At 41.6% G+C, this 144179-nt stretch overlaps 1 protein-coding gene across 12 annotated transcripts; it reads right to left on the bottom strand.

Annotated features, from left to right (window-relative positions):
* Positions 1-32155: 32155 nt before the first annotated feature.
* LOC144494915 (transducin-like enhancer protein 1) lies at positions 32156-140567 on the bottom strand. 12 transcript variants are annotated; one of them, XM_078214497.1, is made up of 21 exons: positions 140493-140564; positions 139962-140064; positions 139382-139482; positions 138385-138448; positions 138177-138221; positions 98057-98119; positions 96970-97074; positions 89191-89395; positions 85370-85386; positions 60721-60840; positions 59188-59241; positions 55852-56004; positions 53442-53574; positions 52933-53117; positions 46099-46175; positions 45117-45366; positions 43102-43349; positions 42373-42520; positions 38840-38990; positions 35174-35250; positions 32156-33823 (listed from the first exon to the last, which is right to left on the bottom strand). In XM_078214497.1, the coding sequence occupies exons 2-21, from the start codon at positions 139983-139985 to the stop codon at positions 33716-33718; spliced, it is 2328 nt and encodes a 775-aa protein (XP_078070623.1). In that variant the 5' UTR covers positions 139986-140064; positions 140493-140564; the 3' UTR covers positions 32156-33715. The 12 variants fall into 12 exon arrangements, with proteins under 12 accessions (XP_078070623.1, XP_078070620.1, XP_078070622.1 ...); XM_078214494.1 differs by lacking the exon at positions 140493-140564 and adding an exon at positions 140229-140482; XM_078214496.1 differs by lacking the exon at positions 140493-140564 and adding an exon at positions 140325-140461.
* Between the last annotated feature and the right edge of the window lie 3612 nt (positions 140568-144179).

The following is a 144179-nucleotide window of genomic DNA, read 5'->3' as shown; positions in this document are numbered from 1 at the left end:
TAATTTTATACTAATTAATTGATCTAGTTTTACTTTGCAGTTGAATAATTTAATTAAACTACAATAAAAATTAAAAGCTTACCAGGGTACTCACCCCATGTCATTCTTTGTGCTGTGGTGGCATTTTGTGATGTATCCCTGCCTCTCACCACTCCACCTCTCTCCAGCTGTGCTTTCCTCCCCTGCTGCTGCCAGTGTTTCCCCTGCTATTTTTGACTTCTCTCTCCAGCTGTGCTTTGTTGCTCAGGACTTAATGGCAGTGGAACAGAGTGTATCAGCAACCAATCTGCTCCTTGGTAACGAGTCTCTCATGAGTGGGATGCTCCATTACTTGAGGTGAGCTTGGTGGTCGTCCTCTTATTGCCTGATGTCTGGAAGGACCCCAGCATGCTGGGGGTTCCTCCATGGGTGCAGGTGCATCCTCTTTGGCCATCGGTTATTGGAGGCAGTGGGTCAGTGACAGAGAGGCAGACAAGCAGCTGCTCAGAGTGCACTGAAAAGGGCCCCATGAGGCAGCCTGGTGCTCCGCCTCCCTCTCAGTACACAATGGCACCTGTAATGTCGTCCAGGTGCCTACCAGAAAAGGAGAGTCAACTGTAGGGATGTCCAGATGCTTATCTCCTATCGCCTGGCCACCATTACATACTGCCCATGGTCAACGTGATGGCATGCAGTTCTGAGTGCTTATCTGACAGTTATTGACTACTCTGCTGAACTTGGCTCGCCAGAACAGTCACCAGCCTTCCCATGAGGAAGTCAAACACTTACACACCTGAGACATGGCAGATTGTCAGGTTACACAACTATCAGAGCCACTATCAGCTGCCATCAGACTTTTGAATGGATCTACCATATTTAAGCTGATCTTTCTCTGCACCTTATCTGTGACTTAACACCATGTCCTGCACCCTCTCCTTTTCTCCCCAGTGTACCCCATGAACAACATGTTTTGTCTGTGTAGCGTGCAGGAAATAATACTTTTCATTGTATCCCAATACATGTGACAATAATGAATGAATCAATCAGTCAATCTTCCTACCCTCTCTGATGCATGTCTCCTTTCTGCCCAAAACATCGACAACCAAGCTGAATGCCTCCTCATACTTTTCTATCTGTCCTCCTGCTTCACTGTCTGTGATTCCCTGGCCTCTCTGCTCTCTGGCCAGTTCCATCATCTCTCTGCTGCTGTATTCATCCTAATGTCAGATACTCCTCCACCCACCCTTGCCTATGCTCTGGCGTTATGTGTCATTTTCTCCTGCAATCAAAGAGGAGAATAATTCTCAACTCATTGGAGAACAAACCCCCTTATTGGCATGCAATCCCCCGACAATAAATGAGGCCTCCCAGGTAACCCGTTCACACTCCCACTCTCACAGCACTGTATGACAATTGAAACATGAACCTGCAACGTCTCGCCAACATACATTCAAGCCTCTGGACGGATCTATTGCTGAACCTTGTACCTCTTTTGCCTACTGTCCACTCCTTCCCCTCATTGGCTTGTTGCCCTCATGAGAGCCACATTGTTCTAACAATAATGTCATTCTCACCCTGACCCTCTGGAAGAAATCATTGACCCTCTTTCTGCATTGCACTCAGTTGTGCCTGTGGATCCCACAGCTGCTAACCTCTGTTCCACTCTCCATCCAGGCTCCCTTGGTCAGGCAAGAGGATCTCTTGGTGCCTGCTCTGGAGATTTCTTTCCTGCCTCCATCGACTGCCACCTACTCATCGTTAGCAAGCTGTACTCATTACTGGAGGAAATGTTGGCCACCTCTGGGTCTGATGCCAGGGCCTGCACCGAGACAACTAAATTCTGTGCTATGTGCAGGCAGTAGTCATGGTGATTTGTCATTGCAAATTTGCTTGTGAAACCCATTGATATTTATTCTGCTGGAAGTTCTAACTTTCCAAAATAGTTAGAACAAGATTCATTTTAATAAATAGTCACAATTTATTGCTTTTATACTGGCAAACAACAGTCTAATTTCTCTTTGGCGTTGATTTGAATCCTATTTGTTTGAAGCTTCCAGTGGTTCAATGCGCAAATACAATACAAAGAGAGTGCTGCAGTTGACCTTAGCAATCCCCAGTTGCAGAAGGGAAAGGTTAACCAGGGTTCTTACTGCTACTGGAAATACTGAAACAAAAAGGTCATAATGACTTGATTACAACACAGTGATTAGCGCACATCTGAACCAAGATGGGCAAGAGCTTGAGGCCGTCCACTGGACAGAAACAGGGTAATATGTGAATTACTTTATAGAAAACAGCACATGATAAAAACTTTTACTTTTGAGTCCTTCCTCTAACCGCCCTATGTGGGCAAATATTTAAGCACCATGGTCAGGACTTTCCCCTCAGAGATGGGAAACAAAAGCCAGATCTGTGGCAGAAACCCACTTCCTGTGGGAAACTGACAGTTTCGGGATGAGCCCTTTACTGATGGGAACATCTGTTTCATATCCATTTAAAGCAAGTTGGGGCAGTGATAGAGGTAGGTTTCAAATACACAGGGTTGCAGCCATCAGCGACACTGCTGGTTGCCTTGAGGGAGAGTTTATGCCAAAGCCTGCCACTACACCACAGGGATCGGCGATGGCGCAGGGGGACCAGAGGTCAGGCACCCATGAAGGAGAGGAGGAAGGTCCTCTTCCCAGAAGGGGGCAGAAGGAGGCCTCAAAAAATTGTAACAGATTTCTCAAACACTATTTCACTGTGGGGAAATCACCACACAGGAAGCCCACAAAAAAGATCCCTGTTGGGTTTTTTATGAGTTCACAGAGGATGGTCCCCTTTCAAAGGCATTCAGTGCTTATCAAGGGACCCAGAAATCAGGAAGCGCGGCCCACTGAGAACCAGCTTTAATCATTTGATCCTTTTTCTTCTATTTCTTGGCCCTCCTTTGCTGAACTCTAAAGTCCTCCCAATCCTCATGCGAACCATTCTTCCTTAAATCTAATACTATCTTTAACTTCTCCTGTTAGGGATGTTTTCTCGTGTTTATCTTTATTCCTTGCAAAACTATATTTATTGAAATTATGGATTAATTCTTTACATGTTTGTTGAACACTGAACTTGTTTGCTCAAGGAACAAGTGTGACCCAAGCTTCCAGTTCCCCATTACTTTAATTTGCCACCTTGCTTTAAATCTCACCTGTCTGTCCCTGTAAGGAACTTCAATGCAATATCATGGAACAGCACCTCACCTTTTGGCTGGGCATTTTATAGCCTCAGCACTCAATGTTGAGTTCAACAATTTTAGAGCATAACCCATGCCCCATTTTATTTAGTTTTCTTTGATGGTTTGTGTCTTCCTGACCTGGGCCCGATTTTACCATTTTGATTCTAAGTGCTGAATCTGGGCACAATTCAGATCCGACTTGGAAATCTGCTCTCAGGCGCCCCCATACACACTTAGCCTGAAAAGAAATCGCGAGTCTGAATCGTGCTGTGGGTGGGGCTTATCGCACCTGAAACTTGAACTGTGCATGTGCAGTGAGAAAGAAATTTGAAAAATGCTCCCCTGTCCCATCGCTCCCGGGCCGCAAAAAGCGGATAAAGCGACCCAGAAGCAAAAAGCAGGTGCGATGACCCCCACAGATATCACCCCACCCCCACAACACAACTGTCCCCCTTATCCACCCACCCCCCCCCACTACCTAGACTGATCGCAACCCCCTGCCCCACTTCCCCCCCACTGATCGCCCGCAGAGTGGCAGCAGTCCCCCTCGGCCACCCTACCAGACAACAATCTGGCCTCCCCCGCCACCACCAGTGAGCAATCGGGCCTTGCCCCCCCCCCCCCCCCCCCCCCGCTCCCCCACCCCCACCACAGCGAATGATCTGGCCTCCCTCCTCCCTCCCCGCCAACCGGAGAACGATCGGTCCTCCCTCCTCCCCTCCCCCCCCCGCCAGAGATACATCTGAGCCACCTCCTCCCCCCTCCCCCCCCCCCCCCACCCCCCACCAGAGATTGATCGGGCCTCCCCCCCCCCCCCCCACCGCCCCCAGAGATTGATCGAGCCTCCCCCCCCCCCCCACCGCCCCCAGAGATTGATCGAGCCTCCCCCCCCCACCGCCCCCAGAGATTGATCGAGCCTCCCCCCCCCCCCCCCACCGCCCCCAGAGATTGATCGAGCACGTCTGTTTTGCGCCGAATCTGGACGCACGAACGTGATGGTAAAGGGGGAAGTGCTGGTGAAGTTGTGTGGGCAGACCGTTAATTCAATTTAAATGCATGCAAATGCATTTAAATCGCCGTTGCGCCCGTTTCGGGTGCGATTCGGATCGCGGCCATTTTCGGGCCTTGGTAAAGTAGGCGTCTGCGCAGACGGGGGCGCGGATCGCGTTAATGGCCTCATGCCCGACTTTACCAAGTTTTCACGCCCAAAAACAGGCACGACGTAATCGTAAAAGCGGGCTCCCTGTTTCTCTCTTATTTACTTCACTTGGCTTTCAGTTAGCAGCTATTCAGGAACTTGCCATTCATACTTCCTCTTGACAATCTTTTGTTTCTTTACTTCTCTTATTTACCAATCCCATTGACCTTGCACCACCAACTCATTCGTTACTAAATGTTTCCTATCCACCATTAAATTACAGGCTGCCCCTTTACTGCTTTTCCTTTATTTTCTTCCTGGGATGTCAACATTGCTGGCTAAGCCAGCATGTATTGTCCACTTTTAATTGCCCCTGAGAGGGTGGTGGTGAGCTGCCATCTTGCTATCATTTGCACCAACATGTACTCTGACCTCAAACTCACCACCCTCCCCTTTCAGGGTGCCCGCCAGCCCGTTCAGTGACCTCCCTGGCACCAGAGAGGCAACACACCATCCTGCAGTCATGTCTTTGACCATAGAAACACCTATCTGCTCCCCTGGCTAATGTATCCCTATCACTATTGCTTTCTTTTCTTCCTCCCTCCTCTGTACAAGCAAGTCACCTGTGGTGCCAGTAGCTTGGCTCTGACTGCATTCCTCTGAGGTATCAGCTTCAAAAATGGAATACTGATTTGTGAGCAAGGCCCCAGGGGACTCTTGCACTACCTGTCTGTTTTTCTGCACTGTTTGGTGGTTACCCATTCCCTTCCTCTCTCAAGTCCCTTGAGCTGTGGTGTGACCGCCTCTCTAAACATGCTAACCACGTAACTCTCAGCCTCACGGATGTACCACACTGTCTCCAGTCACCATTCACGTTCCGAAACCTGGAGCTCCAGTTTGTGCAGCTGGGAGCACTTTTTGCACATGTGGTTATCTAGGACACTGGAGCGTCCAAGACTCCCACATGTGACAAGCCACACAACCCACCCAGCTGTCCTCACCTGGCATGTCTTTATTGTAAAATGTATGCCTTGGATTAGAACAAATCTAGATAGAGATAATAAATAATACTGTTTCCAATAGATAATGCATTTCTTTTAGCTTCAGCTATTTAAACACAGTCCCTAATAAGTTTCTCACCAACTTTGTTCCTCATTATAATTTCTCCTGCTTCTGCCTCTGAGGGGCCAAGTTTCCTTTCACAAATCTCTTCCCTTTTACATACCTATAAAAATGTTTATAATTTGTTTATATGTCTCCAGCTAGTTTACACTGAATATTTCTTTCTCTTTACCTATTTCTTTGTCCTCCTTTGTTGTGTTCTGAAATCTTCCTACTCTCCAGTGCAACATTTAAACCTGTTCCTTTATCTTTAATATCTCTTAACATCAATGGTCAGATCGTACCTTAAGAAAATCTACATTTGTTGCAAATTATGAATTAATTCAATAAATGTTTGCTTATCTACTCTCACATATTTTAATGTAAGTTCACAATCTGTTTTAGCCAATTTAACCCTCACACCTATACAGTTTGCTTTATTCAGGTTCAAAAGCCAAATTTCAGACTTAACTAAATCAGTCTAAGTATAAAATTCTGTGATGAAGATTACTCTTCCCTAGAAGTCCCTTGATGGCAAGTTTATTAATTAACCCTTTCTCTTTGCACAATACCAGATCTAAAATAAAAAGTGTCTTCATTGTTTCTTCTACACGTTGATCTAGACAACATATCTTATACAAATTCAGTGAACACTTCTTCCATTCTGTCACCGGAAAATTAGTTTGTTCAATCTGTACAAAGATTAAAGTCTCATGTGGATACTGTCTTACACTTGTTACACACACCTCTAATTTCCTGAGTTTCTGTTTGACAATATAGTTATGTTTCAGGGCCTATGAACTATTCCCTCTGCAGTTTTCTGGTCCTTGCAGTTTGTTAGCTCCCCACAAACCGATTGAACATCATGTTTTTCTTGGCTAAAATCGTTTCTCGACACTGACTTTATCCCATAATTTATTATCGCATCTATCATCCGTCCCTTCCCCCCCCTCCCAACCCAAACCTATATCATTTCATATGAGGCTGCTGTCAAAAAACAAGAGTCAGTAGTTCTTCCTTGCTGAAGGTGATATGGGGCCAAAGGTGTTGCTATGTGCTGTCTACCTAATTTACATAACAACTATGCCTGCGGCAGACCTGGAAATCTCAGCTCCTAGCAAAGCTGTGGGATTTTACAGTCTCGCTCAACCCGAGATGGGAAAGTCCCACCCGAGGTCAATGGACATTTCCATTGTCTGCCCCTCATCTGCTCCGATTCCTTGGCGGGCAGGGCGGTAGAATTCCGGCGATGGTGTTAATAGTCTGTGACCCTGTTTCCTCTTCTTTACACCTGGGAGTTGAGTATTCCCTGGGAACAACGTGAAGGAAATATTGGCCCAACAAATTTTATTGTGGTAAGTACAATAACTCTTATTGCCTCACTGGAGTTTGGCACATTCTTGTTCCTAATTTTGGACTTACATGAAACTGAAGTGAAATTGTTTTTCTTCTCTTTATCATTGCCTTCCTTGGGTGAACAATGCAATTGTTTCTCTAACTGCATTCAATTGTTCAGAAGATATTTCCGGACATCTATTTATGTCAATTATGTTCTGATTTTGGCTATTTCTTTTTCCTCCTTTTTTTCCTTGCCAAAATTCATCAAATTTCCCTCATCCAATCCTGAAGATACAGATCGATGCAATTCAAAGTTTGGCATCTCAGTGCATGTGAAGCTACTTTTTACATGAATATAAACAATGAAACCTGATGGTCTATTTTACTGTGGGATTTGGGAAGTATCGTAAGGCTGTGTGGGTGGTAGCATCCAACATCCAACACAAACACTAACACACACATTTGGCAAGAGCCACTACATCACAACCTTTTTGTGCAATTTTTCCATTGCATGACCCATCGGTTTTGGCACCACAGTAGTTAAGGTTTATATTTCACTGCTTCTGCTTATCATTTCAATGATGCTTTTTCTGATGTCTGTGCTTAATTAATGCAGCATTAAACATAAATGAGAGTGTTTGAACTGACAACAAGCCAGCTAGTTTAGCTTGACGTGAATTCTCCTAAACCTGCCGGCTGTCTGAGAAACAAAAAGCCACATTAGCAGAGATGAGTTAGTTTTGGGAGCTTTATTAACAAGACACAAAGCATTGACATCATTCACTTTGCACATATGCCAATTTCATCGCCTTGTAACCATCACATTGTTTGTTCATGAAATGATCACATGTAACAGCAAGAGTGAAGGTAGCTCTTGCCCAGCTCAACAGTTATTATTCCCTCCCTGAAACGCCCTGATGGAACTTTAAACAAAGGATAGACTTGTTAAAGGAAGAAACTTATTGACACGGATTCATGAGAGTTTGAAAACTAATAGGCGTGTTGCAATGTAGTCTATATAGTGAAACAAAAGGCATTCCTTGGGTATTCGTGCTGCACCAACACTTATCCTTCAGCTACTTTGGGTAACAAGGAAGGGAGCTCTAAAGTAAAACAGGAAGGCCCATCAGAATTCCTGCAGGAATTGTGGCTGGGTCAGGAGGAAACCATGCAACCTGTACGGAAGATTAAGGGTCAACGCTAGGTTGCAGTATTATGAAAAGCAATAGTCGCCTGTTACAGCTGTGGCCAAAGGCCTAATTTGTTTTAAATAAATTCCATCTGTTACATTTCAAAGTCTTCCTTCCACTTCCTTCTGGTAGCCCCTGAGGACTAGTCTATTAGGTTGAAAACCAGCTGCAATTATGATAAGCCTGGACAATCCCTCTTTTGTGGTTAAATACATCCAGCCACCTACTAATATACAATTTCCTGTAATGTGACATGAATAGAAATTAGAAACAGAATTAAACAATGTAAACGATATTTTTGCAAATAAGTTTGTTTCTGTAAGTTATTTGTTTATTGACATTAACTATATTCCATTAAAATATACCACATCATGAAGAGCACTGACTGTCCAATAACAATGAGGATTTTGTAGTTGCTTCAAGCATAAAGATATAATAGGACAACTATAATATCTTGCTGCCTATTTAGAAGCTTGAGAGCTCCTTTCTGAAGCAGTATGAAAGGTATTCAATACAGTGTCTGCAAAAAATTAGGTGTATGATTTCAGAGCTGTAGGGTGTGCATTAAAACTGTGCAAGACGTGCAAAGAAGGTCAGTTTACAAGTAGGAACAAAAAAAAGGTTAGTGCTAATGGCTGTTGCTTTGATAGTTTGTGAAACACTGCGATCCCAGGGGTCTATCCCAGGGGTCAATGCTGGATCCACTTTTGTTTTTGGAATATATAACACTAAATGATTTGGAATTGAACAGAAGGAGCACACCATCAACCTTTGCTGGTGACATAAAATTGGCATTTTTGACAAGAACAAGGAGGACGGCAGAAGACTTCAGGAGGGAGTTAGCTTAACAGGCAGAGCGGTGACAGCTCCAAGTTAATGTGAAGAAATGTAAGGTAATACATTTTAGGAAGAAGTACAATAAATGGCAGTATCCACTTAGGGCAAAGCTGATGAAGGGTGAGAAAGAACAGAGAAAGCTAGGGATTCAAATTGCATAATTCTCTGCATGTGTAAATTCAGCTGCATAAAGCCACATACAAATAGGGGCATTGACTACAAGAGTAAAAAGATGATGATAAACACTGAGTGCATTTTTGGGCATGCAGAATACACGTTCGTCACGCTATTTCCAGCGATTGAAAACTATGGCTTTGAGATAGGGAGATTTAGAATTATAAAGGGTTTTGATAGGGGGGATATTATAGGGGAAACGATTATTTACCTTTGTTGAAGAATCAGTTTTGAAGAATCATCAACTTGAAGCAATTAAAGTTTTAAAGTTTATTTATTAGTGTCACAAGTAAGGCTTACGTTACACTGCAATGAAGTTACTGTGAAATTCCCCGAGTCGCCACACTCCGGCACCTGTTCGGGTCAATGCACCTAACCAGCACATCTTTCAGAATGTGGGAGGAAACTGGAGCACCCGGGAGGAAACCCATGCAGACACGGGGAGAATGTGCAAACTCCACACAGACAGAGACCCAAGCCGGGAATCAAACCCAGATCCCTGGCACTGTGAGGCAGCAGTGCTAACCACTGTGCTATCATGCTGCCTGCCTTCAATAATGGGGGAAAAGGTTAGGAAAAATATTATTTACATAAAAAGTTGTTGAAGGATGGAATGCTTTGTCAGTGATAGCAGTTGAAGGAATGACCATTGCATCTTTTAAGGGAGATTGGATACATATTTGTAAGAGGGGAAGGTATGGCCAGTGGGAGGACAGTGAGACTGTGGATTCATTTTGCAAAAGAGCAGGCACTGACAAATGCCAGTGCTGGAATCCCGTAGAGTTCTATAGCTACTGAGAAATGAGGAGGAATTCTGCTCTGACTTATCAGAGAGAATAACCTTCTAAACATTTGCTAGTGGGCGAGCAAACTGAGCAGAACACCATGGTACAGGAAGCCATTCAAGTGGGGAGAGTGAACAGGAATGTGTAGTAATAGGGAACAGGATGGTCAAATGGATGGCTGCTATTCTGTGCAGCCGTGACTGGGAGTCCCAAAGGTTGCTCCCCGCCACAGTTACAGACATCTGGTCATGAGTTGATGAAGACGTTGCAGTGGGAGGAAAAGATCCAGTTTTCATGATCCACTGAAATAGGTGCAACTAGAAATGAAGTTCTGCTGCTACAGTTTGAGGACTAAAACTAAAATGCAGAAACTCATAGGTAATAATGGGCCAGAGCTTCTGAGGAATGGAAATCACAGATTGCCCCTCTGCTCCTTTTCATTTACCCAGGTTAGAAGCTGCTCATTTCTCACCCACTGACTTGGCCTGATGAGAAAAGTACGGTGTTCCTGCTCCCTGAGGCCTTCCAGTGCAGGCAGCAGTGTAACCACAACCACCTTGCACGGCACTAGCTCCCACATTGTTTATTGGGAATGACGTATATTCATAGAATCATAGAATCCCTACATTACAGAAAGAAGCCATTCGGCCCATCGAGTCTGTACCGACCACAATCCCACCCAGGCCCTATTCCTGTAACCCCACACTTTTACACTGCTAATCCCCCTGACACTAGGGTCAATTTAGCATGGCCAATCAACCTAACTCACACATCTTTGGACTTTGGGAAGAAACCGGAGCACCCGAAGGAAACCCACGCAGAGAAACTGCAAACTCCATACAGACAGTGACCCGAGGCCAGAATTGAACCCGGGTCCCTGGCGCTGTGAGGCAGCAGTGCTAACCACTTGCGAGCACCATATTGGTGAGCTCTATACTGTTATACAAAATGTAGCCACCATCTCTCCTCAAACCTTGGCTGGAATACCTCCTGCATCATGAGGTACTGGAGCTGGAGGCAGCTGGAGAAATTCAGATTTTAACCATCACATTGGAAAGATTTGATATTCCTACTCATCTGCCCAGTGGCAGTGCAGCACAATGGTTAGCATTGCTGCCTCATAGCGCCAGGGACCTGGGTTCAATTCCGGTCCCGGGTAACTGTCTGTGTGGAGTTTGCACGTTCTCCCCGTGTCTGCGTGGGTTTCCTCCGGGTGCTCTGGTTTCCTCCCACAGTCCAAAGATGTGCGAGTTAAATGGATTGGCAATGCTAAATTGCCCCTTAGTGTCAGGGGGATTTGCAGGGTAAATGTATGGGGTTATGGGGATTGTTGTTGGTGTGCTCAATGGCTGCATTGTAGGGATTCTACAGAAATTTGTTTTTTGGCCATTAACAATGATCTCTGCGTACCAGATAGACTCTTGAGGCTCTGTCATCACCTGAAGAAGGCTCTATCCTTTCCTTCAGTATCAGCTATTTCTTGGACGTATGCAGATTGGAATGGTCTGTCTTTAAATGTTTGATCGAGGAGTGGAAGTTTCCTGTAGCTGCAGCATGCCCCCCCTTTGGGGAAGGAGCAGCACTTGGCACCTTCTTAAGGGCAATTACGGGAAGCTAATAAATGCAGGCTTTGGCAGCGATGCCCACATCCCATGGATAAATGAAGAAAACAGGACGTTCGGGTTAAACTAAATCAGAAAATGCTGGAAAATCTCAGCAGGTCTGACAGCATCTGTGGCGAGAGAATGAGATCTAATATTTTGAGTCAGGATGACGCTGTGAGGGTTAAATCCTGGTTGCAAATATGAGTGATAGAGGCATTGTGCATTGAGCAGAGGGAATTGTGGGTTGTATGAGATGTGACATGCAAATACATTCTTACACCTTGCCTACCCAAGTGAGATCGTTAACCTTCTTTGGGCACTATTGTCATGACCTAAGTGTCACACGTTGGGCAGTAACTGTGTTTGCTTTAGCCTCCTTCCAGATCGGAGCTCATTCTTCATGGTTTCCTGCCGCTCTGGTGGAATCATGGCTTCCTTCCTGGCCTCCACCTCTCTACAGTTGTGAGCATTTTCTCTGACATGCTGCACCATTCACCCTGACTGCTTCAAAGTGATTATCCAGCAGCCTGCAATACATTTCTGCAACTTCCCTCTTACAAGTGTTTAATCTTTAAAAAGGCAGAATTCCTGGAGCACACGCTCCTCAGGGTCCCTGCAGTGCACAGAGGTTACCAGCAGCGTAACAGAGTCCAGCTCAGTGGGGGAGCTGCTCATGACCACATTGCTATCATGGAAATGTGGTGAGTCCATGAAGTATACCTGTTGTCCACCTTTATTTCCAGTTTGTGCAGATAGGCCACACATCATTACTCAAGATTCAAGACCAACAAATCTCTGCCCCTCAGAGTTTTCCTCATCCTCTGACACGCTGCTGCTGCACTGTCACACGATTCAGGTATTTCTTCAAGAATTAATACTTGCGGCTTCAAAGAAGTTTGTTTTAAAAATCAAAAAAATCTGGCAATGGGGTTAATCACCTTTACAAAATTTATTTCCAAAACCATTTTGACCACAACATGTACTGTTTTGGGCACATAATTGCACCCATGCAGCGCATGCAGATTTCTGATGCTGAGCATGCCAGAGGCACTTTGGTCTCATTTTTAGTGTGAGGCCTGGAAGTGTAAGCGAGAATTCTGCTCTGGCTATTTTGAACTTGAACATTCCAGTTAACGCCTTGCCTTAACATTACACAGCTGAACATACATTCAGTACTGGGAAGGACTCCTCCCTCCCAAATTCTATTCAAAGAGATAATCAACTACTTTGAGGTCAGTTACTGATTAAATTCTACTGGCTGTAACTCAATTGATAGAAGTGTTTCAGGGTTTGTCTTCCTTTGTGATATTGCTTAAGTATACAGGGAGTGGTGCAGCGAATGGAGAGGTGGCACGGTGGCACAGCGGTTAGCACTGTTGCCTCACAGGGCAAGGGATCCGGGTTCGATTCCCGGCTTTGGTCTATGTCTGTGTGGACTCTGCATGTTCTCCCCGTGTCTGTGTGGGTTTCCTCCGGGTGCTCCGGTTTCCTCCTACAGTCCAAAAGACGTGCTGATTAGATGCATTGGCCATGCTAAATTGTTCCTCAGTGTACCCAAACAGGCGCCAGAGTGTGGCGATGAGGGGATTTTCACAATAACTTTGTTGCAGTGTTAATGTAAGCTGACTTGTGACACTAATGAATAAACTTCAAACAAACACCTTGGTCCTGACTTTAAGCATTCTGATCAGGTGACTTACTGCCAAACATGGATGCAACAGTTTCTATTGACAGAGAGAATGGAGGATCAGCTGCTTCAAGAGAGGGGAGGAGTAAGAAGAGAAGGACCAAGGGTCTTTAGGGAATATTCTCAGTGAAGGACAGTGTCTCAGGTCCCTTAACTCATCAGTGATTTTTTTAATTAATTCATGGGATGTAGGATTCACTAGCTAAGCCAGCATTTATTGCCCATCCCTAATTGCCCATCATGAACGATAATGGCCTGTGCACAACCCAACCACAATGATGGCACGGTCCTTGCCACAGGTATAGATTGAGTGAGAAGGAAGACGAATTGGAAGATAAAGAACAGGAAGAAGAAATTAAGAGATTAGGAAACCAATAAAGGCCCTTTCTGGCTGGCTGTCCATGATTGGTTCATCAGCCACAATACTAATGAAGGCAACCCCAGTTCTGATTCACCAATAGTCCCACATCATGGGTGGCACAGCGGTTAGCACTGCTGCCTCATAGCGTCAGGGACCCGAGTTCAATTCCGGCCATGGGTGACTGTCTATGCGGGGTTTACATGTTCTCGCCGTGTCTGCGTGCGTTTCCTCTGGGTGCTCCAGTTTCCTCCCACAGTCCAAAGATGGATTGACCATGCTAAATTGTCCCTTAGTGTCCCAAGATCTATAGGTTAGGGGATTAGTTGGGTAAGTGCATGGGGTTATGGATACAGGGCAAGGGGTGGATCTGAATAAGGTGCTCTATTGGAGAGTTGGTGCAAGCTCGATGGACTCAATTACCTCCTTAGGCACTGTAGAGATTCTATGAATTGCCCGCCCTCTGTTACTGACCATCATGATGGCCACTTGGCTGCAATGCTGAAAAACCCCACCACAAAACAAATATTCCAAACCAAATTTATAAATCAAATCATCCAAAAGTCAACCAATCAGCATTGAGCATTCTCTTAATTCCTGTCCCCAATGTGCCTTTGTCTATCCTAATGCTTCAACTTAGTTCTACCCCAGCAGCTACAGCATGGAGACTAGAAGGCTGCTAACTTTCACACAGGGAGACTGCTTAACCAACTCTAGGACTCAAAAGGCCCAGCCTCAGGCAGCATCATCTAGGTATGGACAGCCCCAATTCGGGCATTGATGCAGTGGCAATGTTGGGAGGACGGATATTGTCATCTGAATGGAGCAGCAAGATTGTTTGCCACAGAGCCACTGCTACACCCCATGGTAACACTCAACAATCCTAGCTACGTGTTGGAGGACCGATTGCTGGATTCCTGTGAAAACCCGCAAGCCCTTTTCCACACTGGTTACGGCAGGAATTGTGATTCACATGTCCAATTCTGGGCTTCATTAAATTTTGTATCTTTATGTTATTTGTTTGAAACCAATGCAAAGAGCTCACAGAGGATTTTACTCCCCGACAAGTCAGTAATTCAATAAAGTGTTCTAATAGTGCGAGTCACAATTTTAAAGGGTTTCAGCAGTTCACAAGTGCTAGTTTAAAGGGACCCACTGGCTTCATTCAAAAGTATTTGAAAAATGTGCAGGTTAGGTGGAGTGGCCATGCTAAATTGCCCCTTAGTGTCAAGGGGACGGGCAGGGTAAATATGTGAGATTACAGGGATAGGGCCTGGGTGGAATTGTTGCTAGTGCAGGCTCAATGGGCCAAATGGCCTCTTTCTGCCCTGTTGGGATTCTATGAATTTGTTTTTCTGTTTGCTTAGAAATGCTGAATACATTGACATAAATGGAACCAAAGAAGATCATTGGATAGAAATTATGTGTGCCCCTATTGATCCTTGCCCATTCTTCACGGCAGAGCACCAATCATTCTTTCTACTATATCCTAAGTAATTGATAACTTTGTCAAGTTCTTGATGGCATTGTGGGTAAATATATAGCCATATTGGCCAAGCGGTTCCCAGATCCAATTACTGAGTTAGTCACCAATCATAAAAGGAATGATCACTTTGGGCAGGGTACTGGAGAATTACCACAGAACTTTAACCCAGAACATTGTTTATCGAAGTTTAACACTTAATCAGCAAGCACACTGAGGTGATGGTACTGATAGTGTAATACAAAGACTGCTACATCAGATAAAGGTGCACGGTCTTACGGGTAATGTATTAGCATGGATAGAGGATTGGTTAACTAACAGAAAGCAAAGAGTGGGGTAAATGGGTGTTTTTCTGATTGGCGATCAGTGACTAGTGGTGGGCCTCAGGGATCAGTGTTGGGACCGCAATTGTTTATGATTTACATAGATGATTTGGAGTTGGGGATCAAGTGTAGTGTGTCAAAATTCGCAGATGACACTAAGATGAGTAGCAGAGCAAGGTGTGCAGAGGATGCTGAAAGTCTGCAAAAGGATATAGATAGTCTAAGTGAGTGGGCGAGGGTCTGGCAGATGGAGTACAACATTGGTAAATGTGAGGTCATCCATTTTGGTAGGAATAACAACAAAATGGACTATTAATTAAATGGTAAAAAATTGCAGCATGCTGCTGTGCAGAGGGACCTGGGTGTCCTTGTGCAGGAATCTCAAGGAGTTGGTTTGCAGGTGCAGCAGTAATTAAGAAGGCAAATGGAATTTTATCCTTCATTGCTAGAGGGATGGAGTTTAAAAACAGCGAGATTATGTTGCAGCTGTATAAGGTGCTGGTGAGGCCACACCTGGAGTATTGTGTACAGTTTTGGTCTCCTTACTTGAGGAAGGATATACTGGCACTGGAGGGGGTGCAGAGGAGATTCACTAGGTTGATTCCGGAGTTGAGAGGGTTGGCTTATGAGGAGAGACTGAGTAGACTGGGGTTATACTCATTGGAATTCAGGAAAATGAGGGGAGATCTTATAGAAACATATAAGATTATGAAAGGAATAGATAAGATAGAAGCAGGGAAGTTGTTTCTACTGGCAGGTGAAACTAGAACTAGGGGCATAACCTTAAAATAAGGGGGAGCAGATTTAGGACTGAGTTGAGGAGGAACTTCTTCACACAAAGGGTTGTGAATCTGTGGAATTCCCTGCCCAGTGAAGCAGTGGAGGCTACCTCATTGAATGTTTTTAAGGCAAAGATAGATTAATATTTGAACAGTAAAGGAATTATGGTGAGCGGGCGGGTAAGTAGAGCTGAGTCCACGAAAAGATCAGCCATGATCTTATTGAATGGCGGAGCAGGCTCGATGGGCCAGATAGCCTACTCCTCCTCCTAGTTCTTATGTTCTTATACAATAAGAAGTAAATGGTGCAAAATGGCAGGTATCAAGTCTCAGATTAAAATTGCTGGGTTTATTTTGTTAGTAGCTTATTAAGTAATAAATTATTTTGATTTGTTGTTAAATATGTCCTAGTGATGATAATTGTGAGAATATATGTAATTGTTATGAACTGCTTGGTAAAGTCAACCTAGAAACTAGCTAGTTAATGGGGCGGCACGGTGGCACAGTGGTTAGCACTGCTGCCTCCCAGCGCCAGGGACCTGGGTTCAATTCTGACCTCAGATCACTGTGTGGAGTTTGCACGTTCTCCCTATATCTTCGTGGGTTTCCTCTGGGTGCTCCGGTTTCCTCCTACAGTCCAAAGATGTGTGTGTTAGGGTGATTGACCATGCTAAATTTCCCCTTAGTGTCAGGGGGATTAGCGGGGTAAATATGTGGGGTTACGGGGATAGGGCCTGGGCGGGATTGTTGTCGGTTCTGCCTCGATTTGCCGAATGGTCACCTTCTGCACTGTAGGGATTCCATGATTCTATGAAGTATAGTGCATCTAGCAAGTAGGAGCACTATATAGCATGAAGCATAATGCTATATTGATATGATTGCCATGTGAAAAGGCTTAAGAAAAAGCAGCCGACACCAGCTGAAAGAAAAAATGGTTCTTGTTATCAGGAGTATTGAAAATGCATGTGAACTGAGAAATGCATACGTGGTCACCAACCCTGTGAGCCTAGTGAGCTGAACGGTCCTGCAATCTGCTTACTAAATAAATTCTGTGAACAGAACAGAGGTAAACTGATGAGTGCTGTGGCTGTGAGTAACCACACAGGATACAAGTTCTCAAATGGAAAAGGTCTGCAGAGTAATACAAGGATCCTGTCTTCAACATGGGTTGACTGGTTAAGCAAACACAAGCATGGGTCACTTCAAAGAATGCTGAAAGGAAACCCCAACTCGGTAGACCTATGTGCGGAAATAAAGTACTCCGTTTGCAAATTGATAGTTTAGATTAGCAACAAACAGACATAATGTGGACCATACCTTCCTGTCTCACTCAAATCTTGATCCAAACATGATCCACTTGATGCTATTTTTGGGAATACCAGGTATATTAAGTCATAATTTATATACAAAACTGTACTGTTTTATTTAGAGTGAGATGGTGTTTGTTTCCCAATTACAAGGAGAGCCACATACAGCCACCTTACCGCACCAATCCTGGACTGATTACTGTCAGTAATAATGAACATACATTTTGAATTGCATCCCTTCTACTTACGTTTGTGTTTGTCTACATTACTGTACAGTTTTACAAATAACAGCAAATTCATCAAAGTTGACTTTTCCCAATTAAACACAAACGTTTCCTAGGCAACAAATATGATACTGTCCGATTACATATATACATATTAAAGTTGCAGCACGGTGGCACAGTGGTTAGCGCTGCTGCCTCACAGCGCCAGGGACCCGGGTTCGGTTCTCAGCTTGGGTCACTGTTTGTGTGGAGTCTGCACGTTCTCCCCGTGTTTGCATGGGTTTCCTCCGGGTGTTCCGGTCTCCTCCCACCATCCAAAGATGTGCAGGTTAGGTGGATTGGCCATGTTAAATTGCCCTTTAGTGTCAGGGGGACTAGCTAGGGTAAATGCATGGGGTTATTGGGATAGGGCCTGGGTGGGATTGTGGTCAGTGCAAACCCGATGGGCTGAATGGCCTCCTTCTGCACTGTAGGATTCTATGATTCCAGAGAAACAATTCCAACGTGTTTCTTGCAGACTTAATTATTCAAAAATAAGCTGCACTCGGATAAAATATGCGATGGAACATTTTTTTTACTTTTCAACTGTCCATTCAGTTCCCAAGCCAGCTCAGGCATTTCAACATTGCTATTGTTCAACAATATTATTTCTATTTGCAAGAACTAGTCTAATTTTATTGGATTAATTAACACCAACATTCTTGCTTCAATTTCTGGTCTTCTCCAGATATTTCAATGGATGCATTATTACTGATCGCTCTCGTAAGCAGATCCTGCATTGCAAACACCCTGATATCTGGTTTAACTACAGCAGGGGCCTGGGCCACTGATTCAAGTTGGAATGGTGTTTTGGATCACAACTCCCTATAATGGCGCTAGGGCTGAGAGACCTTGGCTATAAGGAGAGATTAGAGAAAGTGGGGCAAAGAAGATTTAGATTTTTTTTTAACTTGAAGGAATTTTGTTGAGGTGAACAGGGGAAGATCTACTTCAGATGATCAGAGAGTCAATGACTGCAGAACATGGGGGAAGAAATTCAACTCATGCCAGCTTCCAGCACAAAATGGGTGGCACGATCCAAACACATCAGCTCAATTTATTTCTTCTGCACCCTTTCCATTGAGGTCGATTCCAAATAGGCTGCCTAAAAAAATATAGCTATGTATAAACAGTCATTTGCATAGGTTTGGCATTATGCCTGCTCTTTATTTATGCTCTATCCCTGTCAGGATCTTGGATCCCATGTTTTTACAGCTGCATCTTATTAGCTTCATCAACTTCTCCTCCCAGTTGCAATAATCTGTTTTTCTGAACACTTATCTTTCTGTCTGTCAATACCGTTTTTTCTCCTCATTCTTCATCCCATAAAATCCTCAACAGTGCTCCTCCAAAGAAGAATGGCTTCCAACCTGGACTCTGATGGTGTACTCACCATCAGCGGGAGGTCATCTAATTAAGTGGCAGACACCGGTACCACCCTTGGTTTATCTTGGTATGCCTGCCAACAGAAAATGGTGTTGAAAACAGCACAGTAAAGCTACTCAGTTATCTACTGACACCACCAGGAGTAAGCAACTGGAAAACTGCTGCTGAGAGATGACTATCTCTCCAATTTAATCTTCTCTAAGGTAAAGGGTGAACTGTCTTTAGGGCGATTGTGAAAATTAGAAGGAAAACCTGCAATAGTGAGACCTGCCAGCAGCAGCTTGTTCTTCCTTAGATGAGCTAATAAGAAAATTGGCCTGTATGTAGTTGCTGCTTTCTTTTACATGTCCTGACTAGAACATTGTGTTTCGATCAAACAAGTAGAAATAACCACACCTGCTATTCCAAGTGAGATCCCAATGGTGGTGTGTAGTGATTAAATGAATCATACCAATTTCACAAGAATCAGGCACTGTCAATCAACGCTGCTGGTTTTACTTAACAAACAGTTCTTGTCATCCAGAGTGCAGAAGTCACTAAGGGGTAGGCAGTGTACAATCCCTCAGTGTACCTTCCATTGTAAAACAACAGCAAAGCAGACAATGGATGGATTATTAAAGGGAATAGCGCTGAATTCATAATGGGACTTCTATTCTTTAACAATTACAGCTGAATAGCAGGCATTGAAGATGTGAAAGTGCTCGTAGGTCTCAAATCCTTTTGGGTTAAAACTGTATAAAAAGCCAAGAAGACCCTTCAGGAGTGACTATTGTGTAATCAGTGCACCAGAGACAGTGTTCTGTGGTGTACGGTAGACAACCTCTGACTGTTGCTTCTCAAAACATTTGATGGTTTTTTGAAAAATTGAGGTTAAGTACATAAGTCTCTGTTCATATTTTTTCTTCCAAGTCTTTGTTTAGTCAGGCTTTGCTGAGCAGTCCTATTTAACAAGGTGTGCGCACTTAACCAATCTTTCTCTTCTCTTCGTCTGAAGGTAGGAGTTATGATTTATCTCATGGTCTATGGTAGACGACTGGGCTCTTCCCAGGCAAGTTAATTGGAAATCTATCAGAGTCAAAAGGAATACAAAATAGGTCATGAATCATGTAACTGAGATAGTCGTGTAATCTATCCTGCTGCCTCATGCTCATAACCAGAAATCTTTCAATGAACAAATGTTTGGGCAAGGCTTCATTTTTTGAGTGTTGATGGTTTGCTAAGAAAACAGACAGAAAGGTTTTTGACCATTTGTTCTCATTGAAAATATTGCAAACCATTACAAATATAGCATGTTTTGTGTTTTAGAATATCGCTTTGTGTTAAGCTCGGTGCTTTACTTTTTTTTTGGTATTTTTCTCTAGCTATTTTCTTGCAATACTCTTTCCTCCTCTCCTGAAGATGTTGGCTTGTTGCTACTACTCAGGTGGTTAGCAGCTGCACTCAGGAAATCCATTGAAATTTGACAATGAGTGTCGGCAGATTCTTTAATCGTGGGGTGGGTCTCACCAAGGACCCCAATCAAAATCCGCAATGCATCTATGAATGGACCGGATTGAATCAGATAGAAGTGGCCTTCCCATCATTCTTGCCTTTTGCAACAACATGAAAGAAAGACCCCAAATCTTCCTTCTCTTCCTCATCTTTCTTCAGCTGAGTCCCCATTCCGTGTGGCTGCGGTGGATTGGTGGGAAAGGGTGGAAGAATGAAAGAATGGGTAAGAACAAGAATCACAGGATGAAGGAGAATTTAAAAGGAGCTGGAAGACTGAGAACTGCAGAAAGCTGATAGGACATGTTGATAGGAATTCACTGACCAGCCTTGGTCAAACTGGTTCAAGTAGTTAAATGGTCAGTAACTAGAGGACACCACTATGAGAGTAGTTGACAAAATACACAAAGATGAAACCAAGGCACTGTTATGATCTGGAATGCATCACCTGAAAGGGTTGTGGAAGCAGATTAAATAATGGTTTTAGAAAGTGAATTTGATAAATACCTAAATGGGAAACATTTGCATGACTCTGAGGAATGGACAAGAGAAAAGGGTTTCAATAATTACATAACTCCTTCAAAGAGACAGATCAGAAACAATGTGTTTGATGGTCTCAATCTGTATGGTATCATTCTATGATTCTAGAAGAAGAATCACTCCTCCTTAACTGGAGGCACTGAGGCCATTGATAATGTACCTACAGATTAACAAGAGCTTTTCACCCAATATATGCATGGAACCATCAGTGATCCTTTTCCTATGTCTTACATAATATTTTTAAAAGCGGTTTGTTTTCCTTTTTTCTCCTTAATTTTTTATTCTCTTGTTGCCCTGAAATCATTGGCTCTTCACTGGAAAACTGTTCCATTGCCACCCTGTGGTTCGATACTCAGGGAACCTTACTCCATGCAAGAGATTTTACAGTAGATATTAGCAGCCTTTTCTTCTACTTACCTGACATTTTCACATGAAGGTTTTCCACAAATTTCTCAAAAAGGACTTAGGAGTGAGTTCTTTCCAGCTCACAGATGTGGACATAGGCAGGTAAATGCTGTGGCAAGCAGTTTTATTCTAAATGCCTACATAAGGCTTGTTATGCTCTTTGAAGTAGTGCTGCTGCCTCTCCTAATCGGATTCCATTTTCAGGCTGCTTTTTCCAACTGTCCATGTCCCATTGTGATGCCAATGATTTTCCCAACCTTGGTTGCAATGTGGTAATGGATCATATTATGCTGTTCCTCATTGATCCCCATGTTATGTTGTTCAGCATCGATTCCCCTTGCGGAACTGCTCCTCACTGGTCCTTAATCTGCATAGTGTGCTGCTCCTGGCAGGGTTTGCATGTTGTGTGCTTCCTTTCCAACTTAAAATAAGATATGTAGATTAACAGCCAGGCAGAGAATTCAAGAAAGAATATTGGAGGGTTGTCAGAAGATCCAGTCATTTGTGGTCCATGTTGGAACAATATAGGGAAGAGTAGACAAGAGGTTCTGTTTGGAGAGTACCAGGAACTAGCAGCTAAATTAAAAAACAGGACTTCATGAATTATAGCAGGCGATTCTCCCAGCCCGCTGTGCTGCTCGAGTAGCGCAGCAGGCCAGCCAGGAGACATCAGTGGCAGCAGTTTCGTGGGCTTTTCGCTGAACATCACGGCCTCCGCACATCTCCCTGGCAAAGATTTCTGATGTAATCGGCTCAGTGCCAGAACTCGGCGTGGAGCTAATTATCATATGGAAATATCAGGGAAATTGACATTTCCATATGATTAGCAGGCCTGGAACTGAATTCTCCTGGTCCGCTAGCGTCTTACCCTCTGCCCCCACTGGGAGTGGTTCCCTTCAGTGGGGTTTACTACTGCTCCCCACTAATGGGGAACAGGCGGCCTGACCCTGCTGGAGGGCTAGTTCTTGAGGCTCCCTCGGGAGGTCAGAGTAAGGGGAGTGCCTCTTGGGCAGTGAGAGCCTGGTAGTACCAGCCTGACACCCTGGCACTGCCCAAGGGGCAAATTAGTACTTTCCAAGGAGCACCTTTCCACTGCCCACCAGGCAATGCCAAGGGAGTGGAGCCAAGGGGTGTGGCTAGAGGGGGCAGGACCTATTGGGGGCATGATAGGTAAGGGTGGGGGGGACCTGCTGCCACTCTGCAATCGGGATTGATGGGGGAGGGAGGGAGTGAGGGCAATCGGGGTTGGCCATCCAGGTTGAGTGGGGGGAGGGGAGAAAATCAGGGCAGGACTCTCTGGGGGGTAAGGGGTCTGGGAGACTAGTGATGGGGAGTTGCGGGACTGGCCAGCGATCTGGAGGCCAGCAATGGGAGGGGCCAATGGCATGTGCCGATCGCGGCACTGACAGATCGGTGCATGCGCAGTGGCCCGTTCAGCGCTATGCTGCCATCCTCTTGGGCAGAAATAAGCCCTGCCCCCTGATATCCAGCGTGAATCACGTTAGGGTACTCTGTGATGCACAGAGTGTCGGAGATTCATTCTGAAAATCACGCAAAAATATCCAGCGGGATTTGCTCCCATTGTCCTGCACGTTGGGAACTTCAAATGTTTTTTGGGAGAATCCCGGCCAAAATCTATGGATTATTACCCAAGTAAATTGGCACAGCAATAACTGGATAAAGAGTTGGACATGTGGCTGAAGGAGCGGTGCGGGAAAGGAGGATTTCATCTCATGGGGAATTGAGAACTACTGAGACAGGAAGGAACTGTGCCTTTTGGGACCAGGTCCTGGTGGGAATGATAAATAAGGCAGTCATGGGGACTTTAACTCCTCAATGGGGACAGGAAGAGGTAGTATTAATAGCTCAAAAACAAAAAGGGAAGAGATTAAAATAACAGGCATTGTGCTTCAGGCAATACAGGTGAAGGGATAATTGAAAGTGATTAAACCAGAGAGAAAAATAAGAAACATGTGAAAAAATATTTAAACTGAAACTTTATACAGACGCGTAGTGTATAAGGAACAAATTGAAGAAATTGTAGGTAGATATTCAACTTGAAAATTGTGACTTGATGAATATTACTGAAACATTGGCTGCAAGATAGTCCAGACTGGGAACTAAGTATATCAGGTTCTAAAGTCCACAAGAAGAACATATGGAAAATGATAGAGATAAAGCTTTAAAGTTAATTTATTAGTCACAAGTAGGCTTACATTGACATTGCAATCAAGTTACTGTGAAAATCCCCAAGTCACCACACTCCGGTGCCTGTTCAGGTACACTGAGGGAGAATTTAGAATGGCCAATGCACCTAACCAGCATGTCTGGGAGGAAACTGGAGCACCCAGAGGTATGACCCAAGCTGGGAATCGGACCTGGGTCCCTGGTGCTATGAGGCAGCAGTGCTAACCACTGTGCCACCATGCCATACTTCAATGGTAAGATAGGATATAACAAAAAGTTTCTTATCTCTAACCAAATGGATTCTGCTTTGTCCCCTCCAGGACATTCTCTCTCTCCAGAACTTTAATATTTTCCTTAATACTGCCACCTCCTTTTTTCTCTATCTTTCCTGGTCAGCTTGTATCAGTAACATTTAATACCTGCCCTTCATTGCACCCAGCACCTATTATTGCCACAATATCACCCTCACAACCTGCACCTGTAACTCACCAACTTTATTTACAATGTTTTGGGCATTCATGCACATGCATTGTAAAGCTAATTTAGACATTACTGCATTCTCTCTTACTTTGGCACCCCTTAATACCTGACTATTTCAAACTCTAATGCTGTCTGTCTCTCCCAATTATTTGTGTACTTTGTTTTTCCTCTATGTGTAATTATAGACCAAAATGCCTACCATTTATTGTTGGGAGTTACCAGATTTTATAACTAAGCACAAAGTGACTGATCACCTCGAATATTTTTAACTGATTGGAGAGAGCTGGTATGGATTTGTAAATAGTATGTTATGCCTGAAAAACCTGATTGAATTTTTTAAAGAGTTGACTAAATTATTGCACAGGGACGATGTCAATGTATGTTATTTATATGGGCTGTTAGCTAAAGTTGAAGCTCTTGGAATTGAAGATTACTGGCTAGGAAATTGGCTGAATGCAGGAGTAGGAGCATAGTAATATAGCTCTGGTAATTTAATTGACAGGATGTGGCTTGTGGTGTCCTGTGGTTTAGCCTCAACTATTCGCTGTATTTAATAACTTAGATGATGGGATAGAAAGCCACATATCCAAATTAGCTGATGACATAAACTTAGGAGGCATCACAAGGAGTGTAGGTGGAAGCACAAAATAACAAAGAAACATTGATAGATTAAGTCGCATGAGCCGATCTGCGGTGGATGAGTGGTAAATGAATTTCAATGTAGCCAAATGTGAGATCATCCAATTAAAAAGGGCAGAACAGAGTACTCATAAAGGCTGAAGGAATGATTTGATTTGATTTGATTTATTATAGTCACATGTATTAGCATACAGTGAAAAGTATTGTTTCTTGTGTGCTATACAGAGCATACCATTCATAGAGGAGGAAACAAGAGAGTGCAGGATGTAGTGTTATAATCATAGCTAGGGTGTAGAGAAAGATCAACTTAATGCAAGGTAGGTCCATTCAAAAGTCTGACGGCTGCAGGGAAAAAGCTGTTATTGAGTCGGTTGGTACATGACCTCAGAGTTTTGCATCTTTTTCCCAACGAAAGAAGGTGGAAGAGAGAATGTCCGGGATGCATGGGGTCCTTGATTATGCTGGCTGCTTTGCCGAGGCAACGGGAAGTGTAGACAGAGTCAATGGATGGTAATGCTAATCTTTATATTTAGAAGACTAGAATACAAGGTGTTATGGCCACATGAGGATGGATAAAAAATTATTCCCCTCGTTTACCACTTCGGGTTTGACCATAAAAGGGTTTTGTTGTGAATTTGATGAAGATGAAGACGTTTACTCACTATCTGGGGGTGATTTTACCATTCTGTTTCTAAGTGCTGGGTGAACTTGAAACTGGGAGAGTTTCAGATCCATCCTTTGGGCATGTTTTCAGGCCCCCCATATGCACTTTGCCTGCAAAAATATCACCAAGTCTGTTGCTTGCTACAGAAGCCTATGGGCGGGACTTAACGCACCCGAACGTCTGCAGAGGGAGGTAGTGCGCATGTGCAGGTCTCTGATGCTGCACATGCGCATTAGCAGTAGCAGGGGTGTGACATAAAAAAGAGAGCTGTCAGGCCCCTGCTGGTGCAGGTGGCCTGAAGCAGCTGCACCACCCCCCGCAATCGTGGGGGCCCGCAGCCCGAGATATAGCCCCCCCCCCACCACCCAGTCCGATCGCGGACCCCCCTCCTCCACTGATTGTGTACCCGACGTCCTCCCCCCACTGATAGTTGCAGAGTGGCAGTTTGCCCCCTCCTCCCATTAGCTCCTCCCCCACTGGCCGCCCTGCCTGGCACTGACCAGTGGGCCTTGCCCAGATGTCAGACTGGCACTGCCAATCTGGCACTGCCTAAGGGGCAATCCCCTTGCCCTTAGCCTCCCGGAGGGGCGGGGGGAGGGGGGGGGGCTGGTGAGCAGAGAGGGGGTCTCAATGGCCTCTGCTTCCACCTGCGAGGCCATGTCGATTGCTTCCCGTTCATGGGGAACATGTCTATTCTTCACAGGCGCGAACCTTTCACGGCAAGGTCATAAAGGGGGACAGGCCTGGACGAATGAGCGCCGGGCTCGCTAAGCAGATGTAAAATAGCATTATAATAAATTTCAAGATATTAACCTGCCTCCCGCCCATTTCCGGTGAGAGGCTGACCGCGCTGGAAATCCAGTGCTTGTAAAATGGCGCGGTCGTGAAAACCAGCACCTGCACTAAACGCTTTACGTCTGATTTTACCACTGCAATTTTCAGGCGCAACACGATGTGTTTAACCATTTGCATTCCGATTGCAAAGAAACAAATCAAGCAGGCGCTCAAGTTTAAAATAAGTTGTTTTTTATTGAGTTAAAAACCCTCGCAGGTAAGATATAAAGAAAATTATAAAGGTAAACCCATATGTTGACCTTTGCAACCCGTATACACATACACACACAAGCATGCAAAATGTACACGTTATACTGTAGGTAGTTACTTTCTCGCCAAATTAAATTTCAGTGCAAAATCAAAAAAGAGAGTTCACTGTTTAGGAGTCCTTTGCTGGTATGTGCGGCTAAAGCAGAAACTTTTCACGGTGGTCTTGAAAATTCAGAGGAGTGAAAGCCCACAAGGCTACAATTTCTGGAGACGGTCTCTTTTCCAAAACATTGGTGCTTTTTGCACCCGAGATTCTTTTCAATGGCAATTTAAATCCTGTGCTGGACTTTTAAGTAAAATCAAGATGGGGCCTTAACTTGGGAGGGAACAAAAAGGAGCTCATTGCTGCTTCATTGGTAACTTTTCCAGATTACTGTTTTAGCAGCTTGCATGCCATATTAAAGAGATTTGTTGAAAAATTGTTATTCGAGTTGCATTACCTCCTTCCCCTAATGGTTTCAGTCGGTATTTCCGGAGTTGATATCTGGACAGACTGTGGCTGTTGTTTCATGGTCAAGGTGATTAGATTCTGTAATGTTCCAGCCAGTAACTCCTGAATATCCATTATCCACCTTGATAAGATAAAATTACCTTTTCATGTAGCAATTGTTCGAGTAGAATTTCTGTTTCTGCTCGCGAGGTGGCCTTGTAGAACTGTAAATGTGAGATCCAATGCAGTTTCAGTAAATCCTTTTTGAGGTAGCTCTTAACATCAGCGGGTGTGAAATTCTATGAAGTTGTTGTGCCGTGTCTAACTTGTAGGAGATTGTCACAGTAACGTCATTGCAGTGTTAATCTACTTGTGACACTAATAAACTTTAAACTTATAATTCACTTTGGAACTCCCCAGAAACTGATCAACGTGCAATACCATGAGGTTGTATATGTTGACATGGATAAGACATAGGGAGTGTGTGGGAATGTGGGGTGTGAGGGCTGTTTTACATTGCACTTTTTGAAAAAAAGCTTCCAAACAGTGTCAGTGCACTGAGGCAGGCCATCTGCCCAGTGCTCCTCTGCATTGCTGCAGCCTCCACACTCGTCCTGGGATTGCTTGCCACTCCGGGCCAAAAGACCTCACCTTCTGGAGCACTTTCTCCGGGTCAGGTTCACTGAGTGTCCCAACTCTTGCATTCCCAACCTGGGAATGAAAATGAAGCCTAAATGTTCATTCTTAGTTACTACAAGACATTCTGTCTATGCTGCATGCCATATCATACATAATGTAAATCATAATACACTGTAGCTGTTGAATAGTTATAATAAATACAAGGATGGAGAACTGGCATAATGACTTGCAGTTAGTAACTCAGTGTTGTGGGCTTTGATGTCAGCCTTATTGATCACAACTTTACCCTTCGAGTAACCAGACAAGTAACAGAGTTTTCTTAAACAGGTGTTTTAATACAAGCTATAGCAAGGATGCTGGGAAGCTACAGTTCACATCCCTGTAGCTAGCCAGAGTGGTGTATTCCAAGTTACAAAGGCAATTAAAGTTTTCAAAATTGATTACAAGTAATTAGTATAAACCAATCACAATCACTTTATGCTTGCTTCATTATAATATCCAATCAGCGTGAAAACTTCATAAGATAACTCGTTTCTATATCTGTGGATCACTCCTATTTTCCAGTTACAGATATCTGATTTGTGTGCTTTGTCAGCCTTGTTTTTCAGCCTGTGTGATTTTTAAACTTGTGTGACTATTTCACCAAGAGAGTTATTTCAAGAGATTTGGAGTTTAAAATAAGGAAGTCTTGCTGCAACTGTACAAGGTATTGGTGAGACCTCGTCTGGAGTACTGAGAGCAGTTTTGGTCCCCTTATTTTAGAACAGATATAATTTCTTTGGAATCAGTTCAGAGAATGTTTACTAGAATGATCCCTAGAATGGAGGAATTGTCTTATGAGCAAAGGTTAAACAGGTTGGGATTCTACTTATTGGAATTTAGAAGAATAAGAGATGATCGCATTGAAACACATAGGATTCTTAAATTCTGAGAGAATGTTTCCCAACGTAGGAGTCCAGGACCAGAGGACATCATCTCGGAATGAAGGGGTGCCAATTTAAGACTGAGATGAAGAGGAATTTCTTCTCTGTGGGTTGAGACTTTGGAATTCCTTACCACAGAGAGTTGTGGGGGCCGAGTCCTTGTGTACATTTAAGGCTGAGATAGATAGACATTTGATCAGTAAGGAATCAATGGCAGGAAAGTGGACATGAGAAATGTCAGATCAACCTTGATCCTATTGAATGGTGGAGCATGCTTGAGGGGCTGAATGGCCTATTTCTTATGGTCTTAGTCACATATTCATAATGGCAATTACATTATGCCTGTTTACTTCCATTTATGCCATCAATTCATCTACCTAGTTGTGAATTCTCAGTTCCTTATTGCAACTTTGCTCCCTCACTCCCACCATTTAGTTTGAAGTCACTCTGGTTATATGCCAGAATATTCGTCCCAGCATGGTTCAGGTGAACATAGTCCCACTTTCCCCAGTACTGGTGTCATGACCCATGAATTTAAACCTATTTCTTCCACACTAGTCTTTGCGCAATACATTTAACTCTAATCTTATTTACCCTACTCAGATTTGCTTATGGCTCCGGTAATAATCCAGCGATTATTACCTTTTTAAATTTAGTCCCTAGGTTCTTATACTCTCTAAGCAGAACCTCTGTCAGTCCTACCTATGTCATTGGTATCTACACAGAGTACAAAAACTGGATCCTCTTCCCACTGCAAGTTCCTCTCCAGCCCAAACATCAGCACCAGGCAGGCAACACAGGCTTCTAGAATCATGCGCTTGGCTGCAGAGAACTGTATCTATCCCCATGACTATATGGTCCTCTTCTCAATCCCCACACCTGTGCCACTTGTAGTCACATCTCCCATTCCTGACCATGCACCAAATCAGATGGCCCTATCCTGAGGTGACCACCTCCTGGAGCAAAGTATCCAGGTCACTTTCCCCCTCTCCAATATGTCTGCCGCTCGGCTTCCAGCTCAATGGCTCTGGAGGAGCCAAAGTTCCTCCAGTTGTAGACACTTATTGTAGACATGTTTGCCTTGATTCACACAGGTGTCCTTGAACGCGCACATTCTGCAGTTGGCACATTTCACCTGAATTTATAGCGTTCATCCTTATAGCATTTAATTATTTTACTGATTAAATTTTAATTAATGCCTCTAATCCTCCCTAAGATTATATTATTTCAATAAATGTTCTGCTTACCCTGATTGAAATTCCCTAGTTAACATAAATTGAAAATACTCAGCAGCTAATCTAATAACCTTTACTACTATTAGTAAACCTCACGACCAATAATAATACCTTACATTTACAAAAATTATCCACATTTTGAAAGGCAAAAGGAGGAAATATGTAAGGATTGAGAAAAGCATTAGACTTGGTACATTCGAGTACTATTTACTAACTGGTTATAAGCCATAGAGTACTTGTAGAGAGTTACACTGAATCTGTTATACAAATCTCTTAAATCACCATTCGATTGTGCATTTTCACTTTCAATAGATGTCTATTGTCAGAACGTGATCTAAAAACACTAGACAGCTTTCACCTGCCATGGAGACATATCCACATGCACGAGTGTACACACACGTTGGGCTGAATCCACAATATCAATACGAGCCAAGGGCATTCCTTTAATTGCCCAATAGAGGCTCATAACTTAGAACAGAATGAAATGTTCAGTCATTCTCTCTCTCTTAATCTTCATTAACACAACCTATGTTAAATAAAGAACGATGATGATTAAAGAAATTGCAAGCAAAAATCAGATTTCTCCAATTATACAAAAGGAATTGAGGGCAAGAATTCAATTTCTTGAATTGTGTTTAATTAAAATGCTTTGACATGGTCTTAAAATCTTATGTAAGTTGTGGATGGTTTTTATTCTCTTTGAACTAAATGTGATAAAGATTGAGATACTTGTATATCGATGGCCCATGATTGGTAACATCACTCTCTTTAGTCCCTGGGATTGCAGAAGGTTCAAGAAACATGGCTACATCCTATCGGCCCTTTAACAGGCCCAGAACAGAAAATGGCATCACACTGCTAAATGTTTGGTAGTCATGGCCGGTCACTCTTCTCCAAGTTCATTCCTTCTAATCCAGATGTCCCCTTCATGCTCACCCTCTCTTTTCCTTTAACCACTTACCTGAGGAGAAGGATGAGTGAGGGAGCAACTCAGAATTCAAAGCAGCTTTTCCAATGTTCCTTCGAAGTTGCGCCCTTGGGAATGTGCTGCACCGGGAATAAAGAGGTCACGTACAAGCAATGTTTCCTTTAGGACAGGGCTTCCCAAACTGTGGGTCACAAGGTGAGATTTTGGGGTCATGAGCATTGAGGCAGGAATTGATGTCCTGAAGCTCGGACTGATTTCTGACAGCTCCAAGGTGCCTTTAAATGTTTGCATTTTTATTGTTGGTGAGTGTGGCCTGATGGACTACTCTCTGAGACCCAGCTGATGCTTAAAAAAATAGCCTCCGAACAGGTAGCTGTATGGTTCTTCGTTTGGAGCAACCCATCTTTTTCATCAACTCCTTCCAAGATCAACTACTGTCCTCCCACCCATGCACCCTGGTCAACAACAGAAACCCTTCCCCCACCCCAACAAATGAAGTTGCCCACCCTTTCAACCCGGCTCAACAACTCTTTCTCTCCAAATGTTCACTCCAGGATCACATGAATTCCCAGTGGTTATAATGGGGTCACACTGGGAAGTGATTTGGAAAGCACTAGGAATTCTGTTTCGATGTGCAGCAACACACTAATCCAAAAGGGACTGCACAATGCAAGAAGCCAGCTGGGCATCGCAAACAGAAATGAAAGGGATTGGTGAATTTTGCCTGCCAGGCTCCCCATGGAGGTTCAGCAGACACCTTATTTCACCTGAGGTTTGGATATGAATCGATCAGGTTCTCTCGGGAAAGGGTCATTCATCTGCCGATTGGGGCTGCAGGATCCTAGCCTATGGCAGCCTCATGATTCCGGAGTAGATGGAACTAGACTAAGTGAATTAAATGAAAAACTGACCCAAATTATTTGTATCATCCAGATGTCTTCAATTCTCCACCAGAAAAGGCAGTATTTTTTAAGTATGTGGCTTTCAATATCATTCAGCAATATCGTTTTTTAAAAGGTGTTCCAGCACTTCAAGGAACCTGCTGTGGAATAAAAGCCTTCATCAGCATTGTTTGAAATAGGTAATACTGCCCTACCTCGCAAACAATCTCATAAACAAGATTAGATAACAATAGTAGTTTTAGCCGTCCCTTCTTTCTGCACTACATAGAGCATTATTTCAAATACTTAAGGTAGTTAGTTACATTCTAGGTAGCTCGCTTCCCTGAATCTAATGGATTTGTGGTGACACCAGTTTGCAAATAAAAGAACAAATCTACAGGTACCTCCTTATGTTTAGGAGGTACATCCAACAGCATAATTTACCCTAGTTTAAAAAAGGAAACTGAAAATTATTGGTTATTCTATGAGACACACTACTCCTTAGTATGCCCGCCTGTCACAGAATGGCCTGAATTGTACCATTATATTGCATGTACCCTAAACAACCACCCACACATCAGGATATTTAAGCAGAATGGTTTAAAAATCTAAGAGGACAACATTGCTGGAAAACAATCCTGTATTTTGCACAAAACTAGTAAGTCATGATTTGCCATTGATCTTTTATTTTCAAAATATTGTGTCTTCTGTCACTGCTAAATACCCCAACTTAAGGTACAGTTCTCAGTCTGCTAATGTTTCAAAACAATTGAGAACTTTATGGAAGGAAACAATTTCAGTTGGTTAACTCCTAATGAAATTACTAAAGAGCCAAGTCCATCTTGAAGGCTTCTAGAATACATGGGCACAGTTTCTACTACAGATGATTCCAAGCATACCCATTTTTAAAAGAAGCTCAGAGAAGGATGTGAAGAAGCCGCTCAGCGATTTTGGTAATATTCCAAGAAAGCATTATAAAATGCATTATAAAGTGGTGAACTAATCAAAATTGAAGGAAGCGGAATTTATGGGCATGCCATCAAGCACAGATGGTTCTCAGCACATCTACTTTCAAAGGGACCTCACAGGCAGAAGATCCTCCCATCCATTGACTCTGTCTACACTTCCCGCTTCCTCGGCAAAGCAGCCAGCATAATCAAGGACCCCATGCACCCTGGACATTCTCTCTTCCACCTTCTTCCTTCGGGAAAAAGATACAAAAGTCTGAGGTCACATATCAACAGACTCAAGAACAGCTTCTTTCCTGCTGCCATCAGACGTTTGAATGGACCTACCTTGCATTAAGTTGATCTTTCTCTACACCCTAGCTATGACTGTAACACTACATTCTGCATGCTCTCGTTTCCTTCTCCATGAACGGTATGCTTTGTCTGCATAGCACGCAAGAAACAATACTTTTCACTGTATACTAATACATGTGACAATAATAAATCAAATCAAATCAATTACAAAATGTAGTGAAAATCCAGCAATTACTTTAAACAATTGACATGTAAAGTTCTACTAGTGCTCTAATGGCCGGACAAAAGAAAACAAGCTAAAAAATAAAGCAAGTGTTATGTCCCACATTTAGTGACACTGGGATTACATATTAGGTTCTGAAACATAATTGAATAATGGTGCTGTTCTTACTTGCTTGGACCCATCCTTAGCGTGCAGCAAAAGCAACAATAATTATAATCGCTTCATAGTTTTAAAAAAGTTAAAAAAACATTTTTTTCAATACTGTCTTTACTGTATTAAACGGAATATTTACAATTTGTACAAATGTCTGAGCTCCAACAAGATACAAAATACAGTTCACAAGATGCAATAACCAGAATCCAGTTTCACCTGGAACACCATTGCACTACAAAGGACAGAATGTCTTTCAAAGAACAAATGAACATCTGGTTAGGCAACTCCACAAATGCAGCAATTCAGGCAATAACAAAAATACAACGTGAGGTCAGAGAGGATTCAAATGCTCTTCTAATAATCCAGGGTTCTACAAAGCAGGGTCCTGGAATTTTCTTGGGACTACCAAAAACAGCTACTTGCGCCTAGTTCAATGGTGTTTTCTTTAATCCAGTCAATCATTGGTGCACTGATGATCAGTCCTTAAGTACAGGCATTCAGAAATAAAAACCCTTTCCGTTCTGAAGGCCGGGAGGATGCTGTTTTTGTCTTTTGAGAAAAACAGTTCCAAATATACTTCCTCAGTTATAAATGTTAGTAAATAACTTCATAGACCGATGCTTTCTTATCGCCAGAGCCAGTGACTATATATTTATCATCCACGGAGATATCGCAGCTCAGCACCGATGACGATTCTTTTGACTGTAGAAGGAGGGGAAAAGAAAATTAATCTAAAATAACCAGAGTGAATTTACAATTATAACTTTCCATTTAAAGATCATAATATGGTTTAAAGCTTTGAGGACAATTTTGTAACGTGAAGTCTTTATCTTCTCATATATGCCTTCATTCTCTTCTATTTATTTTCTCTGCTGCCTTCCTCCACATTCCACAGGCAAACAAGTGAACGTGAATGACAATAAAAGGTAGCCTATACTCAAACCCACCCTTGTCCAAAAGAGAGGGAAGCACTGTTTAAAACCGAGTGAATAGTTTCCATTTGATCTGTAAATCTATATATTAAAAAGTGTTATTAAATGGTCAAATGCCAAAATGTGCAGAGCTCTCCCATGCTCATAAGATCAGAGCACACAAAGCTATTTTAGCCCATCATACCCGAGTCAGCTCTTTGAGAGTGCTGTCCCATTAGAACCACCCCCCGCTGTTCTTTCTCCAAACCCTGCAAACCTCTCCTTTCCAGAATGCTTCCTGAGGTTTCTTCAACTACACTTTCTGGTGGTGCATTCCAGATCATAACTCATTAAGTAAAAGAAATTCTAATCATCACCCCTCTGGTTCTTTTGCCAGTTAGCTTAAATCAAGCCCTTTGAACACCTCTATTAAATCTCCTTTAATCTTCTCTCTAAAGAAAACGGTCCCAGCTTTTCTAGTATCTTCACAAATCTAAAACCTCTCATCTTGGTACCATGCTGGTAAATGTCCTTTGCAGTTTCTCCAAGGCCTTGTCACCCTTGTACATTCAGAAATGCCAGACATGATAATGAAGTGTTGAAAAATCACTTAAAAGATGTAAACATCAGGACAAATTTTCTTTAGTGTATGGACTTCTTAAAATACCTTTGAGCTTTTTCAGTGATTGATCATTTTTTTAATATAAATTATCAAGAAATATCATTCATGGCCTGTCCCAAATTAGTTTTCAGAAGGTGGTGAGCCTTCTTGAAATAAAGTTCATTCTTTGAAACGGTCTGACACAATTTTTTACTAGGCAAATTCAGCGGGTAGTTACGAGTCAGCCATTTTGGTGTGGGAATAGAGTAAAATAAAGATCTAATCAGGTGAGGATGGCACTTTTCCCTCCCTAAAGGACATTAATAAACCAGTTAAGTCTTTATGAAAATCCAACAGTCTCATTCGTGGCACTCATACAGGTGTCAATATAAATTTTTCAAAGTTATCACAATTACAACGAACTAACCACACTTTATACCCTTAACATGAACACTGCTCTCAATCAAGACCATTTTGCTTCACATTTTTCTCAGCAAGTTCAGAAATGCAGGCTTGATGAAAGCTTTCCGATAAAATTACCTGGAATATGCTTGCTCCATAAGGCGTTCTCCATGCATTTAGAAGATTATCTTTTCCAGTGCTTACGAACCATTTACCTGTGTAAATATACAAAAAAAATCATGTAATTTGCCATTCACTGTCTGATTCAAATTTAGTGTTATTCAATAGCCTATAGCACACGGTCTCTATCCTGTATCCTCTTCAATCTTATTGACCAATCGAGGAAATAAAGAGCTTAAATTTCCTGCATAGCCACACTACAAACAGATGCCCTCAGTCAGTGGGTTCATACAGAATAGTGGGAATATGGTCAAGGGAGCAGGGGAATGGATGAACTGAGAGAATGATGCGAGTTCGGAGCTGGAGCAGGGTGTATGACTTGGTGGGTTATAGGGAAGTGATACAGTAGAGACAGCTGATTGGGTGGTCTCAAAATGAGTGAAAACAGTCCATTAGTACATCACACTTGTTGAGGCAAGGGCAGAGTAGATGGGGAGAGAATTTTAGGAAGATGATTCACAGAAGGGAAAATAAATCAGGGGTTATCTCTTTATTCAAGAATTGTTCTGGAATAGTGAATAGTTTTAACGGATGAGAGCAGGACTCAATAATGTTTTAAATGATCCAGCACGATCTGGCAGTGAAGGCTAAGTCTGTCATATTTCTTCAAGTCTGTCACCCTCCCACCATCCCTCAACGAGCGAGAGTGGAGATGAAGACTGTATTAGGGGAGTGACCAGGTGTGAAAGTTTAATAGCTTTAATGGGGATTAAGGCATCAAAGGTAGAGTTGAGGATGTCGTGGAGCAAATCAGTAGCTGCAGAAATGTCATGGTAAATAGAGGAGCCAAAGACAAGAAGAGAGTTCAGATTTTGAAAGTGCAGTTGTAAGTGAGTTGAGTTTTCAACTAAGGTGGAGGTGGGCATTTTGTACCCCCACAATTTTGATGCAGTCAAGCCAGTTTTTGGATGTGTGATGGTAAACATCAGCTCAGAACTGTCCTGAACCATGGGGAACCCTGTTGTGGAGTTGGAAACCATTGACAGGCATTTTAAAAAGATGTTGTCTATTTCATATGTCATAATTAAATGGTGTATAATTAAGTTAAATATGCTTTTAATACATGATTGATGGTAGATCTTTTGTTTTTAAAAGATAAAATTGGTCAGCACTGTGAATGTGGATGTTTGCTAATGCATTGGAGTACATTATCCACTAGATAAAGTGTTCTTCTGCATCAACAATATTGATCGTGTCAATTGTCCTGTGATATAATCTTTTCATTTATTGACTTTGACAGCTCAAAGCTTCAACAGATAGCTGAATTAATTGAATAATTGCAAAGCCATCTATTAGATTGTTCCAAGGCAAGAAGAATTAAATGAATTTAGCTTGAGAGGTTTTTTTGACAATTGTGTAATGGAATCTCATTATAAATGCTTGGCTGTGCTCCAAACTCAAGAATAGATTCAGCTCAGCAGGAGTTGCTGACACAGCTTGACTGAGAATGTATTTGTCTTGACAGCTTTATGAGCTAAGAGGATAATAAGGCATTTTTCCAGCCTTGTGCACTCATGCGCAGATCGCGCTGTGGCCAAAGAATCTCGGGGGAGAGACCATAGCCCTTTGGGATTCTCCCCGCCCCCGAGTGCCAACATAAGCTGGTTCATACCCAGCCAGAGCAAAAACCAGATTAGAATATTTAAATCTATTTTAAACATGCTATTCCTGTTTGAAGCTGGATTTTCCCAGCTCCTGTGATTCTCCAACTCTTGGGGGGCAGTGGGAACTCAGCACTATTCACTGCTGGTCTCCATAGAGACCAGTTTTGATGGCCCCACTAGGTAGCCTGAAGGCCATTGAAGCCCTCTGGTGGCTGTGGACATGGCTGGATTGTGTCCTGGCATTGCTTCCTGGCAGTGCCAGGGTGGCATTGGGGCAACACTTGCAAATTTTTGGGAAGAATTGTGCCCAAAGTTTTTGAAGTAGATTTTGAATGACTGTCTTAATAGGATAATAGTTTTTAAAGTAACTTTTGAATAGCTGTTTATTTTTACAGTTGTATGCATTCCTCAAAGGACTTCCCAATGTCTTATAGGGTTCATGACTTCTGTCCACAGGATCAGCACTATGAAGAGTTGGACGTGAAGGAGGTTAGCAAGATTAGCCCCTGCAGGTCAGCTGGGCAGAAAGCTTAGAAAGAGAGTGGGATAGGCAGTTGGGGCCGCTGCTCATAAGAGGGAAGCATGAGTGTCTCACTAGGCACTTCAGAGGATGCCCAGAGAAGTACAGAGGGAATTTGTAAGCTTATTGAAGAGAGGGTCAAGCTTGGGTGGAAGACAGAAGAATAGGAAGATTGAAAAGTATTGAAGTGTTTGGGTCGTGTTGGGAGTGCAGAGTGCCTGAGAAGGGACAACTGAAAGGAGATATGACAACAGGACGGAGAGGTCTAGGAGGAGTAAATAGAGGGGAACAAAAGTGGAAGTGGAAATAGGAGTGATGGGTTTAGGTTTGCAGAAGTTGGCAAAAGGTATTCACGTATGGACATTGAGTAAACTCTAAGATACATTTGCTTGCAACTAATAGGATGCATTATACCTAGTCATAAACTAGGAATAGACAGGAGATAATAGCCTGACTGGGATCAACAAATATGGTGCAGATTATTGTTCAAGTCTGAAACCTTTTATAAAATCAAAATTAGTCAATACCACATCACTGCTGAATTTTAATTTGAGAATTTCATAGAATCATAGAAACCCTACAGTGTAGAAAGAGGCCATTTGGCCCATCGAGTCTACACCGACCGCAATCCCACCCAGACCCTACTCCCATATCCCTACATATTTACCTGCTAATCCCTCTAACCTACCCATCTCAAGACAATAAGGGGCAATTTTTAGCATGGCCAATCAACCTAACCCTCACATCTTTGGACTGTGGGAGGAAACCGGAGCACCCGGAGGAAACCCACGCAGACACGAGGAGAATGTGCAAACTCCACACAGACAGTGACCCAAGCCGGGAATCGAACCCAGGTCCCTGGAGCTGTGAAGCAGCAGTGCTAACCACTGTGCTACCGTGCCGCCCCTAATTTGTCTAAATACTTAATTTACAAAACATGCACACCATTGTGACATTTCATCCGTAAAGGCAAAAAATAGATTATGTTTGGAAAATATATGTTTTATGGAATATTAACCATTTATTTGAACAGAGAGCATGCATAGGCTGCTTTGTGTATGAAGCAGGTATTGACGGATTGACAATGCCGGAAACAGGATTTTATATTAAAGGCCATGCACGGATCTGAAATTCATTACATCAGCAGTGAAAAGGAAGCGATTTCTGACAGTTTTCTATGGTCATCTAACAAACATTTCAAATAGCTACTGTGGCTAAGAATGTGGTTACAACTGACCTCAAAATTTGCTGGGCTTGAAGAGGACGAGAGATAGAAAGCTATAAACAACCAGGGTTCTTACTCCTAATTGACATCCGACTATCAGTACAGATCAAAGGAATGACAGGTGAATATGTGGTTGAATAATCTGCTAACTGTAAAGGTTTGTGTGAAAAATGTTTGTTTGGGCAAAGTACCAATGGTGTCCCAAGAACTGAATCTTAGCATAGAGTCAATGACATTAAGAATAGGATAATTTAACCGCCGCTAATGATCCTTACCACAATAAGCAAACTTAAGGGACAGAACACAGCTTTCGTGGAGGTGCAGTTGGTATTTGTCTGGTTTTGTAACATGCAACACTTCTACATTGCTGCTCTCCATCCCCACAGCCAGCCATTCTCCAGTAGGACAATAACCAAGAGAAAAGATCTTTTAAAAAAATGAAAATGAATGTTTAATTAGAAATCCTAGAAACAACAGAAGTACTGAACAGATTGGTAAACAATAATGGTTATATCATCGAAGCTTTATTTGCTCCTTTTCAGTAATCTAGTCAAAAGTGTTAGTTCAGTGTAATACTCAGAATTAACTTGTAATCTTTGTGTAACTCTGATCTAGAAACAAGGCCATCACTAGCTGAATTATTGCAATGATATTCGAAATGATTTGCAATTCAGCAATTACAGAAGAATTTTGTTTCTCATAGAAATCTTAGAAACCCTACAGTGCAGAAAGGGGCCATTCGGCCCATCGAGTCTGCACCGACCACAATCCCACCCAGGCCCTACCCCCATATCCCTACAGATTTACCCACTAATCCCTCTAACCTACGCATCTCAGGACACTAAGGGCAATTTTTTTTTAGCATGGCCAATCAACCTAACCCGCACATCTTTGGACTGTGGGAGGAAACCGGAGCACCTGGAGGAAACCCACGCAGACACGAGGAGAATGTGCAAACTCCACACAGACAGTGACCCAAGCCGGAAATCGAACCCAGGTCCCTGGAGCTGTGAAGCAGCAGTGCTAACCACCGTGCTACCGTGCCATTTCTGATGTTGAAAAAGGGATAACTCCAAATGAATTCAGCACCTTGCATAGGTGATAACTGTTCTTGTAAGCCAGAGCAAAGTAGGGAAACAAATTTATAATGAACCACAGCTGAGTGCTGTGCTCAACAAATATCTAAACACACACCATACACACACCACTGGATAGTAAGCAGAAAGTGGACTCGGGTTGATTTCTTCCTTCTAGGAGAAATTGAGGTCACTTATAACATTTCCACAAGGTAACATCTCTACTAATGTCTCAGATCCATCAGAGCAAGAGACCTTGCTATGTGGCTATGAACCCTTCATATGTTGCATCTATCATGACCATGTTCATCTAGTCTTTGTCCAATTCTTCACTCTTATTCATCCCACGGAAAGTTCTTTGAACTTTTGCAGTTCTCAACAACCACAACATTTACGTACAGAATATAAACAATTCTGTTGCTTCATTTAAAATTGATCACATTGCTCCAATCAAAACAGCTATCCACAATCTGTGACTGAAGAAAGAGTTGAGGGGCTGGGGGTAAAGAGGCAATAGATCCAGATTTGTACCTAATACTCTGAACCAGCCAAAAACAGCAGCCTGGGGAGAACTTTCCAAATTCAATTTCCCCTCTCCTTTGCGCTTTCACAAATCCTCTGCTTGGTGTTTTCCTGCATCGGAGATTGGTACTGCAAGAGGCAAAGAATAAAACAAACTACCTACTGTAAATAGGTTGTCCACTCTTGAGCTGGTTTGGAAGTTATTCAAATCACTTCCTTCTTTCCACATTAGCTCAGCATTCCCATGTTTCCAGAGAGCCGTGAAATTACACCATATCATTGTGAAGTATTTTGAAATATTTTGTACCTCCACAAGATATGGCAACAATCTATGATGTTGGATTAAGAATCTATTCTTCTGGCTCCAGACTAATCTGTTGATGGATTGTTCAAAGGAACACACTTCTATCATATTAGCATTTAGATTGCTTCAAAACTGTCCTTTGAGATGGTGCTCCCTCAATACTGGCCCTCTGGCAACTGGCTGTGTGGCACTCCCTTGGTACCAGCTGTGTGGTGCTCCCTTGGTACCAGCTGTGTGGTGCTCCCTTGGTACTAGCCTTCTGGCCGTGTGGTGCTCCCTTGGTACCTGCCCTCTGGCAGTGCGGACTCCCTCGGTGGTGACCCCCGAAGTGCAGTATTTCCTCAAGTCATGGAGCCACGGTGGAAGCTGTTGAGATGGGCTAGGGACTAGACTGCAAGCAGGTCACCACACTGCTGCCTGATTACCCCATCACCTGGAGGGGGTGAAGGAACCTCCTCAGCCTCCTACAATCACCTCGAGAGACACCAACAGGACAGCAAGAGCTGCAACACCTGACAGAACCTTTCCCCTCAAGATCCAGTGGTCCTCATCATCAGGGTCCCTGGCTCAGCATCGTACACCACTGGCGATGTCCAACTCTGAGGCAGATGGGACAGTATCACCAGCCCAGCTAGGCAATGTCCATGATCATAGTGGAAAAGCCAGAACTGGAGCCAGCGATGCACTGGAGAAGCCTTCGGCAGCATTCATTCTTTGCCAACATGAGTGACAGCTCAACCTGCATCAGTAGCAAAGGCCAGCCCACTGAACAAGATGAAGATCACAAAAGGAGAGAGGAAACTCAAGTGGACAGTCCTTTTACTGATACCATTGGATGGTTCCATTGCTCCACATATCTCTGGGACAGTCTCCCCACTAAGCTTTCATCTTCCTATGCCTCTCTCACAGCTCTCTCACCAAGAAGAGGAACTTGTCTGTATATTATCCATGTACTTAGAGCTAAGATGGGATTTTACATTGCAACATGGGGTTTTACATTGCTCATCATTTGTGATGTAGTTTCCACCCCACCCCCATTGTTTAGCTTATTTTTTTATTAGTGTCACAAGTAAGGTTTACATTAACACTGCAATGAAGTTACTGTGAAAATCCCCTCGTCGCCACACTCCGGCACCTGTTCGGGTACACCGAGGGAGAATTTAGCACGGTCAATGCACCTAACCAGCACGTCTTTCAGACTGTGGGAGGAAACGGGAGCACCCGGAGGAAACCCACGCAGACACTGGAGGACATGCAGACGCCACACAGACAGTGACCCATGCCGGGAATCGAATGTTGTTAGTTATCTGTGTGTGGTTTTAATGGACAGGCGATGTATCCACAATGAATTTCTGAATGGATAATAAAATTTGAATTGAAAAAAAAAGTCTGGTACAGTCACAACTTTACATCATTTTTTAAATCACAAGTGAACCCCAAGTTGCACTGATAAGTTTAAAAATGAGAAAAACCTAAGAGAAGGACTAACCAATGCAATTGCAAGTTTTTATCTCTACGTATTTCAGATACAAACACAGAAAAATGTTGATTGCAGTTCCGGGCTGCAGGAGTAAACTATTAACCAAATGGTTAGCGAAGTGATCAAGAATATCAGCAATGTGCTTTATTCAACAGGTCCAAATATATTCAATAGACAGAAAACTGCAGTCAATCTGCAGATGATGCCCTTAAAAATAGCCAAGATTGAAATTTTGACCATGATTTATGAAATCAGTGAAGAATAGAGTGTAATCATCTGCTGTCACATGCTGATGACTACTGGCTGCTGATAGTATTTGGTAAGCAATTGCAGCTACTTTCCTCATCTGATTATTTTTCCAATTATAGTTGCGATTCAATTCAAGACACACAAAGAAATTAGTATCAGCTTCAGTTCTCCAAATACCTGAGATGTGAAGTCATGCTGCTGTAGTTGCCTTCCTTCTCGGAGATCCCAGGATCTCACCGTGTTGTCTAAACCTCCCGTCCAAAGCTTGGTGCCGTCATTTGAAATGTCAATACAGCTGGCTCCATCTGTGTGACCCTGGAATTGCCTGATTAAGCAAACAAAATGGAATAAAGATTTCCTCCACAAGCCTTAGATAAACACAATTATGTTGTTAGTTTTGGACTCCAGATCAACATGTTTCTTCACTGTCTGGTATTGCATTTGGTTAAACAACTGCGACAGGACATAACATCAGTTCATGATCTATGATGTGCAAATATTACCCAAGTACAACAAGCCCAAAGCAAAATAGCTCCTCTGTAAAGTTACATTCGTCAAAATGCAGCCGTACCCGATACATTGTTTCCCTCTTAATCAAAGTGTCACATTAATTTATTGTTAAACTTTCATTCTATTTACGCAAAGTATCTCTCGTAATTATATACAAGGACTAAATTATTCTAATTGAATTCAGATGATGATTAATGTCTAATGGCACGTTTACAACTTAAAAGTGGTCCCTGGGGAATAACGCTCAAACCAGACAGGTGTCCTTTGTGTACTCCTCTTCATTATTACTTCACCAAATCAAGACGAGGTAACTTTGGTTCTGATCGTTAAAACGATAGGGAAAGGGATTTGTGATTTCAGTGTTAACTAGGCATCTAAGAGCAGTTCAATACTTACCTGACTAAAGTCTGATTGTGCAGATCCCAGACAGCGATATTACCATCACTACAGCAGGAGAAACAGACCTTGGAGTCAGGGCTGATAGCCAAAGCATAGCAGGCAGGAGCAGAGGAGGTCAACTCTGCCTTTATACGTGGAGTTGGAGCTGCCAGGTCCCAAATAGATAACGTGCTGGCTTCCCCACCAACAATCAGGGTACATCCATCCGGTAATAACTTGCACGATCGGATGTAATTGTCTCTGTTCTGTGGGGAAAAAAATAAAGTGACATTCTATGTGCTATTTCTTATTCAGTAAAGTATATTCAAGCCTTTTGTTTAGTAACATGCACCAAAAACTCAGCAACCTAGAAAAACTGCCAGTAATTTGTCACAAGGCTGAATGTTTAGATGGGCATGAACTTTCAAATGTGTGCATGCTCCAGCCATCAGTGTGGTTTGTACACCAGCCATATTTGTGCTTCAAGTGAGACTGATAATTTAGTGCTGAGTTATAACTAGTGTGAATGTGCACCGCCTCCACATTGTGAAGAGACAAAGGGGGCGGGATTTTCCATTCCTGCCCATAATGGGAATTGTAGCGGGCAGGACACAGACGATTCAAAGGTCTGCTGACCTTGGGTGGGCTTTTCCGGTCTTGGGGCAAGCATGGCCGGAAAATCCCGCCCAAGGACTTAATCTGCTCAACCAGCATTGAATGAGATTTTCTAATGCTCCTTAAACCATATTGTCCAAAAGATAATCCAGAAAAAATGTTTTAATACCAGTTCAGCTCTTCATTTATAAACAGTAAAAGTAAAGTTACTTGACTTCAAGGAAAATGCGGTGGTCCCTTTGGATTTTCTTGTGACAACTGGTGGTCAGCTACATGTAATCATTATACATTCCTCATTTGTATAAATGATTTAAATGACCATAGCTGAAATCTGGCTGGAAAAACAGATTTCTGGAAGTGTTTGTCAACGACGCTGCACCCCCCCACCCCCCCAAATGCTGCACTGGACACCCTGACAACCCAACCAGCCCAATAATCCCCACCAACTACACCCTGACCCTCAATGTGCTCCCAATCACCACCCCATCCAACTAGACACCGACCCCTGAGAGACTCATCCCCCCACTCCAAAACCCCCATCCTATACCCCCCTTCCCCATGGAACCCCGACTGCTCTTTCCTCACGCACTAACCATCCCCTCTGACCACCTAACCTCCCCACTGACCAATCACCCCATTAACCATCAGACCCCTCACCACTGACCACCCAATCCAAACCACCAGTCAACCCCTCTACTGACCACCCTACATCCCCACAGACCATCCCACTCACTACCTTATCCATCTCACTGACTGCTCCCTCAGTGATCACTGACCCCCCTCCACCCCAAACCCATTAACAATCTGATCCATCCCACTGACCACCTGACAGTCCGTCCCCCCCAAACCCAACTCCCTGACATCACCCCCCCACCCGTCCAACCACCCATCCCACCCCCAACCCCCATATTCTTATTCATGTACTTTACAAACCTACCTTCTCCCTGGCTTCTGAAAGTGGATGGATCTTTAAACTCACCCTGCTACATGGCAGCTAGTGCCGTAAAGAAGGGGCCTTGCTTCCTGACCTCTGACTCTCCTGTCCACGACACAAGGCCTCGGGAACCTGCTACACTGCACTATTCTCGCCTGGCCTGAATTGGAAGGTTTGGTGAGAAGGGAGTAATTTCCAGGTTAAGTAAGAGTGGAGTGGTAATCTGACCCTGACTGCCATTCTGCGGATGTTACAGGCCATTAAGTTTCAATTTCTAAGGCCAGTGTGGTTCACCAAGTTTTGATGGGGGAAATGGGAATATTCCAAAATTGGTTTTAAAATTGCACATCAGGAAGCACAACTCACTGCTTCTTCCTTATTTGTGAACAGATAGCTACCTAGAATTGCTACACCTGTTCTGTATTTCTCTATTTGAATCTCAAAAAAGAGAACTGAATTTCAAAGGTGGTCTACATTCACTTACCAAGCAGTCCAGCTGGGACACTGGACTCTTGCTGCCAGGCTGGCTGATATCCCAGACCTTCACACAACCCTTTCCACCGGTGTACACGTGTCTTGTGGGATTGCTGATGGTAACTGCGCACACAACCTCACCATGACTCAGTGTGTTGATCTGCCGAGCATGTCTTGGGATCCCTGGTCCAATTAGGGCATCGGGAGGAAAAGGCACAGGCTGCATTTGTCCATCCGCAGTAACGTGGAATGAATAGGCTCTATTTAATGGAAGTTAAAGAAAACGAAACTGAAGGAATTGGACTAACACCTGCTGAACACTAACCACAGATCTCAATATTTCTTGCTTACTGTTGCAAGTGACCACCTCCAGTCTACATGCCATAGATTAACAGATTACAACACTTTAGTACTTTTATTTTTAAAAAATCTACAAATGCTGTTGCCACGCTTTGTGTTGAAGTGCAACGGTTGAGAATTTCTGGACTCAAAATGCAGGTGCCAGTGTAAAATCACACAACTGACAGAATTTAAAACCGGATCAATAGTTTGCATGTGATTACTCCTGTTAACGCAACATCATTTTTGCACTAAAAACCTTCAATTGGCCAATAATTTGAATTAAGCAATGTTGGTAACACAGCAATATGATAATTCAATGCTAAAATGATATTCACATGATTTGCAATAAGCAAATTTTGAGTTATAAGCAGACTGTACATCATCTATCTACAGACAATGAAAGTACTGCGTTAACAGGTCCAAAGGGTAAAATTGTGTTTTACCTTCAGTTATTTGAATTTAAATGGCTATAAATACTTGTAAAAGTGAACGTTAGTGATTCTACTGCAACAAGGAAGAAAGCAAAACAACTAACTTTCACTGTTAATATTCAGAAAGAAAAACCAGACTCTGATGGTGTTAATACAAACTATACAGACATTAATATGTTTCTATTTGAAGCAGAAGAATAATTTTATTTAGTCACTTACGGTTTTCCACCAGGAATGCCAGTTAAATTTGGAGGCATTCCAGGCACACGCATGTGAGGGTGAGGGTCGAACCCAACCTGTAATTAAACAAAAATAGCAGATAAACAATTATAACATGGTTGGCAATGATCCAAAAATTCCAAGAAGTGTATAAAACATGTAATCCTTCTTGGGGCGACAAGTTGCATGTGTGGACAGAGAAAGAATTTGTTTTAGGTCAATGTCCTTCCTTCTTCTAGTGCTGATGAACTGGAACAGCCTGAAGTATTGACTCAGTTCCTTTCGCCATAGATGCTGCACGACCTGCTGAGTGTTTCTGGATTTTTTGTTTTTATTTTAGAATGTTACATTTCTCTACTCAAGTAGTCTCTTTAAATAACAGTGCTGCAAATGTCAAAGTATTCCAAAACACTGAAAGCATTGCTGTTTCCTCTGGAGAGCTATTTGAAGAGGTTATTCACCCTACAACCTTTGGAAGCATCAGTAACACTGCAGTCATATAAAAAGCAGTGGCTCTCTTGATTGATGAGCTTGATGTTGTGGGGAGAGGTGCTTTACAAAACTTTTGAGGATCTAAATTTGGAATATTTCCTCCAATGGTGTGAGAAATTTAGATTAAATTAGTGATGTTCACATACGGAAGAATGCCCTCTATTCAAAGTGTTCTCTGACACTGTACAATGCCCTTTCATACCATACCTATGGAATACCTATACCTTTGGTCCAACACAAATCCTTATATATTAGCTAATTCATGACTTCAATTATAGGAGCATTGGAGAAAGGGAGTGCTAGGGAAATAAGTGGGGTCGTGGGGGAAAGAGTGTGAGGAAAAGGAGTTTTCAAATTCTTTCCAGAGATCAAAGGGATTTATACTTTAATGTTCATTTTAACATCGAAAACATGTTCACTGCAGCTTAACAATAGGTGCAATCCTTGGATGGATGAATATTCACAATGATTCTCTCTTAACCACAACACTGGTAAGTAACCTGGTTACGCTTTAAACAAGGTGGAGTCAGAGAAATCCCGAGGATATTAATTTGCCACTTTTTACAAAGTGAAAATGTATGGGGCAATTCTCACAGCCCGCAGCGCTGCTTTTCGTTTTGCGAGCTCCCACTGGGCGCCACGGACTCTGCGAGTCTCCGGGCACCAGATTTCCGGCATCACCAGCTCCACACCAGAAATTGGTGCGGAGCTGTATAATTTATGTAAATGTTAGTTTAAATCTATTTTAAATATCATTAGCAGCCCAGGACTGAAGTCTCTGGGCTCACTAGCATCTCCCCTCTGCCAGGAGTGGCTCACTCCAGCGAGGTTTACTATAGCTCCTTACTTGTGGGGAGCTGGCGGCTCATCCCCGCTGGAGTGTAGGGGGGGGCAATCGAGGCCCCCCAGAATGTTGGGTAACCCCGGGCATTGTCAGATTGACAGTTCCAGCCTGGACTTCCTGGCACTGCCCAAGAGGGAAAGTGGCAATGCCCAGGGGGCACCTTGGCAATGCCCACTGGACATTGGGCAGTGCCAAGGGGGCAGGATGTCTGGAGGGAGATCGGTGGGGATGGGGGGGGTCCCGCTGCCACACTGCTCTCAGGATCAGTGACTGAGGGAGGGAGGCCAGTGATCAGGGCTGGCCATTGGGGTGGGGGTGCGGGGTTAGCCTGGACATGTTTGTGGGGCCAGCGATCAGCCTGTGGGGGGACGGGGGTCAGTAAGCTAGCGATGCAGGGTCGCGGAGCTGGCCATCGATCGAGCTGGTCAGCAATCAGGAGGCCGGCAGTGCGGGGCTACTGCATGTGCGCCAATCTCAGCGCTGACAGATCAGCGCGTTCACAGTGGTCCGCTCAGCGCTATGCTGCCGGCCTCTCCAGCGGGAATCGGCCCCACCCCCTGATATTTAGCGTGATTCATGTTTGTGCACTCTGCAGTGCACAGTGTGTGGGAGATTCATTTTGAAACTCCTGCTGAAAAAACCAACGGGATTTACTCCAGGCTTTACGCAAATTCAACACTTTTTGGCAAAATCGGCCCTGTAATCTTTGTAAGAAATATTTCAGTTGCATTGAGTTGTCATCTTGAACAGTGCAAATTCATTAGAAAGTGCTTTATTATTTTTAAATTGTTCTATATCTAATTTCATGATCATTGCTACGATAAACGCCCAAAGTAAAGTGTTAAAGATGTTTAATACAGTGCTGCACTATCACCAAGATGTTAGATTTCTTTTGCTTACAAATTTTGTGTCTGGAATTTCTTTACCGGTGCTGCTTTACTGGCACGTGGTCCTATTTATTACTATTAACATGTCTAGCCAAGAAAGTGTTTGGATTAGAATATTAAACCTGTCATGGAGGATTTCTTTTTGCAGATATTTTTTATAAATGGCAAAACAATACAATTAAACTTTGAACATTAAAGGCGGAATTTTCCCATCTCGCCCAACACGGGAATCGTAGCGGTGGCTGGGGGCGGTGGGGGGGGAGAAACAGAAAGTTCGGTGGAGCGTCGACCTTGGACAGAAATTTCTGGCCTTGTTGCAATCGCGGCTGGAAAATCCTGCCCGAAGTGTCGATGCAGTTTTCAAAGGATTTTGCAGTTTGTTTACCTTCTTCCAGCTTTCTCATTCATCGCAAATCTTTACTCCGACATTGCATTATGTGTTTCAGCCTGTTTACAGTGCCTGGCTGGAATTCCAATGTTCTTTCCCTGGGGAGTATTCCACACATACATTTAACTGTACATGCACAGAGCTCCTTTCCCCCACGGTTTCAGTTTAAATATTTAGTTTGAGGATTGCAATGTCCATACTCTAAACAATCAGATTAACTATAGACAGGTTTATTAAAGTGGCGCACTGACACTTTCTAAATCAGTATGACACCATACTGAATGTGAACAGTTGTAACCTTCCTAAACTACTCTTTCACACTTCAGTAGTGCAGGCGGGTGAGAATTTGGGTTTATAATGCAAGGTAAGCATGATATCTCTTCACAGTCATGTTAAAAATAGCAGTATGAACGTTACATAACTTTTACATATCTAACAGCTAGCCCCATTGAGAGCCTAGGATTTCATGACCCAGTTTTCCAAATCATTGATAATGCTTATCAATGCCTCTCAATGTTAGATACAAACTCCATTTTAATCATATAATCCAAACTGCCAATCTTTATGTCGTCAGCAAATTTGTTAACCATCCCTTCAACCCCTTCGTTCAAATCATTCATTTAAATTATAAACAGCTGAGATTGCACGGTGGCACAGTGGTTAGCACCGTTGCCTTACAGTGCCAGGGACCCGAGTTTGATTCCCAGCTTGGGTCACTATCTGTGTGGAGTCTGCACGTTCTCCCCGTGTCTGCGTGGGTTTCCTCCGGGTGCTCAGGTTTCCTCCCACAGTCTGAAAGACGTGCTGGTTAGGTGCATTGGCCATGCTAAATTCTCCCTCAGTGTACCCGAACAGGCAACGGTCGACTAGGGGATCTTCACAATAACTTCATTGCAGTGTTAATGTAAGCCTACTTGTGACACTAATAAATAAACTTAAAAAATAAACGTAAAGATCCTGGCACTGATCCTTGTGGCACACCACTCATTACATCTTGCTAACCTGATAAAGACTCTTTTTGCCTACTCTCTCATTCCTGTTAGCCAGTCAATCTTCTATCCAATCCAGCATGTCTCCCATGATATGGCATTTTATCAAATGCCTTCTGAAAATCTAATTACAGTACATCCGCCAGTTCCCCTTTATCCACAGCACGTTATTTCCTCAAAGAATTCCAATAAATTGACTAAACTTGATTTTCCTTTCACAAAACCATGTTGACTCTGCCTGATTATGTTGACCTTATCTTTGATAATAGCTTCTAACATTTTCCCCACAACAAATGTTAAGCTAACTTGCCTGTAGTTTTATACTTTCTATCTCGCTCCCTTTTGTCACTGTAAATGGAATGGAAGCTTCACCAAATCTAGGAAATTTTGGAAAATTAAAACAAATGCAACTACCCTCTCACTCAGCACCTATTTTAAGACTCAAGGATGAAGTCCAAAGGACTTGGGTTCTTGTCAGCCTGCAGCACGAACAATTTACCTAGTACTACTTCTCTGGTAATTGTAACTTTCCCAAGTTCCTCCTTCCCATCCATTTCCTGGTTTATAGCTGCTTCTGGAATGTTACTTGTACCCTCTATAACGAAGACTGATGCAAAATACATGTTTAATTCATCTGCCATCTCCTTGTTTTCCATGATAAAAACAGAAAGTGCTGGATAAACTCAGTTGACTCTGCTTCTCTCCACAGATGTTGTCAGACCTGCTGGACAAGATTCTCTGGCCTCCCCTCGCTGTTTTTCTTGGCGTGAATGGCCGGAGAATTTGGCCATTGAGTTTACCCAGTATTTATTGTTTTTATTTCAGATTTCTAGCACCCGCAGTATTTTGCTTTTGTTCCTCGTTTTTCTTTATTAATTCTCTAGACTTACTTTCTATAGAAATATTTGTAAAGGCACTTACTGGCCCTACTTTTGCCCGGTAAGAAGTCTCACAACACCAGGTTAAAGTCCAACAGGTTTACCTACTTTTGCCAGCATGGCCGCCCAAGACTCATGAGATCGCGCCCGAGGCCAATGGGGAATGCTGTTTTGTGAGCCTCGCCTGCCCAGATTGCTGGTAAAATCAGGGCCACTGTTTCTATGTTTCTCGTTTGCTTTCTCTCATACTCTAATTTTCCTCCTCCTTCTTAATCTTTTAGTCATCCTTTGTCGTTTCTTACATTCTGTCCAATTTCCTGACCTGCCATCAGTCTTTACACAATTGTATGTCTTTTTTAAGTCTGATGCTATATTTAACTTTCTAGTTGACCATGATTGGTGGGTTTGTCCCTTCGACTTTTTCTTATTCATTGGAATGTATCTATTCTATTCTGTGCTTTCTGAAATATCCCCTTAAATGTTTGTCACTGCATCTCTATTGGCCTACTTCTTAACCTAATTTGCCAATTCACTTTAGCCAGCTCAGTTTTCTTACCCTCATAATTGCCCTCATTTAAGTTTAAAAGCATAGTCTCAGACCCACTCCTCTCTCCCACAAACTGAATGCAAAATTCAATCATATTATGGTCACTGCTATCTAGGGATGCCTTTATTATGAAATCATTAATTACTCCTATCTCATTGCACAATATCAGGTCTAGTATACCTTGCTCTCTGGATGGCTCCAGAAAGTGATGTTTTAAGAAACTATCCTGAAAATGTTCAATTAACTCCTCATCTAGGCTACTTTTGCCCACCTGACTTTTCCAGTCTATTTGTAGATTAATATCTCCCATGGTTATCACCAAGAATCATAGAATCATAGAAACCCTACAGTGCAGAAAGAGGCCAGTCGGCCCATCGAGTCTGCACTGACCACAATCCCACCCAGGCCCTACCCCCATATCCCTACATATTTTACCCGCTAGTCCCTCTAATCTACGCATCCCAGGACACTAAGGGGCAATTTTAGCATGGCCAATCAACCTAACCCGCACATCTTTGGACTGTGGGAGGAAACCGGAGCACCCGGAGGAAACCCACGCAAACACGAGGAGAATGTGCAAACTCCACACAGACAGTGACCCAAGCCGGGAATTGAACCCAGGTCCCTGGAGCTGTGAAGCAGCAGTGCTAACCACTGTGCTACCATGCCGTACCAAGATGAGGGAAAAAAGCTACTTGACCTCATCCCCACCACCTACCTACCTGTCACAGAAGCATTCCCTTAATAGTCTTGGTAAAAGTGACCACAGCACAGTCCTTGTGGAAACAAAGTCATGTCTTCATACTGAGGACCTTTTCCATCAAGTGTGTGGTACTACCACTGTGTTAAATGGCAAAGATTCAGAACCAATCTAATAGTTTAAAACTGGGCATTCATGAGGCACCCTGGCCCAACACCAGCAGAAGAACCATAATACATGACTCTTAGCCTGTCATACTCCTCACTGTACCATTACAACGCTAGTTCAATTTGGGGTGTAGAAGAACATGCAAGGATCAGCACCAGGCATATCTAAGAATGAATGCCAACCTGGTGAAGCATACGCAACATAGGTCTACCTGCATGCTAAACATCGAAAGCTCAGTATTCTCACAAACTAATCAGTTCAAATTTCTGCAGTCCTGTTACACCCAGCCATGAGTGGTGCTGGATAATTAAGCAACACATTGGAGTAGGAGACTCCATGAACATTTTGGCTCTCAATAATGGTGGCACCTAGCACATCAGTGCAAAAGACAAAGCTGAAGCATTTGCAAACATCTTTACCCAGAATCTGAGTGGACAATCCATCTCAACTTCCTCCCAAGTTCCCGAGCATCATAGATGCAAGCCTTCAGTCAATTTGACCTTACTTAAAATGAATGTCTTTCGCCAAGTGTTTGTCACCCCTCCTCAATACCTCTTTCTTTTTTGTTTCCTTGTACCTCTGAACTGTCTTGGGACTGTGTTCAATGTTATAGATACCATGAATATGTTAAAAAAAAATTTTTTAGTAACCTCAGCAAGCCCACCCCAAAGTCTTAATTTTGCCAAAGAAAAGATCACCGATATACTCAACATGCCCTCATAACTAATTTTCATGTTAGCCTGAATTACTTTTAGTATTCGCCTTGAAAATGGCAAGTTTTTCTTTGGCTGGGAAATCAAAATTACACACACTATTCGGTTGGGATCTTGCACAACAAGAATACAACCTATCGATTTGTAGTCTGTCCTCTATTACCACTACTTTTAAAAATAATGAATGAAGGGAAGAAATATTATGGACGTGTGCGGTACATGACTTACCATTGGGGGTCGTGCATAGGCAACTACAGCAGCTGCTGCCGCAGCACTCATCTGAGGTGAGATATTATGCAAGCCTGGATAACCTCCTGGGCTGTTTAGTTCTCCATTTATGCCAGAATGTGGCACTATCCCAAAAGGTGAAGGATAAGGCCCTGGTACTGCCAAAGGTGGCCTTAATGCTGAGGCTGTAAAGTAATTGTGAAATAGGATTACTTTGTTTTAGTATTTACTAAATATGGATTATGCTTCAGATTCAAAGGCAAATCTACGCGACACAACGATTAAAATATTTATCTTTGCAGTACAGTTCACAAATGATCACAAAAGCACAATTACTTTTTCAAAATATAGATCTGCTGAACAGATTCAAAGCGCTGACAATTTAAATTAACATGATAAATGTTGTTTTACAGTATTCTCTTCTCAAATCAGTCTTTGAATAACATTTTTAAAAGAGTCATTTAACAGATGCTTTACTATTCTTAAACAAAGGATGATAAATTAATTACGTAATGAGTCCATCCCTGGAGGTTTGCAGAGGCCTGGACGTGGTCCTGAAGGTACACTTGTGCCTGGAGTTGGCACATCACCTCGTGGAGTTGGAGTACTAGATTTCATCACTGGAGTGCTGGCCTTTTCATGCTATATTAAGGTTATATTTAAAAATACACATCAACATTTATGACAATAATTGCATTATATTATTTCAATTACAGAAAAATGCAACATTGGCCATGTGCTTCAAATAAAATACAAACTTTTTAAAAAATGGTTAACCAGCAGAACAGCACGTTATTGCTCTACAGATCCCTGGCCTGGAGACAAAAAAACTTACCTGATGAAGAATCAGCGCTTCGAAAGCTAGTGGCTTTTGCTACCAAATAAACCTGTTGGACTTTAACCTGGTGTTGTGAGACTTCTTACAAAAATACCAGTCAGGATTCCCAAAAGCTTTGAGCTGTGAAAATGCAGGTCCATCCTCAGAAAGGGTGAAACAGCTACAATTAGTAAATTCCAAATGTTACCTGAAGCTGTTCTGGAGATGGAATAATGCTGCGATGTGGATGGGAATTCCTGACCTCAGCGTTGTGAGATCAGAAATTCCTGTTTGTATCGTACAGCAGCTTTCGATTTCCCACTGCAGCATCAGGTAGGAGCCAGGAGCACCCAGAATGGTAGCTGGCTTTGCTCTCTCAGTGCGGGTGGAGAAGGGAAAGAATAATGCCAACACAGACTAAGAAAGGTTGGGGGGTGGGGGTTGGAGGGGTACAGGCAATATTGGCCCCATGAACTGAGAGGGAAGGGGAAAATTAATCAACACCATTCTTAAAGAATGTAAGTTCCGTTCAACAACAGGACATAATCGCAAATATCTACAGTAGCCTGAAAGAAATGAGGGAAAAATTAGGTGCAGAAAAACCCATATTTCAATGTTCACATTCTGTCTATGACTGCATCAATGGCCTGTGTACATATCTGAATGAATACTTTCCAGCTATTTTGAGATTTCAGTTTAGATTGTGAACAGAATCTGGATGTTTAGTTTGTTCTGAAATTTTGAAATGACATCACTTGGGCAAAACACCTGGTTGCAAAGTAAAATAAAATAAAATTCTGTGCAGTTGATTCACTAATGCAGCTTGCATTAATATACTTTTAGACCAGGCAAACAATGATCATTTCACATCATAACTCCCTCATAGAGTATCATAGACTCCCTGCAGTACAGAAGGAGGCCATTCGACCCATCGAGTCTGCACCGACCACAATCCCACCCTATCCCTGTAATCCCACATATTTATCCTGCTAATTCCTCTGACACTAGGGTCAATTTAGCATGGCCAATCAACCTTACCCGCACACCTTTGGACTGTGGGAGGAAACTGGAGCACCTGGAGGAAACCCACGCAGACACGGCGAGAATGTGTAAATTCCACGCAGACAATGACCCGAGGTTAGAATTGAACCCAGGTCCCCGACGCTGAGAGTCAGCAGTGCCACCATGCCACCTCCTCTCAGTCAAACTTACAGGTCATAAACTGCACACAAATGCAGGATTTTACCAACCACGCTTTACAATACATGCTGGAAATGTAAAGGTTGAGAATATAACTTGTGCACTGGCATCTTGGGGTAACAATGTTAGCGCGTTCTACAGACAGTAAAAAGCAAGCTGAATTATTTGAACTAATGAATATCAGCATGAGGAGTTAAATCTAAACTTGATACTATGTGGAACAGTTGAACTTAATCTCAGCTGCTAAAGGCATCTGATTGAATTGGCAGTAAATAATAAATGACTTCCTAGTTTAACTTGGGATCAAAACTTCAAACAGTACAAGCAGTTATTCCACCAAATGTATACAATTTTAATTGTGCTTTAATTATCTTGCTTCTAAAAGATGTCTCCAAGGCTTAACAATGCATAAATGTTTTATCTGAATCGGATTTACTTCAAATATTTCCAGAGCCAAACATCAAGACAACGGTTTACACAATGCTTTAGGTTGGAATTTTCCGGTTGTGTACGCCAGCAGGATCCTCTGGTCTTGCCAATGGTGCACTCCCTGCTGCGGGTTTCCCGGTGGTGTGGTGTGGATACAATGGGAAATCCCATTGACTGTGGCGGGACCAGAAGATTCAGCTGCTGGTGAATGGCACGCCACCTCTCGCCATGAGAAAAACACCAAAGGGAGGCCAGAAAGTTCACCTCCCCTCCCCTCAACATACACAAAATCATTGCAAAGCCACAATTATAAATAGGCTGCTTCGATATTCAATCTCATTACACGTAACAAAAGTCATAAATATTTTCTGTTTCAAAACATTTTTAAGACGTCATATTCATTTTCAAACTTCCCTGAGTTCTGTGCAACTTCTGGAGTGATTTAAATGGGAAAGGTTAAACCTGATACTCACATGGCTGAGCTCTTTGGATTTGAGGGATGAGGAACTGCCAGAAGATGCTGTGGAGGCTGGGCTACTGGAAGCATCCTTCTTGAGTAGACGAGATTTATCCAAGCCATTCTCACGTGGTGAATGGGCAGGACTGCCTCGTGGCGACGATGGGTCCTACACATACATACACATTTTTTTCAGTTATTCATTCACAACTCCATAAAAGTACTACACAGATTGGTTAGCAAAATTCAGGCAGTCCGTGTCAGTTTAGATAAAAATTGGCTTAAGTTCTGAAAACGGCTCGTCATAGTAAATGGTTGCTTTTCAGGTGAGAGGATGGTAGGCAGTGGGTGGCGTTTTCCCAAAAAATGGCAAAGTGTCTGGTTCAGACTGAAAACCAGCGTGTTGCTCCCTAAGAAACAGGCACGTTTTCCGATGCGATCCTCCCACACTTTACCATTTTAAAGCAGGGGGACAGGGGGACATGCTTTGCGCCATCATTGTGAGGAGAGCGGCCTAAAGAGATTTTAGCTACAGCTTTCGGTTGGAAAAGTGGATAACTAACATTGGTGTGGTTTAAGAATCAAAGAGATCTCCTTTGTGTTGGGGTTAAGGAGGTGAGGGAAATGACTCCAGCCATTCATGCTGGTGGGATTCTCTGGTCCCACCGTCAGCGCACTGCGTGCCCTGGGTTTCCTGGTGGCATGGGGTGGCTTCAATGGGAATTCCCATTGACAGCAACAGGGCCAGAGGATCCCACCACCAGTGGTATGCCACCTCCTACCACAGAGATAAACTCCGAAGGCAGGCCATAGAATCTCACCTTAGGAGAGGGATTCTCCACTTCCATTTTGCGGGGAATCACAACAGATCTTTTGATTTGATTTATTATTGTCACATGTATTAACATACAGTGAAAAGTATTGTTTCTTGCGCGCTAAACAGAAAAAACATACCGTTCATAGAGAAGGAAACGAGAGAGTGCAGAATGTAGAGTTACGGTCATAGCTCGGGTGTAGCAAAAGATCAACTTAATGCAAGGTAAGTCCCTTCAAAAGTCTGACAGCAGCAGGGAAGGAGCTGTTCTTGAGTCGGTTGGTACGTGACCTCAGACTTTTGTATCTTTTTCCCGAAGGAAGGTGGTGGAAGAGAGAATGTCCGGGTTGCGTGGGATCCTTAATTATGCTAGCTGCTTTGCCGAGGCAACGGCAAGTGTAGACAGAGTCAATGGATGGGAGGCTGGTTTGCGTGATGGATTGGGCTACATTCACGACATTTTGTAGTTCCTTGCGGTTTTGGACAGAGCAGAAGCCATACAAGCTGTGATACAACCAGAAAGAATGCTTTCTATGGTGCATTTGTAAAAGTTGGTGAGAGTTGTAGCTGACATGCCAAATTTCCTTGGTCTTTTGAGAAAGTTGAGGGATTGTTGGGCTTTCTTAACCACAGTGTCGGCATGGGGGGCGGGGGGGGGACCAGGACAGGCTGTTGGTGATTTGGACACCTAAAAACTTGAAGCTCTTGACTCTTTCTACTTCGTCCCCGTTGATGTAGACAGAGGCATGTTCTCCTCCACGCTTCCTGAAGTCGATGACAATCTCCTTCATTTTGTTGACATTGAGAGAGAGATTATTGTTGGCGCACCAGTTCACCAGATTCTCTATCTCATTCCTGTACTCTGTCTCATCATTGTTTGAGATCTGACCCACTACAGATCGTCAGCAAACTTGAAAATCAAGTTGGAGGGAATTTGGTCACACAGTCAGAGGTGTATAAGGAGTATAGTAGGGGGCTGAGAACACAGCCTTGTGGGACACTGGTGTTGAGGATGATCGTGGTGGAGGTGTTGTTGCCTATCCTTACTGACTGGTGTGTGAGTTAGGAAGTTCAGGATCCAGTCACAGAGGGAGGAGCCGAGGCCCAGGCCACGGAGGGTGATGCCCTGGTGTAGGTAGTGCTGGGAGGGTAGGGGGTTGTGTAGGGGGGGCTTCCTTGGTGACGTTGGGGGTGGAGCTCTGCGAGACAATTCTGGGGGGGGGGTGTGGGTGGGGGTGGAGAGGGGAGAAGGGGTGGCGGCAGGTTTGAATTCCTATGGTGGCAGGGTCGTTTCAATTTTTATTTATTTACATCAGGGCACCCTTTAAAAATATCGCCATGATCGTTTAAAACCCTAAGTTGCTGGCAAGGCATTATGTCATGGGAACCTGGACCATTCATTTTTGTTTGGCGAAGTGTTTAAAAATACAGAAGCAAAACCTGGCAGTGCAGCTGGCGAACTCCATCTTCTTTTCCCACCCAACATCACACGTGCCAAAATTCCACCCTAGAATTTGACACCAAGGACTCAAATGGAAAATATTGCAACTGATAGTACAGCTAGATATCTTCCAAACCAGAGAGACGAAAAAAAAGTGACTACACAATACATTAAAATAAATAGAATTACAGCATGACCTTTTCTCTTAGCAACCTTCAGTAAAATAAACACTCTGAAAATCCAACTTGCAAACCAAGGTACAGATGAGGGCAGGCTGTGGAGATTATTCAGCCATTCATTCTTCTACAGCAGTCTATGGTTCCTTGTCTATATCCACCGCTCCATTCCAGCACAGCAACAAAGGGGGATGAGGCATTGAAATGGGTTGCAAAGGATGCTGAGGTTTATAAATTGCCACATATTTTACCATGATACATACAACAAAGAGGAAAGTCATTGGACAGCAAAACCTTCATCTTCATATGAACATGGACAAACATAACCAGCGTAATAAAAGCTGGTAAAGACTTCACCAGAGCTCCACCATTAGTGCTTAAAGCAAATGGTTATGTAGTGCAGAAGTTCCAAGGATTGGCCCTGATCTGTGCTGAATAATTTGCCAATCTCTGCAAGGAGACAATTGGCTTCAGTGCCTGGAACAAAACATGGGGGTAAATTTCAGTCAGGGCTTCCACTCAACGTTGCTATTAAGTGCTGAAAAGTGCTTGTGGGTAGACATCAACTGAGAATAGAATCAAGCTCGCCTTCAATGTCCTTTCCAGTCTAATTGCTTTCCAAAATTCTAAAAGTTTGGGTACTTGAGCTTCCAGTACTCATGGAACCATTGCTCAATACAAATGAGCATCTGTAAATAGTGGTAAATGGAAAAGAAAGGGCCTTGAAATTATGTTGTGTGAAAATGTAGTCTGTTTATTACATTGTGTTAAACTCCATTGTCCATTATTTTAAGGGAAATGTTACGTAACATGTGAATTTTATATCTAGTCTCTTTTGAAGAACCAAACATTTCAGCAAGGTGATTAATTTCAGTAAAGTATCAAACAGCATGATGCACAAAATTTGAAAAAAGTACAAACCTCATTAGAAACATCCACAACTAAATTGTCATCACTTTTATCTCCATCACTGTCCTTTAAAACAAAATAAATATTTTCAGATAAACTTAACAAGGAATAATGGCTTGATCAGCCCACGCATTCATCAGATACAAAGTGAACTATTTACCTCAAGACTATAGCAATTAATAGGTGGAGGGAGATTAGGAAATAGCAGGCAAATTTTAATACAAGTTGTTACACAAGATTAGATGCGAATGAGATTAAATCGTGGAAAATTCTGAGCATTTCCGGAACCTGCCCATTTCTGAGGTTAATGGATGCTCGACAAAGGGTGGACTGCCAACCCACTCACAGGAGGGAAGTTGGCAGCAATTTAAATATTTTGATGAACTTGGCAGCCTCTGATCTAACCTATTCTGCAGGTTATGAAGTGTATTACTGGGGTTCTGGCAACTGATGTGAGGCAAGGACAGCTCTGGGGAGAAGGAAAACACCTTTGCAGCACTGTTTGTGAGCCAGAAGTAGGAGTACTTCCTCTTGGCCCCCATTCCTACTCCTGTTAATATCCAGGCCAGTGTATTTTCTGCCCTCAATTCTTTTGGCCCTATTCTCTTCTCCTCCCCCTAGCTCAGCCCAAGCTGTAGAATTACCTCCCAGTTTCTCCCGCAAAAGTGTTTACAGACACAATTGCGCTTTGGCTCATCACGTATGGTATTCCAAGTGTGTATCTCTCCATATAAACAACATTTCAATAACAAAAACTATTTAAACAGGGAGAAGCAGTTACCACTGCCATGAGGGTCAGTAACCAATTTATTTTGAGATAATGGACCAAAAATCCAGAAGGGACACGGGGGAGGATTTTTTTTGAACACAGCAAATTGTTATGACTCAGAATGCACTACCTGAAAAAGTGGTTCAAGCAGATTCAATAAAAACTTCTGAAACAAGATTGGATATAGAGTGGTGAGGAAGAATTGTGAGGCGTGGGCGGCATGGTGGCACAGTGGTTAGCACTGCTGCCTCACAGCTCCAGGGACCCAGGTTCAATTCCGGCCTCGGGTTACTGTTTGTGTAGAGTCTGCATGTTCTCCCCGTGTCTGCGTGGGTTTCCACCGGGTGCTCTGGTTTCCTCCCATAGTCCAAAGATGTGCGGGTTAGGTGCATTGGCCATGCTAAATTCTCCCTCCGTGTACCCGAACAGGCACCGGAGTGTGGCGACTAGGGGATTTTCACAGTAGCTTCGTTGCAGTGTTGGTGCAGGCCTACTTGTGACACAAAAAACCTTTAAGATGGAGAGTGGGGCACCAATTCTGAAGAAGCAATGGGCCGAAAGGTGGCTGCAGGATTACACAACTCTAGGAAATTCGCAACTAAAGTGAGAAATTTGCTCAGTTATTTATATTACTTTTAGTTTAATCTTTGATTTCATTCATGGATGTAATATAAACCATTAGTGAGTTTTCACCCTTGTGGATGCACTTAAAAAAAAAGTTTCTGCACTTGAAGGCAAGCCTGCATGTTTCTCAAGCCTAGAATGCATGCACTTACATAGTGGCTCATGGAATCCTTATCATCAACCTTCCTCTTTTTCACATCATTAGAATAATCAGGTCCATTCCTGCGCTTATCTGTGCCTCGCAGACCATCGGGTACCAACAGGGAATTGCTCTGCAAAGACATAATAGCTGCATTCAAAAGAACATTCCTTTCAATTTCCCTCTACAATCCTGTGAATGCTTATGATACTGAAAACAAATAATTATAAATACAATATTTACAGAGTATTCAGTGCTCTTAGCAATTTATCGATTGACGGTAAAGAGGGATCTTTGTTTAAAAATAAATAGACTTGTCATACTCTCACTGAAACCTCAAGACTACATTTTAAATGTTTAACCTGCAGAATACACTGCTGACAAAATACTCATGGATAACAAGCATTTAACATCACTCATTAATTAAGATTTTACTACCCAGCCCATAAAGTCTGACAGTTTGTTTACAGTAGCTCCTTGCCAAACACCAACTATTTTGGGGATTTTTCATTTAAGTCTGCAGTTATATTGCCACTTTTTCATCATAATGCAAACGTGGCGGTATAATTTGAGAGTCTGATGACTAATTAAGGTAGAAGTGATAGTCCCAGCAGTGGGACTTCAAATCACACTTCCAATTTGCAGGTGTACAGCAAGGCATTGGATTAATATACATAATGATATAATGACATCAAGACTGGAAGAACCAAATCTAAGTGGCAATATAACCCCAATCTGTATGATTTCTGTGTATGTGAAAGATAAACGGATTGTCAAAATGGTACACGCATTAACAACTGCAGCCAAAATGTATTCCCTACAAAAACAATATTAGCTGCTTGTTTAATGGTCTGATTTTAATTCAAAGTCCTGTAGCCTTCCATCCATGAACTGATGTCCTGAGTTTATGCTACTATACTAAATGGAGTTCTTTTACCCAGGTAGTAGACTCAAGGCTCAAAAACTGGGGTTATTAGTCAGTTACAGAATAAATGAGCTAAGTTTAACTATATAAGCACCAGGTGCTGCAGTAGGCCACTCAGCCTCAATTAAGAAGCATCCAAAAACAGTTTGGAGAAGACAGAAAGATGATAGAGAGGAATATTTGTGAGAAAACCAACACAATTGTAATCTCAGTTAGTACTTCTTTAAAATTAAAACAATGCATATCCAATGACATTTTACATTGAAGTGCTGACTTACACATGGCAAGTTCAACGGTCACACGATACAATTCAACATGCCCAGTTCTCATCTACATTCCATGCAACAGTGAGCCATTTAAAGAACTGGGTTGGATTAGCATATCCAAGGGAGCAATTTGTTCAGTGATGTGTTAAGGGTGTGAGCAATGTAGAATAAAATGTGCCTAAATGCTCAGATAGCCCTTGTTTTGAAAAAATTGAAACAAGAGAATAATGTGGAGCCACGTGACAATCACATGCTGTTTGGAATGCATTAAGCTCTTCCCCTCTTTTTCTCCGCTTTGCTGAATCAGCAAATATAAGATCAATATTTCAAATATTAGCTAAAATGACACGGTTCTCACTGACGTGCGATAAAGCTACCCAAGTGCCAGACTCAAAAGGAAATAAAAGCTTTAACATATAAAGCTACCAGTGCAATTTTTCAGCACAGCTAAAAATGATATAGAGTTACAAGCACAAGAAACAAGATTGCTCAATACCTCAAGCTTCATTCTGTCAGCCTCAAAAACCTTCTGCCTACTTCAGCGAATGCTTCTCTAAGGCTAATACTAAGCTGTCTTTTATTGACGGTCAGTCAAGCTAAAGAACAGCCAGAGGTCTCACGTAAATTGTACAAGACCCAAATGAAATTTAATCCAGTGTAACCTCCCGTGTAACCTTTACTACTGGTTTGCAGCCAAAAGGCACAGCCTTCTGGAATCCTGACAACACTTCATTTCATTTCCAGTGGGCAGTCTTCCTTATTACGCATTTAAAACTTAAACTGGGCAACCACTATGATATTGGCCGTGAACCTCAGCAGCCCCCTGCTGTCGCCGCCCCTCCCCCCAACCCACATGCAAAAGGACAATTCATTTGGAGTTTTCAATGCAAATGCAAACCCTTATACACTTCGTGGAGTATACTGAGGATAATTGATGCCTGGGAGCAATTACGTTGCACTAATCTAATCGAGAGGTTTAGACGATGCCCTGAACCACAAGATTGAAGCTTCAGTGGTTTTGAACTGTCAGCTGAATCCAATGATTAGATTGCTGCTTTGAAATCATTCCAGGGCTTTTATTAAAAAAATTACAGGGAGGTTGTGTTCAGTTTTTGTGTTGACAGCATCTAACTTGGTTGGCAGATGTTGACTGCCAATACATTCAACCTCACTGAAGCCTGGTGATACTCGCTGAAAGATTAACAACTGTGACAATACTGCAAGTATAGTGCGGAATAATATGCTGTTGAGAACTGGCAAGTTCTATGGCTAGTATTTATAATTTACCAACTGGAGCTGAAACAGCCCTGTGGTAAGAAACGCCAATGACACAAATTCTATAGACCATCTCAAGGGGCAGTGGAAGTGCTGTGGGCTAAGTGCACATTACAATTATCTTTACCCCATTAAATGATCTACCTCCTCCATTCTCAATGTCCTTGAAGCTCAAAAAGCAGAGAAATAATTCATCTGCTACAACAATTAGAGCAAGCTTTTGATGCTACTCACAAATTCACCTTTGAACCCATTTTTGCTTATAAAAAGTTTATTAAGTGCTCTGGCATTTTATAGCACATTGCAGCTTAGTACTTTATGAAGGCTGCTTTAGGCCTATTTTGTTAATGTAACAACTTTGACCTTAGGATTAACAAGATTTAAAGCCCAGTTTATAAAATTCCCTGCAGTCTATCAAAATCATGCAGCTGTGGCAGGTTTTGGCTGCAACATACACTTAATCTTCAAGACCAGACATCTTCTCATTTCATGCTAGGTCAGAGTATTTTGGGGTAGGCCAAGCAATGATCCGATGGCATTAATTTCATTCGCAATGTCAAATAGGCATAACTTCAAAATCATCACATAGCTCAGTGTCATTGAGCAAAGCACTTCATAAAAGCCAGGCCTCATATTATATTGTTAATAACCTGACCAAAGTACCTAGATTGTTTTATTGCTGAGAAGAGAGGGATGTTCCCAAAGCCTTTCATCTTGCATTCGTCAGGAAAAACGCAAGAATAACAAATTTTAAATGATCACAATTAATACCAGAGGAGAAAGGGGTATAGGGGTCCAAAGATGTGCGGGTTAGGTTGATTGGCCATGCTAAAAATTGCCCTTAGTGTCCTGAGATGCGTAAGTTAGAGGGATCAGTGGGTAGATATGTAGGGATATGGGGGTGGGGCCTGGGTGGGATTGTGGTCGGTGCAGACTCGATGGGTCGAATGGCCTCCTTCTGCACTGTAGGGATTCTATGAGATTAGCTGGCAAGTCGACTCGGATTGGCCAAGGGATTGCCATGGAGAAAGCAACGGGCAATAACAGAATCATAAAATCCCTACAGTGCAGGAGGCTATTCGGCCCATTGAGCCTGCACTGACAATAAACCAGGCCCTATCCTCATAACCCCATGTACTAACCCTGTCAATCCCCCTGACACTAAGGGGCAATTTTGAACGGGCAATCAACCTAGCCTGCACATCTTTGGAGTGTTGGTGGAAACCGGGGCACTGGAGGAAACCCACGCAGATTTGGAGAGAACGTACAACCTTTACACAGAAAGTCACCCAAGGCCGGAATTGAATCCGGGACCCTGGCACTGTGAGGCAGCAGTACTAACCAATGTGCCATCATGGTTTCTCATGCTTTCAGATAATTCCAAAAAGGGACAAGCTTGAACATATTTCTTCTGATTGTGGAAGTTAGGTCCCTGTGTATGACTGTATATCACATCTCGTAAGTGTAAATGAATCACCTTACAAGCTTGACCCATTACCTTGAATTGACTGATTGTGTAGCTATTGCCATACTCAGAATTATTCAGCAAGTGCTATCCAATTGCGAACTGCAATTTAGAGGAGACATTTTGGTTTGGGTTGACAAAATCCCCCATGGAAAATAAATGTGAAACAAAATGGTGTGCATGTGCAGCTTTCTCTCTCATCACTTAGAGGAAGATGAAACTTTGCTGCATTGAGATAGATCTCTTCAGCAGATCTGCAGACAGCAGCACTAGTTGAGTTTCACATTACAGTCAAACCCACATGCTGTTCTCTCAGGTTCGTGGAGCTTTAAATCAACAGCTGAGGCTTGCCACTAAATACAACATTTTTATTTGTTAACTTGCAAGTGACAAATGCAGACCAGTAAGTTTTTTTTAAAGTAAAGTGAGTTATTACAAGATAGATCAACAAATGAAGTATTGTATCAATTTATGATTTCATGGTTCCTATTTTCAAGAAGGGGAATAGGGATAGCCCAGGGAATTACCGACCGGTGAGTCTAACCTCAGTGGTTGGTGAGCTGATGGAGAAGATCCTGAGGGACAAGAGTTATGAGCATTTAGAGAGGTTTAGTATGCTCAAGAATACTCAGCATGGCTTTGTCAAAGGCAGATCGTGTCTTATGAGCCTGGTGGAGTTCTTCGAAAATGTGACTAAACACATTGACGAAGGGAAAGCGGTAGATGTGGTTTATATAGATTTTAGCAAGGCGTTCGATAAGGTCCCCCATGCAAGGCTTCTAAAAAGAGTGAGAGGGCATGGGATCCAAGGGGCTGCTGCCCTGTGGATCCAGAACTGGCTTGCCCAAAGGAGGCAGAGAGTGGGTATAGATGGGTCTTTTTCTAAATGGAGGTCGGTCACCAGTGGTGTGTCCCAGGGATCTGTTCTGGGACCCTTGCTGTTTGTCATTTTCATAAATGACCTGGATGAGGAAGTGGAGGGATGGGTTGGTAAGTTTGCCGACGACACGAAGATTGGTGGGGTTGTGGATAGTCTGGAGGGATGTCAGAAGTTACAGAGGGACATAGATAGGATGCAAGACTGGGCGGAGAAGTGGCAGATGGACTTCAACCCAGATAAATGCGTAGTGGTCCATTTTGGCAGGTCAAATGGGATGAAGGAGTACAATATTAAGGGAAAGACTCTTAGTACTGTAGAGGATCAGAAGGACCTTGGGGTCCGGGTCCATAGGACTCTAAAATCAGCCCCGTAGGTGGAGGAGGTGGTTAAGAAGGCATATGGTGTGCTGGCCTTTATCAATCGAGGGATTGAGTTTAGGAGTCCGGGGATAATGATGCAGCTATATAAGACCCTCGTCAGACCCCACTTGGAGTACTGTGCTCAGTTGTGGTCGCCTCATTACAGGAAGGATGTGGAAAAGATTAAAAGGGTGCAGAGGTGATTTACAAGGATGTTGCCTGGATTGAGTGGCGTGCCTTATGAGGGAGGCTGAGGGAGCTCGGTCTTTTCTCCTTGGAGAGACGAAGGATGAGAGGAGACTCCTAATAGAGGTGTATAAGATGTTGAGAGGCATAGATCGGGTGGACTCTCAGAGGCTTTTTCCCAGGGTGGAAATGTCTGCTATGAGAGAACACAGGTTTAAGGTGCTGGGGGGTAGGTACAGGGGAAATGTTAGGGGGAAGTTTTTCACACAGAGGGTGGTGGGCGAGTGGAATCGGCTGCCGTCAGTGGTGGTGGAGGCAAACTCAATAGGGTCTTTTAAGAGACTCCTGGATGAGTACATGGGACTTAATAGGATGGAGGGTTATAGGTAGGCCTAAAAAGGTAGGGATATGTTCGGCACAACTTATGGGGCCGAAGGGCCTGTTTTGTGCTGTAGTTTTTCTATGCTTCTTTCTATGTTTCTATTATAAATAGTGAGATTACCAAATGCTAACTTAGTTCAATTTTTCCAGCTGAGAATGCCCTGGGGCATTCCCAAACTATATTCATGCAGTCACCTTAAAGTCAACAGAAAAGGAAGAGTTTCAAAGAACAAAGAGCAAAGAAAATTACAACACAGGAACAGGCCATTCGGCCCTCCAAGCCTGCACCGACCATGCTGCCCGACTTAACTAAAACCCCCTACACTTCCGGGGACCATATCCCTCTATTCCCATCCTAATCATGTACTTGTCAAGATGCCCCTTAAAAGTCACTACCGTATCCGCTTCCACTACCTCTCCCGGCAACGAGTTCCAGGCACCAACTATTCTCTGTGTAAAAAATCTGCCTCGTACATCTCCTTTAAACCTTGCCCCTCGCACCTTAAACCTATGCCCCCTAGTAATTGACTCTTCCACCCTGGGAAAAAGCTTCTGACTATCCACTCTGTCCATGCCTCTCATAATCTTGTAGACTTCTATCAGATCTCCCCTCACCTCCGTCGCTCCAGTGAGAACAAACCATGTTTCTCCAACCTCTCCTCATAGCTAATGCCCTCCATACCAGGCAACATCCTGGTAAATCTTTTCTGTACCCTCTCCAAAGCCTCCACATTCTTCTGGTAGTGTGGCGACCAGAATTGAACACTATAATGCATGTGCGGCCTAACTAAGGTTCTATAAAGCTGCAACATGACTTGCCAATTTTTAAACTCAATGCCCTGACCGATGAAGGCAAGCATGCCGTATGCCTTCTTGACTACCATCTCCACCTGCATTGCCACTTTCAGTGACCTGTGTACCTGTACACCCAGATCCCTTTGCCTATCAATACTCTTAAGGGTTCTGCCATTTACTGTATATTTCCTATCTGTATTAAACCTTCCAAAATGCATTACCTCACATTTGTCCGGATTAAACTCTATCTGCCATTCTCTCCGCCCAAGTCTCCAACTGATCTATATCCTGCTGTATCCTCTGATGGTCCTCATCGCTATCCGCAAATCCACCAACCTTTGTGTCGTCCGCAAACTTACTCATCAATCCAGTTACATTTTCCTCCAAATCATTTATACATATTACAAACAGCAAAGGTCCCAGCACTGATCCCTGAGGAACGCCACTTGTCACAGCTTTTGACAAATCTTGTGAAACCAGCACAAATTTTCATGCTGTAAATTTGGGCTGGTTTCAAACGTAGGCCTCAAATACTAATATTACTACTGTTCCACATAGTTCCAAGGACAAAGGATTAACTTGACACTAAAGTTAAGTAAATTATTAAGTTACAGCTAACCTAAAACCTGGAGTAAAATACATGTATCCTTCATTGCTCCATGCAGTGAATTTCCACAATAAATGCATTTTTAAATGACTTAACTCCTGGAGATTGGACCATTGCATCAGTACTGGGACATAATTTTGCTACAGCAGAGCATCTAACTTTAGAATTTCCACAGTGCCGAAAGAGGCCATTTTGCCCACCTCCCTGCCTTATCCCAGTAACCCTGCATATTTACCATGGCTAATTCACCAACCCACGCATCTTTGGACACTTCGGGACAATTTCACATAGCCAATCCAATTAACCTGCACATCTTTGGAATGTGGAAAGACACCGGAGCACTCGGGAGAGAACGTGCAAACTCAACACAGTCACCCAAGGCCAGAATCGAACCCAGGTCTCTGATCCTGTGAGGCAGCAGTGCTAACCATTATGCCACCGTGCGGTCCTATTTGCCATTAGGGTTAGATTTGCCATTGCATGTGTAGATTTTTAAATCTTTAATGTCGCTGGATGTTGAAAACACAAGGTGATAATGAATCAGTGCAGGAAATTAGGTACCTGAGACATGGCTGCAAAGGACAATAAAATGTGTGTCCCCTTCCCCATCAGATTGAGGAGTTGTGAAAGGAACAGCACAAGATCGAGAAGGAGGATAAATTGGAGTGAGTGAATTCAATATCAAAGCAGGTACAGGAACAGAAACAAGCAGAGGCAAAGAAAGATTGGATCAAGAAAGATGAAAGAGACAAAAGGAAAATGAAAAAAGTTAAAATAAAAATTTACATTTTTAACATCTCCAACAGCAATTAGACCTGAAAGAATTAGACATTTGTAATGGCTAATTTTCAGTGCTAGATAAGTTTAAATTACTGCCAGCCAACCTATCATTTCTTTGGAAGGGTATTGAGACTGGACAAGACATTGCTTTCTGTGGCGAGTTAAGTTCACTGTCCAAAAACAGCAACCTTAGCCATTCAATACACTTCAATAGTGAGACAGATCACAAAATGCCATTTTCATGAAGTTCATGCAGTAGGAGTACATCTGAGACAGCACCTTTTGGATGTTTAGCTGCACTTCCGACTACCGTGGCTGTGCCATTTTCGCATAAATAATTACAAGCACCAATACTCTCACTTTTAGTTCGACAGCAAATGATGCCCTGATATACAGCCTAGCCAGTACTGGGCTTGATAGATAGGCGAATTTCTTAACTTTTTCAACATACAACAATGATTGTATCAGACATGATCTCACTGAATATCAAACACTAACCAAGTCAAAGCTGAATGGAGCAATGCCTATGTAAACAGTAACTAGATAAGCACTCCACTTTACTGTAAACTGGAATGAGCAAACTAGAACTGGCCTTGTAAATCCCTCTGGTATTTCATGTGGCAGCAATTGATTCCAGGCATAGATCTACAAATCTTATTCTTCTCCTTCAGTGTTACCTTGTGGCAGAGTTGTCACTTAGTCCCAGCATTCTCAACTGGTGATCTTTGTTTGAAGCAAATAAATAAAAATTAGAACTGGTTTTGCTTTTCACCTTTTTATGTGATCATGGTCCATGATTATAAAAAGTTAACAAGACATAAACATCAATTTGGGGTGGCATACTGGTTAGCACTGCTGTCTTACAGTGCTAGGGACCCAGGTTCAATTCCAGCCTTGTGTGACTGTGTGGAGTTTGCAAATTCTCTTTCTGCGTGGGTTTCCTCCAGGTACTCTGGTTTCCTCCCACACTCAAAAGATGTACGGGTTAGGTTGATTGGCTATGCTAAATTGACCCTTAGTATCAGGGGAATTAGCAGGGTAAATATTTAGGGGTTACGGGGATAGGGCCCGGGTGGGATTCTTGTCTGTGCATGCTCGAAGGGCCGAATAGCCGCCTCCTGCACGGTAGATATTCTATGATTCTATGAAAAATGATTCTAAAAATTCATTCTCAAAGAATGTCATCCATTGTGACAAATAAATTAAATATGCAACTTCTAACGTGCAACAATTTAAATTTTCCATTTTTTTCTCTCTCTTTGGCTTATGTTGTTTTCTTAAAGACTTTTGACCTTGGCCTCACAATTCCTCCCTTCAAAGCTTAATATCTAGCCTGTACGACAAAATGTTATTCCTATCTTGAGATCAGAATCTAAATGGCAAGGCATTGCAAATCAAAGTTACAATCTCAGTCTTGACTCAGTATTTAAGATATCATAATCTGCCTCCAAATGCAGCAGATGACATTGGGCCATCATGTTGGCTCTGGCTGTTGTAACTTCTTTCCCAGTTAGTTACACACAAATGTGCACTATTTGAGCGACTGTTTTTTTTGCTGGAACTTACCTACAGGACAAACAGGGAAGGTTACACCACAATAGAACATTATATTATGGAGCTACTTGTGTCGTGTAACAATATTAAATACAGCTTATCTTTTTAAGACAGTTGTGGGCAATACACTAAGCACGTTATGTACAGTATTTTATCATGAGCTCAAAAATAAAGAAAAAAATATTCAGAGTGGGATTCAGCTGGTCTAGAAGCTCCTTGCAGAGAACCTGACACCGGTATGACCTAGACCACACCACATGACTGATAGATGGAGGCAAAAGGGGGAAAATAAAGACTTTCATCTGGTCTACAATATTGAAAGAAAAATCAATTTAGAGAAGAGACATCAAGCTACTATAAATCACTTAAGTTCATTTATGCACAAGAGCTGATGAGGATTACTTTATTATTCTATTATTTAGCAATGTGTCAAGATAATTTGCTGTGTAATGCAGACAGGAGACTTTTCCTCAAGCACTGATACATGTTGCATTAACAGAAACAAAACAAAATTTAACTTTACATAATGAAATTCCTTAAAAGTAGCTGTGTTCCCATTACTAAATTAGCCAAGCAAACTAAACGCATATTTTTCCAACTATTACTTAAAAAGCATTTCAATGCTTAACATCGCATTACCTCCTGTCATTGTGAATTGTGTGGTTTGAAGCCTACATAATGGCTAATCTGGACCCTCAAGCTGACTCTCTTGCCAACAGAATTCAAAAGAAAAACCTCAAGTGGCAAACGCAAATCATCTTTTGAAAAGAAAACCCAATCGTGCATCACAAGCAAGATGGCAGGCTCCCTAATGTGAATATAATGTCTATTATTCAGATATGTTTCCTCAGCTGCCACACCAATCCTCCTGGGACCAATACTTTCCCGGCTGTAAGAAATAAAGGAAGCATGTCTGAAAAACAGACCTGAAGCCCATGACAACTCATTTATCCTCACTAGCCTAACCCAAGCATAATGTGGTTAATGCACGAATAAGCTCATAGTGTTGATAAATAACTTGGTGTGCTGCACATTTAAACAATTAGATAGTCATTAAGCTCCAAATAATATTATGTGATAATTCTATGCTGCACCTGGTGCAAATTATGACATTTTAATTCACCTACATACTCATTATGATACGCTTTATGCTTGTGTGGCTAACTGCATCTTAATGAACGAAACATAATATGGGAAAGAACAAAATATGTTCAAGCGTTAAAAGGATGTAATTTTCAAAGATGATCTTGATACACATGAGGGGAGCAATTAGGACAGCACAAAGCAAGCTAAGGATTTTCACTGGCAGATCATGGCCACATTACAGCATGAAGCTGCGAAAAATTGTCGGAGAATTTTTAAAAGTAGCTTCTCTAAAACGTCATGGGTAATTTGTCGTACAAGCAGAAAGCAAAAAGAACGCAAACCACAGCAAACTAAATTTCCTTCGATATGCAGAGAACCTAAGCTAAGTTTCATTATTTTTTTTTGAAATGGCAATGGATGATCCACCGGCAGAAAAGGGATTCATGTCATCAAGAGGCACTGGGGTAAAATTATTTCAAGCTATTTCTCAGGGACAAATGTTTGGCATGCTCAAAGTGCGCAACTGATTACTTGGGGACAATTAAAAGCCCCAAATTGGTCCCTGCGTCTCATTTGAATGGAATAGCTGCGCTTTTAAGTGGCAGCTGGCATAACTGAAGCAGCGTGGAAGTAGTGAGTGTTCCAGTCACTGTTAAGAAGGAGGTACATTTTGGCTACAGGCACCTGCAATTCAAGATTTCAGAAAATGGCAGGAAGCAGAGAAGATATCCTCTTCCCCTGGATTTTGGATGTTTGAAGGGAGAAGAACGATCTTGTCGGTTGGCAAGATTTTGTGGTCAGTATTTTAGTCCCAACTCCTATCAATGACCTTTCCCTCTGTTATAAGGACAAAAGTGGGGGGTTTACTGAAGATTGCAAAGTGCTCAGACCCACTTTCAATTTTTCAGATCATGAAGCAGTCCATGTCTGTGTCGAGGTTGAAACTGCTAAGTGGAAAGTAAAATTCTTGTGACACAAGATGGCGATAGCCATTTTCAACAAGATAATTTAACCATCTCTCTCCGACCTTCAATTACATTAATATTGCCAAACCCTTCATCATCAAGATTTCGCATGTCGCTCCTGATTAGAAACTTAACTAAATCTGCCACATGTCTAGAGAACCTGTCTCGAGAATGTCAGAGGTTCCATCTTCTTACAGACCATAAGTATGATGGGATACTATCCACTTGCCTTGGTGGGTGCAGCTGTAGCAACATCCAAAAAGTTTGACACCATTCAGGACAAGGCAATCCACTTGGTCAACACCTAATTTACTCCCTCCACTGCCCTTGCACAATGACTGTAGTGAATACCACCCACAGGATGTACTGCAGCAATGCACCAATGCTTCTTCAACCCAGCATCTCTACCACCCAGAAGGAAAGGGCAGCAGACACAGAGAACACCATCACCTGCAAGTTGCCTGCCATGTCACACACCATTCTGACTTGGAAATATATTGCCTCATCATTTCTGAGTCAAAATCACGGAATTGCAGACATAACAAACAAGGGAACTCTTATGCCACATGGACGGCAACGGTTCAAGAAGGCAGTTCACCACCACCTTCGAGTCAATTAGGGATGAGCAATAAATGTTGGCCTTGCCAGTAAAGACAAAATCCCACAAAAAGAAGCAGGCAAGCATAGGAGGAGAGTGAGAGTATATCCACATCATATTCCCAGAGACAGTTTGGTGGCATCATGGGCACGTCAGGAGCAAAGCTCCTCGAGAGGCTGAAGGATATGTGTCACAGAATTTTTGGTCATCAAATCCTCTTTCCCAATTCACCTAAATCTCATTCTTCCCCTCAATGTGAGATAAAATACTGCTGCTTTTAGCAGCCACTTACCAATCTCTGTACCCTTGCCATTATTTTTAGTCATAAAGTCAGAGATGTACAGCGCAGAACAGGACTTTTGGCCCATCATGTCCGCATTGACAATAACTAAAGTCACCCTAATCCCATTTTCCAGCACTTGTCCCACGTCCTTGAATGTTCTGATGTTTGAAGTATTCGGTCAAATACTTTTTAATGGTTGTAAGGTTTCTGGCATCCACTACCTTCCCAGGCAATGCATTCCAGATTCACATCACCCAGTGAATTTTTCTTCCTCAAATCTCCTCTCAATCTCCTGCCCCTTAGCCTAAAACTATGCCCCCTCATGATTGATTCCTCAACCAAGGGGAGCAGCGCTTACTATTCACCCTTCCCATACCCCTCAATCTTACACACCACAATCATGTCTCCCCTCAGCTCTGCTCTAAAGAAAACAATCCAAGCCTATCCAGTCATTCCTTATAACTCAAATGTCCCATCCCAGGCAACATCCTGGTGAATCTTCTCTGTATCCCTTGTAGTGCAATCACATCCTCTATAGTGAGGTGACCAGAACTGCACACAGTACTCCAGCTGTGGCCTAACCAATGTTCTGTACAGTTCCAACATTAGTTCCTTGCTCTTATACTCTATCCCATGACTAAAAAATGTACGTGTCCCATATGCCTTCTTAACTACCCTATCCCCCTGCTCTGTCGCCTTCAACGATCTGTGAATAAGTACCCCAAGGTCCATCTGTTCCTCTGATCTTCGTAGTGTGTTACCATTCATTAAACACTCCTTTGTCTTGTTACCTCTTCTGAAGTGCATCATCTCACATTTATCAGGGTTAAATACCATCTGCCACTGCTCTTGCCAAATCTGTCTATATCTTTCTGTAACCTATGACCTCTTCTTCACCCTTAACCACCCTTGGTGTCATTTGCAAACTTGCTTCTCATTCCCCCCACATTGTTATATACCTAAATGATATAGATGACAAACAATAAGGTACCTAGCACTGAATCTTGTGGTATGCCACTGGACACCGGCCTCCAGTCACTCAAAAACAGTCTTCTACTGCCACCCTTTGTGTCCCATACTAAGCCAGTTTCGGATACATCTCACCAAGTTTCCCTGAATTCCATGTGCTTCAACCTTCTCAATCAGTCTCTCATGTGGGACCTTGTCTTTGACCTTTTTATTGATTCTTGGGATGTGAGCATTGCCGGCAAGGCCAGCATTTATTGCTGGTCCCCAAATGCTCTTCTGCAGGTGGTGGTGAGCCACCATCTTGAATGACTGCAGTTCCATGTGTAGGTACACCCATAGTGCTGTCAGAAATGGAATTCAGGATTTTGACCCAGTGACAGGGCAACAATGGCAGAGTAACAATATCGTCCCAAGTCAGGATTGTGTGGGGTTTGGAGGGGAAATTGCAGTTGGCTGTGTTCTCATGTGCCTGATGCCCTTGTCTTCCCAGGTGGAGGAGTCCATGGGTCTGGATGGTGCTGTTGAAGGAGCCTTGTAGATGGTACACACTACTGCCACTGTGCACTGATGGATGGGATGTTAATCAAGCAGACTGTTCTTTCTGGAGATGCTTTTGCGCTTCGAGTGTTGTTGGAACTGCATTCATCCAGACAAGTGGATAGTATTCTATCATAGCCCTGACTTGTGCTTTGGTGATGATGGACAGAAGTTGAGGTGGCAGGAGATGAGTTACACACCATAGAGTTCCCAACCACTCATCTGCTTCTTATTATTTATAAGATAAGTCAAGTTCCCAATCAATGGTTAATAGAATGTTAGTGATAACCCTTTTACCTTTCAGTTCCACCATTTGAAAACATACTGGAGAAGAGGAAGACAGTGAAATCTCAAATATGAAATGTCACTCAACTATAACTTAACAAGCACCAACTCAGACATCATCACCGTGTATTGTAGAGGGCTGTGTAGAAGGGTCTGCACTGGGAGATTCAGCATGAGCTCAACAGCAAGACAAAGGGAAAGAATAGCATAGGAAGCAGCTCACTGGAGGGAGTATGGACCCTGACCTTGTTCTAAAAAGTTCAAAAGAAGATTTCCAGGGATTAGCCTAAATAAAAAAGGTTGACAACTATATTCAGGGACCTTTTAAGTGCATTTGTCCTCCTGCTATCAAGCTTGCACCATGTCCAATAGCATATCAGAGTCCAATGCCAACTTGTGTTGCATTGCTTTCCATGTTATCAACTACAGAGGAAGTTTGTCTGCCCCGGGGCCAAAGATGGAACTTCTACTGACATTGTTTCCAGAGACTCAGACTGATCACGGCTCTGGGTCTAACATTTCTTCAAGATTGCAAAACATGGATAGCGACTTCCAAACAATCAGATCATGCCTGCATTCATTTTTGAAGAGCAGTAGGAATGCTGAGGCACAGCCTCATGAGTGGCATTGGTTCCATGGAAGAATCAACCGGAAGGCTTAAAAGAGTCTTGCAGAGTTTGAGATTTGAGAGCAGAACTGGAGGCTTAAAAGAGGATGAGGGTGAAATTTAGATTGAACGTGGTAAGAAAGGTGGCAGGGTAGGTAATGTGCTACCATTGCAGAATGTGGGAGTTCCTGGACACCAGTGTGATCGAGAGCAAATACATCTGCAGTTAAGTATCAGGAGATTGAGTCAGAGTCAAAAGTTAAGCTGCAGACACTGCGATACATCAGGGAGGGGGAAAGTTACCTGGAGACTTTGTACCAGGAGGTGGTCACACCACTTACAGCTAGGCAGATCTTTAGACATGGTCACTGGTCATGGATGAGGGTGCAATGGCGCATTAGGCAGATAAAGGGGATGCAGCAGATAACGATGGAGGAGCCTCTGACTTTGACCGATGGGTAGGAGGTGCTTTTTGCCTGTGTGAAGGTAGAGAAGGATAGTAAGGTAGGTGAGCAGACTGGCCATTGCACCATGGCGTGATGCTTAAACACAACTCCTCATGGATGGTAAGGAACTTGAAGTGGGAGGAGGAAAAATCCAATGTTGCTCATATGGGAACCCACAACATAGCAGAATATCAATCCTGGTTCTACCTCACAGAATTTGAGGTAGTTAGTGTCCAAATTAAAATGCAGAACATGAAAGATAATTATCTTTACTTGAGCATTCCCAATTGGCATAGGATCAAGCAGATTAGAGAAATAAATGTGCTCAAAGAATGGAGGGGGTAGAAGAGGCTTTGATTCATGGGGCACAGGCATCACTACTACAGGAAAAGTAAGCTAATCCATTGGGATGAGGTACATTAGAACTGGGCTGAGACCAGTACCTTGGTCAGTCGTTTAACTCGGGCTGGGGTGGGGTTTTGGGTGAAAGGAGATTTAAAAATCCAACAAGAAAAGGTTGAGGCAGCAGAGGAAAGTGAGTAAAGACAGGCAGAAAGATATAGAGTTTAACAAAAATTGAACAACAATGAATGTCATTGCAGGGAATAGAAGTAAAATAAATGAAGTAAAGGGAATGGCAGCGGCATTGAACAAATACTTTGCATCTGACTTCGCAGTAGAAGACACAAGTTTGATGCCAGAAACAGATGGCGAACTAAGAGTGAAAAAAAAAGGGAAATTTATATCATAGAAAAATTACTGGATAAACTTAAGGGACCAAAATGCGACAACTCCCCAGGGCCTGATGACCGACATCCTTGGTACTAAAGGAGATAGCTGCAAAGATGGTTGATGCGTTGACTGTGATTTTCCATAATTCATGGATTCAAGATCCCATCAGATTGGAAGTTGGCAAATGTTACTCCATTTTTCAAGAAAGGAAGGAGAGTGATAACAGGGAAGTGTTAACAATGCACTGAGAAAAGCATAGTATGATTAGAACAAGTCAACATGGTTTTACTGAAGACAAATCTTTAAAAAAACTCTACAATTAATTTGTTAAAGTATGTAACTGATAAGGTAGATAAGGGGGAAACCAGTGGAATGTTGTATACCGGGAATTTCAAAAGGCTTTTGATAAGGTGTCACACAAAAGATTAATAGGCAAGATAATGTGTATGGAACTGGAAGTAGTATATTAAAATGGGTAGAAGATTGGTTAACAGATTAGCAGACAGAAGGCATAAATGGGACTTTTTTCCCCAAGTTGGCAGGCACAGAATAGTGGTGGCGCCTCAGTTATTTACAATATATGATACCAAACTCGATAAGAAGGTACGTTTTTGGGAGGATAGAGAGGCAAGTTAAGTAAATGGGCAACAAGATAACAGATGGAATATAATGTGGGGAAATGTGAAGAAATCCATTTTGGTTGAAAGGGTAGAATGGCAGAATTTTTTTTTTAAAAAGGTAAGAAATTTGTATGTGTTCACTTTCAGAGATTTGGATGTGTTTGTACAAGGAACACAAAAAAAATTAACTTGTAGGTACAGCAAGCAACTAGGAAGGCAAATGGCACATTAGTCTTTATTGCAAGGGGACAGCACATAGGAATAAAGAAATCTTGCAAGAGTTGTACAAGGTTCTGGTGAGACCACAACTGGAATGCTGCATGCAGTTTTAGTCTCCACATTTAAAGGAAGGGAATACTTGCATTGAAGGTAGTACAGCGAAGGTTCACTAAATTGGTTTCTGGAATGAGAAGATTGTCCAATATGAGAGGCTGAGTAAATTGGGTCTATTTTTTCTGGAGTTGAGAGACTGAGAGGTGATCTCATTGAAATTTACAAAATTCTGAAGGGGCTTGATAGAATGGACACAGAGATTGTAGGTACTACCTCACTGGTCGAGAAGTCTAAAATGCATCAACCTTGGCCCCTGAGACTATCATTTTGGATTGATACGAGGGGAAATTACATCCTTCAAAGGGTTGTGAATCTTTGGAATTCTCTACCTCAGAGGGTTGTGGATGCTCCATTATTTAATACATTTAAGGCTAGAATAGATAGATTTTGGGTGTATCAGGGAATTAAGGGATATAAGGAATAGTCAGGGAACTGAAGTTGAAGCCCAAGATCAGCAATGATTGTATTGCATTGAATGGTGGAGCAGGCTCCAAGGGTCAGATGGTCTACTGATCCTATTATTTCAGTTCTTGTGGAGGAATGTGGAATATTGTCCTTATTAAACAGGGCCAGCATGCATGATTCTTCCCCTATCAGCTTTCTAGTGTCATTACTACGCAACATTCAGGCGGGCCACATTGCCCCCGCCCACACCAAGAGATTGCAGTCAGCAGCTAGTTTCTCAACAGACTGAATTGCTTGTAATAACCAATTTTAACCCACAGAAGTAGCAGTCTTTCACCTATAATAAGCTTGATTTTTAATCTGTTAGGCAAGGTGACAGTGATGACGTGTTTGAGTAGTAAACTTATTTTGAGTTGTTGTACCACCATGAGGTAGTACTGTTTAAGGGCTATTAGATGGAGGGTGGAAGGTGCAAGGACCAGAAGAGATAGCAAAAGGGACGATTGGTGCAATGCAGAAGTTTTCTTTAATAAATTTACAGCCTTGTAACTGGACACTGTGCTTCCTCCAGATCCACTTTCTCATTCCCACCTTGCCGTTTCTTCTCCAGCTCTTTTTCCCCAGGCGAGCTTCAGTGCTTATGAAGTTAGAGCAGGCTGGGATGGATAGATTTCTGGTCCCTCAGCTGCTCAGAAACACATCCATTGATCGTAGAACTTTGGCCATAATAAGCTAAAATATCAAAGTCTATTGTTTCAAGTCCAGTCGCCAATATTCATTTTTGGAAAGGCTTTGAAACAATACACATAAATGCACGTTGCTGTAATCAAGAGAAGTGGAAGTTTAGAGATGCTCCGAGGGAAAAGGTTAACATGTCTTAAAAAAAACTCATCGCTCTTACACAGGTATCTAGACACTTTCTCACTGAAATCTGTTTGGTTTTAAAACCAGAAAAACATCCAATATGTTCTCTTGAATACACTTGTACTGCTTGCTTAACTGAATTCCTTAACAAAATAATGCTACAGTTGCATTAGAAAATGATCAGAATGCAAAATTATCTGCTTCAAACTCTTGAACAGGGTGTTCATAGACAGTTAACTGAATTTCACAGTTATGGGGATGGTGGTGGCTTTGTGGGAATTTTACCAGAATGGTAATCCAGAGATCCAGGCCAATGCTCTGGGTTCAAATCCCACTGCATCACCTGGTGGAATTTAAATTTAATTCACAAATCTGGAACAAAGCTAGTCACAGTGAAGGTGACCATGAAACTATGTAAAAGCCCATCTCAGTAAACCCTCAACCAACCCTTAAGGTCCTCCTTATAGACATCTGGGGCTGTGCGTCAAAATGAGGAGAAATGTCCCACAGACCAATCAAGCAACAACCGGTCATTTTCACAGAATCATATTTGACAATGTCCCAGATACCTCCATCACTCTGGGTGGCAACACAATGGTACGTAGTCAGAAGGAAGTTGCCCTGGAAGTCCTCAACATTGATAGCCAATATCTCACAGTATCAGGTCAAAGAAGGACAAGGGAACCATCTACTGCTCACAACCTTCCACCCTCCCCCAGCTGATTAACAGTATTCTTCCATATTGCACTTGAAAGTATACCAAGGATAGCAAGGGCACAGAAAGTACTCTGGGTAGGATCTTCAACATCCATCACCAAGAATGGCTCAGTGGCACCACTACTATCCAAGCTCTAGAAGGCTTATCTGCCAGACTGGGCCAGCAGCCGGTAAAGAGGAAACTGACTAACAAGAGAAACCTACTCGACTTCACCCTCACTCATGTGACCATTGCAGATGCATCTGTCCATGAGAGTTTTGGTATGAGTGTATGTGAAGACAGAGTCCCGCTTTCAAACTGAAGGCACCAGCCAGAGTGTGGTGGCACGGTGCTACATGAGATAGATTGGGAACAGATCCAGCAGGATCCATGAGTTGCTGAGAGTCATCATCAGCAGCAAAATTGTATTCTGCCACAATCTGGATATTCATGGTCCAGAATATCCTACTCGACCATTACCACCAAATCTGGTACATTGAAAAGCTCAGGTGAGCATGCCAGGAGAAGCACCAGCTATACCCAAAAAGGAGGTGCTAACCTGGTGAAACTGCAACAATAAATCATAGAAATCATAGAAATCCTACAGTGCAGAAGGAGGCCATTCGGCCCATCGAGTCTGCACCGACCACAATCCCACCCAGGCCCCACCCCCACATATTTTACCCGCTAATCCCTCTAACCTACACATCCCAGGACTCTAAGGGACAATTTTTAACCTGGCCAATCAACCTAACCCGCACATCTTTGGACTGTGGGAGGAAACCGGAGCACCCGGAGGAAACCCACGCAGACACGAGGAGAATGTGCAAACTCCACACAGACAATGGACTCATTCATGCCAAACAGCAGATGCAACAGTCAATATGGAGCTAAGTGATCCCATAATCAACAGAGCAGATCAAAGTTCTGCAGTCCTATCACATCACCACCACAGGACAGCACGGTGGCACAGCGCCAACGACTCGGGTTCAATTCCCAACTTGGGTCACTGTCATAGAAATCATAGAAACCCTACAGTACAGAAAGAGGCCATTGGGCCCATCGAGTCTGCACCAACCACAATCCCACCCAGGCCCTACCCCCATATTCTTACATATTTACCCACTAATCCCTCTAACCTACACATTTCAGGACACTAAGGGCAATTTTTAGCATGGCCAATCAACCTAACCCACACATCTTTGACTGTCTATGCAGAGTCTGCACGTTCTCGCTGTGTCTGCATGGGTTTCCTCCGGGTGCTTTGGTTTCCTTCCAGTCCAAAAGATGTGCTGATACGTGGATTGGCCATGTTAAATTCTCCCTCGGTGTACCCGAACAGGCACCGGAATGTGGTGACTAGGGGATTTTCACAGTAACTTCATTGCAGTGTTAATGTAAACCTACTTGTGACGTGAATAAATAAAATTAACATCCAGCTATGAATGATGGTGGTCGATTAAACTCAGCAGAAGGGGAGGCCCCACAAATACCCCCATCCTCAATGATGGAGAAGCTCAGTATGAGTGCAAAATACCAGGCTGAACCACTTGCCACCATCTTCAATCCCTGGCTGTGTAGGTGTTCTTTCTCAGCATCTACTGGATGGACTCGGTATCATAGAAACCAGTCTTCAGCCAATTTGATTCACTTCACTTGATAAGAAAATTGCCAAAGATATTGGATACAGCAAGGCCATGGGTCCAGACAATAACCTAGCATAGTACTGAAATCTTGTGCCCCAAAACAGCCACACCCCAAACCGAGCTGTTCCAGTACAGATAAAACACTGGTGCCTACCCAGCAAGGTGGAAAATTACCCAGGTTTGTCCTATACACAAAAAAGGACAAATTTAATTTGGCCAATTATCAGCCCATCTGTCTACTTGTGATCATCAGCAAAGTAATAGACGATGCCGTCAACAGTGCTATGAAGCAGCACTTACTCAGCAATAATCAGTTTGCTGATGCTCAGTTTGGGTTCTGCCTGTTTCACAGTCCTCATCCAAACATGGACAAAAGAGCCGAATACCACCGGTGAGATGAATGATTGCCCTTGACAGCATTTGACCAAATGTGCAGCCCTAGCAAAATTGAAGTAAATGGGAGTTGGGGAAAAAACTCTCCATTGGTTGACTCATATCTAGTACAAAGGAAGATTGGTTATAATTGTTGGAAGCCAATTATCTCAGCTCCAGGACATTGTTGCAGGGTAGTGTCCAAGAAAGGCCCAACAACTTTAGCTGCTTCATTAGTGACTTTCCCTCCAGCAGAAGGTCTAAGTAGGGATGTTTGCTGATGATTGCAACATATCAGATACTAAAGCATTCAGCAAGACCTGGACAACATTCAGGCTTGAGCTGATAAAGTGGCAAGATACATTTGCATCACACCATGTACAAGGCACGAATCAGGAATAAGATGGAATACTCTCCACTTTCCTGGATGAGTGAAACTTCAACAACATTCAACAAGCTTGATACCATCCAGGATAAAACAGCCAGCTTGATTGGCACCCCATTCACCATCTTAAACATTCACTCCCACCACCGCCGATGCACAGTTGACAGCTGTATACTTTACATGATGCCTGCTGCAACCCAATGCTCCTTCAAGAACATCTTGCAAACCTGCAATGTCCAGAGCTTAAAATGCCAAGGGCAGCAGATGCATGGGAACATCGCCAACTGCAAGTTCTCCTCCAAGCCACAAACCATCTTGATTTAAGTCGCCCTCCTTCTCAGTTGCTGGGTAAAAATTCTGGAACTCCCGAACAGCACTACACCACAAGGACCACAGTGGTATTCTGCCACCTTCTCAATGGTAATTAGGGATGGGCAACAATGCTGGCCTTGTCAGCTACACTCACACTCAATACAAGAAAAAACATATCGCCACCTAGAAATAACGAGAAGTGAGCATGAAAGTGGAATTAGACTCGATCACTCACATGGGTTTATGCTGAATAGAACACAACAGAAATTAACTCTGCTCACGTGGTACCAGATTTAGAATCGTGTAGCTTTGTCTGACATTGCAGGGAGGATTTTACAGCCTTGCTCGACCCGAGACTGGAAAAACCCCACTGAAGTCAATGGACCTTCCCATTGTCCGCCCTTCACCCGCTCCAATTCCCGTGGCAGGCGGGGTGGTAGAATTCTGATGCATTTCTCAATATAGAATATATATACGTCATATTTGAGTACTTCAGAAAGGTGAGAAAAATTACTTTGTAAATTCCCTTCATAGCTTGACAAGTTTTAATCAAGTGACCTTCCAGAAGTTCAAATGTGCAGCTCAGACTAACCCTAAATTACAGCCTTGTAACCTGCCACTTTCAGTTGACTTCACTTTGGTCTAATGGTAATGCTTTGATTACTTGCTTCAGGATTTGTATCTGCGAACAGCATCAGCACTTTTGCACATTCTTTTTAAAAATATATGATGTAATGTTTACAAAGGATGCAACATGAACTGTAGGATAAACACACACGCACATCAAGCATTACCTCAAAACTAAACCAAGTAAACAAGGTACCAACCCTTGATGGGCTGTGCTTCTACAAGCTCAGTAAGAAGTTTAACACCACCAGGTTAAAGTCCAACAGGTTCATTTGGTGGCAAAAGCCACAAGCTTTCGGAGGCTCCGAAAGCTTGTGGCTTTTGCCACCAAATAAACCTGTTGGACTTTAACCTGGTGGTGTTAAACTTCTGACTGTGTTTACCCCAGTCCAACGCCGGCATCTCCACATCATGACTTCTACAAGCTCTGCAGAGTCCAATGCTGTTGAACTTTCACCCGCCCACAACTTGCTGCTCGTGTCAGGCATTGCCGACACATACACATTTCACAGCTATCATAACATCATCTCCAAACAGTGGGAAAGCAAATGGTGAATGAATACCTGAGGTATGACAATTGCACCAGCACATTCATTAAACTCTCCAGAGGTAAAGCCATGGACATCAAGTGCTTGGTTAAGTGTAGTCACCTAAACCTGTGTCAGGTCCAAGCAGCTCAAGCTTGATGGGTCGTTTGGAATTTAATTAAATACACTTAAGCAGATTTACCTATAATCAAAGATGGCAAATCAAATTTTAAGCTCAAGGGAGATTTGGTCACAAAAAAAAATCAAGTGGTTATGTTTGTGTGAATTCTGGAAAAGTGCAGTCTTTACCAGGTTTTATGTAGTGTACTAGACTGAGCAGTCAATATTTCCCATGATAGGAAACCAATAAGAAATCACAGAAGCAGCACTTAGAAAGTTCAGGTCATCAGTGTGCTATAATTCCCATTTAATTTCATGAGGTACAAAAGGAAATGGCATGAATATGATTCCTGTATAACTTCACTACAATAATGAGCTCTTCAGGTAGATGTCTGAATGTAATGACATGCAAAGAAAAAAACAACTGTTTGGTGTAATTTTTGCAGTTAAAATACTTGTCAATTTTGACTTATAATCTATTAACAAAGCAAGCAGTAACCATCATACACACTATCTCTCCTGCAGAGAAAATATACGTATAATTCTTCTATCATGAGCTTTCACAGGAGGTTAATGAGACTGTGCTGCCACCACTGGACCATGTTAAAGGATCCATTATACTGAACTTTATTTTATTTTGGATTGCAGATTGACAGTACGGTCACAAACAATGCAATTTCCCCATTAATAGCAGGTAGAGATCTTTGAAAAATCAGAGGAAGATAATGTCCAAAAAAACTCAAACTGTGACTTTCGCATGACCATGTGTGTTGACAAAGCAGCTATTTGTTGCTCTAGGGTTGAGGAATCTAATCCACAATACAAATGGCATCAGCAGTCTTGGGTATTACTATTTTTCTTGAAGTATTTATGGAATATCAAATGAGCATTAAATTATTCAATGGTTTTTTTTAATATGACAAAATGGCTCTCAAATTTTGTTCACAATTGTACGTTTGTAAGAGTCCTCAAGATTACAAAATGTCTCTGATTTGCCTTAATTCATGTAATTAAATTTCATTAACCAGGTCCTGTAAAGCTAACGATAAACCAATTGAATTTATAATTCAACACAAATATGAAAAATTTACCATCTTAGTTTTGCCAGCAAGGTAAACCTTCAGGAGCAGCAACATTATTTGCAGACTCAACTAAAATGCAGAAGTCATTCCAGTTAGTGGAATTACTTTGTTGATACAGCACTTTCACAACTGATGGTAAAGGAAATAGTCTGTAAACAGGAATTGAATCCAAAATTGACCCTCGTGCAACTCCAAACAATGTATTCACTTGCAAAATTTGAACAGATTTGTGAAGTTTGCATGAACTGGTCATGAATTTATACGTTTCAAAGTATAAATTCAATGCAATAGATATGGGAAACATACCCACAGTTTTACCCAAAGCATGACCAAGTGAATTCTTCTTCCCAATAACTTTTTACCATTGAAAGAAGTGATGGTACATATTGGTTAACATTTGATGCGCTGCCGCAATCTAGTATAATTAAGAAAGGAACGGAATATAAAACAGAGAGGAGGGGATAGCAAATATTTATCCAATTTGTGTCACTTAAGATTCAGAGTAAACAGGACTCCAATTTAAAAAGAATGTGAAGAGACAGCATTTGTTATTTGATGGCAGAGAAAATCTGACATGTTGTAATGAAATAATTCATGTTTTACTCGCTCCCATTTGATAAATATTTTGCCTTACTACCTGGACATTTAAAAAAATAAAGATAGTGGAAGTGGGATATTCAGAAGTACTTACTGTGCCTGGATCCCTCTCTGTTTCCACAGTAACCACAAAATGCATAGATATGGTGGTTCAGATACAAAGGCAAAAAAAGAAACAAAGAAAAAAGAAAATTAGAACGCAAGCCGACAGATGCTTTCACAACAGCTTTTATTCATTCAATTCATTGCACATTTCTAATACATTTTCTTTTAAAAGTTCCACTTGTAATTTTAACATTATAGGTACATCAGTTCTTTGCATACAACCCCTGGCCTTGGAACCAATGACAGAATAAATTACTGTTGGGTTATTAAATTAAAATGGCAACAAGAGTTATTCAGCAAGTGCAATTCGTATTCATTAAATTAAAGGGATTCACAGCACATTGATCTTAATACAAAGATTTTTTTATATAAAGAGAAAACTGTTCAATTTAACAGAGCAGAATGATTTAACATGACTACAGTTGCAAACCTAGCAACATCAAGTTTGTTTTTCCCCCCTCCCTGTACACATTTAAATAAAACAGTATGGATGGTTTTCTAGTGATCGCATTGTCCTTCAAACCCTTTCTGGTTATCAGTAGTAGTAAAAAAATGCTGTGAGCAATAAAAAGATGAATAAACTGTGGTAGGAATACGAGCAACTCCCATTTGCTTCTTGCTAGTGCAACAATCAACCGTACATGATTAGTTGAAGCAGAAATATTGCAGCGTGATCCACTTAAGTTCAGGCCAAGTCGTTTAGGCTCAAAACAGTTTTGCCTTTACAAAAATGTCTACAGTCTATATATCCTGCCCATCTCAATATCATTATGTGAAAAGGTCTTACAGTTATTGGATTTTATTTAAACTTAAACTTAGGGCAGGGGTGGGGGAGGAGAGAAGAGAAAATGAGGAATGGGAATAAAGATAGATAGAATCAAAACTTGTTTTGTTTTCCATTTGTTTTAGTTTAGATTAGTGGAAGTAACTAACATTATATTTGGTCCAATGCACAAAATGTGCTCTCTCACAACCTTTCCAGAATGTATTCAGTACACAATACATAAATGACATTTCAAATTATATTTTTTTTAAAAACACCATTTACATCATTCCATTCATCACCGAGAGGATAAAAAAACTTCGTAATACAAAATTTAAAAGCCTAATCCAACAATTCTCAATGCTATTAATTAAGGACACAATGATTTCAGATAGATGCAGTTTTTGATTTCTTTGTGGGGGCAGGGGAACAAAAGAGAAACAATGAGATGAAGAATGTTGGCTTTCAGGTAGCTGGCTGTACTGAATATTCATTACAAAAAGGACCAAACATGTTGCAAGGAAGGTTATATGGCAAAACAGTGACAACATTGTTAGATACAAGTGTCTCTTTGCAATAACAATCTTGACTATTTAAACTAATCTGCAAGTGAGCTATTTAGTTTGTTTTCCTGACTACTATGGATCTAATCAGAATAGGAAAAATGTGTCTCAGTTCGCACATGACTGAGGTTTGTTCAAGAAAACTATTTTTAAAAAATAATTTCCATATATCTGGCATCGTACAGAGCACAGAAAACACATATTTGTGGCTACTTGTCATTACATGCATTAAAATCATAGAATCCATCTTGTGAATAAAGTAAACTTGATGGGATCATATTGATGGGAATACTTTTGTACTAAATTTCAACTATTAAGACTATTATCAATTAATGACTAAACTGTCAACAGACACAACAAACACAAAATTGATTATTATTGACAATGCCATTGTGCGTTTCTTGAGATAGATAGATCTAGGTTTTTAAAAATCCCATTGATTAGATAACTGACGCCACTGTTTGCGAAAGCTGTCTTTCAAAAAAGACAAAATCATATTGCACTTCAAATTGCAAAGTTCACTTTTTAAAACAGTTTATTGGCTCTGAAAGTTTGCATAGATATATGGTGAAAAAGATGCACTGCAATTTATTGTACTCAGGAGCATACATTTGTGCATCAGGTTGAGTAAGTTGTAGACATATAGACACGACATATCAAGAGGAGCAAGGCAGTCTGGTAGAAGGCTTTTTTAAGAAAAGGAGCCAAAAGGCATGCAACTTATCCTGTATCCGTTCTGATGAATAGTTATCCTTGAAGAGGTTTAGAATGTCACCATCATTCTGTACCTCTACATTCCCAATATTTTGTGTGTGCGTGGGGGGTGGGAGGGGGGAGAGTTGGGGGAGGGGGAGGGGTGCAGATAAGGGAGAGAATGGTCCCAAGCTAGTATCCCTTGGCTTGCTGTTTGACTTTGGTACATAGTTGCTTTCTTTGTATTAGGTTAAATTGTTTTGCTGCTGTTAGCAAGAATTATGTTTGCCTACATGTTACAATAGTTGCGTATCTTCCATGCAACAGGCCCAGCTGTGAGTTGCGTCTGAAAGATAAGATTATTCTTGGCCCCTGCCATTTCTGGGACCATGGAGCTTGTGGCAATAGGGAGTGCAAAGGAGGGAAACTGATGCTTGCAATGCACAACTCCAATCAAAAACCACAAGCATGTCACTTAAGGCAAATGTTCAAAATGTTACCTGACAAGACATGTGGATTAAGACACTTGAAATTACTTCAATTTTTGTAAAGATTATAAGACAAAGATGCCTCTGTCTCACCCGTTTTGAATTTGTAAATTTAACAGTTAAGATAGTGAGCTGGGCAAGGGAGAAGAAGAAAAAGTAGTAGATGTCAATGCTAACAAGTATGCATCAGTGCATTTGATTCCTTGCCCCAATCATCCAAGCCAATGCAATTAAAAATGAAGCTGGTGCAATAACTAGTCACCGTTAGAATAATAAATCTATTGAACAATGGATTGGCAATTGTTGCAGAAAGTGAGTGACAATTTAAAAACTAATTTAAGGTTTACCTATTCCAAGAGGAATTATTAATCAGACAAAAGGAAAACAATGAATAATTGGGCAAAGGGAGAACAATGAATAATCTGGTATCGGAGTAAGCAACGTTGTATTATTCCCATCAAAATCATGCACCATTAATCACAGCTGCACTAATTCTCAAATGCTGTGAATGAAAAGCTTCCCCCTCCTCTTCCCAAGTGAATCAATTTTAATAAAACTGCCGTGTTGTAATGATGTGGTAAAGGGGATTGATCTCTTTCAGATATTACCACTATAGCAGCTTATTTATTTGTAGACTTGGGCTTTTGTTCAGTTGTTGATCACTTGCCACACATTGACAGATATTCTGGAACAACCAGCAAAGAAACTTCAGATCAATCTACAGACAGTAAACATTACAATTGCCACAAATGCTGTGGAATGTAACACTCTTGCCCCACATATATGTGAGGTTACGGGAATAGGGCCTGGGTGGGATTGTGTTCGGTGCAGACTCGGTGGGCCAAATGGCCTCCTTCTGCACTGTAGGGGTTCTATGAGATAATTATAACATTTGCTGCATTAATGCGGGATAGCACAAATGACAGAGAAACAAATTTGGAGTGGGACCCAAATCATCAAAATTGTCCCTCCAACTTCCACTTAAGGGAGGAGTTGTCCAATGCTCCTATTTCAAAAGGAGTTGTGCTGCAATACTGCTCATTATAATGTAGGCAACCAACAAAATGGTAGTATTTGTATTTTGGGTAATAATACAGCACAGGAAACCATTTTTATAAAATTCAGAAGATGACATTCAATTTAAATCTTGGATTAAAAGAAAAAACTGATTGTTTCGGCAATTGGTTAATTATGGGGGGTTTTTTTGCATCTTGTATTGACTTTGAAACCTATAAAAAGAACCTAGCTGTGAGCAGACTGAAATTCACGAGAAGTTTCTAATCAGGCCTGCCTTGCTTCTCACCTCTGTGGTGATCCGATTCATGGTGCTTCTTATCATCTTTCATAGAAAGGTGGGGCTGTCCACCCAAAACACTGGATAGCGTCAAAAGACCTGCGCTGTTACCAAGCGAGGGGATTGATGGAGGCTGAAGTCCTGAAGGGTGAGGAGTGAGAGGCACTGGAGGTCCATGGCCATGAGAGAGATGTTGAGCCTGAAGTTGCTGTTGCTGTCCATATTAAAGGTCACCATAATTTGCCAGCAAAATAAGAAACAGGGAGAGAAGACAACAAAATATAGTTATTTCAGCAAGAAGTTCTCTGTGCAAAGTTCAGCAACAAATATAAAGTAAACTTTTCAATTAAATAAAAAGAATTTAACACAGCAATTACAAAACACTACTGCTCAATTTCCTCTATAATGGGTTAACATTCACATGGTAACAGTAACAGATTTGCAGTCTCGACTGGATGCAATCACACACTGCCAGTAATGAAGTCACAAAGTTAGCATTGGGCTTCTTAGTCTATTTTGAAATATTATAAGTTTTATTTGAGCAGTTGACAAGTCTGAAATTTAAAATTCAGACTTGAATGTTGACTCTTATCCATTCCAAAAGCCCCACTTGGACTACAGCTGGATTAGGGTTATTCTAGAGCAAGAAAATACAAACTGAGGCTTCAATCTTTGTGCAGATGGAGATGCTTTCTGCAAAAATGCCAGCAGCGGTCCGATCAGAAGCCCTGCTCCCACACTCAACCTCCAAATTTTCACAGGGGGAATTGGGGCAGCCTCCGAACACATTCCTGGTTCATGGAGGCAGCAGCCCATAATGATCAGCAGCTGCTCCCACCCATGTGATTAGGTATCCAAAACTGGAAATGTGCAAATTACACACCAAGTAACAGCAGATCTTATCCATGTGATCATAGGAGATACATGCATACCAGGGTACCCTTTTGATGAGGTATGGTAGCACTTTGGATACGGTCAAGAACACTTAGGAGATTTAAGGCATCCTTTGGGATTATTAAAAGTAATAATGATGTGTTAAAATGCATAAATTCATTGGAACTGTCCAAGCTGTCAACAAACTCTCAAAGCTCATTGAAATTTGTCAAAGCTGTCAAGGGATTTAACTCTGCAAGGCTTTATTTATTTGTGTATTTTTTTAAAAAGTGTGGAGTTCTAAAAAAAAAATCAGTGCTCGATATTTCACTGTCTGTTAATATATGCTGGAAGGTTATTATTATATGATTTGCGCTACATGACTGATTTAACAACCTAGCATTATCACAGCGTGGTGCCTTTTAAGTGAGCAGTTTGATTTAGACAACCCCAAGTGATTATAGAATAGAAATATTTGTTTTCGTAAGAGATTAGGCGAAACAATTTCAATGTGCTTTTTTTAAATGAGATTTTAAAATAGCGACATCAATAGGCACGTTATTTTATGCCAGCATGATTCCTGAGTTTTACCCATGGTGAATACTAAGTGAATTGGCATGGAGGGAGAAAGACAAAGGGTAGCAGACTTAGAGGCATGGGTTGGCACAAAGTTGGCATAGGAGATACAAGGGGCATAGGGGTTTTCAGGTCATGAGGTGGAATGGAGAATGTGCGAGGGTGGCGAGGGCTGGTTTTGTTTGGTTCATTTTTAAAATAAATTTAAAGTGCTCGACACAGAGGTAGCTTTCTGCCAAGCCTGCATCCGCAGCCAGCAGCTACCGAATTTGTTCCGACTTCTAATCAAGACTGTCCCTTCGGACTTCTTTTTCCCAGTGTTGGGTTGGTCACGCCCGACATGTCTGGTCTCTGAGCTCCCGAATGGAGGGGGACAATCTGGGCCCTAATCTCAATGATTTTATTCAAATTGCACACGTGAATTAAAAAGTTCCTACACAGATTTTTATGTTGGTTTGATTTCAACTTAGTTTCTGGGAGACCAGGATCTATATAATCATCTTTATGCCAAATCTGGCTCCCTCATTAAGAATCTTCATAACATTAAAATCGGCTTACTGATGTTGATCTGCAAAAAAAAAAGGTGGAGCCAATTTAAAAGTAGTTTGAGGGTGCAAATAAATTTGAGTTTAATACCACTTGCTGCCGTGCAGGGATTTGAACCCATGTCCACAGAGCATTAGACTGGACTTCTGGATTACTAGCCCAGTGACAAGGAGGCTCTTTAAAAATAAATGGAACCATTGGATGCAAGGACACTAACAGATATAGTTTGAATGGTTTTGTACCCCTATCTAGCTAGTTTTTTTTGCCATTTTCAATAGTTTAAAATAATCACAGGTGGTTGATTTATACGGATTGTTTTTTGTGACAACCCATTTGAGCTGTAATTGGATTTTTACCAAGTTACTATATTTTTTAAAATGACATTTTAATGCCCAGTTTTGCTGGTTTATGGCAGATATCATGCTTGGTGATATGTAAATGAGTCAACAGAAGGCTGGTGGAGAAACACTTCTCAAAACAGATGCAATTTGCACCAAAGTCACTGTTTGTACCCACTGCAGAAACATTATCCCATTACTTATAGAACACAAAACAACAGGTTGCAACATGCAATAAAATGTACAGAGTTGAGTTTTTTCACAAAAATACAGCTATACAAAACATAACAGCACACAATAGTAACAGCCCATTAACCTAAAGGCATCAATGTAGACAATAAAATCTGCTTCCAATTTTTTTCCCCCCACAGAAGTCTGTGAATCTTACTGCAATATACATGGCTTTTAAAACAAAGTTGAATGAGATCACAATATCTAAATGATTTCTTTAAAAATCCATACCAGAACACCGATACAGTAGGTTTTCTAAAGCACATTAATATAATTCATTTTGCGCCCATTTTGATTCAGAACTTTAGTGATAGGCAACAAACTTGTGGGGGGGAGGGCAGAGATACCAAGCTCTGTCTTGATGTCTGCATTATGGTCCACCAGGCATGCTTATTAGCACTTAATTAAAAACTGGACACCTGCCATTAGAACCATGTTCATTGCAACCCAAGTATCAACTTTGTCCTATTACCAATTACTACTACTACTGCACTACTTAAGTGTTGTGTCCAATTTCTTTGGAAGAAGCGGTGATGCATGTACAGGCAGCTGACTGACAGCAATTAACAACAGGCTTTATAAAAATAGCTAAAATGTGGACATATAACCCTTCAGCACTAGAACTCAAGAAGGAGAACAAAACTTTACATTGCAAACACCAAGTGCATTAGGCTAATTTGTCTCCCCAATTGAATTGAAGATAATAGGATTAATTCTGTCCAACCAGCATTTAGGTTACTGGAGGTGCAGAATTAAATAATGGTTCACAGTACTCAGATTTCAAATATTCAAGACAGCTGGCAAGTTTCTATTTGAACTACCAGGCAAACAGTACAAAATAAGGCCACTTGAACTTAGTACCACAGTCTGCTGAAAACAACTGTTTGGAGGCAATTCAAATCCTTTTCAAGTTTATACTGTGGAAACACTTCTGGAAAGGAAGTGGTGTTGCAGTACCCAGTCTGATCATAGGCAAAAATGGCAATTTATGCTGCACACACAAGATACTGGGGTTGTCAGATGCCAAGATGCAAATCTTGCTTAACTGATGGTTTGACAAAAAAATCTTAGTGGTTGGAAGGAACAGTTTTTAAAACAACCATTTAAATATGCCCAGCTATCAAAATATTATACACACTGAAGATTTCTGCATTAAGTGAACTTAAAATATGCATTTGCCCAGCTGATGCAACAGAGGCATGGTAGCCCAGTGACTGTGGCTCTGGACTAGCTACTCAGAGCATTTAACTTCAAATTTTGCTTTGGGAAATATAAAACTAAATTCAGTATATCTGATAAGCAATTATTAGGGGGGGGGGCCTAATAAAGAGAGCCTAAATGTAAACTCAAAAAGGTCAGGATTGCAGGAATCGGATAAGCAAAAATAAGCTAATTGAACTTGGCCATCAGATTTAATCAAAGTCTTCCTTTTTCTTACAAATTACTAGACGATTGTGGTTGCATCATTAAGCAAGCATACAGATTAGAAATATAGGTAGGTAAAGGAAAATGAGAAATGAAGCGACCAGGCACTAGCAGAATCATTAGAATGCACAACTCAGAAGTCTGGGTACAATTTGTTTTGAACAATAAGGAAATACAACTGTCCCTACTAATCATTGTAGAGAAGAGAGACAAATTAGTTGTGTTATTTTGCATTATTGTGTGAGCCAAGAACCATAAAATTAAAAAAAGTTCCCAAAAGCATGTTGAGTGACTGGTGTCAAAAACAGGTGCTCAGTTGGTTTTAACCTACAAGATTCCAAATTTTGTAAAGTTCACTGCCTTCACAATCAGCATTTAAAAATAGACTTTTCGTGGAAGTCAAATGAGCAATAAAAACAAATCCTTCATTTAACTAGCATTCCATCCATTCTACATTTGGGAATGGGAATAATTATGTTCACCTTTATTTTAAAAACAATGGGAAATAAGAGAGTAGAACATGCCACAGTGCTTGTGAATTTGTTTAATGTAGTTAATAGCAATTCACCATTGGACATCATCTATTCTCTTAAACACACCGCAAGTAGTCTTGGTGCCCTATTAAGTGTTCATAGGTTTGTTCTTCAAACATTCAGCCTGCACTGAACAACCCAAATAAACAAAATAAACCAGATTTACAATCAAAGTTCAGTTCCTCTTTCTCCTTTCCTTAGCTTCACTCCTTCCACACCCCCATCCCCCCCACCCCCTTAAGCACCACTCACTCCCAAACCATTATGCATTGTCGATCGGGTACTTACAAAGCCACATGTCTTTTTAAAAATATAAGTGCAATTCTTGCCACAACTGCTTAGTATTGTCCTCATCACATACCCTCAGTCTGGTTATTTATGGTTCAGAAGATTGATTACTCTGCAGAATAAACCTACAAGAGGTTAACTCTGTCCTTGAATCTCATCACAATACAGATAGCAAGGTGCTATTACAACTGAGGGAAATGGGGCGAGGAAGCTAACATGTGGGGGTGGGTGGCAGAAGGCTGGGGAAAGTACACCAACATCTATTAATCCTCCATCAAATCCAATCATGATATCTTCTTTCATGAAGAACAGGATGCCTAATTTTACATAACAATGCTAATTAAATTCTATTAACGTTTTTATGGATTTGTCTGCACATTAATTGTAAGTATTGCTAATCAAGCTGCTTATCATTAGCAACAGTCACAAAATGAATGTTTAGTCTGCCAGGAGAGAGAAATGGAACCAGTCTAAAATGAAGCACAGTTTAGGAACTTGGATTCTCTGCTGATATAAGGAACTTTGGTCTTTGTGAAAAAAGCTTTTCCAGGACTTTTGCTTAATCTATTCTTAGTATGATTATCGGTGTTTTTTAGTGCATGACCCCCATTGTCCTTTACACTAGGTCATGTCCCTTCGCAATGCAGGCAGCTGCCATAAAATGGATCAGCATTTATTTGCACTGCAGCTGCTGTTAATACAAATAGATAGACTTCTGTTGTCTGTTTCCCCTTGGGAGACAGGTTGACACATTGCATGTTCAATGATGGAGCAAAGGTCCTGAGATTTGTCAGCCCAATTTTATGCTGTTCTGGTTCGTCAGGATACACCAGTTCCTTTTCAAGCAAAATGATGCATGTGTCAAAGCATGAATCTAATTATACTACACGGGATAATTATGAAAATGCTATCTGATTTTTGACAGAGATATAGAACAAAAAACAGAGTGGAACAGGATTCATAAAGCTACCGTGTTACTCAGCAGGCAATATTGGGTATATTCTTTTTAAGGTCTTGATAGTTGAGAAGGATATTTTACTGTTTTCTGAATTAAAATCAGTTCTCCTCAAACACACCGTCCAGAAATGGCAGAATGGATGTTTGAGGTGTTTGCACAGAGTTGTTCTTCAAAATTAGGCACAGGACTGAAAAGATGAATTATGACGAACATTTACAGCTGAGCAGAAGCACCAGATTAAAAAATGATACCAATTTATCAATCTATTGAAGCTGGTGTTAATTATTATTTTTGAATTGGGGTGGGGAAGTAAACAGATTTATGGAATGTAGATCTTTAATATCAGTTATTTACATCTCATCACATCAGGATAGAAACATTATGGGAGATTTTCCCAGTTCTGTGCCTTGCAGAGTGACAGTAAAATCAGGCATTGATTGTCAGACATCCATGAATGCATAGGGATTAATGGGTAAATATGTAGGGATATGGGGGTAAGGCCTGGGTGGGATTGTGGTCGGTGCAGACTCGATGGGCCGAATGGCCTCTTTCTGTGCTGTAGGGTTTCTATGATTTCTTCTATGATAAGCAGCAACTTCCTGCAGTTAAATATTAGGAAGACCAAAGCCAACATCTCTGGCTCCCAGCAGAAACTTCATATGCTGGATACCAACTACTTCCACTCCCTGGTTATCATCTCGGGCTTAATCACACTGTTTGCAACTAAATTCCTGTTAAGAGTTCAGTATCTAACTTCATAACATCTCCATCACAAAGAGTGCCTACCTCCACCTCTAATCTTCAGCTCACCCAAAAGTCAGCTGTCCATATCTTTAAAGGCACAGCATTGCTTATGAATCAGGAGAATGCAAACAGAACTTATTACAAGAGTCTGTTCTTTCATGGAGGGCATAAAACCAATTTGGAACAAGCATGGGATGGCACGAACATAAAAGACTTGTAGTTCTAATAAAATGAGACTGAAGTAGGTTAAAGGGAGGTGATGAGGATAGAGAAAGGGAAAAAAGAGCACAGGTGAGGAAGAAGGGTTAGAAGGTAGGAGTGTGTGGGGAGATTTATGTTTATGTCAGGCTCAATAGTCGTACATGTAAAACAGCACGAAAGCTGTACTCTATAAATAATCTCATGGATGCTGTTTTGGGACAAAATCATTAGAGAGAAAACGAAGGTCACCCTACTAGTTTATTTCACTTAATTGACTGCCAATAGTTTACCAGAAGCAAACTGACTGTAGATCTACAACTGAGAAACTGATGAAAGAAAACTTTTCAAGCTGCGTCCAATTCTTTTATCAGCACTAATCCACAGCTTTTATTTTTCAATCTCCAGTCGGAATGTAATTTTGAGCCCAGATGGATTAACCGGTCTCTTTGTCTAAAGATGTCATTGGTCTTTGCCAGTTAATCCTTACAACGGCATGCCTAATTATCATTACAAAGTGTCTCAGAGAACTATAAAAATCAGCAGGGCATCTTCACACGAGCAATTAACATAAATTGATAAATGAGTAATTTGAATTTGCTAAATCCTTTCATGCGTGAAGAAAATTAAAAGAGGACAACCTCTGACAGTGGATTGTTCCAGCAAGACAGAAAACATCAAGATTTTCAACACTCATTTCTGATTGCTAATATATTGAGGGAAGGAAGAGAATGCAGAAGCATCAGCATTTGCATGGCTCATATGACAAAAATTATGAGACTGACAGTCTGGACACAATGCTTTAGTCATAAGGATACAGTAGAGACAAGAAAATGACTTGGTCAGAGGCATACTGACTGGTTAAATTTGAGTGCCCATTAGAAAATACAATTGCTGAAGTTTATTCACAGATTTCCATTTAGACAGCATCTAGGACAAAATCATCTTATGTACAAAATCCTAATACTTTACGTAATGAAGATGTAACTGTTCTTGCGTACATAAAGTATATTACCCTAAAGCACCAACACACAAAAATATACAATTGAAAGTAAGTGAATAAGATGGGTATACACACTGTAAGAGGCAGACTGGGAAGCCCACGTACCCCGATGATGCTGTTCAACTCTGCCATGGTCACTTGCTTTGCGCGTTCCACAGCCTGTGCCACCTGTTGTTGGTGCTCATTCACAGAAAGAAGATTCTTGTGTTAAATTGCTAATCTTTAACTAAATCTTAGTGCATTTAAAAACTGAAATATATATTAAGTTTGCTTCATTTATCTTTATACTAATGCTGTACTAAAGTGAAAAATATGTCAAACTAGACAAAAATTGAAAGTTATGCAGTGCCGCATATTAACACCAGTGTGCTGTACCATAGATGTGCCAAGAGTAACCTCAGCAAAATGCTCATTCTGTCTGTGTGAGCCTCAACAATAAGTGTAAGCAGAGGCCTCAACTAAATCAGGTTGTACCATCATTTAACGACCATACATACCCAGCAGAGGTCACTGGACAGTGATCAGCAATAAGAACCCTGGCTTGTCACTTTTTCATCACTCTTCCACTGAACAACTCATCACTAAGACTTTTTAAGGCCTATTGTAGTACTCGAGCAATATCCCAATTGAGATTGATTCCTGGTCTGTGCTGAATTAATCAAAGTGGGATTGGTCTGTATAGTCATTCCGCAGCAGGAAAATGCATTCACATGTGATTGGGGAGAGGGGGAGCAGGGGGCGTAGTGGAAAAAGGAGGGAAAGTCAACCAATTTTGAATTTGATGTTCAAGGGATACAAATATAGTTCTTGACAACAGTTCTTTTTGGGCCATTGATGAGAATGAGAAATGAAGAACTATCATTTTCCATGCAAAATGTTTGTAAATTTTTTTTTAAATGGTGAAATGTCATGTTTGCACAGTTCTGAGGAAATACAATTAAACAAAGGCAAGCGTGCAAAGTGAAAATCTGATGTTAGACACCTCAGTTTTACACTGAACTTTAGGGCATGAACTGCAATATTCAGCATATAACTCGCGTTTGAAAACATGCCTGCCCAAAACAGTAACAGATCTTCACAATACTCATCACTAATGCTAACTAACTTAAACACAGAACATAAATGGAAGTTAACAACTAAACAGTCCGATGAGTTGACTTACTTCCTGAGACAGAAAGGGAATCACTTGTGCACAAATCGTATTCAGCCGTTTCGCTATTTCTGTCTGGATAAGAAGAAGATGACAATTGATTAATGACAAATTCAGCATTCAGTTGTCAAACATCCGGTGAATATAGCGAGGTACGTTACAGCAGTGAATTATGTAACATATGTTTTTCAGTGATATTCCTGAGACAAACTCAAATCTTTCTGACCAATGCCAGCACAGTGAAACCAAACTGAACAGAAGATCTCTTTTTGCATTCTAAACCAGAAAACACAGTCATATAGCGCACTTTAAAAATGTACAATTGCACAATCACCACATGGTGCCACCTTCAGAATTTTCTAGAGATGCTGTTGTATTTTGTGCCTCAGAGATAGGCAGAGATGTCACTAGTCACTATTCTGAACAGGAATTTTATATACAGTGCTTTTAAAATTGCTGATTCTCTTATGCTTACAGCTTCATTTCTGGTTGTCAGCAACCACACTGAGGCTTGACAAACAGAACAGAGAACGGTCAACAGGCACACACAATTGAACACCAAGCAATTGAAAACAATAGCTGTGTTTGCTGTTTAGTTCATCAGTCTTGATATTGAATCTTACAACTTCGAAGTAGACACCACCCCACCCACCATGGTGTGATTTCATCTGCAAAATTGATTTTACATGGAGTTTCTGAATCCATGTTACAGATTATGTAATCTGACCAGAATGCTATATAGTTTGATCATTACTATCTGATTAAAATTCTACTGCTTTCGCTATGTAGGTCAAATTCTATTGCCTTTGTTGACTGGGGATGGTTAGCGTCAAGTCTAACAAGACTCAAAGGTTTCTTTCAACTTCTTCCTTAGCAATTCAACACCATTCATGGATGTGCATGATGCCCTTTTTTATATACAACACTTTCTGCTTACATACATATATTGTTCCAATTCATTCTGTAATTTGAGCTGCCTCCTTATAATTCCACTGTTCCCCCAACACCACCCCACCCACTATGGTGTGGTCGCATCTGCAAAATTGATTACTTCACATGAGTTTCTGAATCCGTGTTATAGACGTAAAGCCGAAACAACAGCAGAAACAACAATCAGCTTTTGAACACTCCACTCAAAAACAGTGCAGGATGTTACACCCACATGTGGGAAACCCAAATCCAGCAGGGCCATGTGAAATCAGTGCTGAGTTCAAACAAACCCCATTTTTGCTGCAGGAAGGACTTAATCCCAAAGTGCATGAGTCATGAATTTTAAGAGTAAGTGTAATACTCTTGGAGTAGACAGAACTGTCAAACCTTCAAGTTATTTAAATTGCTTGCTTGTCTTTTAAAATTTGAATAATGAATTGCCTGCTTATGTCAGAGAGTTGGACAAATATCTTCTAGCAGTTTCAATAGCGATTTGCTGACATAACCCTAATGCTATTATTTAGTGCTATTAATTCTTGATTGACAGCTCAAGGAGGCACTTAAAGGATTAGTTGTCTTTGATGTGGGGTTATGAATACAAATGTTTGATTTATAAGGAAGTGCCTGAGGGGATTCAGATGTATTGAATGGGCTTTCATGAATGGGACTTTTTTATAATATCATGTAACCTGTAATAGATATGTAGCACTTTATTTAAGTTCAGCGTGGCTCCCAAAGTCTGCCCGTGGTGAATAGGTTAGATTAAGTCGGCATGGAGGGCATAAGGACAAAGGGTGGTGGATAGAGAGCATGAACTAACACCAAGTTACATTGGGCTATAAGAGACATGGGTTGGCTCGAGTTGGTATGTATGGGCATGTGGAATGGGAGGAGGGGTGGGTCTAGAGGGCCTGATACGTCAAAGAAAACAACTGGCACTAAGTCCCAAGAGAAGCAAGGTCAGCTTTTTTAAACTGATCACTTCAGCTCTCAGCTGCCCGTGTGTCCACCTCCAATCTGGATCTGCAGTCCGTGGGCCTGAATAAACCTGCACCTGCCACCACCCCGCAATGAAGATCCTACCATTTAGGACACATTTTCCCCTTGTGGGTTGTGGCAAGCCAGGAGATTTCCTGGCTCTACACACCCGCCTAGGGAGCTAAAATCTAGGCCAACAACTCTAATTGTGCAGCATTCACGCCAAACTGTGGGAGTTCCAGCCAAAATTATGTGCTCAAGTCTCTGGAACTGAGCTCACAAACCGCGCCCTACTGACTCAGTCACTACAGTTTTTAATCAAAACACAACGCGAGCACAACTGTACAGACTTTGCATTTGAAAATTACCTTGCCAGAAAAACCACAAGTGTTGGGAACCAAATAAAACCTGAAAATACACAGAAACAATGGGTTAATGCTTTGGATAAAATCCTTCATCAGAACGCAGTTCCATCAAAGGGTTATACCCGAAACATTAATCAATCATTCTTTTCTCTTTACGTATATGGACTAGTTTAATGTGCATTTCTAACATTTGCGGTATCCGTTTGATTATTTTCTAACACTCACAGCAAATGCTGGGTGCACTAAAATCAACCTCACTCCCATCCCACTTTAAGTTAGTTTACGGGAAAAAAATTGGTTAAACAATAATCACAGCCCTACTCATGTCGCAAATAAAGGCTGAGAATAGTTTTATTTTAAATCCCAATGCTATTTGACTTTGGGCCATAATATTCAGTAACTAACATTAGTTACTGAAACAATAGTGTTATTGAAACAAGTGTTTTTTTTTAATTGACTAGCTTCACATCAGTAGTCCAAATAAAATGCTAATCCCTGATCTGATGTAAGTAGGTGATATGGCTAAAGCTTGATTATTGATCAGTACCCAGCTGAATGGCCTTTCTTGTTAAAGTGGTTGAGATCACGCTCTTGGCCTCATTGCGAGTGAGTGAAAGAAAAAGGTAGCGCTCTTACTCGTGATCAATATCCAATGGTGTCTGATCCGTATACACTTCCAGACGTCAGGAGGTCAAATCACATCCAACTCAGAAGCCACCCTATCATCAGATATCCTACTACTCATCATCTCAGCTTTCATAGAGTTACAGGCTATATGAACAAAGTGCTAGCACAAATAGAAGTAATTTCCAAGAGGAATTGTTCTGTTTGCGAGAAGGTACAAAATGGACAGGAAAAGAAAATATCTTAATGCACGTCCTTAAATGGACCAAACAATTTTGTTAAAAGCATGCTTTTGAAATTATACAACACTGCTCACATTTTCCAAGACATTCCAAAAGTGTTCACAGCCAATGAATTACTTTTAATGTGCAGTCCCTACTATGTAGGGAAACACAGCAGCCAATTTGTGCACAAGGTCTTTCAATCAGATAAATGCTAGTATTGGTAGACGGGTAAAATGTTGGCCCAGACCCTGGAGAACTCCAATCTAATCAGTGCTTCCTTTATGTTGCATGATATTCACGAGTCAAGTCATGTTTATTCATCAAAACAGGAGAGAACTTTGTAATGAATACAATGATTGTAAGCTTGGCAAATAAAAAATAATGTGGCAGAATCCAAGTTAAGAAGATGATCATTTTGTGACATGCGAACAGATTATCTGCATCCGCAAATCTGTTACAGTGCAAGTATGCTGCCAAAATGTTGTGAAACATCGCAATGCTCTTTAATGCCAAACTATTCAGAAACATCTTTTTTATAGCATCTTCAATTTGTGTGGTGGTAAAGTGCATGTTTCCCAAAAATTAAAATTGTTTCATAAGACCTCAATCAAATTTCACATTAATTGCAAAATTAACCCTGTGGCTTCATTTAAATCCAACAGTGGTGTCTACAGAGAGTTATCTACTTTAGGGAATAAAAAGAGGGTGTGGGGAAGCAGGAAGAAAAGCTCATGTAATCAAGGCAAAGCAGAAGCTGGTCAAACTAGTCGCTGACTGCAGAATGGAAACTGGCCAGCTTAATCTGCTTGAATGCAAAAAGGTGAAGAGTTTTCTGCTCTTCTTTAATGTCCTTCCAAAACAACGTATTGTTTAATGCCAGAATGTCAGACAATGCAGCACTCACTCAGCACTGCATCCAAGCATTAGCCCGGATTATGTATTCAAGTCCTGGCAACCCACAGACTTGATCAGAAGTGCTATCACTGAGTAAAGCAGGATAATGATAGAAATAAATAGTCAATGTCTATATAACCCCTAGTTCATTTACAATGACTGTGACGATGCCAATAGGTATTAGTTTGTTGCCCCCATCACCGACAGATTCTTTAATGAGTTCAATGGACAAGGCAAGATAATCCATTTACAAAATGATCAACCAAATCCAAGGCCACCCTTTTAAAAAGATTTGTACTACACATCAAAAATTAAAAGAAAAACCACAAATTCTCATCTTTATCATCCCAAAATGCCTCATTCTTCAATATTTTGAAGTTACTTCTGCCACTGTGTAAAACATTGTGCCAAAGGCAAGCTCCTGTGATCTTGCCATATGACTACAGTAACGGAGTTCCAGTATGCAGAGGTTGCTCGTTTGTGTGTGCACTCAAACTCAACTAGGTCAACGTCGATTCCTTCTCCAAAGGATAGGAGAAAATGGCCTTTCACTGAGCACCCATGAAACTAAGGTTCTCTTCTAAACAGCTCCTCCAGCAATACACTTCTCCCTATCGATTAAGATCAGGGCAAGTCCCTGGGAAGTGGGGATAATTCAGATATCTTGGGAGCCTCTTCTTGAAGGCAGACATTGGGGGCAATATTTCAACACCTAAGTGGAACCGTAACCTTTGACTGACTGAGGAAAAGATAATCTGAGGACCGGAATCTCAAAATAAAGACTTCAGGTCATGACTAACTGGGCAGAAGTGATCCATCTCCATGCTCCTATATGCTGTGGAGACTTGAACAATCTACAGCAGTCACCTCAAAGTACTGGAGAAGTATCACCAGCAGCGCCTTTGGAAGGTCCTCCAAATTTGGTGGCAGGAAAGATGACTCAACAGCAATGTTCTCTCCCAGGCCAACACACCAAACATCATGGTTCTATTCACTCAAAACCAGCACTGCTGGACAGGACATATTGTTGGCATGCCTGACACCAGACCCCCAAGGTAACTGCTTTACTCAAAACTTGGTTGTGGCAGGAAACTCCGAGAAAAACAACAGAAACACTCTATGAATGTCTGGAGATCATCCCTGCTGAGGTCAAACAACCCAGAAGGCTCATGCAAGAGAAGATTCATTCGGGAAGGCATTAAACATAGACATGGAATCATAGGATTCCTACAGTGCAGAAGGAGGCCATTTGGCCTATCGAGTATACACCGACTCAACAATCAAGAGCGTTCAACAAAAATGTGCAGAGGCAAAGATAAGGCTTGAGGCATGGTGCATAAACCTCCCAACAACTCATCAACTCAGCGCTTGAAGCACCACCTGCCCCACATGTAATAGTGCCTGCAAATCACAAATAAATCAGCCAGCTCATAATCCATCGAATTGGTTCAATCCCAAGGGACTGCCTAGGAAGAGGAATTTGTGCCATAAAAATAATTCTTAAAATGCACTAGTTATAAAACAAAATTTAGCATCGACACAAATGAAGAGTATGTACACAAGACTTTCACAAACATAAATGGGTTGGACTGAAATATAATCAGTACAATAGAACATGATAATGCAAAAGATAGCTATACTCAACTGAGAAACAACTGCAAATGACTTTGTGAAGGATCAACAGCGAAACTCTCAGAGTTAAAGGTGGGAGGGAGAGAAAGGGCATTAATTTTAACTTTAGATACGCCAATGATATATTACAACAACTTCAGATGTTGCTGTCAAGCTTCTGCTTTAAGTACAGACTGAATCTGCCTGGAACACAGTCTATATATTTCACCACAAAAAGGATCAAATCCATTGGTGGTTAGTCAAAACTGAACAATGTCCTCTATAATGCTCATGTCAATGGATTCCATGTTGTTGCTATACAGAGACAATGATGAGAGAAAGAAAACTCTAAAGAAAGCCCTGAAAAATTACCAACAGCTGATTTTTTATTTTCTGATCACAAATAGTAGTTTTGAAAAGTACAACTTTTGTTTCATCCAAACCTGGAACAGGATTCTCTGGCCTCCCCGCAGTGTGTTTCTCATGGCAGGAGGTGGCATGCTATTGGCCGGCAGTGGGATCTTCTGGTCCCGCTGCTGTCAGTGGAATTTCCCATCGACTCCACCACATGCCATTGGGAAACACACAGCAGAGGTGCACCACTGGCTGGACCAGAAGATCCCACTGGTATGGAACAACCAGGAAGTTCTGGCCTGTTCTGGCCTAATCTCAGTGATCAATACAAATGGATTCTATTCTACTGGAAACAAATCTCTGGATTAAAAAAAACTGATGTCAACAGGCAATTTAGTAATCCCTGGCAATCTTCTCCATAGCCTTATAACCTCGCCCACCTCCTGTCATCCCCAATTTGTTTTGGGACGTGAGTGCCACTGGAAAGATTGTGTTTATTGTCCTTCTCGTCATAACCCAAGGACATCAAGAGTCAATAATGCATTACGAGATTGGAGTCACATATAGGCCAAACCCCGGTGGCACATCTACTCCCTATAGGGCAACGCTCCCTTTAAACTACTTCATCCGTATAGCAAGGTCCCATGCAGGGTATGCAAACTTCAGCTCAACAATTTACAACAGGTACATGGCGATGCAAAACAATTTGAAGGGACCTTGCACTTAAACAAATCACCCATGCATTCCAAAGAAAAGAATTAGATGGTACATTGCTGTAGGACATTGTTGAGTCAGTAATCCAGCAGCTTTCATGGCCATTTTCCTAATGTCAGGCCACAAACATGAGCTGAGTGCCATCCACCCAATGGGGGAAATTGCTCAGCTATTTACCATTCACAAAGGTCGGAATAAATCCATCCCAGCCAACAACTACCCTATCAGCCTACTCATAATCATTAGTAAAGTTGAATTGTCAATAGTGCTATCAAGCACCATTTACTCACCAATAAACTGCTCACCGAGAATTAGTGCAGAATTTTCAAAGTAACACAATTTGCAGTCACTTTCAATCAAGAGCTTGATACATCTCCCTGACCAATACACATTGGGCAAGTAACTTAAATGAGCCAGCTGAACATCACATGAATGTGAGGCTTAAAAAAACTAGGCAATCACGGAGTGGGAGCTTAGGTCAATCTTGCAGTTAAGAGGACACAAAGCTGCATATAAATAACACATTCAAATAACAAGACCATTTTCAGAAACAACAAATACTTTTATAAAGGCATATGATACAAACGGTGAGTAAACACCCATGAACCAGAAGTGATATCTATGATGTTTCTTAATCTTTCTAACACTACTGCTATATCCGGCATCCGCTGCCAAGAGGAAACCTGCTGAATGTTATCCTTTGTTGTTTTTGATGACTTAGGCAGCTGTCCTTTGGAGGATTGAGACCTGGAGGGCCTCATCTTACTTTGGGTAACTTGCTGTGGGGCAGGTGCACCCTCCTCAGCCTGTGCAGACCCCTTTAGAAGGGACACCTGGAGGGAAGTTGAAGTTCGCCAACTTTCTTTTGGCTAATCACTGATGGATCCCACCAATGCCTATTGCAATGGAGTGCAGGTCCAAGCTCAAATCCAGCAGAATCTGCCTTCCCACGGAGATCTTGAGGCATTCATGTCAGAGCCGTGACATCAAGAGGAATATGGACGGACTCCTCCATAATTTGTTCTAGTCGGTTGACTGCATCTTTCAACTCTGCCGCCTTTCTTTGCATGTTTGCAATGGACATTTCCAGAGGCTCATATTGGACTAGGACTCAGCAGGTGCCTGCTCTCCAGCAGTTCTCAGAATTCCAGAGACCTGAGCTGTCACTGCCTCCACCTGCTGCGGAGGGGTCAGTGAGGTGTTCCCCAGAACATAACCCTGAGCAAAATGTAGATGGTGACCCATCAGGGTCTGTCTCTCTGGTGGAGGGTGCAGGAGAATGCAGTGACAGGTTATCTTCAAATGGATCATCATCCTCCCCAGAGGTTGCCCAGGGGCTGGGGATTATGTTGCATGTGCTGGTCTGTCTGGACCTGCTGCTGCCTGCAAGAGAGAGAAGATAGATTTAGTTGATGAACAGGATGAATATAACATTGAATGTCACTCACTGAGAATGTCAGGATGTGATCAGCTCACGGGTTTTGGGGGGGGGGGGGGGGGGCTCATTTGTACTGGCCTGCTGGGAGAGGCCAATCTCTCCATCACCACCTGACCAATCTTAGTCCTCCCCTGCCAACTCGGTGTCATTCGCCTCAAACTTGGATAGCTCCTAGGTGGACCATCCGTCCTTCAAACTGTGATCTCTCCTCTTGTTGCAGGCAAGCTTGGGCTGCATAAAAACAAATGGATGGAATAGGATAAGAAGGGATGGAGTCTGCTGTGCGTGCCAAGCCCTCCCCACTAAGAGCTGAAGATGTTGTTTGTGCAGAAGGATAGAGGAGATGCTGGTGAATAGGCTTTCAATGCTGATATCTCCCCCTGCCCCCACTAATATTGTGCAAGTTTCCTGAGCTGTGTGACGGTGCGCGTGCATCATGCCACGATGAGAGCATGAGTTTGGAATGAGCTGAAGATTGACTTACCCCGGTAGACTGGAGGAGATGATTCATCCTCTTCCTTCACTGGATGACATTTCTCTGGCAGCTGCCTGCAGGGCTGACCTCCTTTGCAACCACTTCCCAGGCTGCTGAGGGAGGTTGGTGGATCCATCCCTGGTAGGCACCTCTAATTAATGCCTCCAGGGGAGTCGTGGCTAAACCTTGGCACACTCATTTGTTCCTTGGGCCCATCTCTGGAAATTCTGACATTATGAATGCATAATTAGTGAGATTTTAAGCCGAAGATCAGCATGAGAACCCCACTCACTGATCAGCAGGAAACTTGCTGCTAATCCTGCCCAACATTACACAGTCTCTGGAATAGAAAATTTCACCCTTAGTCTGGGTTGTCAGACCTACTTAGCTCTAGACCTCATTACAACCTTGGTTCATACATGGACGAAAATGCTGCATCCCAGTTACGAGAAGAGAGTGAGTTATTGTATAATGAGGCAGGGTTAATTAATAACCATATAGTAAAAGATCCTCAAGAAGAACAGTCATCATAATACAACTGAATTCCATACCAAGCTTGAAAGTGACAAGTGAGCCTCAAACATGAACCTTAAACTTAATTCAAATCAATGCACTTAGAAAAATAATCAATTTGCGTATTACATTAGAGGGGAGCAGAGAAGGTGGTGAACTTTTTCGCCTTAAGGTGCACTGCTTTCCAATCATCCAAATATCCTAAATTCCTTGCATACAGATACTAATGTCTTTGTTGATTGGGTGGATTCCTCGTTACGGAAAGCTTGCCCAAAAGGATGTAGGTGGCAGTTGTCCGTTCCTTCAGCTAACGGACAACTGCCCATTAAATAATTTGTTGATCTTAATTCAGCAAAATTCATAAAGACTTCAGGTGATAAAATATGGAGAATAATTTGGAGGGCCAAACACATTCATTATCAAAATACAACATTTCTTTAACGATCACATACCTTCCCTTCACAGCTCTCAGATCTCAATAGCACGTTTTCATTGATCAAAATCACAACCGCATAGCTGCCAGTTGACAATGAGGGAAACTCAGTCCCGCTTCAATTTCAAAATGTTCTTCGTCATCTTGATGAATTTCCTGCATCAAAGCTATGTCAATATTCGCCTTTTTGAGAAGACAATTCTTTTCCTTTTAATAAGATGGCGTATCCCCCGTGCATTCCACAAGCAGAATTTCAGTGTAGCTACTGAACAAAGAAAAGTACAGTAGAGGAACAGGCCTTTCAACCCTCCAAACCCATGCTGATCCTGATTCCCTAACTTAAAAACCTTTTGCCCTTACTCGGACCATATCCCTCTACTCCCTCCCTATTCATGTACCCATCCAGATGCCTCTTAAATGTTGCTAGTGTGCCTGCTTCCACCACCTCCTCTGGCAGCACTTTCCAGGCACCCACCACTCTCTACGTGAAAAACTTCCTCCATACATCTCCCTTAAACTTTCCCCCTCTCACCTTGAACCTGTGCGCCCTTGTAATTGACACCTCCACCCTGGGAAAAAGCCTCTGACTATCCACCCTGTCTACGCCTCTCGTAATTTTATAGACCTCTATCAGGTCCCCCCTCAGCCTTTGTCTTTTCAGTAAAAACAATCCTAGTTTATTCAACCTCTCATTGTCAACACCCTTGAGACCAGGAAATATCCTGATGAACCTTCTTTGCACTCTCTCCAAAGCTTCCACGTCCTTCTGGTGGTGCGGTGACCAGAACTTCACACAATACTCCAAATACTGCCTGACCAAATAAGCTGTCATTACTTATTCAGTAAGAGAGAATGTGGGATATCAACACTAAGAAGTTGTCCTTTTACCTGACACTTTTTCCTGTCCCACTTAGGTGTGCACCAAAATTTTCCTACCACATCCCCAGCTACACAGGAAACGCCAGTGACAGACGTTTTCCAGTGAACTAGACTCATCTGTACCCTTACAGAAACACGCGTTACCAACTAATGATGCTTTAAGCCCAAAATAAAAAGAATGTACAAGAACTATTCCAAACCACAAAGCAGACAATCCTAAACCATGAACTCTCAGGGGGTTTTCCTCACTGAATGTGAGGTCTTGATGAGCTATGCCAACATACCTTCCATAATTATACCAAGGAGCCTTTCCCTTCAAAAGAGAAATGCAATGCATTATAAAAAGGAAGAGAACGAGGCGCCCTCTCTGTAATCTAACATCGCCTACCCACCTCCCGGCAGTGGCGCCACTCATATTTATGACAGGAATGAAGGAGACCATAAGATGCACACAGCTATTATAAAAGTGTATATATAGAAAAGGAAGAAGAATATTTCTCATTCAGCCCTAGTATCATATAATTCTTCAACTAGAAAGAACACACTGAATAATATTGTTCATTAAAAAGATGTATGTGTTCCTGCCATTCCGAAGTACAATATTCACTGTAGTGCTCAGTAACTAGACCATCCCTATCAGAATAAGTACCAGCCCAGAATTAAAAAACAATGAAATGGGACAAAAGTCCAGGCTTTGCAGTTAACGGCAATCTGTTACTAATGACATTCAGTTGAGGGATCTGAATTGTTCCTCCCCAGAGTTCACAAAAGCCATGACATTAGCTGGGGTATTGAATGCTTCTGTGGCTGTTGAACATCACCCTCAGTAAGGCAGGATGCGGTAGGAGATATTTTGCTTCAATGGCCTTCAGCTATCTTCTAACTTCATCAAAACCCTTGTGCCTTTATTGCTTCACGCTGAAAAATCTTGAAAGATTCCTGCTCTACGATGGAGTGAAGGTCACGACTACGTCTAGCTGCCTCCCTCACTCTTTGGCAACCTTTGAAGTTATGAAAATGTATAATTATGGACTGAGGTTATTATTTGTCCATAGACCTCAAAGCAAGTAAATGGTGTGCCCTTTCTAATTTAATGTGCCGGCTTTCAGTTCTATGTTGAAAAACCACGATAGCCAGCTCTCAAAAAATGTAACTGGGAGCTTGCCCTCAGCCCCTTTTGACAAGCCGATAATCTAAACAATTTTCCTCCAGCCTCAATTCTCTAGATTGTCTTGATGTTCTGACATAATGAGCAGTTCTTTCCAGGGATTGTAAATGGGTCTCTACCAAGGAAGATGCTTTTTCCACAGTAAAAATCTCTCCTCAGGTTTGTCAAGCCTTTTACAAATATTTTGCAGTTCCAGAGCATAAGCATTGATAATTTGTGCTAATGGATAGAGTTTCTCATCAATGACCTTTGAAACTGCTGAGTCAAGAGTTGGTTCATTCACCAAGTCACCATGTTGAAGAGTCAACACCACCCCAGTTGCCTCCAACCGCTCCCTTTTGTCATTGGTTTTCATAATATTTTACAGAATTTTGCAAGAAACATTTGACCAAAAACCTTCCAGGGACATAATAGGATGTTTTCACCACCAAATTAGTTGAGCACGAGTTGTATGAGCACAATAAATGAAAGGATTTCTAATTGAGTAGTGCCAGAGCTGACAGGAAACACAGCTTACCGCCCCCACACTTGCATCATGTGACCATTACAAGTTGTGAAGCTATAACAAGTAGGGTAGATATAAGGGAGCCAGTAGATGTAATATCCTTGGATTTCTAAAAGGCATTTGAAAAGGTGCCACACAAAAAATTAAAGGTCATGTCTTCATGGAATTGGGGACAAAAAATATTAGCATGGAAGGATATTCTTGGACAGGAAGCAAAAAGAGTAGGAAAAGTTGGCAAGCTGTAACTAGTGGCAATCAGTGCTGGGGCCTGAACTATGTACAATGCATATTAATGACTTAGACAAAGAGACATGGAATGGCGTATCCATATTTGTCAATGATACAAAGCTAAATAAGCATGTAAGCCAAGAGGCAACCCAAAGAAATAAAGACAGCTAAAGTGAGTGGACAACAAGGTGGCAAATAGAGTAAAATGTGGAGAAGTGTGAGGTTATTCATTTGGGTCATAAGAAAAAGCAGAACATTTTTCTTCAAAAAGGCGCAAAGCTTCTGAGACTTCAGAGAGGAACACAAAATTAGTTTACAGGTACAGAAAACAACTAGAAAGGCAAAGGTGTGCTGGCCTTTGTTGCAAGAGATTATGGTACTAAGTAAACATAATGCAAGGCATTTAGCTACACAGTAGACATAAAAGAAATTGTTTCCCCTGTCTGGAAAATCTAGAACACAGGGACACAGTCTCAGGATGAGGGTCAATCATTTGGGACTGACATGTGGAGAAATAACTTCATACAGAATTGTTTAACAGAGGGTTGCGCAAGTTCCATTATCGAATATATTCAACGCTGGGATAGATATTGATCTCTCGGGGAATTGAGGGATGTGTGGAAAAATTGAGTGGAGGCAAAAAAAATCACCATCACAGTACTGAATGATGTAACAGACTCAAGGGGCCATATGGTCTACTCCTGAGCCTATTTTTTTGTAGTATTCTTATTCAATGTAGCACCAAGGAAGTCTAGAAAAGCTGAAGTCATCAGCAACTGGGGAGGTTGGTCAGTTTTGGCATTCTTTCATTGATCCTGGGGCATACTCCTGGAATTCCGTACCCAACAGCCCTGTGGGAATACCTTCATCACATAGATGGCAGTGGTTCAAACAGGCGACCCACTGCCATCTTTTCAAGTTCAACTAAGGGAGGGCAATAAACATTGGCATTTATTAGCACCTGGGCATTGTTATGACTGCTGGACTTAATTATCTCCTTTAATTCAAGGTAAAATGTAATATTTTGGGAGAGCGTGATATGACCTTCTACGAAATCTGCCTGAAGACAAACTCATACGACCTGCTTGTTATGTAGGCAAAAAGTAAAATTGAAACTTACTGAAAATAATGGGCAGGTTTTAACACCGGGACAGAGGATGAGGAAGCTGATCCTGCCGCATGCACACTGAGTTAGTCTGACAGAGATTTGGTGAACACAATCCACAACATGTGTGCTCTGCCAAACAGAAGTTTTTGGGTTCACCACCAAGCAGAGTGCTGATAAGTACAGATTCCCAGTTTGAAGAACCAAGGCTTATGGACCATTAAAAACCATGGAGCTTTCATTGGGTGCCTTGTCACCGAAATGCCATTCAATTATGCTCAGATCCTGAGTGAATGAACTTTGTTTAAAAGGGCTTTGGTAGATTCACCCTGGTGGGATAGGAAAGAATCACAGAATCCCTACAGTCCAGATGGAGACCATTCAGCCCGTTGAATTGCACCAACTCTCCGACAGAGCATCCCACCCAGACCCTATCCCATAACACCATGTAAATTATCCTGCTAAACCCCCTAACCTACACCAAGGGGCAATTTAGCATGGCCAATCAACCAAATCTGCACATCTTTGGAGTGTGGGAGGAAACCCACACAGACATGGGGAAAAAATGTCAACTCCTCATGGACAATCACCCAAGGCTGGAATCGAAAATGGGTCCCTATAGCGCTGCGAGGCAACAGTGCTAATCACGGAGATCCCATTAAAGCCAGGAGGAGCTCAGGGCTTGGTACGCAAAACTACTACACCCTCATCATATGCCTGTGAATGTATGAAAAGGACAAACATTTTTACTTTTTAAAAGCAGCACAGAATATGGACAATTTACCTTCAAATGGACTTGAGAGATCATGTGTCCTTTGCGGTTTCTGTACATACTTGGGCTAACTCATGTTTGTACATCTTTGGAAAATCATTAAAATGTAAACGTTTGGGGAACCATTCATTGAAAGAAAAATCAGGTTGCAACAGATCACTTAAGAGTTAACAATCACTATTGACTAGAGGTTTACAGAAACCAAAATACAAATACAACAGCCAGTCAGACTTTTATCTGCAAACTTGAACTCCACAGAGATGGACGTGAAAGAAACAACCTTATCATATGAAGCTGTGAATGGCCATCATTAACTTCCCCATTGTGTGACATTGCCAAACCATCAAATCATTTGTGTGGGTGGGACAGAAACTAGCTTGAGATAGGAATGTGACATCAGGTGACAGAAACCAGCTTGAGATAGCAAATTGTTTTTATTCCAAGAGCAGCCCAGATAAGTCAGTCTGGGACCAACACCACAAGAGAAGCCATATCACTCAGCAGAAACCTTGCCTAAAAGCTCACCCACAGACAGACAAATGGGGCTAAATTGTTTTGTCTGCAGAAATAGACGCAGGGGCTTAACCACAATTTTGATCGGAAAAACCAGAAACCTCCATTTTTTCCCCAAAATTCTTGAGGCCTACAACATTTCAACGACCATCTTGGGAACGGATTATATATATTTTTTAAAAATCAAAGTCACTTCTATTCAGCAACCTAAATGCGTGCTACACGTTAGAAATAATCCTTCTGCATTACAATCTTTTTTTTAAATTTAAAAGCCTGTCTGCGCCTGTTCTTAAAAATCACATAGAACATTACAGCGCAGTACAGGCCCTTCGGCCCTCGATGTTGTGCCGACCTGTAAAACCAATCTAAAGCCCATCTAACCTACATGATTCCAATATCATCCATATGTTTATCCAATGACCATTTAAATGCCCTTAATGTTGGCGAGTCCACTACTGCTGCAGTCAGGGCATTCCACGCCCTTACCACTCTCTGAGTGAAGAACCTACCTCTGACATCTGTCCTATATCTATCACCCCTCAATTTAAAGCTACGTCCCCTCGTGCTAGCTATCACCATCCAAGGAAAAAGGTTCTCACTATCCACCCTATCTAATCCTCTGATCATCTTGTATGCCTCTATTAAGTCACCTCTTGACCTTCTCTCTAACGAAAACAACCTCAAGTCCCTCAGCCTTTTCTCATAAGACCTTCCCACCATACCAGGCAACATCCTAGTAAATCTCCTCTGCACCCTTTCCAATGCATCCACATCCTTCCTATAATGCGGTGACCAGAACTGTACGCAATACTCCAAGTGCGGCCGCACCAGAGTTTTGTACAGCTGCAACATGACCTCCTGGCTCCAAAACTCAATCCCTCTAACAATAAAAGCTAACACTCCGTACGCCTTCTTAACAACCCTATCAACCTGGGTGCCAACTTTCAGGGATCTATGCACATGGACACCGAGATCTCTCTGATCAGCCACACTACCAAGTATCTTACCATTAGCCCAGTACTCTGTAATCCTGTTACTCCTTCCAAAGTGAATCACCTCACACTTTTCCGCATTGAACTCCATTTGCCACCTCTCAGCCCAGCACTGCAGCTTATCTATGTCCCTCTGTAACCTGAAACAACCTTCTGCACTGTCCACAACTCCACCGACCTTAGTGTCATCCGCAAATCTACTAACCCATCCTTCTACGCCCTCATCCAGGTCATTTATAAAAATGACAAACAGCAGTGGCCCCAAAACAGATCCTTGCAGTACACCACTAGTAACTGAGCTCCAGGATGAACATTTCCCATCAACCACCACCCTCTGCCTTCTTACAGCTAGCCAATTCCTGATCCAAACCGCTAAATCACCCTCAATCCCATGCCTCTGTATCTTCTCCAATAGCTTACTGTGGGGAACCTTATCAAACACTTTACTGAAATCCATATACACCACATCAACTGCTTTACCCTCATCCACCTCTTTGGTCACCTTCTCAAAGAACTCAATAAGGCTTGTGAGGCATGACCTACCCTTCACAAAACCGTGTTGACTATCCCTAATCAAATTATTCATTTCTAGATGATTATAAATCCTATCTCTTATAATCCTTTCCAAAACTTTGCCCACAACACAAGTAAGGCTCACTGGTCTATAATTACCAGGGTTGTCTCTACTTCCCTTCTTGAACAAGGGGACAACATTTGCTATCCTCCAGTCTTCTGGCACTATTCCTGTAGACAATGACAACCTAAAGATCAAAGCCAAAGGCTCTGCAATCTTCTCCCTAGCCTCCCAGAGAATCCTGGGATAAATCCCATCCAGCCCAGGGGACTTATCTATTTTCACACTTTCCAAAATTGCTAACACCTCCTCCTTACTAACCTCAATCCCGTCTAGTCCAATAGCCTGCATCTCAGTATTCTCCTCAATAACGTTGTCTTTTTCCTGCGTGAAATCACAGCACTAAAGTGCTTAAATGTTTCTCCAAAATACATCTTGCGCTCAGTCAAGATGGGAAAATTATCTCACATCTCCTCCACCTGTAACATTACATTTCTGCTGAGAGTGCGATGTCATGTATAAATTTGGCGTGCTATTTTTGGCTATGTTAAGAAATAAATAAGGAAAGCCTTTTCCTTACTTGAGTATTACATGCTTACTAAGAAATGTGGTTGATGTTGCTTTTTACTTTGGTTAGTTTCAGCAAAAAAATTTAAAACATGAAACATTGTGAGATTCTTTGCATTGGTAACTGGGAAATTCATATCATTTTAAGAGTCAGTCAACCTCCACTGAAATCCTAACAGCATCTAAGCAAGAATTTTAAAAATAGCCCACCTACCAGAAAGAGTTGTGACTGCATTGGAGGTTGCCATGCTCAACTCCTGCCTCAAAAGATGATGGAGGAAACATCACTTACATTACAACACTAGCGCTACAATAAGGGCTTGCCTGGAGCTGAACCATAGGCACCAATGGTAAACAACATGTATTGTATAATCCCATCTCTGATAAATTTTGTATGTGCCAATATTCAATACAAAGGTTACAATGAGCAGAATTTCCACTAACAGAGCAATAGGAAGTTACACCAGAAGTTTGCTGATGCCAACAGAAGCCTATGCTTTCTGCTAATGTCAGAGCAAAAATAGACAGAGAACTATAAATTAAATAGGATCCAAGGAAACCATAGAGCTGCTTTTTAAAAAAAATAAAGTATGAAAGTTTTAAAGTCCTCCAAACATTATTGATACACATGGGATAAAACACATTTCAGAACATACTCATGCCACTGCTATCAAAATGTATTCAAGGAAGTGGAAATCAATGAAAACTTTCAAAGTAACATTTTATGATGGTTTTCAGTTACACCGATTTCAAAGTAGCTTATTTGCAGGAAATAAACACATACAGCTCTTTAGCATCGGGACAGGGGGAGAAAGGAGGAGCCATTAAGAAGTCAGAATGTGTTTGGGTTCTTGCCATACAAGGGTTGAAAAGTCTCAGCTAAAATTGAAGCTCGTGGAATTGAAGACAAATGATTGACCAGGTTAGAAAATTGGTTGAGCAGCAGAAGGTTAAATAAGGATATTGGGCAGGTATTGGTAAGATGTGACTAGTGGTTGTCCCACAAAGATCTATTTGGGCCTCAATTATTCACCTTTTTAAAAAAATAGCCTAGATGTTTGCATAGAGCCGGATATCAAAATTTGCTAATGACAAAGACAGGCAGCATTGTCAGCAGTGAAATTTTACATCTCCATCTACAAAAAGAGAGATATTAATAGGTTACGTGAATAGGCAAGAATGAAGAAAATGGATTTCCATGTACTCAAGAGCAAGCTTGGTAACTAAAAAGGATAGCAAAATGATGAAAGGAGAAACAGCAGTGGTCCAAAGAAATTTAAGAATTCACACACAAAAAATATTAAAATGTCACAAACAACAGCAGAAAATCATCTCAAAGAATAATGGAATGCAGGGCTTTATATCTAGAGGATTAGCATGCAAGGGCGGAAGTCAAGTTTCAACTATACCAGGAGTTAGTTAGACCATACCAGGAGTAATTGTTCAGTCAGGACTCCATAACTTCGGTCTGTACACTAAACTTACCAATATGACACCTGAACAAGGATCAAATTGTGAGGAAGGGTTACACAGTCTAGGAGTGTATTTGCTGAAATTTAGGAGGTTAAGGGATGATTAGATTGAATTTTAAGATATCAAGAGGAATGGGTAATTTCTTGCCTTTACCCCATATGTGCAGATTGAGCAGTCAAGGACTAGGCAGCATAGTCCAAACATTAATGGCAGATATGGCATGAAATTAGGAAATACTCGTACACAAAAGGGTGGTAGGTTGGAATTCTTCCACAAACAGCAATGATGTTCAGTAAATTGTAATTTTGAAATCTGAGATTTTTGTTAACCAAAAGGTGAAGAAAGAGACAGCTTGCTAATGTTGGTCAACTGTTGATAGGTGGAACGTCTTTCTGGACTGATGGTAGCATCTTTGTATTTCAAACACATGAAGCAAGCTGTTTCACATTGCTACTATGCAGTGGTCCTGCAAGTAGTATTTTCCACTAATAGGATGCGGTCATCAGTCCAAAATGTCATTTTGCCTTCCACACAATTGAACAACATTTTGCTGCAACACCAGGTATATGGGCTGTATGTCCCAATGATTGGTTGATCAAATCAAGCATGTTCCTCCAGCAGTTCATAATAGGCAGAATACAGACCATATTCACCAGCTAACACTTGCAAAGCCCAAAATAAAATATGTTTTCTGTTAGATGTGATTAGGCAGCACTTGTTGAACAACCCCAAGTGCACAAATAGCTACACTAGCAACCAGTCTAACATAATCAGTCAAGCTTGTAACATGGCTGATTTACACTTGCTAGAAGTAACATACATTCATATGCAGGGAACCACTCACTACGTAAGGAATATGTTCACGGTTTACGCCTTTTTTGAATTAGCCAGAAGAATGGGGGAAGTCTATAGATTCCTGCTGCTTTCTCCATGGCAATGTTTCAACTAGTGTCAACTTAGCAACCAGTGTACCTTTTTCTCCTGTGCTATAAATTGTGACAATTTGAAATTTGATTTGTCCTAATTAGTGCAAGCAGAAAAGTTTTTGCAACATGTCTCTCTTTTCAGCAATATTCAAGTTCTGTGCTCCCAAGCGATTGTAAACCAAAGGTATTAAGGAATATGGGGCTATAGTAGATATTTGAAGTTAGGTCACAGATCAGTCATAATCTTGTTGAAGGACTGAACAGGCTCAAGGCACTTAATGATCTACTCATGTAACAAAGATACAAAGTGCAATACATTAAGCTTGAAGCATGCAGCTCAAATAAATAAAACATCTTCAAGTATTCACAACTTCAAGTGATCCTAACAGCAAATGATACATGTTACATTGGATTAGTTTAGATTAAGAAGGGATCAAAAGTAATCGTGTGGTAAAAATCAGTGGCTGATCTGTCTGCTCAAGATTTTTACAAAAAAATCATTGGGAGCATGCTCTCCCATCCTGTTGAAAAACAGGAGAACAATAAATATTTGTAAACTCTTCCTACAGGGCGAGGAGTTCAGGAATGTGGTTATCGTCTGCATGACTTTGGAAATTCTTGAAAGAAAATCTCATCTTTCATGGAAGAGGGCAAACATATGCAGACATATTGCAGATTTTATATGATCAGGCTACAATAAGCAATTCTAGGTTTTTTTTGTTGCAATTGTTAAAAAAAAACAGAAAATCACTACAAATTTTAGGAAATCATCTTCATATATCTGTCATGAAGTTATTGACCCCAATTGCCATGTTACTGCTAACTATCCAATTTACCTTCCCAGCTCCCTGCAGTAAATGGACCCATTTGCTCAGGTACTGACCTTCTCTTCTCCCTGTGAAAAACCAGCACCATGCCCCCTTTGCAGGTCTAACAATGGTTCTTACAGGTTAATACCCAGTTAAATTAGAAGGATTTAAGTGATGTGTGGTTAATAAAATGAACAATTCTAGAGTTGAGGCAACGTTATGTTTCAAGACTTCCTTTAAATTTACTTTGAGTCTACTGGCTACACAAATAAACAAGTGTGATCTGGTGCAAGTTAAACTCAGTAAGAAGTCTCACAACACCAGGTTAAAGTCCAACAGGTTTATTTGGTAGCACAAGCCACATGTGCTACCAAATAAACCTGTTGGACTTGAACCTGGTGTTGTGAGACTTCTTACTGTGCTTACCCAGTCCAACGCCAGCATCTCCACATCATGGCAAGTTAAACCTGCAGATTTCAGGGTGTCCACTTCTAGATAGCATGGATTGCGAGTTCACCGAGCAGAGAGAGTAATACGCACAGATAGCAGTTTTGTTATGCATCTTACAGAAATGGATAACATACCTGCAACATATTAGAAAGAGAGCACGATCCAGTCCTTTTTGATGAGCCTGATGAGTTAGCATTGTTCTAATTAATGTGCAGCTGTCCTTCATTTTGTCCAGTGGAATAAGTTGTGCATTGAAAAACATTCAGATACGAGGGCTACAGAAAGCCAAATCCAGCAGGACAAAGACTTCAAAATTCTAACCTTGTTAAATAATTTTTTAAAAGTGCAAACACAGGATTTCAATGTCACTCAAAACCCAGTGTTGTCATGAGGCATTTAAAGGGCAATTGTGATCCAATATATAACTGGTACACAAGTGAATTAATTAAAGCTGAAATTTCATTTAAAAACTACAGACTGGATGTCACTAAGCTGCTGCAAAATAATTTGTGTTTTCTTCAGTGAGGAGTAGAAGAGAATTTAACTAAATTGTCACATTTTTCCTCCCAAGAACCTAGTATACCAAATCATAATGGATATCCTTCATGTCAAAAGGAGACGGAATAACCAACGATTGACCAACCTGATCACTTGATCTCTGGATCAAGATTGTAGCGAGACTGTCTGGCTGGGTCACTTGCAGTTTGGTTTGTGCATTTTCCCCCCCTCACACTCTCATCAAGAATTCTTTAAGGAATTGACATACTATTGTGGGCAATCCACCATCAGATGGTGCTCACCAAGAAAACGTTACATATTTGGTGGTTTCATCTCAAGGATATTTTCCAACAAATGCAATTGTATTTCAGCTCAATTTACCATTACTGGAATAATGTGCATAAATACCAAGCTTTGCAACTTTATTTTTGAACCAAAATATGTCCAATCATTAACTTACACAAATTAGCAGTCACACTTCCCCATATAACTTGGAATCAGACGTATACAAGTGTACGGCATGCTTCAGGAGTGGAACTTCCCTATCTGAGTCAGAAGGTTGGAGCTTCGAGTTCCACTCGAGACAAACACAGAATCTAAGCCGACACTGAAGTGCAAAACTGAAGGAGCGCGACACTGTCTTCCAGGTGAGATATTAGGGCAGATGGCATCTTGATTTCTTATGTGGACATACAAGATCCTGTTTGAAGAGGAGCACCCCCTCCCTCCCCGATAGCATAACTTGATCAACATCACAAAAAATTATCTCTATACTGTTTGTGGAACCTTGTTAAGCTGTCATGCTTCCTAAAATATTGATTGCATTTCACAATTACTTAAGTGGCTGTAAAACACTTTACTCAATTTGGGACACCCTGAGGCCATGAAAAAAAACTATACAAATGCAAGCTCTTTGTTTCTTAAGTGTTTCTTAAATGAGTAAAATACATAATGAAAGAATGCAGGATCGGATCTAGAATCAGTTGTGACACTAACCATCTCACCCGACTGCGATTCGACTTGTTTGATCAATCCACTACAGAGATACATATTGGACCAGATTCTCCAGCCACCCCTCAGCGTTTTTCTCAGTGGGAGGTGGTGGCATGCCACTCGCAGGTGGCAGGATCCTCTGGTCCTGCCACTGTCAATGAAAATTCCCATTGACGTCACCCTATGCCGCCACGAAACCTATGGCAGGGGGTGCGCTGCTGGCGAGACCAGAGAATCCCGTCAGCGCCAACGGTTGGAGAATTCCGGCCATCATGTTTTGAGGGTTTTCATTACATGGTAGCTCTTTCTCACTTCACTTTTCCCCAAAATAACAGCTTTTATAATCAAAGTTATACATTATTTAAGTCACTTCCCAACATGTGAGGAAGCTTCTAATTGCAAAGCTGACTAACATAAAAATTAATCACCCACTTCATAGCTACTTTACAGGCACAAAATGGGATCACTGCTAGAGTCGTCAAGGGACCTGCCTGAGCTATTAAAAAGGAGATCTACACATCAAGGTGCCCTTTGAGAGAGGGAGAAAGAATCAGTGAATATTAAAGTGCATCTTAAAACACAACAATTGAACACTAGTTCAAGATTCCAATTTGTGTATGCCTAAAGGGTCATTGCTGTAAGATTTAAAATGTATTTGTTCTTTCTTTTACAGATATAAACCTTATTTTGAAAGCTGCGCGGTCGAGGCTTGGCAGCACTGAGTACATTGCCCTCATTCACTCTTAAGGCAGATTGTGAACCTATTGACAAGAGGAAGCTCTTGTATCTGTCTAGCAGCTCTTAGCCCAGCATCTCAAGTACCCTTCATTGTTTATGTTTCTAATGCAGAACACTTGAAACATGCCAGAATGTTTGCATTCATTTTTAATAGCAAGCTTAAGAGCAAGGCCTATCAAAAGAATGACAAAGCAATTCCATTCATCAGTTCCTGCTACAGGGATGATGGCCTTTTGATTTATTCACAAATGACAAGCTTGGCAAGCCCCTTACTGAAGTACTTTCCTCCTTTTGAGAATCATTAGAATTAACATGAAGGAATTCTGCTGCATTTTACATGATCAACGAGTATATGACATTTTGTATTCTTGCTTCGGTTCTCACTAATTAACAGCTTAGAGCACTGACCTAGAGTTTTTCAGCCAAGCTTAAATTATTTGCTGAATATTCTCAACATGCAACTACTAGACTAAAAAGGGACAGCTAAGAACAGCAACACAACTTTCAAACTGACATTTTACCAGTAATTATGAATACCTCGAGCATAATTGCATTTGTATATTACAAAATAAATGAGACCCAGACCTCGCACTCAGTGATAAGCATTCACCACCAACCTCAAACAAAACTACCCACAAACGATCTAGCAAGTTCTGTGGATGAAGTTTCACAGAACAGAGTGGATTAGTGAAAGACATTCCTGGGACGAGGAGTCAGAAACTGTGCTGGAGCAGAGGCTGCTGTGTCGAGGGCATATTGAACAGACTGTTCTGGAAGCTGGTCTCACTCTCAGTCAACAGCAGCGTTTTCACATTCATCCAGGAACGAGACAGTTTCAAAAACTGAAATCTGTCAGGTAGGTGTCTCATAATATGTGCAGAATTCAGCACAACAAATCTTGAATGATTGAAGGGGCATTTCTCGCTGTCTTGCTCAAACCATGGAGAACAGGGCTCAGCAGAGTGCTGGACTCGAGGGTCTAATACACAATGAATGAGCTTGGCTCCTTTTCTAATGGTATCCATTCAGGCGAGAATCCATTAAGCTTAGATACTGCAGTGCACATGGTCTTAGTTGGCAACTGATCTTTAGAGGTAGGTCAGAATGGATACATGCTCCAAGAATCAATGGCCACATCTGTTGTGTAGAAGCAGCCTGGACCCTACAAACCTTCACTGTCGCAGTGCATTGATCATGGCTTTCAAGGCCCCATGCATGCAGTCAGGACAGAAGTGCAAGGATGAGATTCTATATTTATTGTAAAGGCCACTGGTGAGCAACCAACACACGGTTGACTGTAACTCCTAAGACTTGGGTACATTATAAACACACTCATTGTGAATACACATTCACATCGGAGTGAAAAGGTCAGCCTCCTGTCATCTTCCAGGTGGCCTTGGTATGCGATGTATAGACTCAAAAGTCAAAGGCTGGAGATATATAGCTGTCTTGTATATGGAGGAAGACAATTCAACATGAACCACCATGATTGCTCAATTATATCAGTGCTCAGAAACCAGGAGTGGAGAATGCAGGCAACAATGCCTTCTTGGTAGCTTTGATGGGAGTGAGAAGAATGGTCATTGCGGATTGGCATGGCTCGCAGAAGATTGTCACCCTGAAGAACTAGGGTCAGCACCCCGCAGAATACCCACATGCTGACCAAGTGGAACCAAATCCATCAAGATGTCTGGCATGATGACCAAGGGTCTACTGAAGATGCAGCTCGTTCAGAGAGACGAGAGAAAGACAGTGCTTCAGATGCCTTTGCTTGTCTAAGGATGTCATAGTTCTTATTTGTCACATTCTCTATGAGGGACGCACATTGCATGGACTTGGGGGGCACCCAATGCCTGTTGCTTATGTATGGAATCTTTCATCAGCGGATCCTTTCAGAACTTCACTGGGGAGCTGAACAGAATCTCAGTGATACACAAATGCATAAGGGAGGTGACCTTTGCCGCATTTGATAAAGTTCACCGTTATGTGCAGTTCCACATGGATAAAGTAAGCCAAAGCTGCAGGATTCACTGCGATCTCAGCTTTCCGCAGGTGTAAGGCACCATTGACTGCACATATATAACCTTGAGAGTTCCCTAGCAGCAGCCTGAGGGATTCATTAACAGAAAAGGGTTTCGCTCTCTTAACATCCAGTTAATTTGTGATCACAGAAAGAAGATCAAACGTTAGTATTCAGTACCCAGGGGAGTTCACACAACTCTCACATTTTGCGTCATTCCCATGTGCCAGAGATACTTGAGGGGAGTCCAGCACTGAGAGGATTGGTTTCTCAGTGAAAAGGGGTACGTACCCTTTAAAGACACGGCTAATGAGGCCCAGTCATCGGCCACAAAATACATCTGAGATACAACGCTGCATGAGCTAATGAAAGGCCTCTTAAAGACGCATTTCAGCTGTGTAGACTGATTAGGCAGGTCCCTTCAATACTGACCAGAGAGTCTCCTGCATCATTGTTGTTTGCTGCACCATGCACACCCTAGTTCTGCAAAAGGTTTGGTGGGGTAGGGTGAAAGATGTGGAGCAGCTACACACCTCTTCAGACAAGGAGGACGTTGAAGGGAATAAATTTTAACAGGACAAAGAATCAGATGAGTCATATGAGAATGGCAGGCATGACATGGAAGGCGTGAAGACAATCTTAGAGCTACAAACTTCCTGGAGGAATAAGATGAAGCCAAATTGTGATGAGCGCAGTTCTCTATGTTGGTGTTCAATGTTGAATATTACTTTTACCAAAACCTCATAATACTAAACTAAAAGCCATTGCAAAGTGCACTTCGGTGTAAAGACTTCAATGTTGGACGCAATAAATATTATAACATCCACAAACTACAGACTTCAGATAATCACTAGCCTGGATGAACAATTCTCAGAGGTCACATAATGTCTGTCTGAGATGAAAGGTTCAGATGTATATTGCCCACTCATCAATGTCATATAGGAAGTGTCCTTGCTCATGTTGTTGATGTGGAACTAGAGGTGATTCATTGTGATGAGATTGAGTGAGATCTAATGGAACTGAGGAACAAGATGGGAGATAATTGGGTGGGGGGGGGGCGGTGTCAGAGATTTTTGGTTGCCACTGCCTCTGTCTGCTATGAACACGTATCTCTGAGGTGATCACTAGTGACCTTGAGTCTACTTCTAAAACAGAACTCACCAAGGTACATGTATCTGTGCTGGTGGAGTGTGCAGGTGAATGCAGTGATGGGTCTTCATTTGGATAGATTGTTTGCCTCATCATTGAAGGTGGTCTGGAGCTAAGGTGCTTGCTCAAGCTCTTCCTTCACCTTTTCTTGTTGGTAGCTGGAGTGTCTTTAAGGGGTACATACCCCTTTTCGTTAATGGTGAGATGTTCCTGTGGACTGGAACCCTTATACTGCCTGGTGCCCTGATGAGAGAGAGTCTGGAATAAGAAGGTTAACTTCAAGGTGAAGTGCTTCAGATCATTCATGCATTTCCTGCACTGCACCATCGTCCTTCTTTGTGTGCCGCCTCCCAGCAACCTCTTCCCAGGCTAGCATGGTTGAGTTGGTACACCTCCTGCTCCCATCCCAAGGAAAGGGGGCCTCCCACCTTTCCTGGATTGCATGGGGGAAGAATCCCCAGGGAGGCCTTGCTGAACCATGGTGGAGGGGGTCTGATTTGCTTTGGTGCCATTGTTTTCCTTTTAACAACACCTAGCCTGCATGAATGAATGGCTGTGCAGGTGTCTTTTAAATATGGCACTAGAACCTTCAGCCCCCATGAAGAATCAGCGGGGGGGCGGGGGGACAAATCCGATGAGATTTCACCAGCACCTCGCTAATGCATAATCAACAAGCTGAAAAGTGAAGGATCTGGTACCAAGATCCACTCCACCACCCAGCAGGAATCAGACTGACTTTTCCACCTGCCACCATACTTAGTTACCAGAATGGAAAGTTCTACCCGAGATTAGAAATGGGAATGGAAACATCAAAAATTTATTTTAACTATAGAATTTGAAAAAAAAAGACACTTTGCAAATATAAAATATATTTTTCAGGGCCAGAGGGGATGTTCAGCAGTAATAACTTGGAATGCAATTAAAATTCCAGTTACACTTTATTCAAAGTGTACCTTTATCATGGGTTCTTGAAAATCATAGCATAAAAATGGAAACGCACATCAATTCAGTAATATCTCTGATTTCCATCTATGAGGAATTCAAAAGCACATCCTGCAGTAGAGCAGACAATCACTGACAGCAACCTCTGGATTTCCACAGTAACTGAATGTTTATTCATCAGAGGTTACTGAATAATGACGCAAATGCTGATGGTTTTGCTATTATTGCAACGGCAAAACCAAAGTCAATACTTAATGATACTTTCAAAGGTAAGTAGTTTCACTATTTACTGCTGTAATATACATCAGCTACATAAGTGTACACTGAACTCACAAAATTGACAAATATCAGACTGTGCCAGATACCTTCCAAAATGTTTCAACATGTAAGAACTGTACTGTAATTTATACAATAGGTTTATTACTCAGATTAACACCAGGCGTTCAAAGAATCATGGAAAATACATCGCATCTCTCCTTTATATTTCACATGATCACAATCTCTCACCTCTCAATCTTCAAAACGCATTCGGTGGCCTCTTAACTTTCTCTGCACCAAGGAGTTTAACTTTTCCAAACTACCCCTCATAACTGTGCCCTTCATTGCTAGTAACATCTCTGCATAATTGTCAAGGCCTTTACACCCCTCTTCAAACGTGGTGCCCAGAATTGTCCACAATCCTCCGAATACTGCTGATTCAGTGATCTGGTATGTTCCAGTTCGAGCATTACCTCTTCAGTAAAATTTGTTTGTAAATTTTAAAGAAAACTAATATTCAAAATGTCCCCTTTTTCTGCTTATGCTCAAAAAGATCTATACATCAAAAATTGCAACAGTACCTTGAAATCACTGGCTTTTTCCTGCCCTGCTTCACACAATATGGTCAGCTAATCGTTATTCATTTAATTCACACACCTATATTATCAAGTTCATTCATGCGACAAGCTGCATTAATTTATATTTCCTCTGAAAAAAGTACTGACTGTATGGGGATTTGGTTCCACTGACACTTGTCAACTTTTTCAAATGACCATGCTACAAATCAGTAAAGTTTCTGCTTGCCTAATTCAAAGCAAGTGGTCTCTGCTCATTGTGATACACCTCTACACAACTGGTGCTTAGGTGCAGATTGTCAGAGTTTAGCAATCCTAATTAAAGCTCATACAAGGGTGAAGTTTAACTGACTAAAAGCACATAAAGAAACTAGTGAGTTTGGCATTGTTTCTCAAGCCAGAGGTGTCTTAAAGCATGATTTGGAACAGATATATTCTCAATTTCCAGTGCAACCACTTGTTTCAGTAACAAATCAAACTGTTTAGTCAATATATCTTGCCCCCAAAAGGTACCTGCAGACTTACCTGATTCAGATACTGGATTACTTGAGCCTATGGGGCACTGCACAATTTTCATTAGCAGGCACCACTCAGAATTCATCCCAACTTGGAAAAGACCCCATATATCCCTTTTCTCCATCTTTAGCTTCACTCCTTCCCTACCCTGGAGGATGATAAGATATTGTGTTACTTCAGCAGCGGCTAAGGATATCCCAGAGGCAGATGCAAATATTACATCAACATCCTGGGTGTTATATCGATCAGAAACTTAACTGGACCAGCCATATAAATACCGCGGCTATGCAAGAGGTCAGATGCTGGGAATTCTGTGGTAACTCAACTCCCCAAAACTTGCTTGATAAGGCAGAATGCAAGAGTGTCATGGAATATGCTCCACTTGCTTCGACAAGTGCAACTCCAACATTCAATAAAACTGACACCATCCAAGACAAAGCAGCCTGCTTGTTCAGCACCTTAAACATTCATCTACAAGATTTACTGCAGCAACTCGCCAAGATTCCTTCCAAACCATTGACCTCTACCACCTAAAGGAAGGAAATGGGCAGCAGATGCAGGAGAACACCGCCACCTGCAAGTTGCCCATCAAGCCACACAATTCTAACTTGGAACTATTGCCCTTTCTACACAGTGACTGGATCAAAAACCTGGAACTCCCTCCCTAACAGCACTGTGGGCCTACCTACAGCACACGGGCAACGGTAAAAACAGTTAGCGATGGGCAATAAATGCTGGCCTTGTCGGCAATGCTCACATCCCATGAACAAAAGGAAACTGGATTATATGACTCACGTATATGTGCTACCAACAATGAACTAGTTTTTCCATAAAGCTATTCACAATAGTAAAGTCATTGCTAAGAAATATGAAAACAATTTTATACAGATAAATCATGACAGATATTCAAGGAGATTGTTTCCATGAATGACAGATAAAGACAATTATACAGCTAAATTTAACATTATGCTAAATTTACTTCCCCATTTCCAGCCAACGTTTAATAATATGACAGCATTAGTGACTTGAGAGATTTGGAGTGAAATTTTAAGTGACCTAGTTGGTTTCTTCCTAAATTACATATGTATTTAAGAAAAGCTACAATTTGCAACTGTTTACTATAGACTAAGGATCAGTTTTGAAATGGATAATGATAGTCAATATTTATTTCAACTTCTCATTACCAATTACCATTATATAGGACATTTTAAAGATTGCTGTTAGACATCAAAGACACACTGGAATTTTGTTGCGTGCCGATTCATTATCGAGGAAGCTGATGCCATAGTGTAAATATACAAATAATTAACAGCATTTATTGCCAAAATGGGAATGTGTTGCTGTATGGACAGAAAAGTTAACTTGCATAGCACTTGCCAACATACAAAACTCCAATTAATATTGTGGCTCTGTATCTTTTATCATGAAGAATGCGAAAGCTTGGTTCTTAAATGGAGAAAAGGAAGACTTGAAGCTTCGACACATGCATAATACATTGATCACAACAATGTTAAACAGCCATACCAAATGTTGTTGTCTGCAACTTTGAATAGCACAAACTTTTTACACATTTAAAAAAGACAATATGGTTACACTGCCACAATATTAAGATCTTGCCCATTAAAATACAAGGTGAAGTTAAAGCACTTTAGCTTACTTCTTACAGCAAAAGATTCCCATATGGCCTTGGATCTGAACTTCTCTAGTTCTAGTTATCGTGAAATACACAGCAACTATTCCAATTTTTTGGTAAACATTTGTTCTCCTTGCACTTCATTGTTATTTACCATCGTGCCAGCATGAAACATGGAAAATTACTAAGTGGACACCTGCATCAGCCTCCATGCTCATGGTCCTAAATATAAATTATAGCCATTTGCAAAAGACCATACCTTTTCAGATAATCACCACTAACATGCTTCAACTCAAAAGTCAAATATTAAAATGTTACATCTTTGTTCAGAAAAAACTAAAACTAGTAAAGGAGATATGTTTCATCGCATTATGGCACAGATGTACAAGGTTCAGTGGTATTTTTAAAACTTCCACCATCAACCACCTTTATGTAAAAATAAGTTCACAAATTGTAGCTTTCCCAAATGTTATAAACATATGGCTTTAAAAACTATTAAATTTGCAAGGATGTGCATGACAGATATCCTTCCATTTGTAAATTGTAATACAAGAAGCAGCAGCAGGAAATATCAATGTTGCACATTTGTTCATTATTCAATCATTTAAGATGATTTTTTGCCAAGCACAAAGGGGGGGGAAAAAAAAAAATCGAAGGTTGTCAGGCCACCACAAATGGCTTATTGACCTCAAGCCAATTTTCATCTCCATTTATTTTTTTTAAGCAGACACATGACTGAAAGGCATTCCTTCAGGGGTTTTACTTTGAAAAATCCATGTCACTCAAATGCAACAGCGCACCAATGTATTTTAGTGTTCCATTAATTGATTGGTTAATAAATGAGAAGCCTGAGCCAAATTGTTCCAAGTGTAACAACACATCAAATACTGTCCATCAACACTCAGTGCGGTTGAAGTCTTCACATACAAGAAATTACAAGGGCTTTCAAGATTTGATTTAAAATAAAACCTACTACAGCTTATGTCAGTTCTCATTATAATGATCTTTGGGACACAAATGATATAGAATAGCTCGTCAAACCAAACTTAATCGGTGTAAGTGCCACTGCCAAAATTAGCACTCCCAGAAGCACTGAAAGATTATTTCATTCCTTGAAATTTAATTTGTTCCAGCTACAGTCTCCATAGCAACATTGACTCAATCCCCGAATCATTGAGTAATTGGAGATCTTGTCTTTCTATCACTCTAAAATTCAATGATTTGTTTCAACAGTGCTGGCACAATCAAATTTATAAGTCTCTGAGGTAATATTCATTTAAGGATCCATATTCGTCCCCACTTTGCAGAGCCATTAACAAGGACAAAAATCAAACTTTGGGTATATATAGTTGTAGTAGAAAATGGCCTCATTTAAGCTTTTGTTACCGCCAGATTTGATTTATCTAAACATGTCCCTGAACAGCCTCCCTTCTTCCACTCCCCATAACCTTAAGCTTATTTAAAACACTGTTATTGCAACAAATTAATTTATCAACCATGCGCACGGGCCTCATTAGCTCCCAGACCAGCAATGACTTGGTTTAAAACTCTCACCCTCATATTCAAATGCCTCCATGGTCTCAGTGCTTCCCATCTCCAGTCCTATACCCCTTGGGGGAATTCTGGCCTCTTGTGTAGTCTTCACTTCCATTGCTAGGTCTTCATTAAATTAGTGACTACATTTCAAAACTATCTGAATAGCTGAAAAGCTTTGAGGTGTCCTAAAGTCAGAAAATGCACCATACAAATACAAGTCAGCTATTTTAGGTTTCAGACACACCTTAAATCATGTTTGATCAAGCTTTTGATTAATTTATTTGGCTTAATGTTTTTTGCTTGATCACACCCATAAAGCATCTTCGGATGCCATATTGTTAAAAACTGCTACATAAATGCAAGTTGCTATAGCCTGATAAGGCAAATGATATAATATTTTTTAAATGGGCTGAATCTTCCATGGAATGGCAATCTGCCAGATATTTTGCCCGGATCTGGCCAAGGCCTTCTGTGAAACTTGGTGCATACCCACTCCTAGAGTACTTCACTCAATGTAGCAGCACTGGCGGAAGCTAAGCCACCTCACATTTTTACAGCACTACTATTACATTCTGCTAAGTTTAAATGTTGATAAGCCTGGAGAGAAAGCAAGTGTGCAAGTTAAGTGGGTGATGGGGGTAGGGTAGGTAGTCAGAGGGGTCTGGACGGTAGTTGGGTTTGGGGGCTAATACTCCATTTACTCGGGAGGTTTAATCCTTCTAACTTTTCCTGGGTAACTAATCTGCTAAGTAAGTCGGAACCAACCAAAGTCTCTGACTTTATATCAGAGTTTAAGGATTGACGCAGGGTAATTGTCCAACCGAAGTTGAAACTTCCTAGGCAATTCCCACATAGTTAGTACATGGGGACTTCCGAGGGGTCCCCCAACACATCTTCCAGGGTGGTTCTAGGATACAGCCATCCAGAGAATGAAGATCAGGACCCCCATCTTTATGCGGACACCTCAAACTAATCCATACGTTTATTATTAGAAGTTAATTAATAGATATGGGGATGCATCACAAACGGAAACAAGATTTCACTACAGTCCAGATATTAGTTTTAGCCAAACTTCCAATTGAAACAAGAAAGATTCAGAGAAATTCCCCACTGTCAAAATTGTTCCTTTTTTAAAAATGCAATGCAAATCGAACACTGCCACAAGTTAACTATGCAAAGTTGTAAACACACGTACAATCGAGCAAAATGAGCTGGTCAGTTAGTTTCTATTTGTAAAACTGATCCAATTTTGGGAAGAAATAGTTCTTTTTCAAAAACATTGAAACACTTTGATCTGGAGCCAGAAGATCTGGGCCAAAGGCCGGATGCACCAACCAAGATGTACGTTGCGCTGACCTTCTGGGAATTGCCTGGGAGGTTTGAACTTCCAATAGGCTATTCACCTATTCTCCAGGATTCTCTGCAAATATCTACAATCCTGGAGTTAGAGTCATAGGTTTCAAGACAGTACTGCAGTATTTACCTAAATAATTACCCAAGAAACGTTAGACAGGAAAATCTCCCTCCACTCCCCCCAGCAATTACGGACGACCCACCAGCTATCCAACTCACTTAACTACTCACTAATATTCATTTGCATATTTAAATATATCTTGCACCAACTTGTGTTGTAAAAAGAGGGCGTTTGCTGCACTGATCCTTTTTGTTGCTCTTTCTGTGGATTCCTACATGGAGCAAGTTCCTCTGGCTGCTGCATTGGAAGTCGGATCCCTTTAAATGAAACCAGGCGCACAACTTACTGACTTCTCTCAGTGTCGATCGAGTGCAGCAGTTCTGACACTGATCCCATCTCTTACTGGAGCATAGTCTTTAGTACCTACCGCTCACTCTAATGTAAATAGTCTCATTACACAGCTGCAGTACTGAATATCACTGAATCATAGCCAACTGACAGAAACTAAGTTGGGAGTTTCTTTACCACATCTTTAGTAGGTCATGACTCTCTTTGGCATAAATGCATCACACTTCTATCAGTAGCTCCAGTCTCTATACAGCACGTCCCAATACATTTTAATCTATTCAGCTTCACCACAAGATGTATAACTGAAGTCAACACTGAAACCACAAGAAACTTGGCATTTTTCCCAAATTATGGTGACATTGAGATCATACAGCACAGAAGAGGCCCTTCGGCCCAGAGTCCATACCAACACATTAGAAACATCTGAATTCCCACCTAATCCCATCTGCCAGCACTTGGCCCATAGCCCCGAATGTTATGATGTGCCAAGTGCTCATTCAGATACTTATTAAATGAGGTGCCTTCCATTTGATGCTAGTCAGCAGGCTCTCTGGGTACTTGTTTGTCGCAAAGGGTTTTTTAAATTCATTTACAGGAAATGAGCATTGCTGGCTGGGCCAGCATTTATTACCCATCCCTAACTGCCCTCCATTTCAGAGGGCATTTGAGAGTCAACCACATTGCTGTAGGTATGGAGTCATATGTAGGCCTGACCAGGTAAGGATGACAGATTTCCTTCCATAAAGGACATTAGTGAACCAGATAGGTTTTTACAATTGACAATGTTTTCATGGTGATCATTAGACTTTTAATGCCAGATTTTTTTTATTGAATTCAAATTTCACCATCTGCCTCGGTGGGATTTGAACCCAGGTCCCCAGATCTAGTCCTGGGTCTCAATTATTAGTCCAGTTGCCACTGCCACCCCTTTGCTCACCACTGATGTCTTTCAGAATTTGTACTGAAGTACATCAGAAAGGAAAGCCAAACCTGTTCTGCTCATGCTGTCGTAGCCATTGGCTGGGAGCCGATGCAAGATCCATAAGACTATATCGAAGTTTCAAATTAAAAGGCCACAGGAAAAATAATTGAGCAAAAGGAATTTAAAACAGGGAAGAAATAATTATTTTGGTACACAAACACAACACTTCTGAAAACACAATGACTCTTCATCGACATGACTTTCTTAGTTCTGTGACCCTGCTTTTACTGCGTTGTGGCATGTACAGCCTGATTATACAGCCAAGCTACAACAAAAAGAGTATCTAATGAGCCAAGGTCCATTCAATCCTCTGTCCTCCCACACCAGCTCTTCTATAATTCACAGGAGCTTTTCATGATTCACCCAGAGACAGCAATTGGATCTTGAAGTCAATTTCTCCTCAGCCATCAACCAATGCTTTCCAACAACCTTTCCCTACTAATGCAAAAATCCATACTCCCATTGCCCTTGCAAAATGCTAAACAAGCAGTATTGGCAATTCACTTGAGTGCTGTAATATATTTACTGCAAATCCCCATGGCAGGACTCCTAATATAGTTTTTATTGTGTCTGCACTTGTCAATACAGTGACTGGTCACTGTCTGGATAATCTGCCAAGTGCAACTGTTTACCCAAGACAGCGATAGGATACACAAGCAGTGCAAGCTATAACTGTCAAGAATCCCTGGCTCTTGTCAATGACCTTTAATTAACACTTCACTTTATAAACTTTAGACCTTATCAGCGGTGTCTTACAAGAAAGATGTAGGGAGAGAAGTGCCTGGCATTCCACTCAGTTATCAGGTTCTGATTTTTTTTAAAATATAACAAACTAATCTGTTTAGATTAACAATTTCAAGCCAACAGTTCGACTTCCATGGAACTGCTCTATGTAAAACTTCGGATTTAAAAATGCCTTAAGACAATTTTCAAAACACTTAGCTGCATTAGCTCACCTTCAGATAAAAAGCATGAGCACATTTAACCTTCAGTTCGCCAAACAAACCACTTATGGTGATTTAAGTTTTTTTTTAAAAAAGGACCACCTAATGTTTAACCTGTACATCATATCCACACTGACTATTCTGCTGCAAACCTGGCAGTGGTGAGGGCTTTTTTAAAAAGCACTCAATGCCAGTTGCTCCATTTTGCTCTAGTTGTATAGACACAAATAAATAATATTTTTGAGTAACAATTCACAAAGTGAAAAAACACAATTTTGACCGACATGATTAGTGCAATTCAGCCCAACATAGTTACTAAACAAATTTAAACAATAATTCAAAGTTCTATTCAGTTGCCAATACAGACTAAAGTTCACCAAAATACTGCAATCCGACCTGGCCCCTCCATGGTGGTGCATAACAGTAACATAAAAACGGACTCACTCATAAAATAAAGGTTTTCGCAGTCAATTTAAGAGATTCAGCAATTTTTGTTAAAATAAATGAAATAAAACTTAAATGAAATGGAGTAATATTAAATGGTTCACCAAATGCAAGATTCAACTTGAGCACAATGTCAGAAAAATTAACTACACAAGTCACCTACAGCACCCTCAAGCAATTCAATTGAACCTAATGAGAAAAGGGAGATTAAAATCTCCAGTATCAGCACTAGCAATTACTCAGCCACTTTGGAGAACCCAAGGGAACCCTACCAAAGGCCATAGAGATGAAAATCTAATAAAGCGAACAGACCCAAAGATACAAGAGATATGACCTACTCTGTAATTAAATGGGCCTTCTAGATACCTGCACACAAATTGAGAGATCAGCGTGAGACTAACAAATTAAATGGCAAAACTTCATTATGTCAACAATTGCAGGTCAACAATTTTTGTTAGAACCACCGTGCATTTTGCAAAGTAACCAATACATCTTTGACTATTATAAGGGATGAAAGGACCTTCTACATTATTATTATTTGATTTAAGTTCGGCTGAAAATTTATTAAGCATCGAGGTTCAAATTTGAGGTTACTTGCATTCAGGTGGCTGAAATCAGTGAAGTGATTTAAGGCTATTCCTCCAACACAACTGGCCTTACATACTTGGCAATATTGAATTACAATCCTAATACAAGTGTCACATTGTTGGGCAGAAAGGTTATGTGGGCACAGTTCTGAAAAAAGGTAATTGGCTGGAAACATTAGTTTTGACACCCTTCCATTCACGAAAGTTGATGGACACACAGCAAACAAGCCCATTTCATCTGGGGGGGGGGGGGGGGGGGGTGTCTTCATATGGTGTACTTTGATGATGGCGGAAGAGACCAATCCTTGAGAAGTAGATTCTTTCACAAGTGCCGCAAATGAAACTACCAAGTGTTGTTCTGGGTAGTTTCTGGCATTGGCGCCATGCCACTGGTGCTGCTGCCGCCAACCCACACGGGGTGTTGCCATTTTCCTCTCTCATCTGCAGGTACCTTCCAGGCGTGATAATCAATGCCCAGGGCCTTGGGTCACACTTGCAAGCTTCCTATTGGTCATTTTGCTATGTTACTTCACAGTATACAAGTTCTTGGGTAAGTGACCATTTTCTTTCCTGCCAATCTGTCTGAGCCAACAAAGTCACCTTTGTTTGATGAGCAACAAACTTGGGAGCTCTGCGTTATTGTTGATTTCCTTCTATCAGGCTATACCCAGCATGCGGCGTAGGCAGCAAAACGTTAACTCTACATTATTTCTCTTTCCAGATGCTTTCAAATCTGAGCATTGAGTATTTGCTGTTTTTATTAGAACACTTCCCTTTTCCCATTCTCAGAAGCATTTCTTCATTTGCAGCTAAATGGAAACGCTGCATATTCAGCATTGTGAGTTGCAAACTTTTCACTCTTTGATCATATACTACAAATGCAGTAAACCTATAATGCGAAGCAACAAGACCATCCGTTCTTACATAGAGGCTAAGAATATTACCCATCTTCGATCAAGGATGAGAAAAAGAATTTCTGATGGATCAAATTGCCTGGAGGAATCTGTCACTGGGAACTAGGGGAATGAAGAGGAAGGTGGAAATCGAAGGGAACTACTAACATAAAAGGAGTGCAGCTTAATCAACTGATTTAACAACTGCAAATCTTCTTTGGCCATTTACCATTGAACGAGTCTAACATTACACCTGAAATAATGTCTGTTTCAGACATAAGATGTTGCATCCCTGCTGACTTGGATGAGGCCATCAGCCAACAAGTCTTAAAGTCAATGAAAACAAATGTACAAAGTTTCTAACTAATACAACTGATAAACATGGTCACTGACTCCATGATCAGAGAACAGATACTGTCGTAGTCTAACTTTCAATTAATTTAATCAAATGTTAGATCTGTTAGAACATAATATACAGCTTCCACCCAGGCCCTCCCCTCCACCTTATCCCCCTAGCCACCTATCATGGCAACACATCTTTGGACTGTGGCTAGAAACCGGAGCACACGAAGGAAACCCATGCAGACACAGGGAGAACATGCAAACTCCAGTCACCCAAGGCAGGAATCACACCTAGGTTCCTGGCACTATGAGGCAGCAGTGCTAACCACTGTGCCACCCTCAAAGAACAAATAAAAACCATGTGTCAACTAAACATGTAATATGCATAGTCATAAGTTCTGTACCAAGATCAACAAATCAGGACAAAGGCTAAATTAACATTAAAACTGGGTTACAATCTCAATATGCAAAGTTATATTCACATTGACACAATGTTAATCTGAATCTTTAAAAAAAACAGGCTAATTCATGAATTACTGCAGGCACCTATTTAATGAACAATGTGCCTTTTTTGGACAAAAAGGAATTTTGTGAACATGAAATAGGAAAAAAAACAAAATTCTTCCTGCATCAATCTACAAAATCAATTTGGTATTACTGCCAGTTAAACTGTATGATCACAAGCACTCCACCTTTAATTATCTGCCCATACATTATAGTAGGAAATCATTAAACTCTGGAACATTATACAGGTCGATGTCAAGAGCTGAAACATTAACAACTGTAGTTTCAAGCTGTTCTCAATCAGCTGCTTACCAGTTACAAACCATCCCTTCTCCAATGTACACATCACCACCATTATAATAAAAAAATCATCTGTTTATGGTCATAAAAGATTAAAGTAACATCAAAATTAAAACAGCTCAAGCAAAGAACATTCCCCGCTAGTCAAAATATAGAAGTTTCCCATGCCAATAAGGACACAAAATAAGATTCACTTTATCATTTAAAGACTTCCAACTATAATCAATATCCATCCATTTCCTTGCAACAGCTGCTTTTAAATATACCAAAAAGTCTATTTAAAGAAAAACACTGGAAAAGCAAACTTTTCTTTTCTCATGACTTGGGTATTACACCATGAATGAAAGGCACTGAAGCTTGAATAAAAAGCATTTGCTCGCAACTCTACAACCCCGCAGGTGGTATCCTCAAAGAGCAGGCAGAGTGCCTACTCAGAAGACAAACCACGAGAAGGGATGATGCTTTGTAAGAAAAAAATCTCCAGAGCAATGTTCACTTGCCATCTAGAGTATAAACTATAAAAGGGAGAATACTTGTGAGTCTGCGAGGAGCCTAGCTAATGCCCATTCTTCCCCCAGAGAGAATTCTTGTCAAATGTAACGAGACTGCATAGGCTTTTTCTACAACATAATGAGCACTTAGGCCGCACTGGTGATCAGTCAGCAAAATGCATCAGTTTCAGCCAAGTTACACCCTTGGGTCCAAACGTCATCAGTTTTGGAGAATTATAATCAGATACCTTTGTCAGCCTACACACTAACAATCGTGTCTGAAATTTGCAACTATAAAAATTCTGCATGCAGTGAAAACATGTTTTTTTTTAAAATGTAATTTAATGCAACCTACAAATCCAATTCTCCAGAGAGAAGCAATTGAACACTTTAAACAATCCATCTGTATTCTGAAAAAAGTGTTTAACTTAAAATCCTTCATTTATGCACATAAATATCACCGGAGCGTTTGACAGCCAAAAAGGAGGTTATGCAGGCAACTCTGGATTCCATTTCAAATGCAACATTACTCAAACCAGGAGCACAAAAGATTGCCAGGGCAATTACCGGATTTACATTAATATACCAAGGCAACATTTCTCAGCTTTACTGAAATCTTAAGACCATAAAAACTAACAAAGGAGCACCCATGTTGAAATGCGTTTCCATTCTTTTTGGCAGAGATGTTATCAGCCGAGAGTTAATGATAATCTTTTTAAAGGAGCAAATCAATGTCTTAAAGATTTGCTATCAATAGTATCTGAAGGATTAGAAACCCTCAAAGTCACCACTTCTCTTGGATTACTTACGTCCGGCAATTAATGCTTTCTTAGCAAACAACCAGGGTCAAAAGCACCATTTAAGATATTCAGTTGTGCATCCCATGCATTGTCCCATCCTTACTCGATTTTGTTTGTTATTTTAATACTCAGAATCTTGCTTCACCACCTCACCAACTGAATATATACTCGTGTCTTATATACAAGAACTTCTACGCGTATCCTTGAAAGTGTACATATCGTAGCTTATAGCCATCATCTTAAACCACAAAGTACATTCATTCCATAAACTCCACATACAGGGACAAGGAGGCCTCTGTTCATCTTAAATCAGATCTTTAGTATTTATAGGAGCATTAGTTACACGAGACCACGTTCTGTGCACGTTACTAGAATATTAATCATGTTCATCAAAGCATGAGGATCATACCAACTTCCCAATCCTACATTTGGAATTGAACACAAGTTTGCATATTTGCTTTTTACTGGAATCCAGATCCATCATACAATATTAAAAATATTAATTCTGAAATGAAATATTTGCTGGTGAGATAATAGCTCAGCTCCAATCAGCGTCAGAAAGGAAAAGGCCGCTCTGTGTAAAGATCCTTCAGTCACCCAATAATGACTGGAAAAAAAAGGCAATAGGTCCTTTCTCATTTCCGATGTTGATGGCAAATGTTTTGTTTTGCTATTTTACTTTGAGATAAATTTCTATCAAAACCATCTTACCTGTTTGTGCATCTCAATATTCAATCCATACGACATTTCATAATACTGCAAAAGAGAATATTAAACTTATAAACCAAACAATTACAATATGCTGACAAAACAAATCATTACATGTGAACTCTCAATAGTTTATTTTCCAGTTCAGTGGAAAACATTGCTAGCTAAATGCACACTGCTTCTTAATTTTAAGGTACTTGTTTAAACTCACCATGACATAATGTCGCTGCATTTCTGTTTTTTCACTTGCCAGTTTCTCACATTCTAACTTGAGACTGTAAAACATAAAATATAACTTACTCCCATTTTAAGAGAGATAGTGAATAAACAGCAATAAAGTGCGATGCATGTTTTTTAAAAAGAATATTTCATGGGATGGGAACGTCATAGGCAAGGCCTAGCATTCATTGCACATCCACATTGCCCTTAAGAGCAATAGAAACAATGCACTTCTTAAAACAGCACAAAATCATCTTAAATTTAAATTTATTTATTAGTGTCACAAGTAGACTTACATTAACACAGCAATGGAGTTGTGAAAATTACCTAGTCGCCACACTCTCACGCCTATTCGGGTACACAGAGAGAGAATTTAGCATGGCCAATGCACCTAACCAGCACGTCTTTCGGACTGCGGGAGGAAACCGGAGCACCTGGAGGAAACCCACGCAGACACGGGGAGAACGTGCAGACTTCATGCACACAGTGACCGAAGTTGGGAATCGAACCTGGGTCCCTGGCGCTGTAAGGTAGCAGTGCTAACCACTATGCCATACCCAAGTGTATTGGTAAGAGGATACAGTAATGGCAAAAATAAAAATACGAGATAAATCAAAGGAAAACACAATTCCTTGTTATGCATCAGATACGAAATGCAACTACAAAGACACTTGGTTCAGAAAGCAAATGCTAAATGGCTTAGTTACAAAAATGAACTGAGATATGTATAACTGTTGCCAATTGATGAATAATATAGTTATAAAACCCCGTGAATATGGAACAGCACGATTGGAGAGGGTCTAGTCCCAGAAAGGCTCCTGTTACCCCTCAATAGCTGTGGTTTGGATAGCCGCAGCGAGAGCGCCGCTCTGTGGCCGGGGCCAGTAACCAGTGGCGGGCTACCTACCGCAGACAAACCAAACAACAACTGGCGACTAGACTGAGCGGCTGCAAATAAACACGCCAGAGAATGGGAGACTTCTTTTCACCTGTGATACTGAGCCTGTAAAAACTGGAACTCTTCCTTAATCCGGTCCAGCGACTCGGGGATGGTAAATTTGAAAGGCTGAGCTGCAGCCTGGTGCGGCGTCTGAGGGGAAGGGGAGAAAAAAGAAGAGTTGGGGGAAGCTAAGAATTACATCGAGACAACAAGAGACCGCGGATTTGAGGCAGATTTTTTACACCAGAAAAACTTTCCCACTGACTTTGCTGAAGCAAGCAGCGAACAAACACTTCCGTTTGACGGAACCAAACACTGAACCTTTTGTTGGTGCCCTCAAGAATGTGTGATCCCAACTTTCAGGAAGGGCTTAATCACTTTGAGAGACAAATAAATAAACGCGGTTGTACAGATGTGCGCACAGGTAGGATCAGGACTGCTTTCCCCACCAATTAAAAGCATCACAGGCCACTTTTGCTGATCGTGCAACGACAAACACCACATCATTCGGCTGAAGGTGCTTCCCCCATGAATAAAGCCCCATACAAATGAGGTAACAAAGAGTCCGGCCGGCCGGCCCGGGAGGAAGAAGCGCTCCCCCCCCCCCCCCCCGCTCCCTCTTTACTTACAGGATGCCTGCTCTGAGGAAACATCGCGGGGTCCGGCAGCCGCTCGGCTCCAACAGTGGCTCGATCTCCTTTTTAAGAAACGCACATTAAGAAGAAATCCCCTCTAAAAGAAAAGTAAAGCGTTTACTGGAAGGGCATCCTGGATCCGGCTTCCCCCCCAACTCGCAGAAAATAAAAAGCTTAAGGAGAGATTTTAAACAGCCTTCGGGGAGACTGGCAGATTCCGCTGTCCCGGCTCAACTCCTGGTCTTTTAAAAACAACAAAACCTTTTTTTTTGTGTGTGTGTTGAATCAAGGAAGGAAAACCAGCCACTTCTGCAACAAGAGCAAATTCCTAAAAGCACCCCCAGGAAATCTTCTCGCCTTCTCCTTGGATTGCAGAGTATCCAGCGGAATAAATGTCGAATCTTATGCCGTGCGAAGTTTAAAGGGATATAATTGCTACAATGGGAAACAATGTAGCAGTTTCCCGCACACACACTGGTTACATTAACACGCGGTTTCTATCCCCTCCTCACACTGATAACTAACCAAATTTAGACACGCGCAGTACCACTCTTCCTCCCCTCCCCGCACTCCTTCCAATCAGGGTGCCGAGACCCCAGCCGACACACGTGGGGTCGTGTCGTCACCGGGGAGACGCTGTCCAATCGGAGGCGGCCGGGGTGAGGAAGGCTGTCAATCAAGTGGACCCCCCCTTCCCCGGCGGCTGCAGCCAGCCAATGGCCAGCCCGTCCGCCTCGCTGTCCTCCGACGTTTTTCCATTGGGAGCGGGGGACGTCAATCATGTTGATGGATGTCGGATCCGACCAATAGAGTGCGGGATTAGGTCTGTTTGTCTCTTTGATTGGTTTACCGTTTCCTGCCCCCCCTCCCCGGCTGAAGCGGATGGAATCCAAGGAGTGGGCCCGTCAGTCAGCTGCAGAGTGACAATGGAGCAGCGATCCCAGCTGTCAATCAAAGTAACGTGGGCTCAAAACTCTGACCCGGGGGGGGGGTGGAGGGGAAACAGACAGACAAGCCTTTGTCCCACTCACAACTAAAAGAGCCAGAGCAGGAATGTCCACTAATTATAACTGTGTGGCAAAGCTTCACATCTTAGGTTTTGTTGGAGGAGTTTTTTTTTGTTGCATCTTGTTGGGCTGTTACCATAGAGGGCGATTCATAGCTGTGAACACTGAGAACACAACAAACGAATTTCCCTTCAACTCATTTATTAATAATTTTAGGTCAGGCAGCACATATTAACGAAGGGTGAAATTAAATTAATTGGGATTTATTTTGTCTGTGTTCCCCCTCCCTCCCCCCCTCATTTCACCAAAACTCACTTTGGGACTTGGGTTTGGAAGGAGCACATTTACACATCGCCAATGTCTGCACTGAAATGAACATCAAAGCGCCCCGCGTATGTTTTCATTTCGTTTTACTAGAAAATTGCATCCAGATGTTTAACAGGTATTATGTCGGCTTTTTCAGCCTTGATTACATCTGTTTATTCTGTTTGTTTACAGCTCCCCAGCTTGTTAGTTAACACAAAAGAAATATTCACCTCAAACTTCTAATTATTATTTCAAAATTACTTGTGTCGAGGAACAGATTATATCCATTTCCCCCCCTAACTGGCTGCAGTCTGGGTGCTGCCTATATTGTAGGGGGAACCCCTCGGGGTGACAATCTCCAGACAATGCCTTCTTTGCACTCAGGACCCCAGTGAGCTGAAACTCTGATATATGAAAGAGACTCCAGACCACACGCGCGATATCTTGCAGACGCCTTTATTTGTCTCAACTGCTTCATTGTGTGAATCATAGTACAGTACCAATATTCTAATGTTCCACCCTTAAGTAATTCATGGTCCCTCTCATGCCAAGGCATCATACCACCACAAGGTCAAATCCTTCATCAAAATTTAGCATATCGCATTTATGCGAATGATCCCTATAATAATTACAACCTCGCTTCTAATATTTATTCGTGATATCTTACAAGAATTGACTATGGAAAGATTACGAGATTAACAATAAAGTGACTTAGTTTGAATAAATGCTGCACTGTGACACTGGCCATGAATACTATATTAACATTGCAGTGTTAATGTAAGCCTACTTGTGACACTAAAGTTAAAACTTATAAGCTATCTTCAGATGAGACTGGTTTGGAGGGCCGGGTGTGATTGAGACATGGCATGCGGATGTAATTCGTTATCCATCTGTCTTTATTTTCAATTACATCAAGTGCTGTTTCTGTACACAATTCCTCAGTTTCATGTTTTCATCATACTTCAGTGTTTTTATATAATTTATGATGCCCGTATTTAGATTGGAAACTACCTCTGTACACTTATCAGGCTGTAATTAGATTCTCAAGCTCAGTCACAGTGTTACCACACCACTCCAGCTTTACAATTCCAATCAGCTTGTACGGCAGAGTGAAGATCCCATACTCAAACCAATTCCACTTCCTGCTTCCCAAATTGCCTAAATTTTACAACTTCTCTCTTAAATGGCTACATAAAATCAAAGCATTACATAAAAAGGATGGAATTTGTGACATTTAAAAAGTGAACCACATTACATCTGAACAGCAATTACACCCTGCCCTCCAACCCTGCTTCACCTTAAGGGACTCTTGGATTTTACTCCGTGGGGTGATTTTCAACTGCCACTCACATGAAAAGCAGATGGCCAGCAATTGAACATCAGGGGTGTTGCGAGACAGATGTCAGCAGATAACCTCAGCCATCCCATTGACACCAAAGGCCTGATTGTGCCTGAAACAGGTCTAATGCTGCTAAGTATGCAAATCCAGATATTAAGCAGTGGTAGCACATTTTTCAGATACAAATGTACTATAGCAGCCGAACCAGCAGTCTATAAAGCAATCAGTCGTAGTTGCTCACTAAACAACACAGGAAAGCTTTATTATTGTTTTGAATGAGTCCAAGAGGAACAAGATCATTCCTTCTGGCCCTCTAAAAACTTCTTTCCCACTGTTGGCATATTGGACCACTCCCCCCATCCCTTAGTCTAGCCTTCCCTCAGCCTGACCTGCCAGCTAGATCAGCACTGGAGCTGGATAACTTCCCACTTCTCAGCACCAGCAAGCTGCAACAGGGCCCCTCTTGGCTGCTGCAGCTCACCAACAGCATTCTCATAAAGCCCAGGCTTCAAAGGGCCCAGGTATTACAACGACCCAAATGACAGGTGGAGCAGCTGCTCAGTTTGAGTACTGAGTGTTCAATTTGAACCCCACCTTCCCCTCCAGCTTTGCCATATGCAATAGAATCCTAGGTATTTGCAGGTCTTTAGAATGCTCAAGGGATTTAGACAGCATCAAATTCTAAAGACGAAACTCAGTCTGTTTATAATAACATCATACATATTTGCATACATCTGTTTTGTCCTTTTAGAATTTTTCACATTTCAACTTCAGTTATTGGTGCCAGCTATTACAATGCAACAACGTTTTCCAATGACCTAGGTTGCCTAACAAGAAGAGGGGATTTTTTTTACAACATTGTAATGCTAAAATAGGGTTATGGGGGTCAGCTAACAAGGAAGGACTTTTTACAGGGTTCAAACTCAATGATTGTAAACTCCTTATAAAATCATGTTTTGTTGATTCTCGCTAAGCTCCACAAAATATGATCAGACTTGGATAACTGACCCCTCAGCACATCTCCAGGCCTCACAACATTGTTTGACTATAAAATAGATCAATTGATTCTATCCAGTAAAGAGCCAAATGCCTCATTAACACTTGGACGTTATACAAGGTCACATGCGATCCACAGCTATAAACAGGTACACAGCAAAACCAATTTCTTGCTCTTTCAATGGTCACTTATTATGTTTACGTACAAAATAGTGCATAATGATTAGTTTGTTGCTGCACTTTTAGTAACATAAATGAGCAAATTTTCACTGCAATGGATATAGTATCTGTTACACTGCAAACTTCCTGATTTTTCAAGAACCCATGTGTTGCTTTGAGCATTTAGTTAAATTGAATCTTGTTCCAGGAATTTAGTTTGCCCCAAACTCCCCACCATATGGTAACATTTCTTCCTCAAGTAATCAAATTTATATATTTAAAGGGCATGGCATGTTTTTAGGAAAGTACCTTTCAAAATTCTTCAAAGATATTGTGGAGGTGGTGATTTGGAGACTTTTTACAATATTGGTGTGAAAAAGATTAAACTGCAAACAATATTGTATG

The sequence above is a fragment of the Mustelus asterias genome, chromosome 6 (assembly GCF_964213995.1).
Source record: "Mustelus asterias chromosome 6, sMusAst1.hap1.1, whole genome shotgun sequence".
Classification (NCBI taxonomy): domain Eukaryota; kingdom Metazoa; phylum Chordata; class Chondrichthyes; order Carcharhiniformes; family Triakidae; genus Mustelus; species Mustelus asterias.
Note: the sequence above shows the minus strand (reverse complement) of the source record. Positions and strands in the feature narration are given on the sequence as shown.

What these genes read in the sequence shown, in the direction of transcription:
- LOC144494915 (XM_078214497.1), bottom strand. Translation starts at nt 139,985, where the DNA reads ATGTTTCCTCAGAGCAGGCATCCT. An exon ending in TGCAGCGACATTATGTCATG is followed by an intron (nt 138,222 to 138,384) that starts GTGAGTTTAAAC and finishes TCTCTTTTGCAG; the next exon opens with TATTATGAAATGTCGTATGG. An exon ending in AGCATGACTTCACATCTCAG is followed by an intron (nt 38,991 to 42,372) that starts GTATTTGGAGAA and finishes TTTTTTTAAAAG; the next exon opens with ATCTTTTCTCTTGGTTATTG.